A 128,927-nucleotide genomic window follows, 5' to 3' on the forward strand; every position below is an offset into this window, starting at 1 on the left:
TCTTAGAGCAGGCCGTGCAGCCTAGGCCAGACTCCTTTCTGCTGACGAGAGCCCCAGCTGCCACCTAACATCAAGAACAACCTGCCTAGCGGAGGCTGTCCCACGGATTTGAGGCAGTATGACCATAGCTGTTTTATGCCACAGTTTGTGTGTATGTGCATGCATGAGCTTACATGTGTGTCACTGCTCCATGCTGGCCCGTTAGTACTCTCTGACCCGGACCATCGCTGGGCCATTCCAGCCTGGCACCTTGCCATACTGCTCCCTAGAGTTAGTTCCATCCCCAGAGGGCCATATGGAACTAACCTAAACTCAGGGCTCTAGAAGTCCAGCAGCGGCCGGCCTATCGCGGCTCCCTGCCATGGGCTCCGCCCACATTCTCAGCAACTGCCCCCAGTAGTTAAGGTTTAAACTCCCAACTAACCGGTGAAAGGAAGACTCAATAAACTGTAATCTAACAATCAGATTTATGTGTTAAATTCTCAATCCACAATACATCCACACAGTAAACTCACAACCAATTGATAGAGATATAAAGCACCCACCTAGATAAATTTGTCTACAGAAATCCACCCCTTAAGATATATACATAACTACATTGGCAACTCAAGACCACCATCATCTGGGCCCTCCTTCTCTGTCTCCATCTTGATTCTCCCTCTCCTACCCCTTCTCTCCCTCCTAACAAAAGCTTTGTCCCCACCTTACATTTTTACTGTCCAATCATGGCCTTGACCTAACTTGTGCCAGCCCTCACCTGCATATAGACATCAACCTACATTTATGTGTCTGCATATGTTTGCATGGGTAACTGTATCTGTGTGTGTGTACATGTGTGTTGTGTAAGTACTCACAGGTGTACTTACACATGAGTGTATCTGGGTTGGGGGTTATCGAGCATGGTACCTTACACTGACAAACTCATGCTTCTCCCCCGGGGTTAACACCAGCCAGGGTCCTGTTTGCTTCCTTCCAGACTTCCTCTTCCTCTCCTATTGACCTGTTTGCTCTTCATGACCCTATTGCTCAGGGTGGCTCCAAAACTTTGAGCTTTCCATTCTCCTGCCTCAGCTTCTCTGTAGTGGGATTACATAGAAATATACATAACTACCTAGGGCCATTCTAGATCACCCAGATCTGGGTCATCCTGCACATTAAATGCAGCTTTGCCCTGTTCTCACATATCTTCTAATAATAACCTAATCCATGGGCTACCTACTGCCTATGATTTCCTCTACACTCACATGTCATAATAGCACACATGTGTACACTGAAATATATAAACATGGAGAGGGTTTTAGTGAATCTGAGTTACAAAGACCAAGTGCCACAGCCTTCTGCTTCTTGATTTCCTCATTCAGTGGCACCTTGTAGAAAGCTCTATGGAACCCTCTGATCATACCTCCTCCTGGCCTTTTCACGGCTGTATAATATTTCACAGCAACTCACCCAGTCCTTGATAATGAGCTATCCTTGGTTATCAGTTTGGGGCAGGGGTGAGCTAAGGTCAAAGCTCAAAATCTGGCAGCCTCCCTAATATGTCAGGTCTGGCCATCTGTTCTCTGGGAGTCAATCAAATGAAGAAGAATACTGAAGGAAAAAAATGGAGATTTGTTTAATTTGTATATCAGAAGAGGAACAAGGGTGCTAGGTGACAGCACTCCCATGTCCATGTGTGCGGTCCAGATCCAAAGATTAGGGTTAAATTGAGAGCAAGAGGTATGAGAGAGACACGGTGGTCCCTGTCTGCCCAACCCCTCATCATTGTCTGGAAAGCAGTCTCTGTTGCAAAGTGTTGCAAAATTGTAACTCTTCTGCCTGGCCCAGGGTCTCAGCCTCTTTTTTTCCTCCCAGCAGGAGATACCAAGGAAATGTCAGTTTCTTGGAGTCTGTTCTCTCACCAGTCTGATAGTTAAAAGTAGAGAGACCAACTAACTGTCTTAGACCTAGCTTCCTTCCTGCTGGAAGTCCTTCCTGCCTGGCCTCCTTGATCTTTATATCTACAAGCACCTGGCCTGCTAGGACTGTGAGACCTGAGGACATATGTCCCTTAAATTTTAGCAGGACACTTGCCAGAGCATCCACATCCAGCTAAGGCAAGACTTATGCTAAGGCCATTGCTATTTGCTCTGGGCCATTGCTCAGTGTGATTCTCTCAACCCAGTCACTTGCCTCTGTCACTTCACTGGCTCAGCTAACCTTCAGGGCTCATCAGCACTGCTTAAGTCTAAATAAAAATCTCTCGTGAATTTCCTTTGCTAGTTCCAGCCCAATGAGGCAGGGAGGCGCACCCTAGCCATCCATCCACCTGTGTGGTTCCTGCTTCTCCAACAGGGACTGTCTAGCCACAGATATGTACCCAGTCCTGAAGACAAATGTTGCTTTTTATAAGTGCTGGGGGCGGGTCAGTCCCACTAGGGATGGGAGCCGGGCACCACATTCTCACTGTCAGAGCCACCTAGTATCTCAGAAAATGTCAGGCTTTAGGACCCAGGAAGCGACCAGGCTCATATGTTAAGTAGTTTGGTTCACTGTACTTAGCGAACACTGATAAGCTAATAACACTGTTGTATTAGGTGCGGGAGAAAGCCTTGGGCATAGCCAAAAGAGATCTAAGATGCCTGACGCATGAGGGATTTCTGAACGAGATCACCTCCAGGCAGAGCGGAGCCAAACAGACCCACAGCGGTAGCAATCAGCAAAGTGGAGAATGCAGAGGACCTGAGGCTGGGAAGGAAAGAGGTGCCTTCCAGGCCGCAGCGGCTACCAAGGTGATCTGTAATAAGCAATAAAACCCAGAGGACAGAATGCATGGTATAGTGAGGAACAGGCCAGGCAGACTCCAAGGCGACCAGGCAAGAAGACCACCAGAATGCTGGGTGGGACCTTTGCTCTGTGGTCCTGGTTCAGTAGGATGCTTGAGGCTGCCATCCGCACTGAGGCAGTGGGCTGGGGACACAGAAAAGGTGGAAATATCTCTAAGTACCAGCAGTAGGAGCGGACTATAGGAGAGACCTTGGGGAGACACTTTAGGGCTTAGTGAACTGAATAGGGGTGGGGTAAGGAGATATCAGGGAAAGATATCCTCACACAAAACTCAAGATGAAAGGGCACTTGTTTCTTTGTTCATCTAAATGGATTTGTGACAGGGCTCATCCAGTACTTGCCACCAGCCCTGACAACCCTGAGTTCAATTCCTAAGACCCACATAATGGAGCTTTGGCAAGTTGTTCTCTGACCTTTACATGCATGCTGCGATGAATGGTGAGGACACACACTACCCCTCACATAAATGTCACTTACATTTTAAACTTATTTTTATTTTTTATCTTGTTATTAATATCCTGTTTGCATGTATGACTGTGTACTACTTGTGTGCAGTGTTCATGGATGCCAGCGAGGGCATTTGATCCCCTGGAACTGAAGTTGTAGACAGTGGCGAGCCACCACATTGTGCTGGGATTTGAACCCTAGTCTCTGGGAGGGCAGGCAGCACTCTAAATCACTGAGCTAACTCTCCTGACCCCTAATTTATTATTGTTTAAATTGTCTGCATTAAAACTAGTTGGAGACAATGGTGGATGCCTGGAAGGAAGGCCAGCGGATCCTCAGCGGGTAGAAGAGCTTCCTGGGTAAACCTGAAAAGCCGACTGATCCCTGATCTTGCCATGGAAGGGAAGGGCCATCTTGAACAGTTGTCCCCCACACACTTCCCTTCCTGTGTTCTAGTCCTGCCTGGTTTTACTTTTGTCTCTTTTTGTTGGTTTTGATAGTTTTCACATTTACAGGTTTTCCTGCAATCGTCAGTGTATATCCTTCTTCCAAAAGCGGGTAGCAGGAACTGGAGGGCTGGCTCAGTGAAGAGCATTTGCTGCGCATCCACAAGACGAGAGTTCAGTTCCAGCACCTAGGCTGGGCAGTAGCCGAGCTCTGGCCTCAGGGGATCTGATGCCCTCTCCTGGCTTTCACCAATACTGCATGCACAACCACAGTGTCATATATGTACACAGACACATGCAAAAAATAGCTCTTTAAAAAATAGGTAATAGGGCTGGAGAGATGGCTCAGTAGTTAAGAGCGCTGACTGCTCTTCCAGAGTTCAATTCCCAGCAGCCACATGGTGGCTCACAACCATCTGTTACAGGATGTGTCTGATGACAGTGACAGTGTACTCACATACATACATTAAATAATAAACCTTTAAAAATAGGTAATAATATTTCATTTCTACTTTTGAGTATTTGCTCGCGCTCTCTCTCTCTCTCTCTCTCTCTCTCTCTCTCTCTCTCTCTCTCTTCCCTCATCCCTCTCCTTCCTCTCATCCTACTAAGGGTCTCTCAATTTTGTTGACATTTTCTAGGAAGTAATTTCGGTTTTATTGATGCGTATCCTCCCTCTTGGCATTTGATAACCCGTGCTCTTGCATTTCATTAAGACATTCAGCTGGTAGTGAACTTGAGACTCTCTTCCGTGCTGAGGACTGCCCCCAGAGATGCCCACAGCCCTCTTGGTTTATAACATGGCCATTTATAACTAGACATTTCCCAGTTACATTTCAAGAGTTTCACCTGCTGTAGTTTTTCACTTTAAATATATCAGAGTATTTCCAAATTTCCCTTTTGATTTTTTTCTTTGATTCACTGGGGAAGAATTTGATGTTGCCAGGTACCCAGGATGTAGCCTGAAGACCTAGCTGCTAAGGAAACTGAGGCAAGAGGTCCACTGTGAGGACACACAGGGACTCATTAAGTAACCGGAGCTTCACTCGGACTGAGTTAGACCCACTCCCCTTCTGACAATGCACAATCTCCTAGGGCCTTCTATGTGGCCACTCGTCCCTCTCCAAACTGTGGACCTGGTTTCTTCAGAACCTCCTCAAACCCCCACTTTCAAAGGACGGTATGTGCTCTCTGCAGAACAGTACAGATTCTCACTCCTAATGACAACCTCATTAGACCATTTTTATTTCACTTTATTCCCTATGTATCCATCAGGAAGAAGAGAAGTGGGGCACACACACCACCGAGGTACACTGTGTCCTTCCAGGTTACCTTGAGGTAGACTCCCCTCTTGACCATCTTCTGCCTATGTATAATTGCGGGTAGAGTAAGATGCATTATGGGAAGAGGCACTCAGTATGACGTAATCTACCAATCAAAGTACAATGTAACTAGCTGCCTCAAGCTCCTGTTTCCACAACTTCCCTCCGGTGAAGCACAATTGGGAGCCAAAGGAAAGCCTTAAATTGCTTTTGTCACTTTGTTGCAGCAATGAGAAAAGTATTAGCATGTGACTGTGACTTCTTTATATGTTTCTAAAAACAGACAGTGTGCTGGGAGCATAGGATAGCGAGCGGCAAAGCATGGACTTGGCATGGCTGGGGTTCTGGGCTCTGGATTGGAAACCCCAGAAAAAGCAAAACCAGGAGTAGTGATGGATGATTAGTGGAGAAAAGACACACATGCAGAGGATAGGTACTGAGGAGAAGTAAGGTTGGTGGAGCCCTGGGTTCCAGCACTTAGGGGATAAGGGAACATGATTAAGAGTTTAAGGCCATCCTGGAGCCATACGAAATCTGAGGCCAGTCTGGGGTGGGATGGAGAGACACACAGAGACAGAGAAACTCTAGTTTTGTAGTACAGCTCCGGGAGGAACAGCTAACTAGGCAGCAGTAAACGAGGGTGACCCTTCCACTAAGAATCATGGGAAGGAGGAGGTGAGGCAGGGCGAGCAGGCTTAACCTGCTGTCATTTGATCTCAGCAAACACAGGACATCAGTTGCCCCTATGTGTCCAGACAAAGCCCAAGGGTGACATGGCTGGTGGTCTGGAGTGTGAGCCCAAGAGAGAAGTGGCTGAGGGATTAATTTGACCTCTATGTCTGTAGAGGACAGACCTCTAGTCAGAGCCTCCTGTTTGAATCAAAGAGGTGTTAAAAAGAAAAACTATTACAGGGTTATCAGACCCAATGACCTGAGTTCAATTTCTGAGAGAAAAGCTAACTCCTATAAGGCATTCTCAAACCTGCATGTGTTGTCTCTGGTGACAGGGCCTCTGCTCACTGCAGTCTCAGTTCTACACACAACAAACTGATCCGTGCATTGGTCACACCAAACAGAGCCAATGAACACTGCCTGGGAAACAGTGATTTAAGTACAGAAAATGCACACTTTTAATACTTTCCACCCCTATTTCCCAGCATGTATCAATACATCTTTGTATTGTGTTAGACATGTTGGTTTTTTGTTTGTTTCTAATTACTGCTTGGGTTGGAGAAATGACTCTCAGTGATTAAAAGTGTCCCCTCTTTCAGAGGACTCAGCACCGATATCAGGTGGCTTGCCACTGCGTGTAACTGCAACACAGGGGATCGGACGCACTCTAACGTCCTCTGGTTGTACCTGCACACACATGGCACACACAAATACACACAGGCTCACAACACACACATACACACAAGCTTAAAATATTTTAAAACTGCTGCTTAAGTTGCATCTTTAAAAAAATCATTAAAAGATGGGGCAAACTGGGTCAACGGCTAAAGCGCTTCCTGCACAGGACACACAACCTAAGGTGAGACCGCTACAAGCCACGTTACAGAAAAGGGGGATGTTGAAGGATAACTGTTCCCCGTGAACTTACGGGGAAATGGGAGGTGGAGACAGGAGAGTCTCCGGCAGCTCTGAAGCTAGCTAGCCTGGCAGAAGGAGTGGAGAATGAGACCCTGTCTCAAAGTGGAAGGTGAGGGCCGTCAACTGATTATCCACTGACTTCCATGTTGTGTAGATCCTTTCGGAGCAGTGGTGTATGCTCTGGACCATGTGTGGTGGGCATCTGTTTTTGCTTTTCGATTTTATAGGGACCTTGCCTTGAGTCTCAGAAGAGACTCTTGGTGTTGAGCTTCATGCACTTGGCATTCTGATGTGGTCACAAGACAATGGGGCCCAGGGAATGGAACGTGGAGATGTCCCCACCATCTGATGCATTTGGTTACTTTATCTGCAGCTGGGGAGTCGTAGGGTATGTGGTCATGTTGGAGCATCTGCCTGTCACTGAAGGCTTTCTGGGTTTCGCTTGCCCCATTCCTAGTTCTCTCTTTCCTGTCTGCAGTTCAGGAGATGAGCCCTCAGCTTCCACTCCAGCCTGCTGCTTGCTGCCATAGTTCCCTCCCATGACAGGCTCTTATCCTTTTGGAATCACAAGGGTAAATAAACCCTTCCTTCTATAAGCTGCCTCAGTCATGGTGTTTTATCACAGTAGTATAAAGGTAACTGATACAAATGATAAAATTATATTTATACAAATGTTCTAAAATACATCTTTGATTTATCATCAATAAATGTCTGATGTGTGTACTTATTTTCTATACCCAGGGACACATAAAAGTTCTTCAGGCAAAAGGAGACCAGGATGAAGAAGGGTTGAGAAGCTCTGAGCTGGAGGTGAGTTGAGGTAATGGAGGATCCTGCTCAGATAGCCTTCCAGCTGGAAACCATCTTTGATGTTTGGTGACAGGCGGCAGGTGTCATGCACCCATTGTGGCAATCATCAATATACTTACATTTCAAGCTTTCACACTGAGAACCTTGAGTACTCATACATTTATAAATTAAAACTTGCGAGTAAAGGTGCAAGTGCAGGGCACATTAAGAGCAAAGGAATTACCAAGTGAGATCTAAGAGGCAGAGCCCGGAGATCCCTGGGGATTGCTCCCCAGCTGGTTAGGTGGGTTCTGTCACAGAAGAACTTGTCTCAAACAGAGGAAATGACTCCTGAAGAGTAGTGATGGTACCCTCTGGCACACACACACACACACACACACACACACCCCAGTCCCCCATACACAAAACCAAACACACACAGAACTCCCCCTTCTTTGCCAGGCTGTATTTAAGCTTCATTTCCCTGTAGAAGCTTCTCCTGCCCACTAACCTCCTCCCCGCATCATGCACCAGGACTTGACTACCACCACCTCAGCAAGGACACTGGGCACATCGGTCTGAAGTGTGGACTGATCCTGGAGTGGTCAAACTGGACTTGGCTCCACTCCCACCCCCGAGCAGCTCAGAGAAGGGGAGTGGGGCAGAACCCACATGTCTCCTGGGGGACTCAGTGAAGAGGTCTGCAGCACGCTCTGAGGCTCCATGCACCTGCCTCTCATGGTTGGCACTGTGCTTGTCACCCAGGCTCTGCTGGGGGCAGGTCCCAGAGTTAGGGGCCTGGCTGTTGGCCCAAGACCTGTAGGACTAGTTGTGGCCAGACCCTGGAGCCCTCCAACCTCTGAGAAGGAAAGGGCTAGATTACCTTCACACACACACACACACACACACACACACACACACACACACAGACACACACACACACACACACACACACACACACACACACACAATGACCAAGCAGACAGCTGTAAGAAGAGAGGAGGGATTTTATTGTGTTGGACAGAGCTTACTCTCACGGTGACACCTGCATTGGACTAAGACATCCACAACATTAACCTCATCGCTGAATGAGGTGAGGTGTTGGTTTGAATGGATGGTGGGACAGAGTTTCTTTTTAAAACCTAAGCTCTGTCTCCATTTTCCCTTTTCTGGTAGGAAAACAGAGTGCTTGGTAGTCTCTTGTTCCAAACTGCCAATCTTAGGCTAATGTAGTTTGCATCTGGCTAAAGGAATGGTGCCGAGTTCTCTGTCGAGAGTTCAGTGGGGACAAATAAGGTGGTGGGAACAGGCTGGAAAAGACCCCGTGGCGCCAAGTCCTGCTCATACAGCCGGTCACAGACCCTCCACATGCTAAGGACCCAGGAGACTCGGGAGAGGTCTCCTGCTCTCTGTCCCCGGTTTGATGGGCTTCCCTGTGGCATGTGGATACTTGGCACTGACCCTCATCTGCTGCTGCAGACTGTCAGCACACGATGACTCCGTGAGGAGAGTCTGCACGCTTGGCCAATCCACCACTGTTATGTAACACAGAAGAGCTTTCTGTTATTATACAGAGACACAAGACAGCAGCAGTGAATGAGAGAGGAGAACCTTCCAGACACCTGGAAATTTCTGTAACTTCCTGAGTGACAGTGTTTAATGTGCTTGATCCAGCATTTGAGAAGTCCTCAGTACCTTAAGGCAGAGAAGCGGGAGCTCATGAAACTCAACAGAAAACAGCTACCTACTTACTAAACAACAGTATGATGAGCCGTTTGATTGACTCTGTCGCCACACAATATCCCATAAAGCCAAGGACTCAACAACTCAAGAAGACTGAGCCCTGGAAGCCATGCTCTGTGCTGCCAGCATCTGTCCCTCTAGACAGATAGGATCTACCCAAAAAAAGTGCAGGCTCACCCTCCTAACGCCTCCAGTGCATCCTTTCTTTGAGAGTAAGCTCTAACTGGGAAGGGTAATTTTAGAAGGCCGTTTAGTCCTGGAGGATAAGGGCACATGAGGAGCGACTTCATGCTGGTGACCATGTCCAACCAGTCTAAAATATGCCAGTCAAGCTTGCTTCCTGGTTTCCTCTTCCTTCTTTATCTCTGGGCTCTCAGCTCACCCTTCAGCGATTCAGACGAAAACCAGGTAACATACCTGCTGTGAAGTCTGCTTCTGACCAGACAGGCCCAGCGCAGTGCATGCACGCCCGGAGACGATCACGTTCAACCAGAAATGCAGCTCCTGCCAGGGCAGCGATGCCAACTATCCTCTGAAGTCCACCCACATCTCAACATGGGCACCTCCAGTATGCTTTTGGCTAAGCCCAGGACTCTGGAGACCTGTGCCCTGGCAGCTCTAGGTGCCAGTCACGTGCCGCTTTTCACAGAACACAGCAACCGACTCACACTGGCACATGTGACTCTGACATGTCACAGGTCACACTGCCCTAGTGATTCAGAAAGGAAACAATTCTACTCCTACATGACAAGAGGTCAAAGAACCGTTTAGACGCAGGCCAAGAACTTGGAACTTTCCAGAAGCCTGAATAATCCATGTGATCAGTTACTTCCTGCTTCTTGGAGAATAATTCATTTCTTTCTTCAGTCACAGTATGCTCTTACATGGTGATGTCAGGTGAAACTGACAGGGATGCCCTTCCGAGGGGCACTTGAAGGCGGCATCCCATTTGTGGCAGTTGCTTTATCTATAGAGATGATTAATCCACAGGAAGCGAGGAAGGAACCGGCAGAGGAGGGGCCTGGACAGCTTTAGAAGCAGGCTGGGTCTGGCTAAGCCAGCATCAACTGTGAATACATCAAGGTGGTGACACACTAGTGGGTAAAGGACCACAGGGGACCTACATCTTCCTTTTCCACAGAGGATGCACACATGTCTTGGTAAAAAGGAAACTGGTCACCGGGGCCAGCATTTATAAGCACGGACTATTCCCTGCCCAACACTCCAGGCTCCTAGGACACAAGGAGGACGGTTTCTGCTTACAGTTGGGCACAGCAGTGGGGCATCCCTGAAAGCTTAATCCAGTGTGGACATGAAGCCTGAACAAAGGCTGGATCTTAAGATCACAATTGGATTTGAAAATGGGGCAAAAAAATTAATTACTTGATATATGTGTGGTAAATTTTTTTATTTTTAAAATTCATGTTGTAATATACATTGTATCAATAAATGTGCTAGTTAAGCTAAGACGCTAGCTATGGGACATGTTTACCTCAAAGTATCCTCCATGGCCTTTGTCTAGGGATGTGTGCCCCTCCCCAACTTCATAACAAATGACAAAACAGTTTGATACTCCAAGAGTCAAAATACAACATCCTTGGAAACAGCCAGGAAGTAATTTATCCCCAGACACCTTTCCAAGGTCAGAGGGCTCAGCTACAGCCTGTCCTCAACACGAAAGCGCCTGCAGTGGGAGAGGGATGGACGGACGCACGCCCGGGGAAACTCTGGCTGACCGTGTCAGCTTCCCAGCTGGTTTCTTGGGGAATGTTGAGAGCACCGAATTGGATGATGTTATTTTTAGTGTCACTCTTTGTTCTTTTACTTGGAAACCTCAACTGAGGGGGGACACTTGTGCTCTCCCCAGGGCTCTCAGCAGGGAACTCCAGCTGACTGAGTTAAGGGATTTATGCTGGTTCTCTGAGTTCCCAATCGATTTATTTTTTTGTCTCTCGCTATTTATTACTTAACAACTGTCCACTCAAATCCCCAACCATGGCTCAGGTAGGTCATTCTTCCTTGAAACCTAACTTAGATAGATGGGGACTTAGTCACCTACAGTACTCCTTCCTCATATTCAGTCTTTATTTTTTTTGTGTATGTGGGGGTATAGTGCCAGACAGAAGGCAAGGCCTTGGGTTTGCTGGATAAGCTCTCTGTCTGCCACTGAGCCACACCCCAGCTCCCTTCTGATTTTTTAAATCTGCCCCTGTGAGGTGGAAGGCAGCCTGGTGCCCAGCAACACTTACTCTCTGCATAGATCCCTGAGTCCTGGGCAGAGGTGATACTACACACCTACACCTGTCCAGCCAGGTTAACAACCCCTCAAAGGCTCCTCAGCCCAGGCTGCTCCTGAGGTGATGCTGGGCTGTGGCTGTGAAAACACACAAAGCAATGAAGGGCGCTGTTTCAGATAGCAGCAGGTACCTTACAACCAGACCGGACCTTGGCAAGTCTCAAAGGCCAAAAGTGACCGACCCTCAGAGCCAAAGCCAAAGGGAAAGACAGAAGAGTATAGGAAACTGAGTTCCAGAGATAGAGTCATTCCTGGTCATAGGTCTGAGAGCACTTGGGGGAAGAAACATCCAAAGACACAGTCTCCAGGGTCCGAGAGAAAACTCTACAAGGGAAAGGGCAGACAGAATGGTGACCATCCGGATGGAGGCCGAGTAAGCTGAGAGGGGTTACTGAGGGACTCGGGACGCCTATGCCCAGCCAGGTAACTGATAACCAACAGCTTTTTAGAAAGTAGGAAGAAAAGGCAAAACATTTTCATAAATATAAAAATTGTTTACAAAACAATTACCTAGAAAGTTCACTGGGAACAGAATCAAGCTTCCTTTGACTTCAGCCATAGTGGACTGAAGAGAATGGCCAATGTTTCTATCTTCCCTTGAACATCCCAAAACTCTGCTACCTGCTGTTTGTCCAGTCTTATCCACACCACCCCAGTTCTCCTGAAGACCGATTTGCTTAGCAACTGTACTGAGCCAACCCTGAAGACACATGATTATTGGTTTGGCTCAATTAAACAAGGAGCCCAATGCTTGGGAAGGGGAAGGGGAGGGGAGGAGAGGAGATGGGAGGAGCGTGTTGGCGTAGACCTCGAGGCATGGATGAAGCATCTGCCGGCCTGACCTGGTACAGGGTGGGCATCTGCACTGCAGCGAGGGCTGCAGGTAAACTGAGGTAAGGAAGAGCATGGTGACCTTTCTGGCCAGCTCCTGGACCAGCACAACAATGTGTGCTCTGGGATGTGGGCACCGAAGGACTGGGCTTCTTTCAGTTCCCTCTGGCGAGAAGAGAGTCCCAGAAGATCGGTCACTTGTCTTCCTCTGAGGTACAAATCCAACAGAGCCTTAGCCCCAAGGATCTAGCACCCACTAGGGTGCAGTAGTCTAATCAAATGCTCAGATCAATAGGTGTGATACACCTGCCCAATCAGTCAGTTCATCAGCAGTTGTTTCAACAGATCAGAAAAAAACAGCATTTAGTACAAAACTGTCAGACGTGGGTCCCCTATCTTCCTCCAGAGATCATAATTCTTCATGCTTCTGAGATCCTGGGGAGAGAACAACGGAACATGAGGTTTAAGTCATAACCCAGTGTGAGCACAGCCCACAGCACATCTGCAGTCCTCAGATGGTTTACAGAAGCTTGGCATTCACCTTTCTGTATGAAGGTCTGAAAGCAAACCTAAGAGAAGGAGATGGTTTCAGTTTTAAGAACTGCCGCTTGCCCTTGGGCTCTCACTGCCTCTACAAGGGCAGCGCCACACACTTCTTGGAGGCCTGCTGCACTGACACATTCTTTCTGTGAGCCAGGGGAGCTGTTCTCTGATCCTCAAACTGTTTTAACGATGCTAATTGATATGTATCAGGAAAGTAAGCCTCCCTCTCCGCGTGTATTGCTTTTCCCTTGAGTTATTTAAGATGATTCTCAATAGAGGCATTGCTGAAGAGAGAAGCATTTCTTGCATAACATGCTTGTACTTGCTACCATTATTGTACACGTGTCACGGAGCACACGTGCGCACAGGACAACTCTGAGGAGTGGGTTCTCTCCTTTGCTTTGACCTGAGTTGTGGGAATGAGAACTCAGGTTATGAAGCAAGCACTTGTCCTGCTGAGCCATCTCTCTGGCCCATTGGTACAGAATTTAAAGGCTCAGACCCGCTGCTTTTAAACAAGGCTTTCCAGACACACGGACAGCTTCAGCAAGGCTCGTTCACCAGTCTCACCACCGTCCTTCCTCTATGATGGCTTTACCACTCCATCTACATTTGAGGTACAGATACTAATGGTGACTAATGTGATCACTGTCTCCATACCTCACGTATGGCTCTTCTTTTGAACAGTCTGTTCCTTTTCTTTGTCCATTTATCCATAGGTAACTGCATAATGAATTTCTTAAAAATACCTATTTTCATTCTTTATGTGTCTGGGTATTCTGCCTTGTGTCCCTGTACCACATGCATGCTGAGCTCACAAAGGCCAGAAGAGGGCATCAGATGCCCTGGAACTGGAGTTACAGTGATTTTTAAAGCTGAGCTGTCTCTCCTGCTCCAGATCCGAGTTTTTGTGGTGAGTGTGTGACTGTAACCTTCTAGCTATGACACTTATATCCTGCAGTCTCCAGGACGGACTCTCAAGTCACTCCAGATCCAAACTCTGCACTTGCTTCTTAGGATGAGTTTAAAGGAGGAGAAGTTCATAATCAAGAGTCCAATTTACTCACTGGTATAGGCTGGTGCAAGTGAGTTTACCTCTTGGTCCTCTCACTTCCCAGCCTGGCGCAAACCCTCTAGACTTGCATTGACAGACAAGCATATGAGAGTTTATTTGCAAGCTTTAGTGGCTTCAAAAAGAAAACCCCACAATTGCCCCATGAGCGGTTTGCTGTAAGGCTGTGGTAAGTACACTGGCAGAAGGAGAGAGCTGGCCACTCAAAGTAAGCTGTCCTGACGTCTACAGGCGTGCTGGTGGTACACACCAACACCTGTGTGCACCCCACCACCAAATACACACATAGGTACATACACACATACATACATACACACACATACACACACCAACACCTGTGTGCACCCCACCACCAAATACACACATAGGTACATACACACATACATACATACACACACATACACACACCAACACCTGTGTGCACCCCACCACCAAATACACACATAGGTACATACACACATACATACATACACACACCAGCACCTGTGTGCACCCACCACTAAATACACACATACATACATATACATACGTACATACATACACACATACACACACACCAACACCTGTGTGCACCCCACCACTAAATACACACACACACACACACACACACACACACACACACACACACACACAATTTTTGACCAAAACAAGTAAGCACGCATGTTTGTTGGGTGGAGGACGACAAAACTGCATTGAATGTGCTGTTCAGAAGGCTGGCTGAGGGACAAAATGAAAAACAGACCCTGGATGGGGTCAGGGCAAGGGACCCCTCCATTGTCTCGGCAACAAATCGGAAGCTGGGAATGACTTATCCAAAGTCAGGTTCACACTCACCTTCCTGTGTCTCCTCTTCATGCAGGGTCCCCAACTCTTTCTCCTCTTGGAAGAGGGTCTGCAACTGCTTGATCTCCTGGTCGTAGTCTTGCCACTCAGGGACGATCCGCACAGCAGCCTCCAGTTTGGGCTCCTTAGTCATGGGATTATTACACTGAAAACACAACCAACACACCTCAGTGGTGCAAAGGCACTCTGTCCAGATGCCACAGGGCTCCAGCAGCACCCGTGAGACTAAGTAAGGGAGAGCAGGATTTTAGGGCTTGCCTGGCTAATCAGTAAACTGCTCTCAAAACCAAGGTCAGCAACGGTTACAGGTTAAACAGAAACCTGTCCAGGCACAGGGATGAAGTGGAAGACAAGGGTGACGCAGCAGAAAACAGCCCTGCAGGCTGCTGCATCTGGCAAGCAAGGAAGAGCCCTGCAGACGTGACCAGGACATGCTTTGCAGCTCCAAGCACAACTCAGAGAACGCCAACTTGAATGGGCGTTGGCAGCCGCCAGGCTCTGTCACAGGCCCCAGGACAGGGAGGGAGGGCAGCTCACCAGGTCGATGGTCTTGGCCCGCTTCTTAGAGGCATCATCACACCACGTCTCACACCAAAGCCACTCCTGAGGGAGCGATTTGATTGGCACCTGATGGATCATGTTATTGGGCAAATCCTATTTGGTAAAGAAATAAAACACAAAGATCTAAAATGCAGAAAGAAATTTAAGTAAGCAAGCAGTGTTGGCTTAGAGTTCAACTGGAGGGCTGGAGAGCTGGCTCAGCATTAAGAGCATCCTGTTCTTCCAGAGCGCCGGGTTCACCTCCCAGAACCCAGGGGATCTGATGCCTCTTTCTGGCCTCTGCAGACACCTACACACACCTGCACATTTCCACGTATAAGCACGTGTACACATAAGTAGAACTTAAAAAAAAAAACACAATAATTCTCCCTCAGCTAGGAGCCAAAGGGGTGACTATGCAGTTCATTCAGGGCATTAGCACCTCTTACAGAGGATCCAGGTTGGTTCCCACCATCTGGCCGCTCACAACCATCTGTATCTCCAATGCTAGGGAATCTGGTGCCCTTTATGGGCTCCTCCAGCTCTAGGCACACAGATGGTACATATACACACATGCAGGCAAACATGTATACATATAAAAAAGAACCAAAACAACACAAGCAATATTCGACTACATTTCCCAGTATGAAAGTAAATTTAAAAAATTCCCATTGTTTTGCTTTGTTGAGTCTGTTGCCCATGCTGGTCTGGGTCTTGGGAAGTCCTCGTGCCTGGCCTCTCATGTGCTGAGATTACAGAGGTGAGTCACCATGCAGCCTGCTCACTTCTGAAGGGTCTTACACTCTATAGTTTTCCAGAAGAGAAGCACTGACTTCCTGCTCCCAAGTGCCGGGGCCCACATTTCTCCCACAATAAAACGTTCTACTGTCCTAACACTCTGGGGGAAATCCAATATACCACTGGAATAAATGCATAGAACTGACTGGCTGAAGCTTGTAAAGAATGGCTGAGTGTAGCACTGTGCACTGCAATCCTAGCACTCTGGAGGCAGAGGCAGGAGGGTTCACAGTCACTGAGTTCCAGCCAGCGTGGCTACGTGAGATCCTGTCTCAGAACCACAACCAGGCCACACCAAGTCATCTGTTGCAAGCAACAAGCACCACAGCCTTATATGCAATGGGGTAAGACAGACAGACGGCTCCTGTGCTGGTCTGAACACGGATCATAGGTCTGAATACTTGATCCCACATGGTGGAACTATTTCCACCAACCATATGGGGCCGGGTCAGGAGGTGTGGCCTTGTTGGAGGAGGTGTGTCACTGGGGGCAGACTGACATTTCAAAAGACCTACACCATCTCTCTCCATCTCTCACTCGTAGTAAAGATGTGAGCGCTCAGCTGTCTCTGCTTCCATGCTTTTTGGTTTTTGGTTTGGCGTTTTCTTTGCCTGACTATCAAGGACTCTGACCCTCTGACACCACAGGCCTAGCTAAGGCTTTGCCAATGGCCTTGGTCATGGTGTTCTGTCACAGAAATAGAAAGTGACAGAGAAGTTTCCTTCATCAAACCCTGTCAACAAAATAAACTGAAATGATCAAATGTCAGTCTTGGTCTGAGTTTACCTCTAGACACTGGAACCTGCACTACTGTGGTAAGAACAGTGTCCACTAAACGCCATGTTCTTCAGGAAGAACAAACCTACTTCCAGCATCAGCAGATGAGGTAAACGAGACTATGGATCCCTGAGATGCCGAGTAGCTGACGGTGTTAGGAAAGACACATGGTTGAGGCTGGGAGTCAAGTGGTTCTGTGGTGTGTGCTCTGCATGTACAAGGCCCCGCTCACTGTCACCACCACCATCAAAGAGAATAAAAGCATAAGCTTGCAGGCCTCAAAGACCAATAAGAGAACAGCGACTCTCAAAGCCTGGTGTTCTTTCTCTAGCACAGGTGCTTAGAGATGCCTTCTAAGGGTTTCAGTAGCCACCCATCCCCAGCAACTAAGATTCACATACAACGCTTGTTGTTGACAGGAGTTCTGAGGGACCAGCTCTGCATACTAAGGACACAGCTGCAACTTCAGGGTGAACTACTGGGGTGGTTTGAAGGAGAATTCCCCTCACAGGCTCAGTTCTTGAGCTCAGTTCGCAGCTGGCTGGGCTGTTTGGGAACATGGTGTGGCCTCTCTGGAGGAGGCGCACTGTGAAGCACTGTGAGTTCATAGCCCTGCTCCCTGCTCTACTCTTGGCCTGGAGTTTTCAGTTGATCTCAACCCGAGGATCTGGGAGCCCACTGTCAGTAACACACAGTAGCTGACCTGATTTAGTCCCAGCCCACAAGATGGAACCCATCCCTGTCACTGCTTGACTGACCAAGAACCTGAGACTAGACAGCCCAGGAACCTAGGTAAAACAAAGTCCTTAAAAAAACCTATTGTCCTTCAACAAAACAAAACACAGAAATAAAACGACCCCTACTGACATTCTGCTACAATCATAGTTCAATCATGGGCCTGCACAGGGTCCCAGAGCTGAATGGAGAAGTGGACACTGTTCCATTGCTAACCTAGAAGCTAGCTCCAATTAACAACCACTGGCAGAGGAAAACTTAGTTTCCTTCAAGGAAGTCTCCTTGGTGAAACAAACTACTTAAGGGCAGGCTGCACGCCTAGTAGGAGAAGCCCAGTAGGAGAAGCCTAGTAGGAGATGCCCAGTAGGAGAAGCCTAGTAGGAGAAGCCCAGTAGGAGATGCCCAGTAGGAGATGCCCAGTAGGAGAACCCAAGTAGGAGATGCCCAGTAGGAGATGACCAACAGAAAAGCTCAATGGTATCTTTGGAGGTTCTCGGATTCATAATGTCACCTTGGGGCTTTTTCCCTTTAAAAAAATTTTTGTCTTCTTTTAATTATATATATAATGTCTATTATAATAATTTATATTATATTTTATATTATAAAATATACCTACACCTCCTTTGCAATATATATCATGGCTTCCAGTTTGGGGTTTGGTTTTTTTTTTTTTTTGGTTCTTTTTTTCGGAGCTGGGGACCAAACCCAGGGCCTTGCGCTTCCTAGGCAAGCGCTCTACCACTGAGCTAAATCCCCAACCCCCCAGTTTGGGGTTTTTATGGGATTGCTAAGTATGCAAATGAGTGGGTTTCTGATTCTTGTGCTTTTTCTTGCTTCTATTGGTTTTGTGAATGTGTTAGCTTTTGTTTTATCTTTTTATACTGTATTTTATTATTATCCCTTAGAAGCTATTTTTCTACTAAGAGACAGAAAGCAAGTGAATCCAATGTGAGCGGGGGAGGAATGGGAAACTAGAACCAGGATATATTATGTGAGGGGGAAAAAATCTATTTTCAATAAAAGAGAAAAAACAGAGAAAAGAAACACGGCTGAGAGAAAACATGAACAAAAATAGTCATATGCACAGAGGTCATGAGGTGAAAGCCAGCAGGTGGGTCACAGACCTTGCAGTCCAAACAGTTGCTCTGCATGAGACGGCTGCTAAAAATAAAGGTAGAGAACTTCAGCACAGACTGAAAACAAAAATACTGAAGTGGAAGCAAATCTGTTAACTAAAATTAGGGACGAACCCTGAAGAACAAAGTACAAAAGACTAAAATAACAAATTAAATGAGAAGGGAAGGGGAGGGGGAGGGGGAGGGCACCGAGTAAAGGCAGATAATTAGTCAGGAAGCTCTACAGAGGCTGGAGAGATAGCTCAGTGGTTAAGAGCACCGACTGCTCTTCCAGAGGTCCTGAGTTCAATTCCCAGCAACCACATGGTGGCTCACAACCATCTGTAATGGGATCCGATGCCCTCTTCTGGTGTCTGAAGACAGCTACAGTGGACTCATACATTAAATAAATAAATCTTTTTTTAAAAAAAGGAAGCTCTGCAGGGCGCTGCCTAAAGACAGTCAAAGACAATTTCCAAAATAGAACAGAGTCACAAATTTTAAAGAAAAAAACCACAAACCCTGCTAAAACCAAGTAAGAAAGAGGGAAATGGAGGCAGAAGTACCTGGTAGAGGGATCCCTGGGAACGTGATACTAATGTAGCATGAAGCGGCCATGCGGCAAGCGCCTGTGCCCTTAGCCCTCGGGAAGCTGAAGCAGGAGGATGGTAAGATGGAGGCCAGCCTGGCTACAGAACTGAGCTCCAGGCCAGCCTCAGCTACAGTGTGAGCCCATCTCAAAAAAAAAAAAAAAAAAAAAAAAAAAAAAAAAAAAAAAAACCTCACAACAACACTCCACCAGCCAACCACCACCTGCCCGTGCCCCTGAAATACAGATCTCGAGCACAGCCAGAAGACAGTGATCTCAAAACAAATTATTCAGGGCGGCAGGTAACAGCCCAGCTGGAAACTCAGAAACCAAAGGCAGGAAAGAGGAATGACACTAAAACTTCTAAAAGACAGAACTGCCAAGTTGCAGGCTTAAATTCACTGAATATATACTCCAAGCACATGGAGCTGCAGGTGTGTCTGGTGCTGGGGTCCGGCCAGCACTATGAGGTCCTGGTTAAACCACAGAATGATGTTCCTCCAAAGTAATGGGGATAAATACAAAAGAACAAAGACAGATTCTTTCCTCACATTCTCTGCAAACCAACCAAACTTGTGGCAAAGACACAACTGCTAACAGTCCAAAGGAGGAGCAATGGAGTGGCTCTTATATATACACTTCTAATGCTAGCTAGCACTCATGCAAATCGTACTGACATAAATTAAGATGTTAACGGCACTCATCAGTACACAAAAACCAGCTCAAAAACATGCAGCGGCATGGTTCACATAAGTGAAATGTTACAAATATTTCAGGACAGGGTGGCACAAGCTTGTAGTGCCTGCTTCTCAGAAGGCTGAGGCAAGAGGACTGCTGGAGTCCAGAATTCACAGCTAGTTTGGAAAGCGTATTTCCCAAACTTTGTTTTGTTTTTGAGACAGGGTTTCCTTGCTGTCCTAGAACTCTCTATGTAGACCAGGCTGTCTCTTCCTCCAGAGGCTAGAATTCAAGGTGTGCTTCACCATGCATAGCTAAAAGGAAGGACAGGAGGAAGAGGAGGAAGAAGAGGCGCAAATGGAGATCAGCTAGTGAAGGACACACAAAACTACAAAGGAATGTGAATAGAGGGCACACATCTCCAGGGCAGCAGGGGACAAGAGACTGAAAAGAAGCATGGTACCCAGGCGAGACTACAGGCTCAGTACTGAGTCTACCGAGCAGCAAAGAGGGTTGAGTCCCATCAAAGTCGGGGTGAAGGGCAGCAGTCTGGTGTCCGTGATGACATGCCCCTGACGGGGTTCTGGTTATGACCTTGGCTTTGTGCTGACTCTGGGATACACCTGAAGATGGATTCTTTTCATGATGCTACATATCACAATAAATGACAAAATATTTTAAGAAAGACTTTAAACAAAATTCTTAAAATACATGAGACTAAGCTGGCATGGTGGTTCATGCCTTTAACCTCAGCTCTCGGGGATAGAGGCAGAGGTGGGTGGATCTCTAGACCAGTCTTGATTACAAAGTTCCAGGCCAACCAAGGCTACAAGTAATACCTAGTCTCAAAACAGCAGCAGCGGCAGCCACAGCAGCAGAGTGGCAGTAGGTATCTAAAACACCTAAAGCTACAACTAGGGCTGAAGAGAAGGCTGAGGGTAGGAGCACTGGCTGCTCCTCCACAGGACCCAGCACAGCATCTAACAACTGTCCGTCCCTCCAACTCAGGGTGATCAGACTCCCTCGCTTTTCTGGTCTGTGGGAGCACAGCACACACAGTGCACAGCCCTACACGCAGGCAAACCACCCATGCACATAAAGACGAACAAACACAAACCCAAACAAAACAAACCTGAAACTTCACTTCTGAAAATCTGCTATTTTAAAAGTTATTCCGCAAGCCTTCCTGAAAGTTTCTGACATGGGGGTCAGTGTTAAAAAAAATTTAATACTTTATTGTGTGGATTCTGAGCTATTTGACAGTCTCGGTCCCTTTGAGATCAGACATAAGTCAGTCTCTCTCTCTCTCTCTCTCTCTCTCACACACACACACACACACACACACACACACACTTACTTTCTATGAAGGAACAGTTCAGTCTGACAGAGCACACAAACACTACTTCATTTTCAGACACAAGCGGCATGCTTTTATGTGTCCTGCCAAAGCCAATGGTCACTTACTTGATCAAGATTTGAAAGACTGTTGGGATCCTGACTCAGACCTTGGTACTGTCCTCTGAGTCTGTCACCAGCAGCTATTTTCCTAAACTTCTTCAGATCCACGACATACAGCGCACTGAGCAAAGAGGAGACACTTGTTACAATCAAGCCATCGATGGGTGTCAACAATGAACCCAAGTGAACAGTGTGACAGGCCATGAATGGAACAGGCCAGTGTCCCCGAGAGAGTGAGCGGAAGATGGTCATGGAGGGTGTGGCCACACAGCAGAGAGGGTCACACACCCTGCTCTGATGGCTCACTTTGACCAGCTTTTTATTTTGCTGTCTAAAAAGGAAATTAATTCCTGAGGCAAGATTTCTAGCTAATCAGAAGATTTAGTGATAAAGATCATTAAACTGATAAATAGTAACAATCGGCCAACACTATCCTGATGACATCTTAGATGATGGGGCTGGGGGAGAGGCAGGGAACAAGTATAAAACTGAATCCCTGTATCTCATCATTCATCTCTGTATGCGTTCATTTCAGCAAGGAGTTATTTAGGGCCCTGGAGGCTCAGAGGTTGAGAGCCCTGGCTGCTCTTCTAGACGGTCAGAGTTTGGTTCCCAGCATGCACACAGGGGCTCACAATCTCCTGTAACTCCAGTTTCAAGGAATCTGACACCTGCTGGCCTTCATGCATGCAAAATACTCATTCACATAAAACAGGTAAATCTTTTCTTTAATTTTTTTTTATGTATATGGGTCTATGCATCTATGTCTGTACATCATGTGCAAACGGTGCCTACACAGGCCAAAAGGCATCAGTTGCCTGGACCTGGGGTTACAGACAGGTGTGAACCCACGTGTGGGTGCTGGCGATTGAACCCAGGTACTAGGGAAAAGCAGTCAGTCTTCCTCACCTCTGAGACATCTCTCCAGCCCTGTGGTGGTGGTGGTGGGTTTTGTTTGTTCGTTTGGTTGGTTTTTGAGACAGGATCTCACTTTGTAGACCAGACTGGCTTCAAACTCAAAGAGATCTGCCTATTTTTGTCTCCCAAGTGCTGGATTAAAGGCATGTGGCACCATGTCCAGCCCATACACTGACCCAAGAGGCGACAAATATGCTTGAAATAGGCAAAACAATGTTTTGAATAGATTATCTGTCAGGACACGCTAACAGAGAAACTATGAATAACAGAGTGCAGTATATGCAGCTAAATAAATTAAGGCTCTCTTTATACACAGGTAAAGAGCCCTAAGCAAGGCATTCTGCAGGGAGCGCCCTTCAGTACCTGATGTGATACTTTCGTCCAGCCAAATGACTGGCCCAGTAGCCTGACTTCCAGAAGCGGTAGCCATCCATCTCTCTCCTGCTGTCGCAGAAGGGCGTGTAACCGTAAGGTGCACCATCCAAATTGAAATCTCTTAACTCCTTCAGATCTGTCCGCACAATCTGCAGTAAAGGAAACCAAACCATTTGTTAACCGAGCTAAGGTAGCTTCCCTACGCTATGATACACTTCACAAGGCAGCAGGAAGGGCGGGGCACTGGGTAACAACACAGACTCTAGAACACAGGCCGAGTTTCCCCAGTGTTACATGTAACCTGAAACGATCCCCATACACTCATGTATTTCAGTTGGTCCCCAGCTGGTGAATGGTGCTACTCTGAAGGCTATTTTTAAAAGTACTGAACCAATTTCAACAGGGAAATGTCAAGACTGCCTTGCTATCAGGCTGCAAGATGGTCCTTAAGCTCCCTGCTTTGGGTCAGATGTGTGTACAATGAACCGGATCAACAGGAGAGGAGAAGGATATCAAAAAGTTTAGCAGTGTGAAGACAGCAGCTGTAACTCTTAGAGATGAGCATCACCGAGGGGAAGGTATGCACTTTGTACCGACTGCCCGAACCGTCTGCAGCATTCTTTTCATCAGAACCAAGCATGCCCCTGAACTTCAAGTACCATCCATGCCAGCGACTCCTGTCCTGGCTGGGTATGGTGGCAGAGGCCTGGAGCCATAATTGTCCTAGCTGGGTATGACAGCACAGGCCTAGAGCCCTAGTATTCTAAAGGCAGAGACAGCAAAACAATTTGGATGACAGAGAAAGGCTCAGCTTCAAAATCAATGGAGGAACTGTAACTAAACAATGAAGTAGCTAACTTTTGGGGATACGGTGACCAAGTAATATTAGCCTTTACTTTGTAACTTTGGTATTTATGGTAAGTGAATTAATATGTAAGATATAGGACTGCACACAATCTGACTCTGGTTAATATCCACAGGCATGCAAAGGTCCACAGCTCAGAAAAGCTGCAGACCTAAGCAAGATAACCACATTTCCACAAGATGGCACCCTCATAGGAAGGCATAAGATCAAGACCTTGTTCCTATAAACGGGTCCCACACAACAAACAGCACCTCAACCCTACTACAATTTAGTCCTCCCGTGAACACTACAACCACCACCACTAAAAGACAAGAAAAGTTTATTTCAATTTAAAAAACAAAAAGTACAAAAGAAAGAAAAACTTAACCAATAAACTATGAAGTCCCAGAGCAGAAACAAAACCAAAACAAGGTAACATGTCTCCTTCAGGACTAACCCCATTGTTTTGGCTCCTAATGAAAATAGCTTGGAAGAACTTGCAGCCAGAGAGCTTAAAAGAATAATTATAACTATAATCAACAACTTAAGGGCATGGGTATATTCTGAGAACAAAATAAAAGAGCTAGATGAATAAGGAAATCAACCCATGATATAAAAATCAAATGAGAGAGAGAGAGAGAGAGAGAGAGAAAGAGAGGAGAGAGAGAGAGAAGGAGAGAGAGAGAGAGAGAGAGAGAGAGAGAGAGAGAGAGAGAAATACTGAAGAAAAACCAAAGAGATTGAAAAGAAAATCTCAGTTAGCCAAGTTAAAGCTCAGTTGGAAATCCTCACGAACAGAATGAATCATGTGGAAAACAGCATCAGGGCAGGAAGATAAGAGAGGGAATTCAAATCATGCAGTAAAGGTCAACGATAAATGGATGGAGGAGAGAGCGTGGATACAAAGGAAGAGATTTGGGACAACATGGAAAAACCAAAATATTGAATCTTCTAATTATAGCAGATAAGAAGCCTACTCCAATGGCATAGACAATATTTTTAATAAAATCATAGAAGAAATTTCCTCAAATCTTTTTTTTTTTTCCGGAGCTGGGGACCGAACCCAGGGCAAGCGCTCTACCACTGAGCTAAATCCCCAACCCCTCCTCAAATCTATAGAAAAAAAAGATGCCTAGTAAGGTACAGGAAGCTTACAGAATTCCAAGTAAGACAAACCAGAAAAGAAATTCCCAACATATTAAAATACTAGAAACACAGAATAAAAAAAGGGTACTTAAAACTTCACGAGAGAAAGGTCATGTCATCTATATGGTAGATCCATCAGAATAGGTCCTAGTTATTCAACAGAAACACTTAAAAGACAAAAGGAAAGAAGAATTCCAAGCTCTAAAAGAACATAACTGCCAAACAACCCTATTATACCCAGCAAAACTACCTACTAAAATTGAAGGAGGGTGGTTAAAAGCACTGGCTGTTCTTTCAGAATACCCAGGTTTGAGTCCCTTACCTGGCAGCTCACAACTATAATGCTGGTTCCAGTGGATTTTCTGTAAAGTTGTACCAAAATTTCAAAAAATATATGAATTCTATTCAAATTATTCCATAAAATAGAAGAGGAAGTCTTTTGTGCTCTTCTTATGAAGCCAGTATTACTCTGACACCAATCAGATAAAAATATATAACAAAAAAGAAAATTACAGGCCAATCTCCTTGATAAACATAGATGCTAAAATCCTTGAAGAATGCTACATCACAAATATCACACATCATGACCAAGTTGGCTTTATTTCAGCAAACGTAGAAGTGATTCAAGATATGTAAATTAGTTAAGTTACATCAATGAACCAAAGAACAGAAATCAAGTTTCTCTCAAATGGGACAAAAAATGTCACTGATAAAATTCAAGATTTCTTTCATGACAACAATCAAAGAGAGTCTGGGGATGGTGGGCTCACACTTCAATAAAATAAAAACTATATAAAAGCAACCTGAAGCTAACATCATATAAAGGGAGGAAAAACTCAGAGCATTCTCCCAAGATCAGGAACAACTTCTATTTAATATAGTGCTTAGAGTCTTAGCCTGAACAATGTGACAAAAGAAGAAAAGAAATACAAACAGGAGAAGTCACTGTATTCCTTTTTGAAGATAACAGTATTCTATATAAAACAGATGCTTAAGACTCCAAAAAAGTCTTTGAGCTGATACATTTCAGCAAAGTGGCATTAAAAAAAAAAAAAAAGTCACCTTCTTATATTCCGATAATAGCCTGGAAAAGAAACCAGGAAAAGCACAAACAGACATAGGAACAACAAAGACCATGGGGAATAACTTAACCAGGTAAGCAAAAGCAGCGAAGGAAACTGGGGGTAAGGGGTGGGGGGCTGTGACAGAAGAGAAAAGAAAGAGATGGTCTGCTCAGGGTCTTAGAGGGGTCATCATGAAAATGCCATCCCCCAAAAGACTGTAAAGACACTGAGTGCAGTTCAAACAGAAATTCCAAGGCCATGCCTCAGAGACGAGGCACAAAGACCAAGGATGGCCAAAACAATCCCAAGCAAACAGACAGATCAGGAGGCCTCGATGTAATATATATATATATATCTCATTTCACATTATACTAGCAATAAAAACAGCAGGAACGGACACCAGAAACAGACATGGAGATCAGTGGACTAGAACGGAGGACCCAGATACAAGACACATTACGAGTTTTGAATTTTTTTTTTTTTTTTTTGGTTCTTTTTTTCAGAGCTGGGGACCGAACCCAGGGCCTTGTGCTTCCTAGGCAAGCGCTCTACCACTGAGCTAAATCCCCAACCCCACGAGTTTTGATTTTTAACAAAAAGTATCAAAAGTACTCACTGGAGAAAAGACATCATCTTCAACAAATGGTACTAAGAAGATTGGATTTCAACATGCAGGAAAAATGAAATTAGATTCTGATTTCTCACTCTGCAAAAACTAAACTCCACTTGTTAAAGAACTTCGACATAAAACCTGATACTCTGGGCTGGCTCAGTGGTTAAGAGCACTGACTGCTCTTCCAGAGGACCCAAGTTCAATTCCTAGAGCCCACATGGCAGCTCACAAGTGCCTGTGTGTGACTCCAGTTCCAGGGGATGCAAAAGCCTCACACATAGGAATGCAAGCAAAACACCAATGCACATAAAAATAAGATGAAATTAAAAGATCTCGTACTCTGAAGTTGTTGGACAAAAGAGTAAGGGACCTCAACTCACAGCAGTGGTTCTCAACATGTGGGTCGAGACCTTTCATGGGCCTAAGGCTGTTCTGCGCTTGGATCTTTATTTACGTTACAATTCACAACAGTAATTAAACTGCTATTACAAAGTCGCAACAAAAGTAATGTTCCGGCTGATGGCCACAGCATGAGGAAGTGTGCTAAAGAGCCGCAGCATTAGGGAGGCAGAGAGTCTGAATAGACTCTAATAAGCCCAGGAAATAAAGTATTCAGTGAACAAATGTGCTCTTTTGGAACAAAAAGCTTCTGTCAAGCTTTGCTGTAAGGTGTGTGTAAACAGTCCACAGAGTAGGAGAAAGCGCTGGCACCAGTGCAGCACGGTGACTATTATGGGATGACTAATGGCTTTCTGACTGGATTTGAGGCTTGCTCCACAGGAGGAAACTTCATACCTAGTATTGAAACTATGGCCAAAAGCCCATAGGCTACAGAGCAGAACCTGATATTGTTATTTTATTAAATAGTGATGCTCTCAAGGTACCTTCTACATATTTATGTTAAAACCTTCTGAATATTTATTATTAGCACTGCCCTTAGCCTTGGTCAGAGAAGCTTATGCAGTAGGCAGCAGATACAAAGCCGGTCAAAGTGAAAAGGAGACTGAATGCTCAGTGCTGAATGGAGTATCTGCATCCTGAGACTCAGAGAACAATGAGGAAAATGAGACAGAAAGGACAGGGAGAACTGCTGCAGAAGGATGGGGAGGACTGTTATGGAAGGATTGGGAGGACTGCTATGGGAGGATAGGGAGGACTGCTATGGGAGGATAGGGAGGACTGCTATGGGAGGATTGGGAGAACTGCTGCAGAAGGATGGGGAGGACTGCTATGGAAGGATTGGGAGGACTGCTATGGGAGGATAGGGAGGACTGCTATGGGAGGATTGGGAGAACTGCTGCAGAAGGATGGGGAGGACTGCTATGGGAGGATTGGGAGGACTGCTATGGGAGGATAGGGAGGACTGCTATGGGAGGATAGGGAGGACTGCTATGGGAGGATTGGGAGGACTGCTATGGGAGGATTGGGAGGACTGCTATGGGAGGATTGGGAGAACTGCTGCAGAAGGATGGGGAGGACTGCTATGGAAGGATTGGGAGGACTGCTATGGGAGGATTGGGAGGACTGCTATGGGAGGATTGGGAGGACTGCTATGGGAGGATAGGAGGACTGCTATGGGAGGATTGGGAGAACTGCTGTGTGAAGGATGGGGAGGACTGCTATGGAAGGATTGGGAGGACTGCTATGGGAGGATAGGGAGGACTGCTATGGAAGGATTGGGAGGACTGCTATGGGAGGATAGGGAGGACTGCTATGGGAGGATAGGGAGGACTGCTATGGGAGGATTGGGAGGACTGCTATGGAAGGATTGGGAGGACTGCTATGGGAGGATAGGGAGGACTGCTATGGAAGGATTGGGAGGACTGCTATGGGAGGATAGGGAGGACTGCTATGGGAGGATAGGGAGGACTGCTGTGTGAAGGATGGGAAGGACTGACGTGGAATGCTGTCTTCTGGACTCAGAGCAGCTGTGGCACCTGTACAGCATCAACCAGGCACAGTGCGGATGAATGGACACCCATTACTGTGGAGAGCTGCCAGGAAGGAGGATCTTTCTCTTTTCAGGATATGGTCACTAACAGGATCTCATGCTCCAGTGGATGGCTCTGTGCCCATGTACCCATGGGCTGCTCTAATTGGATATAGTGGGTTATTCATTTTATTGTATACAAGCATAAACTCTCCAAAAGTTTTTAAAGAAAAGATGTGCTGATGGAACGTAAACATAAAAAGTAATGACATCTGGGTGATTTCTTTTCCTATTTCTGAAATACTGATGCAAACACAGGTGCTTTGCCATCTGAAAAATCATGTTAACCCCGTGTGTGCGAGCTTACCTGATCAGCATCCACAAAGAGGAATTTGTCAACAACCAACGGGAAAAGCACATCCAGGAAGAGGATCTTGTAGCCCCAGATAATTCGCTGCTTCTCGGTCTGCTGGTGAAGCCACCGTGGCCATTTGTACTGAACAAGCTCATACTGGAAATTGTATTTTTTGGCCATGTAAGGTATAAACTCCTATTTTTAGACAAAGGGAACAACAATCATTCATTCTGATTAAGAAAACCAATGCCGGGGTTGGGGATTTAGCTCAGGGGTAGTGCGCTTGCCTAGGGTTCGGTCCCCAGCTCCGGAAAAAAAAAGAACCAAAAAAAAAAAAAAGAAAACCAATGCCTTAATGTAAGTTAGCCACCATTATTATTACCATACAACTAAAACACACTAAAACAAGGTCTAGAAAAATCTGGCTTTAATCCACTTTACTCACATAAGAAAACATCTAAACTCTGGTCCAATCCCTATTTCTTGGCAATGTCTATTCACCACAAGAAATGATGGAAATCTGCAAGGGATGGCTTTTAGATTTACAACTTTATAACTCGTGTGTGTGTGTGTGTGTGTGTGTGTGTGTGTGTGTGTGTGTGTGTTTGTGTGTGTGGTGGGGGTTGGTACATAAGCTCCGGGTTCACTTATCTAAATTTAATTTTAGTAAAACACTCGAGTTTGATATTAAGGTCTTCTCAAGGCTGAGTCTAACCCAGGCTATCACACAGCAGAGCCAGAACTCTGAGTAGGCTCCTGGTGTTGACAAATCCGAGTTCTGTGCTCCAAATAGCAGCTCTCAGGAGATCAGAGGTAAGGTAACGACTCATCTGAGATGAGTCACACTGAATACAAAGTTGTCTACAAATACTAGAGAAAAAGTGAGTTCAGGAAAATCAGGCCAAGCTAATACGAGCCACGCTGGAAACTTTTCTTTTGGCACAGGGAAAGCAGCCCCCTCAGACCTTACTCATGAGAAAAGTATTCATTCTCAAAACACACATCACTGTGCTTTCTAAACTAAGGGACGACACGCAAGCCTCCAAGGCAAGGACTGTGATCTTTTTCTAAAACATTGTCTCTTAGAAAAGACAAAAATGGGCTGGAGAGATGGCTCAGTGGTTAAGGAGTACTGACTTCTTCCAGAGGTTCTGAGTTCAATTTCCAGCAACCGCAAAGTGGCTCACAACCATTTGTAATGGGATCCAATGCCCTCTTCTGGTATGTCTGAAGTCAGTGACAGTGTACCCATATAAATAAAATAAATAAAAAAAAAATAAAAAAGTAAAAAAGAAAGAAAAGACAAAGATTTTCCTCCTGTATCACCTAGCTTCAAGCAGGCCATAATTTTGGGTTTAGATTCATAAACACTATTACCCCAAACAGAGCAACCTGGAAAAAAATACCAACCCAGAAAGGGAGAATGAAATTAGAGTATTCTAACAAAGGGATAAAAGGTAAAGATACAGATAAAACAAACATAGAAAAGAAAATGTTACAGTGCACGTATTCTCTTAACAAGGTTTACCTTTTCCCCATGAACAAACCTTAAATGTGGGGGACAAATAATTCTTCAAGAACCAGAATTTCACAGGAGTTTTGGTATTCTTCAGGACTGATAGCATCATGATGCTGCCAAACAAAACAAATAATCATTTCCCAATGCTTTTTAACCTCAGCAACATCAAGCAGAGAAACTCACAAGAATGACAGCAGAGCTAACTCACGGTTCAGTTAGGCAGAGACCTTTGCTAATGGGAAAGTGTACGTACCGCACTCTAAACATGTCACCGAGAGAGACAAGCATTTCCCTGTAAGGATATTCCAACAGATAGAGGCAGACACTAATTATGCTGCACTTCGAATGACCCATCCCATCAACTGGTGGTGTGAGTGAGTTAGCACTGAGGGCCATGGTCAGGACTACACCACTCTCCAAACCCATGCTCAGGCACAGCAACATTTGGTACAGGGCAAATGCAACATACATAGCCTCTGTCAGCCCGAACAGAGAGCTGTGAGAGAAGGGGAGTCAGTAATGAGGAAGGGAACCAGAGGGCACAGGCTCAGGAAGGCTATCATCACTGCTGTCATTTTATTGGAAAAAGGAGTAAAAATTAACCAAATGACTACTTTTATTATTTTCTTATCAGATTTATAATGAAAACTAAAAAGACAAACAACTGTGAAATTGGGACCTTCAGGTAATGTGTCTTCAAAGCTGAGCTCCCAGTCACCCTGAGACCTCAGGATCCCACACTGATCCTGAAAGTCTCCCCACCCGCCCCACCCTTCACCCTCCCACCCTACCCCCCACCCCCGTAACCACATCAACAGCTGCAAGCAATGACCTGCCTGCTTCCAGCTGCATGACCCAGACAAACTCCCTCCCATTCTAGCATCAGTGTGCAAGTAAAGGAGTTCTCAAATAAAACTGAAATCTTGCTTTAATGTCCTGTGGATCTGTAGAAGATGGCCAAATGTGTTACATAGTTTCTGTTCTTTCTACGCTAAATTCCCTATTTTCTGGGTTTATGCAATATTCAATGGCCAAAAAAACCCCCAAGAATAATCTATAAGGTGTGCATAGGATACTAAAGGTCTATAGCTTTGTAATATCCACACAGAGCACCATGTAGCTCTACTTCATTGGAGTGAACCAGTTCGAAACAAACAGAACTTTATGCAGTGAGCTAGCCACAGCCCTAAGAGTACTACACACACACACACACACACACACACACACACACACACACACACACACAACACATTGAGCAAATCCTTTCGTGCAAAGAATACTGTAACAAATTCATTTATATAACAAATAATGAGAACTAACCGAAGAAACCTTTCGTAGAGATGACCAGATGCAACAGAGAAAATATTGATTATGTCGTCCTTATCTTGCTTTACTTCCTCAGTCTTCTGTCCTGAGAAGCCCCTGTGACGACAGAATTAAAACAGCACTTACAATGTGGGGCCAACACAACCTGTCAGGAGAGGAAAAGGACAGTTGCCTGAGCCTTCCTGCTCCAGAGGGAAGCAACAGGAGATGCTAGGCCGGGTATGGGGACAAGGAGGTAGTAAGGAGGGTGCTCTCCCAAGGCTCCTGGTCATTTAGGAATACTTGGAACACAAGCTACTCCAAAGAAGGCAGCTGTCCAGTGGAAGGTCAGCAGAATAATGACCGTCACCTATCCCAGCAGTGGGCCCCACCCACCAGGAGGGCAGAGTGCATTCCAGAAACCCCTTATTCCAAGGGTGCATGGTTCCCACCTCTCAGCCCCCCTTCCCATGTAAGCGCTTCCAATTCGACTTACCACTTGAATGAGTCCCAGAATCCAGACTCATTCTCATTCGTCCCGTCGCTCAGCAAGTCTTCATTAGCCATGTCGGCCTTCTTCTGAACCTGCAATTGTACACGATAGGTCTGACAGGCGCAAACCTGATCTTCACTGGCTGCACGCTAGTACTGCCAACAGGAAACAATCACCCAATTCAACTAAAGGAAACCCTCACCCAGACAGTCAGTACTACAGCAGTGTGTTTATCAGAATACTCATGTTAAAGCCTTCAGGGAGCAGCTAGCAACCTCTTAGAATTGTACAAGGAGCCAAGACCAAGGTCAGATGCATAGAAACAGCGGGAGTAAACCAGAAGACTATTTCTTCTAGCTGGCAACTTCAAGGGAAGAATGCAGCCTGCAGGAACTGTTGAGAGAGCACATCAGGCCGTGGTCCCTGCTCAGGACTTCTACCACAAAGGATTCTCTGGGGCCGTCCTCCTCCAGCCACTGCATGGCTGACTTTAGGTTTTACCATGTGTAGCAGTTATTTATCCTACAATCATTTTACTTTAAGACAGAGAATTTCAAAATGCTGAGGAGAGAGAGTAAGAAAAGACTTTAAATAAAGTCACCTGCTTTTGGACTCTATGCTTGTTTTTGTAGATAGTGTCTCATATCATGCAAGGTAGTCTCGAACTCACAGTGCAGACAGGGCTGACCTTGAATTCCTGATCTTCCCAACTCTAATTCCCTAGTACTGGGTCTGTCGGTGTGCACCATCCTGCCTATAAAAACTGTCACTTACTGTCCTTCCCAGTCTTCTGAGAATAAAATAATAACGCAGTGAATTGTGGGTATGAAAACGTCCGAGCCAGAGCAGGAGACATGGCTCGGTGGTCCAGGGCACACACATACTGCTCTTCCAGAGGACCTGAGCTCAGTTCCCAGTACTGGGTAGTTCACAAGCCCGGAACTCTGGCTTCAAGAGATACCAATGCTCTCTTTTGCCCCTCACAGGTGCACATGTGCCATGCATTCACACAAGCACATTTACATATGTATAAATAAAGACTTAAATAAAAGGCAAAGCTGAGCTGGGCAAGGCAGGCACAACTGCCTTTAATCGTAACACGTGGGAGGCAGTCAAACAGATCTGAGTTCGAGGCCAACCTGGTCTACATAGCAAGTCCCAGTCAGGTCAATCAGGACTTTGGAGCTACAAGTGAGATAGGACGCAGAGTCTTTGTGGGAACATTTTGTATAAAATGGGACTCTAAGATTACCAAAAGTGACAATCTGTTGACTGAAGAAAACTAGAAGTTTACTTCACAAAGACATTTTCTTAAGCAGCATCCCTAGAATTATTAAGACAAAAACACTTCCAAATGGAATCCCAGAATGACTTCAAAATGCAGTCCTACTTTATCTGATGGGAAACATTCCAAGCCCCCAGTGGATGCATGAAATCTAAGAGAGCACAGAACCTTGTATGTCTATTATAGCTTTGTTCATTCTATTTATAATAAAGCTTAATTTGTAAGTTAGGCAGGGTAAAAATCACAACAATAATTAACACAAAATGGAACACTACACAGTATCTTAATAAGCTACAGTGAGAATGCTCTCCTGACAGCCACTAGAGTCAGCGTCCTCAGGCAGTGGCTGACCGCTGTCTATCCTCAGACGGTGGCTGCCAGAGCAGAGCAGGCTCACCTTCACTTTGATGATCTTGCTCTTGAAGTTATTGAGGATGACAACAACGTCATTTGCATCAGGAGGGGAATCTGTTCCGTCATGGCTTAGAGAAGTAAGACAGAGAGAGAAATCACAATCCCAGAATGCAGTGAATACTCAGGACCACTGCTGTGCTTGCCCATCTTCATCACAGAAAGCTTCAAACCAACAGTTTCCTCAGTCTAAAAAAACACCTTTACAGGACAAAGAAATGTTCACGAAAAATTTCCATCTCCAGGCTAGAGAAGTGAACTGACTTCCTTTCAGAGTACCAGGCAAAGAGTGAAGGGTTCTCAGGCAGGATGAGCACAGGACAGACCATGACAACGCTCATATGTTCATAGGTCCTGTTTACACTAAGGACATTATAACAGCACAAAATTCCCATAGTTGTTGACTTAGAAATCTGCACAAAGCTAGGTATGGTGATGCACGCCTGTAGTTTCAACTACAGGAGACTAAGGCAGAAGACTCACCTGAGTCCAGTTCAAGCCCTGACAAGAGAGTAAAATTCCACATCAAAACCAAAACCACGGGGCTGGGGAGATGGCTCAGTGGTTAGGAGCACTGACTGCTCTTCCAGAGGTCCTGAGTTCAATTCCCAGCAGCCACATGGTGGCTCACATCCATCTGTAATGGGATCCAGTGCCCTCTTCTGGTGTGTCTGAAGACAGCTATAGTGGTGTACTCATATAAATAAATACATCTTTAGAAAAACAAAAACAAAAAACCAAAACCACTGGTCCACACTGCCTCCCCATATCAAATAAGATGCCATGAAGCCAAAGCAAATACACACATTAGGATGTTCACATAAACCATAATGAGAACCATTCCCTATACAAACTGGCACAGAACTAAGGACTAATTTAAACTGTTAAACGGGAAAGAGACCACAACTTTAAAATAGTGTTCTGGGGTTGTTTGAACTTTAAGACAATTCCTGTCACTGACAGTCTGTAATAGAGGACATCTATACAACTGCAGCCCAGGGACCAGGGCTGACAGTCAGACTTCACAGAGAGCTCATGTGCTCTGTGCACGCACAAAGCACCCAGCCCGGGATCAAGATAAACACCTCCCAACAGTGTACTAAACAGGGCCAATCCCACTCCGCTTCCCAGGAAGTCAAGCGGTCAAAGCTCCTGTTGTCTGCATCAGGGACAGAATAACTTCTGATACAGCTCTGACAGGGAAAGCAATGGAGACCAGACCTCACACCAGTCAGCTCTATACCCCTTACTATCCAACTCATTGCTACAACTTCTCCCACACTTACTGTCCCTGAAAGCTAGGCTTTGTCACACACGACGCCTGGGTAAGGCCAGATACCGTGCAACTAAAGCTGAGTCTCTCTATATGAAGCCATCACCTGGTCCTACCTGTAGATCCTATAAATGTCATCCGAGCGCCCCTTCCTCAGTCTCAGAATCCAGGCTCCTGGGTTGGCTTTGAGCTGAAAATATCCCTAGGACACAAACAAAGTACAGGTTCAGTTCTCTTTAAATTTAAAATGTTTCTGATGAATACTAACATTTTCTTTTAAAGTGTCAGATCATGTATGTGTGTATGAAAACCCATCTACACCTCCCTCTCTCATTGTACTGGCTATTGAACCCAGGGTCTTGTGGCCATGATAATTAAAAAAATTTAAAACATAGTTAACAACTTAGGGGAAAGTAAAGCAAAACAAACCAAAAAACTATCACCCAACAAGCTAAGAAGCAAGGACTCAGGAGAGCAGGGCGGTGGAGTCGAGAAGCCTGCCTGCTGTGCTCCATGGAGAGCAAGCCACGCACTTTTACACTGACTACACTCAGTCCACTATTGATTCTTATTTCACTCCATGGTTCAGAATGTTAACTGTCCTGTCATAAATTACGGCATCTAAATAACCACCACGGAAGTTTTCCCATCTGATGAACCGAATACCTACCAGATTGGCCATCACGATTGTGTCCACAGTTGTTGGGTTGGCTGAAGTTCCTAACGTGAACTGCAGTCCTCGAGGGGGCTGGCCTGTGGTGATGTCGTAACAATGACCTTCCAGTAACAGATACTCCAGCTCATACTCAGCAGCCACTATACTGTCCACCTGAAAGGTCAACGTTAACCTCGTCACATTACACATGTATACTCAAAACGCAATCTGCAGGACCCAGGGAAATAATCACAAGGATAAAAATCACTGAGGCTGATGTTGAACTCGATCCTGGATTCTATGACAGAAGGAGATCTGATGTCCACAGAAATTCCCTGACTGGCTCCCATGTACACCATGGTACTCCCCAGCCCCCACACAAACAAACAAACAAACAAACAAACAAACAAACGTGTCAAAAACCAACCACTTCAGCCATGAAGACTACCCGTTGGGTAACAGCTCAGACATCAGAAACAAAAATAAATTCCTAACTGCCAGAGAGACAGGGAGTGGGTGTTATATGCACACACCTCAGCTTCTAATGAGCGCTTTTAAAGGGGCAGCCTTTACTGAACATGACGGGCATCTGAACAAAGCTACTGCTGTAAGGAGGGCACTGACGTATGTGTGAGCAGCGACACACACCACCCTGCTCCAGCGGTCGCCACTGACTGAAGGACAAACGGATTTTACTGACATGTGATTCAATATTCAAAATCAATTACATTCTTACCTCTTCTAGGTAAATATTATCAAGATCATAGGGTGTTCTGACAGATTCTACCATCCAACTCTCGGGTGTGTTCAAATTCAAAGTAAACAGCGGAGACTGAGGCATATCCAGAAACTTTGCTATTGGTCCCTTGGCAAAGCTGTTGTCTGCAGTGAAAGAAATCTCCGGCTCTAAGACATAACGGTAAAAGCTGAAATGAAACACAAGTGTTAGGCTTTCTTGATGCAATCACAGAGTCCACACAGTGAACAAAAAACTGAATTTGGACAGTATCCTTCAAATCAGGACAATAAGCCAAGCCACCTTTTGGTCTAGTGATGCCTCCCAGGGCTGCTGTAAAGTCAAGGGAAGGGAGACAGGAAGTATGCAGGAGATGACCCCTTCACACTTTGGCCATCAGGGTCACAACCACTTTCCTGAGCACTGTCTTCTTTGAGGAGAACCCTTTTCCTTAAAATTAGAGCACTAACTGGTACTGGTGTCCTCCGCCGGCACTGAGAACATAGTATGCAATAAACAGTTAACAGCAGCTCACAGTGGAAGCCGCAGCTCTTTCAGTCCAAAACTGTTGCAGTCCATAAAGAATCCAAGTACAGAACTCTGCCCCTCATTGAGGAAGACATTCCCCACGGCCAGAGCATATGCTAAGCTACCACGGTCATTGTGGCACTTCCACAAATGGCCTCCCACAGCCAAGTCTGCTCCTATCCCAGGAAGCAGGAGAATGAGTAGAGTAAGCTTCCTACATGAGACCTAATGGCTGCCGTTCTTTTAAAGTGAGACATAAATGCGCCAGCAGCTTGTACTGATGTTGTCTAAGTGCTTCAGAGCCCTGCTATGTTCTCAGAATGTCTAACCAGAGCAGAGAGGCGACATCATCAAACCGTCAGGACACATCCTTTCATACACAATCAACCTGTCAACGTTCCCGATTCCTCCCACCCAGTATTAACTTTTAGATTTGGTACTGTTATAAAACAATATTCCTGAAATGGCATTTTACCTTTTTAAAGGCATGTCGGAAAGCTTGGATTGGCAATTCATGAATACTCTCAGACTCATGTTTATCAGCTGAGCCAAAACCTAAAAAAGCAAGCCAGATGACAAAATATTTAGGTTTTCTCTTCAGAACTGTTTCACAATTACTTGGGAGGCAAAGCATTTTAACATCTCAAGAAGATACACCAAGGAAACGCCTGTCGTTGCATCTGCAGTAGAGAAGTTTTGGGCATCAGAGCTCCAACGGAGTCCACACAGAAGGCCTGGTTCCTAAGAGGGCAGGCGGGTGGCAAAGTAGCTCAGCCAGGCAAGGCGTCTGCTGCCTGGCTCACAACACATTTGACCCCTGAGACCCCAAAGGCAAAACGGACTCTTGCAAGATGCCCTCTGAACTCTACCCATGTACTCATGGGTTCCCACAGACAGACTGACTGACTGAATGAATGACTGAATGAGTGAATGAATGAGTACATGTATCTTTTTTTTAAAAGGCTATTGCAGATCACTGCTCCTCACACAGAGTTTAGCACTCGCTTGTGAGGAAACAGCAGGTAAATGATGGAAAACACAAGAGCTCACTGCTTCAGTTCACATTAAAAAGCATGTGGATTAACATTTACAGAGAGGCCTAGATGATCATACTATCCTAAAAAGAATACCAGCTAGGGTTAGAGATACACCCCATTGGCAGAGTGCCCACATAGCAGTGTAATGTTCCAAGTCCAGGCCCTAGTGCGTACACACACACACACCCTCAAATGAAATGTTAGGGTACTGTATTCGTTTTTTTTTTTTAAGCACACATAAAAGTGTCCATATGTAAGGACATGATACAATCCTTGAGGAAAGCAAGCCTGTGTCAGTCCTTATGAAGACACATTGTCTGCCTCCTCTAGAAGATATTTAAGGGACAAAGGAAATGCCTAGACAATCACAGGGCCCAGGACTACTTTGGTTAAAGACATGAACCACCTCCAGAGCAGGCCTACCAAGAGCAAGGGGGCGAGCCTCTGTGCTTCTCTTGTGACAGGGTCGACAACAGCTACCACATCATAGTATGTCTCCCCTTCTTTGGGCTTCAGTTTAATTGCACTGAAAAAAAAAAATCAAAAGAACCAAACATTAGCATGGAGGAAAGAGGAAAACAGTGAGGCCAGGGTGCAGGATACCAGCAGAGAGTATCACAGTTCAGACGTCTTAGCATTTCACATCTGCAGATGAGAACCAACAAGCCGAAATGTTATTCAACTGTGAGACTAAAGCTACAGCCTACTCTGCTGAACCTTGGAGGCAAGGGGTGGAAACCTCTGTACAGACAGGAAAGCAAGACTGGATTATACTTAAACAAAACCTGCTCAGTTCTGGGTTTTTTTGTTTTTGTTTTTTTTTTCTTCAGTTTTGCTTTCTTTTTGTTAATTTCCTAGGCAAGAGCCCTATCTGCCACCAAGCTATGTCCCTCGTCCTATTTCGCTTTTCATTTGAGACGCTCTTACCAAGTTGTCTAGGCTGGCCTTGAACCTGCAATTTTCTTGCCTCAGTCTCCCAAGTACCCAGTACATGCTTGCACCACAAAGCCAACTATAAAATATACTGGATGTTTACTTCTGACATTTATTGAACCTGATGCCAACTTTATTTTCAGGCAAGAAAAGTAGAAGAAGAAAAACACCAATAATTAAATTAATGATAATGGGTCTGGGGATGTAGTTCAGTGATTGAAAGCTGTGTGTAACACACATGAGGCTCTGGATTTAATCTTTAACACTGAAATCAATAATCATCAATTAACCAAACATAACAATCTAGAAAACTTGTAAAACAGAAAAAAGAGAGCATCTAAAGAAATCTCACGACTATGTATCTCACTGTATATCTACATGATCCTTTTTAGATGCTGTATAAAAATTAGTTATTCTTGAAGACAATTTCTTGGGCCAGCAAGATGGCTCAGATAATAAAGAAGCTTTGTCACAGAGCCTGGCATCTGAGTTTGATCCCTGGCAGCCCTGGTAGAAGGAGAGGACCAACTCCTACAAGCTGTCCTCTGACCTTAAATGTGGGTCACGTATACATGGCCCCATCACCATCATATGCACAAGAGAAATAAACCAAATGCCGCTTCCCTCACTATTTCAATATAAACATGTACGTGTTCCTATACACCCAGCATTCTGAATAAGAAACCTCTTACGTTCGCCAAGTAAATCTGTTATATTCTGAAATTATCTTGTACTGCTAGATATTGAGATGGCTTTTGACCTTTCAACAGTTTGTGCATCCAGCCTTCTCCATACCCAGGTCTCTTCCAAGTCTCAGAAGAGCTAGGCATGAGAGGAGAGTATTGTTGGGGCTGGTGTGTACTGTCAGACCAATTTCCTCAGAACCTAGAACAATTCACAGATGAGAAAGGCATACAGAATTCTGCTTTACCGCTGAGAGGATTTGGTTATATATTTCGACTTTTTATTCATCTTAATTCCATCCTGTTAGTATTATGGGGGCATTTATGAGCCACAGTGTGCATGCACCATGGCAGCTGTGTGCACCTCTTTTGGATGACTTGATGGGGTCAGTTCGCTCCATTTTTCCACGGGTTCTAGGATCAAAATTCAGTCACCGGGCTTACACACCAAGCACTGTCATCTGCCGAGTCAACCTGCTCGTGCTTCCTTTCTATTTTACTTATTTCTGACTTCCTGAAACAGGTTTGCTGTGCAGCCAGTCCTTCTAAATGACAGAAAGAGAGAGGACCAGCATCTGTTGATTCCCATAAATCTTTGTGGTACAGTGCCTCTCTCTAAACCACAGTGACTCGGGTGATGTTAGAAGAGCAGGACCTTCTACCCCACTAGGATAAGGATCAGCAAAGTGTTACTGATTAGCAGAAGGAGGTAGACCCAAGTGAGGTGTGTGCTTAGGGAAACCGGAAGCCATGAGCACAAGCCAGCCAGCGCCCCCATCCGAACTCAGAAGTGTGTTCAGCCACTTCCTGAGGTGAGTCTGAAAGAGATCGTTCCTGCTCACCACCACTAGCGGTGCGGCGGTGTGCCCAGTGGACACTCTTACAAACAACGGGCAGAGCTAAGAAAAGCAGCGACTCTCAGACGTTTAAAACATCACCTCTTTGTGCAAAATCATATACTGCATGTTTGATCTGATGAAAATTCTACAGAGCAGGAACATGGCCAGCAAAGCATGCAGCTAGAGGTAGGTCACCTGCTCTCCAGGGACACTGCACGTGGGCGTGCTCAGGTATACACATGGTGAAACACCCATACTCAAAAATTTAAATTAAATGTTTTGAAAATAAAAATCACACCTACATTCTATAGCGAGAGGCAAAAGACTCAAGGAAGTAAGACACAGAGGACAAACAGTACAAACTGACACCACCATGCACTTGATGTACCGGGGAGAGAAAACTGTAGAATGTCCAAATGGGACAGGACATCATATATTCCCACTGAATGGATAAAGCAAAGGTCCAAGAACACTGCTCTCCCAAATCACTGAGGGATCTCGCTAAGAGGCAGACACTGACGCTATCGGCCTGCTGTAGGTGGAAGACAATGAAGCAGGCTCCCAGACAATGACCTGCTGCTGGCCGGTCTAAGGCTCACACTAAGTAAGGACTCATAGAACTGATGGTGTAGTCATTTTTACTTGAAGCAGAAATAATGACTATTTTTATATAACAATTAAATGGGATTTATTTGATTAAAGCAAGTTTCAGGCATATTGAAAAACTGGAAACAAAAAGATCCATATGATGAGCTGAAGGGATAAAAACCTTTGTAAAAAAAGGGTCTGGAGAGATGGCTCAGCAGTTAAGAGTGCAAGCTGCTTTTGCAGAGGACCTGAGTTTGTTTGCAGCCCCTATATCAGCTATGTCACAACCACCTCTGATTCCAGTACCAGGGAGGACTGTCAGCTGGTGGCCTCCACAGGTACTGCACACATGTGCACACACCCACACAGACACATAATTACAAATGAGATGAGTAAATATTTTAAATGAACAGCCAGAACAGATGTTTCAGGTTCTCCAGAAAAACAAACTAGTCCAATATTAAGGGAATAGCCATACTGTGGGGCTCCACAGATACCCTGGGCCTTTAAGAAGTCACTGCCATAAGAGAAAGGGGCAGGGGAGGGGGGTACAGAAGACTTTCAGATTAAAGGAGACTCAAGACATGCGGATAACTGTAATGTGTGGTCAGGGACATCAGGGAATCTGAGCAGAAGTTTATATTAGCATCACTGGATGAAGGTCACATGTGATCAGTAGTGGGGATCAAGTCTCCATATGCTAACACTTTAGAGAGTTTATAACATGTCAGCAATAAGTTTTCAAATGCTAGAAAAAAAGATGTGAGTACATGTGTGTGCAAATATGCAGACAAATAGATGTAGTGTGTGTATGCACGTTGTACACACAGAAAACACTGAATGCGACACACTCATAACTGGTAAATCTGGACTACAGACGTGCAGGTTAGACAGGAGGCACATCTATAATGGTGAAGATAGCTACAGACACATGGTTGTTCTTCATCTATTCATACATTTCATACATATTCAAGACATTTTCATATCCTAAGTCTATTTTTTCTTGGGAAACAATGGGTTTGTTAAATAATAATAATAACAAGAAACAAGTATTTAAGTGGTATATTTAAGCAATCCAATTACTCCTGAATATCAGGAAATTATAGCTGGTTATTTCATTAAATGCTATTTTCATTAAAAGGGTATGAACACAATTACTTCAAGTCTATCTAGAAGTACCATCTCTTACAAACGGAATTTTACATATGAAACTTCATTTCATTTCTCTAACAATGTATACAGAAACCTTATCTGGGAAAATGAAGGATGTGAGAGGAAGGAAGCCTCGGGGTTCAGGACTGTGTGTGAGTTCTGCATCCACTGTACCTGTGCTTATCTTCAAAGAACTGGTACTCGATCCTCGCCTCTCCTTTGGGTTGCGCTGACAGGAGAGCATCCACCTTCATTACCAAATCACTGGCCCTAAAAGATGAAGACACCAAACCTTAGCATCCCTTTATCTGCAGATTTTCTAATTACTGTTTAACTGTATCAGCCTGAACTCAGAATTCATGCCAACAAGGTGGTTTCAAAGAGGCATGGACTCAGTTCCAAAAAGAAAGGCACGATTCTGCAATTAGCTTGGTCATGTCTGGAGTGCTACTTTTTTCTGCATGTGAGGAACAAGAGCGACCTACTCCACTCGGCTCTAGTAAGCACCGGACTGGCTAACCTGCTGGCACCTGGCTGGGGCCTGGTTTAAACAATGTAACGCTATTGCCTTTAGGACTGCTGTACCAAAATCCATTAACCTAACCAGCTAGCCAACATGTATGTCAGTTATGACTTCAATATCAGAATCAGCATTAAGGTGTGCAATTAAAAAAAAAAAAAAACCACCTGTGAGCTGGGGTTGACAGCGGCTGTCTAGTATTTGTGAGTGCCTATCTATCTAGTATTTCTGGGTTTGTTCCTAGCAGGGGAAGAAACAAAAACTGTCGTGATTTGTTTTTATGAAACCATCTCTTGACATCCAAGACTGAATAAACTTTTGGCAAACCTCACAGCAAAGTCAATAACACCCTGTGAGATCAGCTAGGAAGAGGTGTTTAGGCTACTATCCGACTATGCACTCAGACCTTTTAAGTTCAACCTGCCTTTAAGAGAACAATGCAATCTTAATTGCCTTGGATTTCCTATGCAAGCAGCTTTTACAACCCAAGCTAAAATATAGCTTTACTCTAACATGCCCCTGACCCAAAGGTAGGTAGGTAAATAGATATGTGTGTGTGTGAGTGTGTGTGTGTTTGTGTGTATGTGTTTGTGTGTGAGTGTGTGTGTGTGAGTGTGTGTGTGAGTGTGTGTATGTGTGAGTGTGTGTGTGTGTGTGTGTGTGAGTGTGTGCATTTGCTGAAACAGCGACAGATTGTAAGCAACCTTATACTACAAACACCCGCCATAAATAACTGTTGGAAGCAACGTGTGGTCTAGGCAGGTAACACCTGCTGCGTTTTCTACCCTGGGTACTTCCTGTACCCTACTTCTTCCTGTAACACTTTATAAAGAATTACTCATTATTTCCCATGCCATACTTTCTGTGTGGTTTAATAAATACAGAGGAAAGCCCTCTGTTAGGGGAAGGCAGACAAAGGGACAGATAGAGACCAAACACAGACACAGACACATAGACACACACACACACACACACACACACACACACACACACACACGCCAGACACACTACAGATGGCCCAGTAACCACAAACTACATAGAGATGGAGGATACAGGAAAAGAAATAGAGAATTCAAACTTAGGCTCACCCTTGGTCAAATTAATCCAAGAAGTACTTTGTTCTCATCCCTTAGTGCAACATCGATCCATTTTGGTGCCTCTGAGGTTCTTTAATGTGTTACCAGACATAAAACAAAACAAAACAAAACTCCCTGTTTTACCTACCCCCTCTACTTAAAAATGTTAATTACATTTATTTGTATACATGTGCACGGGCTCTTACATGTGTGCAGAGGTCAGAGGTCAATTCTGAGAGTCCGTTCTCTCTGCCCACCATATGGGTCCCAGGAATCAACTGTGGTAGTCATGTTTGGCAGCGGGTACCTGTAGTCCCTGACTATCTCACTGGTCTGCCAGGAAAACCATTCAAAAGCAGCTGTGCTGGACTTCAACTATAACCAAGGTTGCACATTTTCTCTTTGAACCAAATAATCCCACTGTTAATCATCTGTTCCACCTCCCAGGATCAGCTGTGAATACTTGTGGCCACAGAGCAGGCAACTTCCTGTACATCACCAAACACCAGATCAGAGAGTGTCCAGCCAAGGCTCAGAAAGCTACCCAGGAGCAGGGGACTACTCCAAATACAGCGGCCCTGGGGAATGTTTCATAGGCAGGCAAAGGCCACCACGCATGAGCCACTGAGGGAAGAGGGAACCACTGTATCTTGGCCTCAGCACTGAGCCAAATAAAAAGAACTTTTTCTCAGTCTAGAAAAGTAGCTCAGGGGTAGAAAACTTCCCAGTATGTATGTGGATGTATGGTGGTCCATAGCACCACCAGCCACGATCCCCCATAATCTTCCCATATCACATGGCAAAAGGGCTACTGTGACAGCAATCAAAGACAACACATTACAAAAAGATGCAGTGTGACAACACATGAAAAAGATGAGGGAAAAAAGAACTTTAAGTGCTTTATATTGTCCAAGTATGAATCAAATGGCATTACACAGAGTCAAAGGGCAACTATGGGAATAGGGAAAACACTTTCAAATCATGGCTCTGATAAGGAACTGACAGCCAGAATATAAGGAATGCCCACAATTAAATAAGAAAACCAAAGAACCTGGTTAAAGTGATGCAAAGACTAGAATAGACATTTGCCGAAGATACACAGTGGCCAATGCTGTCTGTGCATGAGAACAGTACCTCAGGGGCACCACTGAGCTGTAAGACGACATCACTCCACTCTGTGAGGGTGGACAGTTACTGCTTAAAAAGAAAAACAAACAAACCCACAAACCAGAAGTGCTGGTGGGAGGAGAGAGACTGAACCCGGGAGCAGTGTTGTTAGGAATGGAGATGCCACTGGACAACACTATAGCAGGTCCTTAACACATTAAACCAATGTATCCTCATGGACATGCCTGTGTGACATCTAATGCACAAAGGACAACACATAGCGTGTAGAAATGGATGGAAGTGAAACAGTAAAAGACAGTAGTTGATAAGAATGCTAAAACAGTGAATATCACAAGCCAGCCACAGCCAACTCACCATCGTCTGCTAGAGCAACAACTTGGTTTCCCACACACAGAGGAGGAAAGAAGCACGCATTCCCCCCTACCACCATGAAACTGTGAACCAAAGAACCAGCCGACAGTCCCAACCCGGGCATCTACAGGAAGCAGACTCAGGCTTTTGCTTCTGCATATGTTTCAACATTTCCAGATTTGAAGTGGAGAAATAATTCAGAAACACAAGTGATGTGAGCGATGTTAAGTAAAACTAGAAATACACCCACTGACTTGGTGGTGTAATTGACAATCCATAGCCCTCACTTTGACCAGTGAAAGACTCAGTGACATGAACTAGCCTCTAACTGGAACACAAGTTTTACCACTTGTTTCTAACTCATTACTAAGTATGAAAACTTACACATCTTCTTCTACGCGAAGCTGTTGGATATGAGACTTGATTTTCTGTCCCGATGTTTTCAGAATGATATTTTCCAGGAGGTGGAAATCATCTTGGTTGAAGAGCTCACTGTCCTCCAGTGGCCCAATGATCTGTGAGGTAAGGAGGAGGAGGGCAGAGCTGCAGGGCAGCAGTCATTGCTCCTGGGAAGCCTCTGCCGGGCTGGGACCTAACACAGCAAGCACCTTACAACTCCTGCCCTGAAGCATGACTAGAATGAACAATGCCTCTAACATTTACCCATCAATCCCTCAGACCCCGGAGCCTGCGTGTTCCACATTAACCTAAGCAGGCTGGCATGAGATTGCAGTGCTGTCTGCATCAGTTCTCAGCAGACAACAGTGAGATCTACTTTGTAAGCAGCCATCCTGATCTGAGAGCCCTACACTTACTATTATGTCCCAGTGTCTAGACACAAATAAACATCAGGCAACACCCCACAGGGCTGCATCAGAAGCACACTTTCTTGGAAGGACAGGACAGAACTCTGTGCCAGCACTGAGAGGCCTCAAGAGGCCTTGGCAGCCATCAGGAGGGCCGCTCTAGTACAGCCCAAGGGAGGCTCAGAGAGCCAGAAATCCAGAGAGCCAGAGACCCGTGAAGGCGAGCTCGCAGCCCAGCAAGTCCTCACCCTTCCGTTGCTGATCACCACTCTCTGTCCCTTCTTCAGTTTCAGAACATCCCTGCAGTACAGGGCATGAGACAAAATGAAATCCATTCTGGAAGACTCAAAGACCTCTTTAAAAAGACTGACATCCATGCCCTAGGAAGTAATCATTTTTAAGGAAAGTCACTGTTATTAAGCCAACCACACAACCAAGTGCTAACAACGAGTAAACTGCAATGTGCTTTGGTGAAAAGTAAGAGCTATGTTTCCCGATTAAGACAACTTTAGTTCTTCCTTTACTCATCTTTCTTCCCTCCTCATGAACTCCTCACCCCCGTTTCCTGTTTTCTGATTTGTTTACCTGCCCATCTATTCTCAGCAACTTTTTTTTTTAGCATTTTTAAATCTGTTAACTTGAGGTGACAGCCATTTCCTCTAACAGAAACTCAATATACTTGTGATTTTATCAGAAATTTTCAAACTACAAAACAGTAAAAAATAAAGTAACATCAAACCATTGAATAAACACAGGCTTTCGGAGGAAAAAACAGCTGATCTTCTAACTCATAAGCATCTTAAATCTGTTTTTTTACTTTATAAATAAACCAAATATTATCTTTAAGATTATACAAAGTGGCACAAACTTTTAAAATAAGCATCCTGAAACCAAAGCAAGTCTAAAAGTAAAATGCAACATGACAAAATTATTTACTAAGATTCTAACTCAACAACAACAAAATTACCCTGAGATGCAGAAACAAGTAGACACCCAATTATGAACAGGGTCTATCTGCCCAGGGGAGAAGCTATCAGGCTATCCTCGAAACCTGCGAGCCTTACCCCGACAGAGAATTCCCCAATGTCCACTCCTGCGGCCAGGGCCTCTGCCGTCTCCTCTTTGACCATCTTGGTGATGAAGTTCTTAGCAGAGTTGGAGGTCTGTGTCTGGAGAGCTGCCCAGATGGCTCTGGAGACGGGGGTGCTTGAGTCACTTATCTCTCGGCTGGGGTTATTGATCATACTTATCCTAACATTGTTACTGGTTTTCTATTCACAAAAGAAGGGGAGATGAGAATTACATGCTATATGGTATGAACTTTAAAGGTAACACTGACCAGGCATGCTGGCACACACTTTTTATCTTAGAACTCAGGAGGCAGAGGCAGGCAGATATCTGAAAATTCAAGGCCAGCCTGGGCTACACAGTCAGACCAAATTTACATTAGTTATGTTCCATAATAGCAAGGTCTCTTCTAAACATTTTCAGTAGCTGTCTATATTAAAAATAAAATTCAGGTGATATGTACGGTCGAGTCTGCTAAACCCTGTATAAACTGGCCCCAGTCTTCCTTTCCAGCTTCATTTCTATAAATACAGCAGACACCATAGACCAACAAGAGTTAGTCTTTCCTCAGCATTTATACTCTGAATGCATTCCATCTTTTAAAACATGAGCCTTTCTTTAGGCCCTGTGCATCCATCTTTATTTCCTTGCCTTTTCACATGCCAGCAGCAAGGCCTGGGTAGCGGCCGACTATCTAACAAAACAGGACTAGACAGAGAAGATGGGGGACTTAGGCTGGGAACGCAAGCTGCACAGCGAGATGGCTCAGCTAGTAAAGACACTGCTGGCTTCCAGCCGAGACCTGAATTCAATTCCTATGACCCATGGGGTGCAAGGGAAGCACTTTCTATAAGACGTCTTTTCTGACCTCCACATATGCAGCATGTCATGCATGTGTCTTTTCCCATAATAAATGAGTGAGTGTATGTATGTATGTATGTATGATGTATGTATGTATGTATGGAGGGGAGGGGGGACAGAGATCCAGGGCTGGAGAGATGGCTCAGCCTCACATTCAGCCTCTCTTCATGTCATAGTTCTTGGCGAGCTCCCTGCAGCAGGAACATGTACAGCATGCAGAAAATCCCGCGTTGAGGATCTCCTTATGTTTCCCTTAAAGGATATCCCCTTAAGTGAAGCTAGGCTCTACAGACGTAGACCTCTTTTCTTAGGAGCTGAAACCCTCTGAAGACACTATGCTCCTTTTCCTCAGCACACGAAGTACTAGAAACACCACCTGATTCCCCTCCCAGAGTGAATCTGAGACACTTGCCTGATGTTTAATGGCGTCATATAATAACTGCCGCCCAGAAGGGCTATCAAAATCTCCAACAATCCAAAAAGTCACTGGCCTAATAAAGGAATCATCTGTAGAAAAACAAGAACAAACTCACTAGAAGGAAAAAGAGATGGTCTATGTTGCAACATTAAAATTAGGCCAAAGGATTTCTGAAAAACATGCACAAAGAAGAACAAGAAAATGACTGGTAGATAGAGACAGAAAACAAAAAGTAACGGAATATCTCTACTAACATGAAGCAGAGTGATCGCCCAAGCAGCTCGGTAAGAAACTAGGAGCATGCATTGATTAACTGTCCTGTGATCTGGGGATCTGTTAGCATTCACAATGAAACATGTGGGCAACGCAATGTAGCCTCCAATGGTGTTAATTTACAACTTTCTGAGAGGTCTGCAAACATGTACATTGTTTATCTATGCTCTGTTACCCACAGGTTTCAGAAACATCACAATGGATGTCAATACATTCTGAATAACAATGGTCTGAAACCATACAAACTAATTATGAAAATGAAGGGAACATTCTGGAGTTACCATAGATTTCCTTGGAGGACATTCCTGGACAAAGGCAAAAAAATAAAAATAAAAAATAAAAATAAATAAATAAAAGGGAGAGAGAGCAGAAGAAAAGAGAAGGTCATTTGTATGTGATTAAAGTCAGCACTCAGACACAGCTAACAGGACTGTGGGGCTTCTGCTCTAGCTCCCGCCATGTTCAAGATCTGAGACGCCTCAGAAACAAAATCTTTGGGAAGCACAGCAGACTAATTGTGGGAGCTTATATAGCCTTGGGAAACCAGATGCTCTGAGGGAGACCACAGCTGGATAAAATTAGTTGTCTTAATGACAACTGGGACTTCTGGGAGTGGCAAGATTTACTAGACCTACTCTGGAAGGATAATAATGTCAACCCCGCCAGGAATGACCTGCCTGCAGATGAGAACAGTGACTTTAGACAAGTGTAGCTTAACTAAGTAACTGCATAAAATCACTTTAACCAATCACACAAGGCTCTCTAGAATCCAGTTTATAAGTTAGTTCTAGAGTAAAAAGTAACCCTAGGATGTAACTAAAGAGCCAGGCAAAACCATTTGATAGGATGTTCTCCATTTTGAATCACAAAGGGCTTTTCCTATTGATTTTAATGATAAGCATAAAATTTAAAGAAAATAGTTGAATTTTTAGAGACATAAACAGAACTATATTTTAAAATGTTTTTTCTATACTTGCATTATAAGCAAAAATTAATACAGGAAGTAATTTCTTTTCCCAAGACAGTTAGATGGAGTTTATTTGTAAATACTAAATAAAGAATGAACAAGAGGGACCCAGTTAAGCCCTAGTGGATTACCTTTTTTTGTCAGATAGTTCATACTGTTGGCAATAGCAGCAGTCTTGCCCCGAGAGTCCAAGGCAGAAAATCTGGCAAAGTCATCCACATAAAAATTATCTGGGGGGAAAAAAGGAAAAACGGAAACAGACATATAATTACAACAGCAGGTTCCAGACAAGTCCTAGAGGTTTCTTTGTCTTGCTGGCCCTCAACGACGCTACTGTTTGACTAAGATGGTCAACTCCTGACCGGGAGTGCTTGGGGAACAGGATCTGTAATCTGTAGTCAGGTTTGAGGCAGGCAGGTGTTGACGCTGTGGGGATGGCAGCAGCTGCAGCAGCAGTGAAAGAGCTGCAAAGGTTTTCCACTGGTGGGATTCAAACGGCCACTAAATGTTGGTGGGACTATGTCAAGTGAGAGAGTCAAGCTTTTTGTTCATTAAATGATTGATGAAATCTGAATCCAAAGACTGCTTCTGAGGAGAAGATGCAGCAGCTCTGCTGGAGCACACAGGAGATTCTGAAAGGCTTATGCCAAAGCTCTAGGATGGACTTAAGTTTTCTAGAGAGCATTAGCTCAATGACCGTCTGTCTGTCTGTCTGTCCGTCCCCTGGTCAGTCCCACTGAAGCTCCTTAAACACATAATCCTTTAAGGCAAAGGGGAGGTCCCTAGAAGGCAGAGCAGCCGCCTGTTGCAGAATTGCTTCCAAGGGGTTGGGGTTTTGATTTACAGCATCTTGGTAAGGTTGAGCAAGCAGCTGGGCTTCGTTGTAAGCCTTTAGCCTGTGCCTTAACAGCACGAGAAACATGGCTGCCCACAAGTTTGTGCCTTTTGAATTTTATTTGCAGAACTCATGAATTGACATTTTCCTCTTGGGGAAGTTCCATCAAAGCTGCCCTCAGAGCTAAGCTCACATATGACAGGAAGAAGTTAAAGTTAGGGACTTCACTGAGGGACTGTCGTACGGGAATTTTGACAGGCTAAAATGTTGGAAAGACAGAAGTACCCTTGAAGTTCTTGGAAGTGAATTAAGGTCAATGGGGAATTAAATTCTCGGGGCTCTGTAAGTAGTCTCCAGCACCCAGATCTCCATCTCTGTGAGCGTCACAAGCCACCCCCTCTCCTCTGGCAGCCTCCGCACCCCACCTTAAACTCCTCAGAGTGCCACCCAGGCTCCTACAGCCACCTCCACAGCTGCAGCTTCCTCCTGGGGGCGTGGACCATCATACACTTACTGTGCCCAGCCAGACCTCCATTTTTAAATTAAGATTATTTTTATTTTATGTGTTTTTTTTAAGTGTATGTTTTGACTGCATGAATGTGTATTTGAGTCTGGCGCCTCTGGAGACCAGAGAGGGAGCCGCTCCCCACACCCGAGTCCTCTGCAAAAGCAGTAAGTACTTCTCACCACCGAGCCATCTCTTCAGTCCCTGAATTTATCTTTTGTAGAAGGAAATGCTTGTGAGTTTAGAAGCATAGATCATAATTTTGAGCTATCTTCTTAATATTATAATCTAGTAAATATAAGAATGTGAAACACAAAGCCAAAAGCCAAAAGTTGTTGCTGAATTGCTCCTTACTGCTTGCTGTTAGATCCAGATACTCTCGCTTAGCTGTCAAAATCCTAGAGTTGATTCTTGGAACAACATTCGGCTGATTCATGATGTACTCTACCACGTCTTGATCATGTGACAGTTCACCCTGTATGAAAAGAGAAACAGAATGGGCAGGAGTTTAGTTAAAGGAGAATCAGCAATGACAATCACTAGAAATAGAAAGTTAGTAGATTTGTAACAGCTGGTTGTATGGGCACAGCTAAAGACAGATGTTCATGTGAGCCCAGTAACAGGCCCAGCAGTATGGCTGCATACACACATAGTGCCTCCCTCTGTAGCCCACACTGGGATGTCAGGAACATTCTTTGAAAGACAGGAGGCTCAGAACAAGACAGCTAAGACATCGTTCCCCTGGTAGGAGACACACAGCCACTGTGTGGAGCCACTGCTCTCTTTCCTCCCTCACATGGGCTCTGGGAAATCAAACTCAGGTTGCTAGACTGGCCAGCAAGCTCCTTACCCACTGAGCCATCTTGCCAGCCCTTGAATTCATTTTTATGAGGCATAAAGTAAGGGCCAAATGTTGTTCTGCAGTAAGTTGATATAGAGTTTTTCAAGAACTGTCTGTTTAAAAGACCAGAAATAGGGCTGGAGAGATGGCTCAGAGGTTAAGAGCACTGACTGCTCTTGCAGAGGCCCTGAGTTCAACTCCCAGCAACCACATGGTGGCTCACAGCCATCTGTAATGGAACCTGATATTCCGGCGTGTCTGAAGACAATGAGAGTGTACCATGTATTTACATAAAACAAACAAATAAATCTTTAAAAAGACCAGGAATAAAATTTTATTTATTCGGTTTTTGTTGTTGTGTTGTTTGTTTGTTTGTTTGTTTGTTTTGGGGGGATTAAGACAAGTGTTGTTGTATAAATATAAAAAAATAAAAAAAGTATCACTGCCTTTTATCCCCCACTAGGTCTACACCACAGTGCCCCAAGGTATCTGCTGGATATCTTAATTCTCAGTCATCAAAGCCTCTCACCCACTTTGCTCTATCCCATATCACACTGCCAAAGGCCTCTCTCTGAGCCTGGCAGCAATCTCTCTACCTATCTAGTTCCCAAGGCAGATTTCCATGCCAGAAACACACATCCCAACTCTGTGGTGGCCCAGACCAGTCACCCCACACTCCATTACACTTCAATCAACACATGAAAGACCACAAAACACAATAACTTTTGACCCAATTAATAAGATATAATTGCCCACCTAAACATACAAAGCCCTGTACACATCCATCCCTTAAGAACATTCATAACAACCTGTAAAGGTCCAGCATGGAATCTTAATGTCAGCCCCCATATTGTCTCCGCCAACTCTCTCCTTCTCCTCTTCCTTCAAACTTTTCTCCCACCCATCCTTCCTTCTCATCCAATGACAGGCCTCATTCTATCTTGTACCTGCCTCACCTGTGACATCATCCCACAGACAGGGTTCCTCTGTGAAGCCCTGCTCTCCTGGAACTTGCTCTGTAGGCCAGGGTGGCCTTGAACTCAAGAATCTATCTCTGCCTCCTGAGTGCTGGGCTCAAAGGCATGCACCACTAAACTCATAAATTTTTAAAATAAGTAGATTTGTTCTAAGTGTCACTGTATACATACAAAAAATCTTCAGAGACTGGGTATAGTAACACATACTATTAAACCTAGCACTCAAGGGCAGACAGCTCTCTGTGAGTCCAAGGCAAACCTGGGCTGTGTAGCAAGTTCCAGGTCAACCTGTGCTACTGACACTGTCTGGAAAACAGTTATCAGGGCTACGGAGATGGCTCAGTAGGTAAAGAGCTGGATGGACCAACCTGGTAACCTGAGTTTGACTCCCCAGAACCTGTGGAAAGGTGGAAAGAGAGACATGACGCCACACAGCTGTGTTTGGTTTCCACACACATGCTGTGGCAGGTACATCTCCAAAACATTAGTAATAAATGAAAAAAAAAATAAACTAATTCAAAATAGGTCCAAGGCTTACCCTAAAGATTCGCAAGCATGAAGGTCTTAGAAGAAACCACTAGGGAAAATCTTAACAGGAGACAGGCAATGATTTAGCAGTGTTTTCTTGGATCAAACAACGAAAGTAGAAAACACAAGAAAAGAATGAACTAAAACCATCAGAGTGGAAACATCTGTGCAACGATGGCCGTTGTTCAGCGTAGAGGGCTGGAGCGCAGGTCAGACGGGGAGTGCTCACCCAGCATGCACCAAGCTCTAGCCTCAGTGCGGAGCTCTATGAACAGGACGTGGTTGACAGCAGGATTGTCCAAGACACCAAGAGATACCAACCCTCTAAACAGCCCAAGAGATGAGTGGGTAACAGTGAACACACACACACACACACACACACACACACACACACACACACACACACAATCAACCAACCACCACCAACAACAACAACTTTCCCAAAACTCAGAAAATTAACTACATGCCTGCAAAATTCTGAGGTACCTTTACTGAAGAGAAGCCTGAATCCTGGTAGGAAAGTGGTCTTTAGGACATTTTAATTTGCTCTATTATAATTTACCTCTCTCTAACTAACAAAACCCTTAACAGACCAACAGATCACCCAAAAAAAAAAAAAATGTAGAGTTCCCAGGACTCTTTTTATTTGAGCTGAGTCACATTTCAGTAGCTTTTCCCTGGGATATTTGCAGATACAATTAAGAAAAATTATTATACACCAAATAGACTGAATTGCAGCTGATCAAATAATAAAGAGCTGGAGAAGGGGAAGTTCCATTTTCTGAAGCTCTCCAGAATCTGAAGCATGATATCCACCGGAACACACACGCCCAAGAAAGTCCACAGGGAGCCCTCAACCCTGATGACTAATCTTGATAGTCTATGCAAGCAGTAACTGAAGGCTACCATTGGGGTGTGACAGAGTGAGTGTTTCCTTAGCATACACAGGGCCCGAGATTCAACCCCCACCACCAAACACACAGACACAAAAGGCAGCTAAGATCAGCTGAGGACTCAAGCCACTCCCTAGTGTGAACCAACAGAGATACTTGGAAAAATACTTTCGATCTATACACTTAAGAAAAATGTGTTCACTTACTAGCGAATCAGTATGCTAAGTAAGCAGATACTGCAGAGTTCACACACAGCAAAGAATCTTCTTAAGATTAAACCAAGAACAGCTGCAACATCAACAAACAGCACAAGAAGGAAAACTCCCTTACAGGGTGAAGGCTCAAGCCCAAGAGTTATTACAGCTGACATGTCCAATTATAAAGAGAAAAACACAACAGTCAGAGAAAAAATATACACACACTCGAAACAACAACAAAAAGAAGTAGCTAATAGATACCATTCTTGAAAAACCCAAATGGTAGACGTAAACACAGGGAACCTAAATAATCTGTATTAGCATACTTCAACAACAACGAAAACATGGTTATGAACCTAATTGTAAAACTCATGATTACCAAATAAATAAAGTCAATAAAAAATAAAATATGTAAAAGAATCAATTAAAACGTTAGAGTTACAAAGAGCTGATGGCACACATCTATCATCCTACTACTCTCTGACAGCAGAGGCAAGAGGATTGCAAGTTTAAGGACAGTCCAGACTACATGGAGAGACTTGGTCTCAAACAAACAAAAAAGCAGGTCAAGTGGGCCTCAGAAGACTGAGGTTGAAGACTGGCAAGTGAAGCCCAGACTAGGCTAACACAGAAGCTCTGTCAACATACACACACGTGCGTGCACACGCATACACGCATACACACACACACACACACACACACAAGCATGCACAAGCATACACACACAAAATGACTGATGGGGGTATAGGTGGGCAGTCAAGGAGGGAGGAAAGGAGGCAAGCAAAGAAAATACACATAACTGACAGTCACCGAGGGTTCATTATCAGACTAGCAGACAGAATAAAAACCTGACCCTGACTAGCCTGAAAGTCACTATGTGGACCAAGCTGACCCCAAACTCATCTGTGCCTGTACCTGTGCCCCTCTCTCTCTGCCTCTCTGCCTCTCTGCCTCTGCCTCTGCCTCCTAATGATAGAATTGAAAGTGTGCCTAGCCACGCCCTAGTAAGATTATTTAACTAAGGAACTCGACCTAGAAGCTCCAAGTATAAGCCATCGGCTTCCAAAGCTGGTGTGAAAATATTACTCACCAAATACACGGCTCTTTGGAAGAAGGTGGTCGTCTCCAAGATCTTGTGCATTGTGATGGTTTCCAGCTCGTCGGGGTCTAACTGCTCCTTTTCAAAGGGCATCCCATTGAACAAGACAACAGGCAAGGGGCCTACACCAGTCTGCTCATAGTAGCCTCTGGCTTCCTAGAAAACAAAGGACACAAACAAAACAAAACCATATCTTCTTACATGCCTGTTTAGATTTAAAAAAAAATTAGCAGGGTGATCAAGATAACTTAGTAGGTAAAGACACTTTCATCATAGCCCACAGACTGAACTTGATCTCCAGAACCCATGAAACAGCCTCTACAAAGTTGTTGTCTAACCTCCATAGGCACACAATAATAATAAAAATAAATTCTGAAATAGAACAGAAGGGCTAGAGAGACAACGCAGTCTCGCAGAGCACCTGAGTTCTGTTCCCAGCACACATGGTGGCTCACTACCTAGGACTGCAGCTCCTGCGGATCAGACGCCCTCTATTAGCCAGTGATCTCTGGTACACAAATGGAACGCATACTCACAAATATACACACACAATAAATAAATATTTAAAAAACACCACAACCAACAAAAACTAGAAATATAACAAGAAATGACTAAAGTTTTTTTTTTAAGGGGTAGGGAAACCTTCCACTTAGTAAGTTAATTCTTAAGAGAGTGGTATCACGGTTAATACCTTACTTGATAAGTGTGAAATTAAATTACTGAGTTCTAAGAAACAAAAAAATCTTTATAGACTATGGAGTGTGTACATGTTTATCTATATGTGCGGAAGGCCCTCCAGTCTTCTAAAACCCTATCTGCAAGTGTTGAGAGAACATTCATTCCCCTTTACACTACAGAGCTTACTGACAGCCATCAGGGTCAAGCCCAGAAGGCCAACGGGTCCCCAGAGAACTGCTAACACAGTAGTAGCTGAAAAAGAAACAAAATGCCCAAGCTGAGCGAAATGGGCAAGCCGGGTCTACTGCAGGCTGAGCTCCCACTGCAGCCAGCCTCTAGGCGTCGGCTACCAGTGGCCAGCAGAGGGACTCTTTCCACTCTTTCCACACTAGGCTGGCTGCTAAAGGGAACTGATTCTTGTAGTTCCTGCCAACCTCCATGTCCAACTTTTGAAGTTACAACTAGTGCTTCTTCAAGTCAAGTATTTTCTAACGCCTCTTACAATGCAAAGACAAATGTTGTTTTGGTTATAGGTATGTAAGTATGTACTAACTGGTCACAAAGTACTTAGGTTTCTGTCACCTCACAAAAAGCTGAAGTCTTCTCTTCTTCCTTGACTTCCTACATGCTGGGATTGAAGGTGTTCACCACCACATTCAGATAGTTATTACATTTCTTAAAACATACCCATTTAGAGACTCAACAATGATGTAAAATCAATACGATACATGATGCCCTATAACTGCCTCCTGGTTCTATACTTCTAATAGGTTTTATCCAGAACACACATCATATAAGCACAATTATTATATTATGAAAAAGTTATTGTTTCCAGCTTTAAAGTTAACATACAAGTTTTTTAAAAAGTACTTTCTGAAATAGACTCACTTTTCAAAGACTGACAAGTGAGGCCGGGTGTGGTAGCAGCAATCCTTTAATCCTAGCACACACAGCTGATCTCTGCAAGCTCAAGGCCAGCCGAGAGCTGCACAGTGACACCCTGTCTCCAAGATGTCTGTTGCATCAACACCCCACTATAGCTAACACACAGCCCAAGAAGGACAGCCTGAGGCTGCAGTCAAGTTGCAATACCACGGACATAAGAAGTTCCAAAGAATGTGTTACCTTCCGATTCTGATCATAAGCAGAATCAATCCCCAGAATGCTATTCACTTCAACATACGGGTACTTCTTCTCCAAGACACTGACCACATGCTCAACTTTCACCTTTTCTCCAGTCCTCACTTTGTTGTAGATCTAAGAAAAGAAAACAGGGCAACCAACCACACCTTTAAACCCATATTTCAAATGTGATAAAATCTCTAAACACTCTAGAAAAATAAGACAATTTTTCTTAAAAATCAAATGGAAACTTCTTAGCAATGCTACCATTTCAACATCTCTCACAAGATGCCTGTAATTAGAAGCTGAAGATCTTTCTTTCTTTCTCTCTTTCTGTCTTTCTCTTTTTTTCATGGCAGGGTATCACCATGAAGCCCCCAGCTAGCCTAGAACTTGCTATGTAGATGAGGCTGGCCTTGAACTCACAGAGACGCCCCTCCACCTGATTTTGGGAACTAAAGATTTCTTGAAATGATCCCATTAGTTCATAAACACTTTATATCCTAAGTACAGGGAGTAACAATGCTTTAAGAAATAATAGAGAAGCAAGGAAGTGCAAGCCGACAGGAACCGGATGTAGATCTCTCCTGAGAGACACAGCCAGAATACAGCAAATACATAGGCGAATGCCAGCAGCAAACCACTGAACTGAGAATGGGACCCCCCTTGAAGGAATTAGAGAAAGGACTGAAAGAGCTTGAAGGGGCTTGAGACCCCATATGAACAACAATGCCAACCAACCAGAGTGTCCAGGGACTAAGCCACTACCCAAAGACTATACATGGACTGACCCTGAGCTCCAACCTCATAGGTAGCAATGAATATTCTAGTAAGAGTACCAGTGGAAGGGGAAGCCCTTGGTCCTGCCAAGACTGAACCCACAGTGAATGTGATTGTTGGGGGGAGGGCGGTAATGGGAGAGGATGGGGAGGGGAAACCCATAAAGAAGGGGAAGGGGAGGGGTTAGGGAGATGTTGGCCCAGAAACCGGGAAAGGGAATAACAATCGAAATGTAAATAAGAAATACCCAAGTTAATAAAGATGGAAAAAAATTTTTGAAAAAAAAAAAAAAGAAATAATAGAAACCAGATATTCTGGAACATGCCTGAGATAGCCAACACTTGGGAAGCTGAGGGAGGTAGATCCAGAGTCTTAGGGTAGCCTGAGATATACAGAAAGACCTTATTATCTCAAAAAAAAAAAAAAAGAAAAAGAAAAAAGAAAGAAAGAAAGAAAAGAAAAGAAAAGAAAAGAAAAGAAAAGAAAAGAAAAGAAAAGAAAAAAGTAACAGGTACGGTGCCGCACTGGGAAGGAGAAGATACGAGAGTCAAGAGCTCAAGGTTAGCCCTGGCTATATGAAAATGTCTTTAAAAGAGAGAAGGAAGGAAAAGAAGAGGGGGAAGAAAGGAAAGAAACCACAAGATAGTCTCACAAGAAAAGACTGGATATTTTTAAAACCAAGTAGAGAACATCACATTGCCCAAAGGAATTAGCCGATGATTTCATATAAGCAAAAGGCAGATATTCTCTAATATCCTAGTCTGGCTCTTAAAAGAACTGCATCTAAGGGCCAGCAAGAAAGGGAATTGCTCAACAAGCCTAACACCCAAGCTTGATCCCCAGATGCTGTGACAGAAGGAGAAAAGCCATCCAAAGATTGTCCTTGACCGCCACCCAAGTACTACAGCCTCCCCTGCCTCCACATACATGACTCCCCCTACCCCCACATAATAATAATTTCTAAGCATAAAAAAGAAAAAACCCACAGCATTCTCATCAGTGGCTCAATGAAGTATAAGGAACCCTGAAATATAAAACACTAGAGTACCCTCTATGAGAATTTACTTTTCTTTTTCTTTTTACATAAGTACAAAATTCTCTTACCACAAACTACTTTGAGTAATTTACATTAAGTATTTGCCACTTTGAATAAAAGTATACCTGGGTGAGAGTCTGGAAGGCATGGTAGCCATCCACTTCCTGACCCACATAATTATATGCTCTCAGAACAGCGACTCCAGCATCTTGCATCCCATCAACATCTTCAGAATCATTGACCACAAAGATAAAACCAATCCTGCAGAGGGGGGAAGAAAAAGGGGCATCTTAAAGAAGGCAACCAGCTTGAGATGGGCAGAGCCCTAGTGTCCATCCCCAACCGAGAAACACAGCTCACACCCACCCAAGGCTAGCAATGGTACACAAGCTTCATTTACAGAACACAGGAGTCGGGTCCAGAAAAGGTTAGGCTTTTCCACAGGTTCGATCTGTTTCAGAGTCTTCAATAGATTTCTTTACTGACACAGAGAATACTGCTATTATAGGTAGAAATGCTGTTCTGCTTTGAAACTGGAGGGCTGGAGAAATATCTCAACTATGAAGAGTGCTGGCTGCTTTTGCAGAGCACCTGAGATCTATTCCCAGCACCCACAATCTGATGGCTCAGCAGCACCGCTAACCCGTTTCAGGGCATGTGATGTCCAACTCCAGCCTTTGCAGATACTGTGCATAGGTGGTGCACATACAGAAAGCAGGCACATACACACAGAGAATAAATAAACTCATTTTAAAAACCCAGAAATTGGGGGAGTTGAGAAAATTAAATATAACTAAAGCAACACAAAAGGAAGCCAGGAATGGCACTGCACACCTCTAATCCCGGCACTCAGGAGGCAGAAACATGTGGATCTCTGTGACTTCCAGGACAGCCAAAGCTATTACACAGAGAAACCCTGTAGTAGTTTGGACAGGTCTGGTCCCCCCATAGATTCATGTTTGAATGCTTGCCCACAGAGAGTGGCACTATTAGGAGGTGTGACCTTGTTGGAGTGGGTGTGGCCTAACTGGAGTAGGTGGGGCCTTGTTGGAGGAAGTGTGTCACTGTAGAGGCGGGACTTTGAGGTTTCATATATGCTCAAGCTCCGCCTAGTGAAGAAGATAGTTTCCTCCTGACTGCTTTCAAATCAAGATGTAGAACTTTCAATTCCTCCAATACCATGCCTGCCTGCATGCTGCCATGCTTCCCATCGTGATGACAATGGACTGGCTCTCTGAAATTGTTACCAGCCCAAATTAAATGTTGTCCTTTGTAAGAGTTGCCTTGGTCATGGGGTCTCTTCATGGCAATAAAACCCAAATTAAGACAAACCCTATCTTGAAAAATGAAAAATTCATAAACAAACAAAGAATAATAATAAATAAATGAAAACCAATCATTGTCCTACATCACATTCTCAGAATAGGTTAGTATGAAGACTTTCACTGAGCAGTCTGGGCAGAGGCGGGTAGATCTCTGGGAGTTCAAGGCCAGCCTGATCACATAGTTCAAGACAAGAGAGATCCTATCTTAAAAACCCCAAAACCCCACACAAAACAAAACAAGAAATACCTGCTTTGTGGGGCGGGAGAGAGGACTACAAATGAAGGAAAGGAAAAATGGCAGACAAGTGAAAAATGCCTATCTGAGAAATATAAAAATGACTCTTAAAACTCAGTATTAAACAAACAACAAGGTTTTTAAATGGCCTGAAGCTGAAGAAGCCCACACTTGTACTCCCAGCACTTGGGAGCACTGAGGCAGAAAGACAGTGTGTTTGAGGCTATCCCAGGCTACAGATCGAGTTTCAGGACAGCCTGAGCTATACAGCAAGGTCCTGTTTCAAAAAGTCCATATAAACAGATAAGTTCTGAATAGACACCCACAAGGTAAAAGGCTAAGGCCCTGGGCCATTATAGAGCCATAAACTGCACATGGCCTATCGCTACGCATCTCCTGCGATGGCTGGACACCAACTGCTTCAACAAGGAACAGGGATTCCCAGTCACTGTCAGTGAAGAAGCAAAATGGTTGGACACTTTGGTAGTCACTGTGACTATGTCTTACAAAGCAAGCATATACTCATCATACCATCTAGCAATGTTGCCGACAAAACTTTGTCCACACAAACATCTGTACTGGACATGTATAAGCTTCAGTAGTAACTGCTCACAAATGGAAGAAAGCCACACGCAGGCTCCAGTTGGCGTTTCATCACTTGACACAAACTTAAGCAATATCTTGGAAGAGAGCCCCAAATGAGGAACTGCCTCCATCGTGTGTGTGTGTGTGTGTGTGTGTGTGTGTGTGTGTGTGTGTAGGATCTTTCCTTAATAAATGATCTATGGGGGACAACCCAGCCCATGGTGGGTGGTGACTCCAGGCAGGTGGCCCTAGGCTGCATAAGAAAGTAAGCTGAGAAAGCCACAGCAGGGGAGACAGTAAGCAGCTGTTCCCCCACATACTGTAGACTGTCTGCTCTGTTCCTGCTGGGAACATTCCTATCTCGACTGCTCTTCACGCAAGACTATGAGCTATAGGATGAAATATCCCCCAAGTTGCTTTTGGCATGGTGTTTATCACAGCAACAGGAAGCAAACTAAAACAGGAACTAGCACCAGGACCGCTGGGCACTGCTGTGGCAGATGGCCGTGCTGATTAGCGGAGAACTGTGGAAGGGTTTAGAACTCTTAAGCTGGAAAGGCCATTGAGTGTTCAAAGTTTCGTGGGCTATTCTGTGAAAGCTTGGAAGATAAGACAAGCCAGAGAAATGCCTGGGCTTGTGACAAGACTATTCATTCAAATATTGTTAAATGAAGACTATGTGGTTTCTGGTCAGCGAAAGAATCAGCTGTGATTAACAAAGAGACCAGAACTACTGAAGTGAAACTTCGGCTTTTCTGAGACAACTGATGTTGGTTAGCTGATGCTGAAAGACCAGCTGTGGTTAATAAGAGACCAGCATCACTGAGGTAAGGTCTTCAAAGTTCCTGAAGAATCAGCATACGGAAGCTTCGGTACAGAGAGGACCAAGGCTGTATGTCAACCTCACAACCAAACATGATGATGTGTAAGTCTCACACGTGGCACTGGTTTTGACGGTATGGACAGTCATGTAAGGTAGCTGAGACCTTATGCAGGGAGAGGCCAGGAGAGTCTCCTGGTGAAGGTATAGCCTCAAGCGCAGTGGAGAGTCCGGTGCTAACGAGATTATAAAAAAGCTGAGTCTTTGGCACTGTGAGAAGCTAAAAGGCCAAGGTGAAGGTGCAGCCTTAGTTGCAATGGAGACCTCAGAACTAATGTGGTAATGCAGAGGCGAGACTTGGAACCCTGTGGTAAAGTCAGAGTCCCTGAGAGGTTAGGAGAGGCCACCAAAAAAAGGTACACCTTCGCCCTACACCTCAGCTGGGCAGCACAGTAGAGCTGGCCCTGTGGGTGGGGAGGAGTGGTGAGCTGGCCCCAAGGGAGAGAGCACAGGAAGAGGAACCGTACCAATTGTCTGCCAAGGAGTGGCATGGATCATGTCCATACCCCCTCACCCCCAGAGACAGTAAGGAGAGCTGACTCCAAGGTCACAAAAGCAGGTGAGCTGGCGGTAACACTCAGGAGAGCAGGCCCTGCACCTCAGCTGGGCAGCACAGAGGAGCTGGCCCTGCTGGAGAAGTCATGAATGTGCCAGCCCCAGGGTGTGAGAGCAGGAGAGCTGGCCCAGCCCTTCACAGGCTACAGCACTTGGGAGAGTTTGCTCCGCACCTTGACTGGACAGCACAGTGGAGCTGGCTCTGGAGGTATGGGTGCAGGTGATCTGGACCTGAGGGCCGGAGAGTTGACCCTATCTCCTGCTGATGGTGGCATTGGGTGGCTGGCTGGAACAGAGCTGGAAGAGCTCACCCTGGTGGTCCAGATAAGGGAGAGCCAGCAGGCTGACCAGCTCAGCCACCACACAGGCCCAACATCTATACCATCTGCAAACAGATGGGATTCATGAAAGGGACAGCTGATCCAAAGCTTCAGGATCTCCATGACACATGGCAATAGCAGAATAACTAGGAGGAGTCCTGATGACTCCCAATATTGATGGTATTACAGAAGTCAGAGATCTTGAACCAGACCAATGACTCATTGCAATGAATATTTGCAAGTGAAGATATGTGGACAGAGGATATACTGTGTGGGACACACTATGACACACTACAGTTTCCACGATGAGATGTTTTTCTATGCTGTGTGTGTGTGTGTGTGTGTGTGTGTGTGTGTGTGTGTGTGTGTGTGTGTGTGTGTGTTATTTGGGGGGAGGTGGCAAGGACAAAGGAAGGTTATAAGAGGATGTGTAAGAGGAATGGGACCGGGGTGCATAGTGTGAAACTCTCAGAGAATCAATAAAAAGTTTTTGGTTTTCTTTTTTAAAAGGTGCGCCGACAGCTGCAGTAGAGACTCCAGCTTATTAGAGGTGTCAGGTCTGAGGATGACCCCCAGAGACAGCAAGAAGGAAGCTCACCTGAATCTAGTTGCTGTAAATGGCAGGCATGAAGAGGTGGGGCTACCAAGTCCTCTGGAGCCCAGAAAATCACAAGTCCTGAGTAAGTTACTGACTGAGCTACTTACATTGTTGGATTTTAGTTTTATTTTGATCTGACTGTAACTGTTCCCTGGTTCTTCCTTCTTGGAATAAGAAATATGTTCTTTATTTTTTATTTCACAGAAGCTCACAGTTGAGGGAGTTTGGATTTTTAAAGAGATGTTAGATGTTCTAAAGTGAATGAATTTTTTAAAGTATTTATTTTTAATTACGTGTATGTATGTGTGTCTGTGTGTCGACATATGCACAAGAGTGCAGGTGTCTGCAGAGACTGGGGGTGTTGGGTTCCCTGGGCAGTGGGCTGGGCTGTGTGCAATGCTGGCAATCACACTTGATCCTTTGGCAGGGCAGGGTAAGGTCTTAGCTGCTGACACATCTCTCTAGATCCTGAGACTGAACTTGGTTTTAACTCTTTATTGAGTCTTTATTGAGTTTCATGTCATGCACCACAGTCCCCCTCATCTGCCCAAACCCTCATACCCACCCTCCACCCTTGAAAACTCCCCCCAAAAGAAAATAACACACACACACACACACACACACACACACACACACACACACGGCATAGAAAACACTGAGATTGATTTTGTAAGTAACACAATTTTCAAAGACTGTCATTTTTAAAAGTTAGGCTGTTTTATAGTGTGATATTAATACTAACATGAGACCTTGAGGACAAAGAGAAAGGTTCTGACCTAATAGTGACATGTCTGTGTGTTAACCTGAACATCAGGAGGGTAGTGGTTTTATCAACTTCCCAGAAACCTAGTTACACCTAGAGGAGAGGATTTCGCTGAGGAATTACTCCCATCAGACTGTGCTGTGAGCATGTCTATGGGGCATTGCCTGGATTCTTGATTGATACGGAGGGCCTAGACCACTGCAAGCAGCGCCACCCCTTGGTGGGTCATCTGATTGTGTAAGAAAGCAGGCTGAGCGGGGTTGGGGATTTAGCTCAGTGGTAGAGTGCTTGCCTAGCAAGTGCAAGGCCCTGGGTTTGGTCCTCAGCTCCGGAAAAAAAAAAAAAAAAAAAAAAAAAAAGAAAGCAGGCTGAGCAAGACTCCAGGATTTCTCCATGGTTTTTCTCAGTCCCTGTCTCGGGTTCCTGCCCAGAGTTCCTGCCCTGACTTCCCTTTCTTGATGGACTGGAAACTGTAAAGTGAAATAAACCCCAAGTTGCTTCTGCCATGGCATGGTGTTTATTTATCACAGCAATAGAAAGTAGACTAAAGCAAGGGCCTTCAAAGGTGAAGGATAAACAATCTGTAGTATAATAAATCATACACACACACACACACACACACACACACACACACACACACACACTGAAATATTACCTAGTGGGGTTGGGGATTTAGCTCAGTGGTAGAGCACTTGACTAGGAAGCGCAAGGTCCTGGGTTCAGTCCCCAACTCCAAAAAAAAGAACCAAAAAAAAAAAAAAAAAAAAAAAAAGCTGCATAGTATACACAGTATACAGTATACATGTATACAGGATATATGACATTCTGAAAAGGATAAAAGACTATGATGATAATTAAGAAGTCAGTAGTGTCCAAAGGTTCAAGTTAATGGAGGGAAGGGCAAACAGGAGGCATAGGAGTTCTAGTTAGTAAGACATTATAATGTAAATAGTTGATACGGTACTTCTGTCCAACTCCATAGCACAAGCAATAGCAAAAATGAACCACAGTATGATAGTTTACTTAATGGCCATAGATCAGTCAACATACATTTGTTAAGCCCAGAGTCTCACTCACATAAACCATTCTACCACTGAGCCAACCCACAGCTATTTAATCAACATGACTTGGTTTTACTTATTTGGTAGTACTTATGGTTTTACTTATTTACTTATTCTCTGAGACAGAATATGGGTAACCTATACTGACCACACTGCGAAGTCTAGGCTGGTCTAAACTCAGGATTCTGCTGTCTGTGCCTTCCAAGTGTTGGGAATATAATCCTGTGTCAGCAGACACAGCTAGTGGGGCTTCTTTTTTTTTTTTTTGTGGTTGTTGATTTTGAGACAGAGTCTGACTGTATAGTCCTGGCTGTCCTGGAACTCTCTGCAGACCAGCTGGCTTCAAACTCACAGAGCTCCACCTGGCTCTACCTCCCAAATGCTGGAATTAAAGGAATGTGCCACGAAACCCACTCTCCTAATTTCTTTTAATCACTGGGTAATATTTCATTGTGTGATTATATAACACACACACACACACACCACACACACAATCAAATTTATAAACACAGGGGTAGGAGGGCATAAGAGAACATATATGTATTAGACATGGCTAATCTTGGTTGTCAATCTGACATGACTAGGAAGTGGGAGCCTCAGCTGAGGAACTGCCTGCCAGGTTGGACTGTAGTCAGATTTGTATGACTTTTCTTCATTGTTGATTGATTCAGAAGGGCCCAACCCACTCTGGGTGGTGTCTGACTAGACAAGTGGGCTAGCTGAGCAAACCATAAAAGCACACCAGTAAGAAGCATTCCTACGGGCTGGAGAGATGGTTCAGTAGTTAAGAGCACCGACTGCTCTTCCAGAGGTCCTGAGTTCAAATCCCAGCAACCACATGGTGACTCACGACCATCTGTAATGGGATTGGATGCCCTCTTCTGGTGTGTCTGAAGACAGCAACAGTGTACTCATATAACTAAAATAAATCTTTAAAAAAAAAAATCTTTTAAAAAAGAAGCATTCCTACACGGTCTCTTAGCTTCCTGTGATGGAGTGTAAAACCAGAAGAAAGCCTTTCTTCTACAAGGAGCTCTGGGTCACGGTGTTTTATCACAGCAAGAGCAACCCAAACAAGAAGACACACACATACATGAGGATAACGGAGGCAAGAGCAGGGGAAGAGACAAGCAGGAGGTAAAAAGAGAGACACAGGAAAGTGATGGGGTCATTATGAGCAAAGGACAGTGACATATTAAGTACGGAAATGTAAAAATTGTGAACATATTTATCAAATACTAGCTGTTAACAGTGGCCTGATGTGGTGGCACAGGCCTGTATAATCAGCACTTGGGAGCAGAGGCAGGAGGATATCACTGAGTTCTATGTCAGCATGCTCTACATGGTAAGATCCTATCAAAGGAAAGTTAGTACTGGTTACCTAGTGGTGTGTGCCCACATGTACATGTGTACACAGAGATTTGTTTTAGGTTAACTTTTACTTTTCAAGACTATGCTCATGACAGAAACCATGTAATCAGAAAAACCGGCCTAATCATGTTTATGTAGGCAGGCATACCAGGTAACCAGTTCACATCACCAGAGCCCATGTCTCCTTATGACTAAATCCACTTCCCATTTCCACCCAGGCTTTTGTGTCTCCTGGTCCTCCCCATTGGACCTGGGTAACCTAGGGAGTCCCTCGGACACCCGCCTCCTTTCCACAGCTTATGTCAATCCACGTGGCGGGATCAAATCGCCCTCACCAGGAGTCGAATGCCAGCCTATCTCCCAGGCTCCCCTTCAATGCTCAAGTGCCTTCTTTGCCTACATCAGTAATCTTCCTGACCCGCACCACAACACACAAAGTTCAGTTAGTGTCCCATGTGAGGACCAGCTCACGTGTCCTCAGATCCCCTTAAACACAGCACAGCTATGGCTGTGACTTCCCCATTTGCCAGGTGCTGTTTAAATTTAATGAGAACTCAGTGCACTCAAGCCTCTCCTCTCTCTCTGATCTTGATAATCCTCCTTTCCTTCAACGCCCTGGGGAACCCGGACCCTTCCCACAGAGCTCCATGCTTCCTACAGCGCTCGATCAAACACATCTTATAGCCACTATAACAAACAGGACAGACAGAGCAATCATACAAGCCTGCTACCATTCAGTCAGGACTGAGCAGTGAACACTTTGCAATGTTGGTTTACCAGGAGCTCTGCTGTCCCTTAGATTCTTCACTTTGGAAAACAGAATCTGAACTCTTACTTTATTATTTACCTGGGCATGTGTGTCTTATGAGTGAGTGTATGCCAGGTATATGTGGTGGTGGGTGCAAGACCAGGCAGGGGGAGTCCCACCCCAGCCTCCTGCTGGAGTTCAGGCAGAAGAGAGCCACCTGACATGGGTACTGGGACTTGAACTCAGATCCTCTGGAAGATCAGCAGGTGCTCTTAACCACCAAGCCATCTCGCCAACACCTCATTTCTTCATTTTTAGGAACTTAAGTTTTAGCTGGTATAGAGGCACACTCATTCAAGCCCAGCACTTGGGAGGCAGAGGCAAGTGGATCTCTGAGTTTAAAGCCAGCCTCGTGTATACAGTGACTTCCAGTTCCCTGTCTTCAAAGAAGAAGGAAAAAAAAAAAAAAAAAAACCTGAAATTTTATCAACTTGTAAAATTATAAGATTATCGATTGTAAGTGAAAATATCTTAACACACATATGTATTGCTTATATATTATATGTATTTATAGATATTGTCATATATTATTGTCTATGAAAAGAACAAGGAAAACCCAGCTATCTGGTGCCCAGTTGGTGGACCTGCCAATTAGGCTACCGTAGAAGCATCTGTCTGTGTGGACAGACGGCCACTTAACATTCTAAAGCACTTAGTTCTTGAAAACCTAACGAAGGCCCCCAGCAAAGCACTACATACGATCCTCGCTATGTGGGCATGCATCTGGGAACACTCCCTTCCAATAGGAAGCAAGTGAGGACCACAAACTATTTTTACACAGCCAGTTGTTAATAATTCAATGGCGGTAAGCTTCTGTGCATTTGGAATTAAATTCTCGGTCCCAGAAGACATAGGCGTCTCACCACGAAGAAGATAAAACTGCCATTAGTAAATCCGACTATTAATTATACTACAGCTTAATGGACCAAGTAACAACCCAAAGCTCAGCTAGACACCCCAATGTTACCTTAGTGGTATATGATTGCTGAGGAACATCTCGGCTATGCTAACCAGCTCTGCCGTGGTCTCATGAACAGGATCAACAATGAAAACCTGTCAGCAGGAAAACAAAAAGAACCCATGAACTGGCATTCAAGTATTCCTGGGCCAATAGGAATGACATAAACTGTCACCCGTGAAACAAATCTTTCTCAAAATACCACCAAACCATATATAAGGGGGTTACAAATAAAAACAGCAGCTGCCACCCACAACCTGCAAAGGACGTGGTAGTGGGAGGACATGTGATTCCTTCTCATGGACAACACTGGTGTTCCTTCCAGCCTCCTGGTACCTGCTCTACAATAACCACCGAATGTCAGTGTTGTCAGTTCTCCCACCGTGGAACTCAGAGCCTGCCTTTCAGTTGTGTGTGTCTAAGGCGCCCTGAGATGATGGTCGTGCACATCCTCACAGTGAAGTCTCTGGAATGGGGCTGTGAATCATTTGGTGGAATGTTCACCAAGTGGACAAGAGGCTCTGAAGTCAACCTCCAGCACTCCACAAAACCAGGCTTGGTGCTGCACTCTGTAATCCTAGCACCTGGGAGGTAGAAATAGGGATCTCAAGTTTAAAGTTACCTCCACTGTATAATGAGCTAAGAGCAGCCTGAGACACACTGACTATTACCTAAAATAAAAAAAAAAATTAAATCAAAGAATAAAAATTCATTCATGTGGTAATAAAGAGAGTCTGAGTTTTGAAAGAAGGGTAGTCTGAAGACTGAGAAAATCACAGGACTAGCAAGATGGCTTAGTGCAGTGGTTCTCAACCTGTGGGTCAAGAACTCTTGGGCATCAAATGAGCTTTTCACAGGGGTCATCTAAGACCATAGGAAAATACACATATTTCCATTATGATCCACTACAGTAGCAAAACTACGGTTATTTTATGGTTGGGATGACCACAGCATGAGGAATTGCATTAAAGGGCTGTAGCACTGGGAGTTGAGGAGACTGGCTATGAGTTGTGTGTCACCAATTCCCACAAGTTCCATCTCTGGGTCCACAAAGTAGATCCATCAGCAGACGGTCCTCTGACTTACATACACACTGTGGCCCGTGCAGGCCTGCACGCATTCACACTCGGGATAAATAAATACATGCATAAAAAATTAAAAAGGGTGGGCTGGAGAGATGGCTCAGTGGTTAAGAGCACTGACTGCTCTTCCAGAGGTCCTGAGTTCAAATCCCACCACCACATGGTGGCTCACAACCATCTGTAATGGGATCCGATGCCCTCTTCTGGTGTGTCTGAACACAGCTACAGTGTACTTACTTATATATAATAAATAAATAAATCTTTAAAAAAAATTAAAAGGGGGAGAGAGAAGTACAGAAGATTGCTTCAAGGCAACCATGGCTCCTCTGCCTCTCTCTCTTCCACAGGAGGAAGAGGGAAGAGACACAGAAATGATGGGGAGCGATCAGCTAGGAACCTTCCTTCCCAATCTTTCTCACACAGGGAACCATGGGATAAGCGGGGAGAAAGGTAAGAAGGTTTAATTAGCAGCTGAACTCAACTACTAAATGTGAGGAATTAAGATATTAGAGCTTCAGAGGCCCTGCCTCTACCTGAGGGGCTAGAAACAGTTAACGGCTGGTGGGGAAGGGAGACTTTTTCTTACATAGACAGCCACTGGGAAGTTGCCGGGGCTCCTCTAAGTGACCCTGTATGTTGGTTGGTTTTGTCAACTTGTCACAGCTAGGATTACTTGGGAAGAACGACCCTTAATTGGAAAAAGCCTCCAACAGACTGGTCTGTGGGCAAGCCTCTGGTGCATTTTCTTGATTAATGGTTGATGTAGGAGGGCCCAGCACATTGTGGGTGACGTCATCCCTAGGCACTAGGCTGGGTTGTGGAACAAAGCAAAGTGAACAAGCTTCTCCTTCAGTTCTGTCTCCAGGCTCCTGACCTGACTTCCTTGCACGAGGACTTTAAGCTGTAAGAGGAAACAAAACTTTTCTCCCTAAGTTGGCTTTGGTCATGGTGTTTATTAACATAACAGCAAATAGGACAGAAACTGGTACCAGACAATGGTCTACTGCTGTGACAAACCTGACCATGTTGTTTTAGGGAGGACTGTGTAAGTGTTTGGGTTGAAAAACTCATTAGTGCTCAGACTTTAATGAACCATTATGGGAGCTTGGAAAATGTCCTCAGGGTCAGCACACAGAAGTTGTAGTCCAGAGTGGGGCAATGCTGCCTTTCATGCTGGCAGCCAAACTGGGTGATGTACAGTTGTTGAAGGTATGAAGAGGTCCTGAAGGCCACCTGAAGAGTGGCAACTCCATGAGAGGGCAAGGGGAGCCTCAGCTGCAGTAGAGACCCCAGAATTCAAGGAGTCACCATGTGCCAAGGTCAGCAGCCCCAAAGAGAGCCCAGGGTAGGCTGTTGGCGAAGATGCAGCCCAGGTCCCCGAGACCCCAACACAAAGATGTGGAGAGTAGACAAGCACCAAGAACGTGGCAGCTGTGGAGGACTGACCTGTGCCACTAACAAGCTGCATGTGCTGCAGATGCAGAGCTGGGAAGTGGCACTGACTCGGCCCCTTGGAATCCAGAGGATCATGGGTAGGTCTGAGATACCAAGAACTAAGATATCAAGAACTACATGTATGCTGTGGAATTTTAGGTTTGCTTTAATGAAATTGTGATTGGTTCTTGCCTTGAATCAAGAAAGCACATAATCTACTCTTTATTTTACAGGAGCTTACTATTGGAGAGACTCTGGACATTTAGAAAGATATTTTAAAGAAATTAAATGTTAGCAATTTTAAAGACTGGGACTTCCAATGATATGCTATGTTTAATATTGTGATATTAATATTAACATAACATCTTGGGATCAGACCAGAAAGCCAAGCTGATGGTTTAGTAGTGATGTGTTTGTGTGTAAAGTTGATGACAGGCCAACTGTGGTAACTGTTGTGTCAACATGACACACAGTACAGAAATTTGGGAAGAGGGACCCGCAATTAAAATAAATGCCTCCATCAGACTGACCTGTAGGAAAATCTGTGGGGGCATTTTCTTGGTTTATGATTGATGTGAGAGAGCCTGGCCCACTATGGGTCAGGCTACCCCTGTGCAGGTGGTCCCGGATTGTATCAGAAAGTCATGGAGAACAAGGCAGCAAGAAGTGCCCTCATGGTCTCTGCTTCAGGTGCTGCCTTGAGTCCCTGGCCTGACTTTTGTTCACAGTGAACTATAAGCTGTAAGAGGGGACACACTCTTTCCTTCCCGGTTGTTTTTGGTCATGAAGTTTGTCACAGCAATAGGAAGCCAACTAGAACGCCCTACTTAAACTGGTGCGTTCATGTCTCAAATACAATCTCACATAGCCCACTAGCTTTTTTTCCTGAGGATTAAGATAAAAAACTCTATTGAGCTCTTTTAATCTTTTGTCTGAGTTGTAACTTGAAATAAAGTGAAGCGTATTAACATACACTCAAATACATGACAAAGAAGAGCAGTCACAGATCTTTTGAGTAAAAAATAAAAGTTGTCTGGGTTCGGTCCCCAGCTCCGAAAAAAAGAACCAAAAAAAATAAATAAATAAAAATAAAAATAAAAAATAAAAGTTGTCTTAAACTTCTAACACATCTCTAAACCTAAAACTGCTCTAGAAAAACAACGTTTTAAAATATGAGACTTTGGTGAGTGGTCCAGTGTAAGCTTCAGTTACGGATGAGGTGCAGGTGCGTGTGTCACACAGCAACACGAGCTGTCACACTGGTGAGACATGAGCATATCCCAAAGCCCTTTGTGTGTAAACACTGTGCACAGAAACAGAGAAGTGTGAACATGCTACGTGTGATGGAAGAGACAGCAAGGAACGACAGTTACAGGACGGCAGCTACCGGGTGGCCGACATGGGACAGTGGCAAGGACTCTACTTACCATGTTATGTAGGTTCTTTCTGATCTGCCGTATAACGCCAGGAAACGTGGGGCGAAGTAACTCTTGTAAACTTGAAGGCCATGAGTTATATCGGCTATCAACCTCTAGGTTGTTGACCCACTTGAATGAGAAAAAAACAAACCACACAACAGGATACACATTAGTCACTGAGGAAAAACGATAACTAATGAGACTTTAAGAATCACACTAGACAAGACAAGGTGGCACATGCCTTTAATGCCAGCACTTGGGAGGTAGAGACAAGAGAATCAGGCATTCGACCATCATCTGTCATGACCACAGAGACTGACGCCAACCAGAGCTAAATAAAACCTTGTCTCCAGAAAATACACGAGCATACAAGGCAACACTATTCTCAAATACACAAAGATTGAATAGAAACATGAGTAACTGCAACACAGCCATGAACGGGTGTACTTATTTACAACCAAAACAAGCAACTAAAGACCACTGGCAATAAATACAATTAAAAAATAAAGAAGTCCACAGGAAGTGAGACAAGAGTAAGCAGAGTAAGTCTACATAGGAATCCTAAGTGACCAGTAAACACAACACAGACAGCATCACAGTTTGTGAAACGTAAACAGATACACAAGGAAACTTCATTCATTAAAATGGAAAAAGTAAACAGTTTGTCAATGCCTAAGACTGGGCAAAAATACAGAGCACACAGGAACACTCAGGGCAGAGTGATGTCGGCAGCACTCATAAGACCTGACTAGAACCACTAAGTACTCCACATCCAGGTATGGATCCCAGCTGACTGCTCACATGTAAAGGAAGGTCCCAGAGAGTCCACCTGGCAGTGTCTATAACAGCAGGAGGCAGAAAGGAAAGCACAGAGACAATAAGTGCCTGCGCTGTGGATGAGGGAGAGCCAGGGAAATGCAAAGACGTGCTCCTGCTTGTGTGAGCAGAGTACTCTGGAAGGACACACAGCAATCCTGCTTGCCACCTCTGAGAGGAAAGATGGCTGGTGAAGAGACTATTACCATATGCTTTCTGTGCTGGCTAGTCTTAGGTCAACTTGACACAAGGTAGAGTTATCTGAAAGGACAGGATCTCAATTGAGAAAATGCCTCCATTAGATCCAGCAGTAGGGCATTTTCTTAATTAGTGATTAATGGTGGAGGGTCCATCCCATTGTGGGTGTGGCCATCCCTGGGCTGGTGGGCCTGGCTTCTGTAAGAGGGGCTGAGTGAGCCATGGGGACCAAGCCAGTAAGCAGCATCTGTCCATGGCCTCTGCATCAGCTCCTGCCTCCAGGTTCCTGCCCTGTGTGAGTTCCTGTCCTGACTTCCTTCAGTGATGAACAATGTTAGAGAAGTATAAGCCAAATAAATACACCCTTTCCTGGGGCTGGGGATTTAGCTCAGTGGTAGAGCGCTTACCTAGGAAGCGCAAGGCCCTGGGTTCGGTCCCCAGCTCCGAAAAAAAGGAAAAAAAAAGATATCACTTTGTGGAATCATTGCTACTTTTTGGAGGGAAGCTCTTTCAGTTGAAGCTCTCTCTCAGCTCCTTCCTAGTTACGCCTTTTCTCCCTGCAGGCAGCGCCTTCCTTCCTTCCTGAGGCTGGGGTGCATCCTTCTACCTCTAATTTTATACCTTTATTTCTTTTTAAGTGTTTTAAAAGTATTTTCACAGTCTGGTGCATCTGTTGGTGTCTCATTCCGTAACCCCAATTTTATTTTTGTAACCATCTCTTAGGGCTCCGCTCTTCACACTCTCTTTATAAATGGCAAGGGCCCAGCATGTAGCAAGTAACAATTAAAGTCTTTTTAAGTCGGGTAATTAAGAACATTTTAATAATGGTTTTAAATTATTCATATTGCTGGGTATGGAAGCCCACGCCCTTGATCCCGGCTCTCAGGAGGGCTCTCAGGAGGCAGAGGCAAGTAGATCTCTGTGAGTTTGAGTCCATCCTGGCCTGCACAGTGAGTTCCAGGCCAGGCAAAGCTACATAGTGAGACCCTGTCTCAAAAAAACAAAACAAATCAAGCAAATTTAACAAGCTTTTATTTAACAAGCTTTTTCTTTTAAGACTTGGTGAGGATGGTGTAATTCATCAGAGCTAGAGTACTTGATGGTTTGAAAGGTCTTCAGTTTTATTAGGTTGATGAGACTAAACTGAGAGCTCCAGACACTAATGTTGAATGAGGGTTCCTATTGCTTTAGTTTTTAAGATTTAACTTCTCTTTTAAAAAATAGCATCATTTCTGCTCTTACAGCTGAACATTTAAGATATTCAGAGGTGTTTTAGTTTTGGCTTCTGTTGCTGAGATGAAGCACCATGACCAAAGCAAGCTGGGGAGGAAAGGGTGTTTTTTTGGTTTGTTTTTTTTTTTTTTTTTTTGGGTTCTTGGGAGCTGGGGACCGAACCCAGGGCCTTGCGCTTCCTAGGTAAGAGCTCTACCACTGAGCTAAATCCCCAGCCCCCACAGAGTGATATCTTAGTAAGCATGGTGATGGGCCACATGGCCATTAATCTCCGTGGTATGTTATTTTCTTTATCCTTTATAAGCAAAACCTATTTGTCAGAAATCAAACCATATACGTCAGAATATGCAATGGCTCAATGACCAAGACAGAATGCAGACAAGGAGTGTACACACAGGCAGCCCGAAAGCTAACATCTATGCATACACTGAGCTGCAGTAGTGGCTGTCCTGGGATTCATGAGGCTGGAGAGATGCAGGATTGGCGTGCCTGGTGTACAGTATAGCATTTCTCTTTCCACAAAATGCCTCCAAAATAAATGCAGACAGAAACCATGGGGAGAAGACAAAGAGCCACCATCCCCTCATTCTTTTTACAGATGACAGAGATCACACAGCAGATAATAAGGGCCTTTTAAATAAGGCTACTAACTGGAAATAAAAGCTGGACTAATAGTTTTAAATTACACATGTCACAGAGTCACAGAAAACTGAGACACAATTGGAAGAACGTGCATTTCCCGAGATGTTCATGTGAATCCTGTGAATATAATGCAATACAGAAAAAGAGCTGAAGTCACCTGTGACTGTGAACCACCAGATGTGGACTCAGGTCCTCAGCTAGAGCAGTGTTTTAACTGCTGAGCATCTCTCCAGTCCTGGAAAGAATACTTCTCACAGTGGTTGGAAGACAACTCTTTAAGGCATGTAAAAACTGATCTCTGTCCAGAATGGTAGTGCATGCCTTTAAACCCAGAGAAAGACAGACAGACAGACAGGCAGACAGACAGACAGACAGGAAAGCACATGCCCATCTTATGACAGAGATAATCTCACATCTTATGACAGAGATAATCTCACATAATAAGCACTTGTATATCTTTGATAAAACACAAATTAAAAAGCTGTAAAGAGACCAGAATGCCTCAGCCCACTCTAAATGAAAACTCACGGAAATAGCAGGACTCCTGATGTCTACTGCGTAGTCAGTCTCAGACGGCTGGATGTTGAGCTTCAAAATATTATGTAGAGAAAGGCCTTCTATTCCTAGTCTATGTAGACCCTCCATTACCCGGGCTTCATTTCTCAGAGTATCAAACAGACTGCCAGAAAAACAAAGGGTCTAGTTAAGGGCAGAGGACTTGCCTAGCATATGAGGCCCTGGATTAAATTCACAACATTCAACCCACACACACACACACACACACACACACACACACACACACACACACAGATGGAGCTCTTCCCTCGTTTCACCTGACCAGAGGACACAGGACAGAGGCAGCTTTCCTGGTACTGCTCATTTAAATTCTCAGCGGATGTGCAGATCATCTCTCAGTATAAACTTAATTACCTCTGTATAAGTAATGAAATAGCCCTCCTTTTATACTGCATTGTATGTGAGTATGTATACATGCTTATGTTCATGTGTGTTCTCCTGTATATGAGCTTGGAGGCCAGCAGTCAATGTTGGGATTTTCATTGCTCGCCACTGTATTTTTAAAGTAGAGTCTGTGACTGATCTGGAGTTGACTGATCCGTCAAGACAGCTGGTCAGAACCCCATGGATCCCGTCTCCACCTCCCTGGCAGTAGGGTCATGGTGTGTGCCACAAAACCTAGATTTTATGTCGGATCTCAGGCCCAAGCATTTCTCTGATTAAGCCATCTCCTAGCCCTATGCCACAGGTTTTGTTTTAATAAATGTACTTTTTTTTTTTACTAATTATTGCATGTACTGTGTGTAAGATGTGTGTGACTGTGTCTGCATGTGTGTGGATTCAGTTCTCTCCTTCCACCTATACATGGATTCCAGGGATTGAACACAGCTCTCAGGCTTGCACATGACATCAGCTGCTGAGACATTTCATGGGTCTTTATTTATACTTCATATTGTGTGCAGTACATATGTGTGTATATGTAATTTACATGTTTGCGAATGAAAGCACGTGAGGGAAGAGGCCAGAGGTCCACATCAAGTGACTACACCTCCAAGGATTCACCCTTAAAAACACTCCACCCTTGCAGCACATGCCCTGGTCCACAGCACGGAAAGGATCATGCTGCCCCCATCAGAGCATGGGCCCACCTCCTGCAAGCATCACGAGCAATGAGCCTTCCCTCAGGCCACATCGAGGAGAAACATGAACCTGAACATGTCAGCTATAAAACGAGAGAGAGAGAGAGAGAGAGAGAGAGAGAGAGAGAGAGAGAGAGAGAGAGAAACTGTATTATCCATACCTGAAGATATCCTGGGTGTCTAAATCAATATGAAGTCCGTTGATGAAGAGAGCTGAGTCTCCAGGCTGTAATCCTATAGTTCCCTTGAAATACTGAAAGCACACACAAAGGCAGGAAGAGAAGATTTAGCAAAGCTTGCTGCTCCTGGCTTTATTGCCCACATACATCCTGACATTCCTAGGCTAGGTTAAAACACGCTTCTATATTCCCCACATACCCTTATGAGCGCCCACTACAGTGAGCAAAGACACTGCTTTACTGGGCCTCCATCTTCCATCCTCTCCTCCTCTCTGCATTCTGATGGTAAGACGACTTCTCTAACGTTGGGCATATGAAGCATGACCAACACTGAAGGTCATGTATCAGAAAAGAAAACAAGAGTGGCCAAGGGGTGGCTCAGTGGATAAAGAAAGTGTCTCCCATGCAAGAGGGGCCTGGGGGTCAGATCCCCCGACCCACCCACAGGAAGGCAGGTAGGCAGGCATGGGGATCCGACTGTAATCTCAGCACTTTGGGAGAGACGGATTCCCAAGGACAAGCTGGCTACCTAGATTAGCCGAATGTGTGTGTTCTGGGTTCAGTCAGAGACCCTGCCTTAGTAAACAAAGTGGAGAGAATTCAGAAAGACACACAACATCAACCTCCAGCTCTTGTACACACATACACCCAAATGCATGTGTACTCACAAAAATGTGTTCCACAAACACAATTCACACAGACACACACACACACCTCTCCCTCACACACAACAGAATATAAATAGGACTAACTGAACAAATCTTATCTCTACTTGTTAATTTTTAAAATAACATGTTTCTTCTTGGCCCACAATACAGTAGATATTTATTCTTTGGGGTTTCTTTTCCAGTAATTCTCTGGATTACAACAAACTAAAGCTTACAGTTAGGCCTTATGCGGGACTCCAATGGAATGTATATGTTTGTTCACTGTCTTAGTAACAATGAAAGTCCTTTATAAAGGGCCTTAAAAGGAAGGCAGAAGCTATCTATAATCAGTGTCTCAGGAGGATTCTCACTTCTATCTGTCAAGGCACATGGGCTCTGGAATTTCCCCTACCTGTGTCTGCAAGTGCCAGATTAAAGTGCATAAGCTCTGCCTTTTTATGTTTCTGTTGCCTTCCCCGACTGTGATGCCAATCAAGGCTGAGCTGGCAAGCAACACAAGGTCCCCTTGATGAAGTAGAGGACTGGAAGAAGGGTTTCTAAATACCATGCCCTGCTTAAGCCTTCAAACCAAAGAAACCAAGGAATTCTGGATTATTGTGCTGAAGCCAATACCCACAGCTGCCTATGCCAGCAAGGCCTGGTCAAGAGCATTTACTGAGTGTGCTCCAGAGGCTGTCCAATGCACTGTAACTATGCTACCTGATCCCTGCCAGAAACGCTGATGTGACTCCATTCTGATACTGCTGTTGATTGTATATACACACCACAGTACAATGTGCAGTACAATAGACAGCGCAGTGCGCAGTGCACTGGACAGCACAGTGTGCAGTAAACTAGACAGCGCAGTGTGCAGTACACTAAACAGTGCAGTGTGCAGTACACTGGACAGCGCAGTGTGCAGTACACTAAACAGTGCAGTGTGCAGTACACTGGACAGCACAGTGTGCAGTAAACTAAACAGCGCAGTGTGCAGTACAATAGACAGCGCAGTGTGCAGTACACTGGACAGCACAGAGGGCAGTACACTAAACAGCGCAGTGTGCAGTACACTGGACAGCGCAGTGTGCAGTACACTGGACAGTGCAGTCAGAGGACTAGGAAAAAGTATACTTTTAAGTCCCAGCACTGTGCGGGAAAACCAAACAGTGAGGAGCTGTGTCTCATGCTTCACAGACATGGCAGCATCAATCAGAAAACAAGATGAGAGCAACGCAAAACTGTGGAAAACACACATCTACATATGCAGCAATGACCAAAGAGACTATAAATCTGAAAGAACAAATTAGGGGGAGGTGGGAGGGAGGGAAGCAAAGAAGGAAACGATGTAATTATAACTTAAAACATACGAGGCTTAATATGAAAAACAACAAAATTTGCTTAAAAACAGCCCAACAACGCAAAACCCAAGAAAGGACGGAGAGCTGAAGCAGCTGGGGACTAGAATTCCAGCCCAGGGAAAGGGATGGCAGGCAGAGGACTAGCCCTCAAGCCGGCTCAAGTCGTTCCACAGAATGCATGTGAGACGCCAAATGTGGCAGTGTACATCTATAAACCCAAGCAACCTACAGCACAGCCAGGAAGCCCAAGGCGCAAACAGGCTGGAGCATACACAGCATCAGAAACAAGACAGCCTGCCTCCATAAGGGAGAAGACAAGAATGGCCTCGACAGTGAGCCATGATACCATGATATATGATATACTCATACGCGCACGCACACATATGCAAACACACACACACACACACACACACTTAAAATAAAATAAAATAGAAAAGAATTCAAATTTTCTCCTCTCTTGGGCCCCTGAGACGGGAAGAAAGACTAACTCTAAGTTTGTGCACGTAACCCAATGTAGCTCCTATGTAGAGTGAGATCTAACACAGGTGAGTTCATGGCTCCTCCCAGGTGTGGTGGCTAAGAGTGATTTACGTCATTCATCACAGGTGCCTACTGTTACTTGTTTACAGGCCTCTCGGGGAAACATGGTTTGGCCACATGTGGCTGCCTTTATGATTTGGACACTTTGTGACTATTCTTAATCCTGAGAGTACAAATTGTCTGACACTCTGAATAAAACTGGCTAGAGCATGAAACTTTAGTCCACTTCATTTTTAGGCTTCATTCTCCCAGATCCCACTGCTTTTAGAGCAATAAACAAGGGATCATAAAATCAAAGGAATATTTAATATCGCTATTCTGAAAATTAAAAATACATACAATTACTAAGTTGAGTGTTTTTATTTAATTTTTGAAACAGAGCCTCATGTACCCCAAGCTGGCTTCAAACTCACTACATAGCCAAGAATGGCCTTGAAGTTTGGTTCTCCTGCCTCTACTCCTATACTCAGAGATTACAGGTGTAATTACCACCACAAGTGGGGATGATTTTAATTTAATAAATGTGTGAAAAGATTTGGTCTCTTTCTTTCTCAAATCTATTTAATTAACTAACATCCTACACATAATGAAATCTGGGAGTAAAAAATGGCTAATTGAAGCCAGGTGTAGCAACACACGCCTTTAATCTCAGCAGCTGGGAGGCAAAGGGAAGTCAGTCTCGGAACCAATCTGATCTACAGAGTTCCAAGACAGAACACAGAAGCCCTGCTTTGAAAAACCAAGAATGAATGAATGAATGAGGAGGTTAACGGAACATGGGGGTTCCTCTTACCCCCACAACTCTAAAGACATGCCTGGAAGGAGACAGATCTGCCTTTTCTTTATCAATCCGTATGGCAAAGAGAAGAGACAGAGAAAGGCCAACGGATTCCGGAGCAAGAGGGATAAGTAGGTGTGGAGTGAGTAGTGAGTGTCCGGCAGTCTCCGGGCGCTGCGTGTGGGGCTGGTGGGAAGAGAGGACAAGAGCCCAGCTCCCCCAAGCCCAGCTCCCGAGTGGAGTGTGTCAGGCAGGAATGAAAAGGCTTAAAAGAAAACTGCTCAAGAGGCCCACACTCCATGTTGACTGAACCCCCAAACACCCTCTCCTTAAACAAAATGCTACAAATTTGATAAAAAACACTATATAATAACAGTATTACTAAGAGGAATACTATTAAATGCCACTAATTTAATTTAAATTTCTTCCTTTTTTTAAAGATACAACACAGGAGAGACGGTTGAGAATTCTGAGTATTTTCTACCAGTTAGTAATACCTTCTGGTTCTCTTCCACTTCCGCTCTAAGCTGTGCGCTCACAGCTGTTTTTGTTATTGCTCTAAAAAAACAAAAATACAATCAGTGCTTAGCGTTTCATATAAAGGTCTTCAATTTCCCTATTTTTAGATATGAAACGTGATTCGATAAGTTACAAAAATAAGAACTAAGTAAACCTCATGGCTGTAGAGCTGGCAAATGCATTCACCCCTCAGATGTGGAAAGCTGCATGGTGACACTACGTGACAAGTCCAGTTGCTTCCAATTCCTTACTGACTGTGTGGCCCTACTCCTGATGTAACATTCGCTACTCAGACAGCACTAGCCAGCAGAAATGCACTAAGGCCGACTGCTGGTCCTATTAAGGCCTCTGGTGGGGATTGGACCTTGTCTGTGTGTATCTTCTAGAAGCACGATGCATTAAGAAATCTTACGTAGGCACTGCACGGTGAGGAAGAAGCTTCTTACAAAACTCTCCATCCATAATTTAAACTTTAGATATTTGAGACATACATCTGTAAGTTTCCAAGACTTTGGCTTTTAGACAATTTTGCCTAGCATTCACAGGACAGAGAAACATTACGGAATAGGTAGCAATGCAGAATTCATTCTGTTACGATAAACGAGTCAGTCTCCATAAGGCTGTTTCTAAGTTAGCGTCCTGAATCCCCTTCTCCTCTTTTCATCAGTACTGAGGATTAAGCCCAGGCCGTATGCCCATGAGGCAAGTGTTCTGTCACTGAGCCCTAGACAAAGGCCCTCTTCATCAGGATTCAAAGTGGCACTGTGGGCCAGACTGTGGATTAGCTGATGTGGCCTAAGTGGGGCAGAGCGATGAGCATCTAAATCCCACTCTTCAACCACACACCCACCAGTTGTCATGTTGGGAAAAGAACTAATCACAGCAGTACTTACTAATAGGTTCCATTCCAAGCGTTTTAGCTCTGTCATGTTCTATGCAAACATGAAGATAACTGGAAACAATATTAAGGAGCCATGAAGCAAAACCTTGGCACACCTTACCTGGCTTTGGTAGGAAAGTTCTGACTAATGTCCTTCATCACCACCAGAGCTAACTCCACAGGAGCAGCCAAGATGCGGGCAGCAGTCTGGAAACTGAGGTCTGCACAACAGCAAGTGTGATGTTAGAACATAGGAATCTATGACACTGATGGTAGACCAAGTCCCAATACTACCCACAATCCCTTGAGGGTGAAGATGCCGTAGAATGCAACTCTTGCAGACAGTGCCCTGGGCCTAGTTCAGACCTCATTCACTTCATGGACCCTGGAGTTTTTACCAAGTTATTCATGATCTACATCCATAAAATCCTAGGGCCGTGGGCTAGCTAACACATTTAGCAAAAGCAAACTTGAGCCAAATCCTGTCGTCATCTGGATTTACAATATATTATAAATATAGCATTAAAATATAGTCAGTGACCTAAGGGAAAACATCTTGAGAATAGTTTGGAATATTCTTTAGAACAGAAAAGTGCACATATATTCTACCCTTACGTGGCTTTATCATTCCTGGTTCCACAGTTTAAGAACTGTGTACAAATGCATACAGAAGACCAGCTAGAAGGCTCAGGGAGTAGATGCACTTGATGCCTACAGTGCAAGCCGCATGGACAAACTAAACTCTACAGAGCTGTGCTCTAACCACCACATAGGCACTATGGCACACCAGCCTACCTAAGCAGTGATAGTAAATTGTAAAAATGTATGCGGGGTTGGGGATTTAGCTCAGTGGTAGAGCGCTTGCCTAGCAAGCGGAAAGCCCTGGATTCAGTCCCCGGCTCCGAAAAAAAAGAAAAAAAAAAAAAATGTATGCAAGACCGTGGTTATAGCTCAGTGTCAGAGTGCATACCCAATGTGAGGCCTAGATCTAACCGTCAGCACTACTAAAAAAAAAGTATAAACCTAGAATTAAAAACTGCCACTTAAGATTTTTTAAATGTATACATAAAGGAACATAAACAAGATACCTATTTCTCGTATTACAAGATTATGTATCTGATCCCAAAAAGCTGTGCATGTATCCCTGAAGCTAATTATGTGCTTACAGGGGATTTCCTTTCTTCTCTTAACCATTCTGTCTTTGAAGTCTGAGGTACTTGAATCTTCAAATTATAGGCATAGATGACGGAGAAGAATCTTAGGTCAATGGCATAGACTAGATGATCTTCAGCAAGATCACAGAAGAAAACTTCCCCAAACTAAGGAAAGAAATAGACATGGATACAAGAAGTACATAGGACACCAAAAAGACAAGACCAGAAAACACTCCCATAGTATGAAAGCTACAAGAGAAAACATGCAAGTCAAATATAAAGGAAAGCCCACCAGAAAGACTGACAGCTCATTTCTCAGTAGAAACTTTGAAAGCCAGAATACACTGGAGTGATGCACACTAAGCTCTAAGAAGCCATGGGTGCTAAGCTAGACTACTGTGTCCACCAAAAGATTTGCCATGGTAGAGGGAGAGAAAAAAACTGTGGCATTAAAAGACTAAAAGAATTCCTTTTTGCAAACCAACCCTAAAGTTAATACCACCAGCAGTAATGTCAGACTGGAGGGATGAATAAAGATATCTGAGGTCTGTAGAAAGATCAATGTCATAATTAACAAAACAAAAAGTACAACTAAGAACATAAACTTTGGGGTTGGGGATTTAGCTCAGCGGTAGAGCGCTTGCCTAGCGAGCGCAAGGCCCTGGGTTCGGTCCCCAGCCCCGGGAAAAAAAAAAAAAAAAAAAAAAAAAAAGAAGAAAAAAAAAAAAAGAACATAAACTTTAAAGGAAAAAAGACTGCAATCAACACACACTGTTCAATAATAACTGTAAATATTAACGGTCTCAATTCCCCAATCAAAACACACAGACTGGCTGAATGGATGAAGAAACAAAACCCACAAATGTGCTGTGTACAGGAAGCTCACCTCAGCTTTAAAGGAAAGCACCTTGTCAACAAGAGAGGGTGAGGAGGAGAAGCAAGCAGCCGTGGCTCTCCTAGACTCCAGTCTAGACTAAGCGAAGGCAGGAGGGTATTTCACCCTACTCAAGGGAGTAATTAACCAAGAGGACATCATAACTAAGCATCAAATTCTAGTGCACCCAATTTCATAAAAAAGCCTACTAGTCAAATTAAAGACAAAGAGTAACATCACCCTAATAAGAGTAGGCAATTTTAATACCACACTCTCTCCAACAGAAAAAACTCAGCAGAGAAGCGTGAGAATTAAGTAATGTCATACATCAAATGATCTTAACAGATTCCACATAAACACCAGAGAATATACATTCTACTCTGAGCCCATGGGAGCCTGGCAAAAACAGACCACATCCTAGGACACAAAACAAATCTTAACAAATTCAGAAAAATAGAAACAACGAAACTTAAAATCAACAGCCAACAAATCTCTAGTGAGTACACAAACTCATGGAGATTACAAAACGCATTAATGAATGATGAATGAATCAAAGAAGAAATCAAGAAGTTCCTAAACTAAATAAAAATGAAAAGACAGCACAACAAAAGTCTATAGGTGCTTACCTTACAAAATTAGAAAGAGTACAGATGAATGGCTTAATGGCACAACCCAAGAATTGAGAAAAACAAGAACAAACAAAACCCAAGTCCAGAAGATGGCAAAAAATAGTAAAATTCAGAGCAGAATGTAATAAAATAGAAATGAAGAAAACAATACAAAGAAGCAAATATTAAAAGCTGATTCTTGGAGAAATTGAACAAGGCTGACAGACCCTTGGCCCACTTAACCAAAAGAAAGAATGAGATAGCCAAAATTAACAGAATCAAAAATGAACAGCGAAACATTACAACAGAAGAAATTCAGGGCCACATGAGAGGGAATTCTTTAAAAACCCAAATTCCACTAAGTTGGAAAATGTAAAAGAAATGGGCAGATTTTTAGATCCATGAAAACCACCAAAGTTAAACCAAGAAAAGATCAACACCTGTAACAGGTAAGAAGATTTTATGCAGTAATTAAAGTCTTTCAATGAAAAAGAATTCGGGCCCAGATGGAGTCCCACAGAACTCTACCAGACTTCAAAGAAGCTCTAAGCCAGTATTTCCTAAGCTTATTTAAAATTATACAAACAGAAGGAGAATGTCCAAACTTCAATATCAAAGTAAAAATACAACAAAAAAGAGCCCTCCATGCCAATCACCATGAAGAAAATATATCCCTAAGTCCTCACTAAGACTCTTGCAATTCCACAAAGGCAGTCAGCAAGATTATCCACCATGACAAAGTGAACTTTGTCCCCAAGTTACAGGGGTAGTTCAACACATACAAGTAGATAAATGTAGTAAGTCATATAACCATGGCTAGCCAGGCATGCGTGGTGGCACACACCTTTAATCCCCGCACTCAGAAAGCAGAGGCAGGCAGGATCTGAGTTCGAGGTCTACATAGTGAGTTCCAAGCCAGCCAGGACAACATGATGAAACCTTGTCTCAAAACGAATAAACAAAAAGTCATATGACCATCTCAATATATTTAGAAAAAAATCCAACATGGCTTCATGAAGTCTAGAAACTAACCCTAGAGGGACCATACCTCACCACAATGAAGGCTATATGTGCAAACACACAGCCAATATTATTCTAAATGAAGAAAAAGTTAAATCACATCAACACTAGGAAAGGAACAGGGTTGTCCTTTATCTCCACACCTTCTCAATTAAAGGCTCGAAACACCAGCTGGAGCAATAAGGTTAAGGGTAAGAAATTGGAAGGGACAAAGATAGGAAAAGGGGCCAAACTGTCCCTATTTGCAGATGACATGATCCCAAAGTCCACTGGAAAACTTAAAAACAAAAACCGGTCAACAATTTCAGCAAAGTGGCGGGATACAAACTCAACTTAGAAAACTTGATAGATTTTCTTCTATACACCAACAACAAACATGTAAAAAAGGAAGAATTGGGCTTACCAGGGGATGAGCCCCCAGTTGGTTATCCAAAACCAAGTGGTTAGCCCTGAAGCTTACATACACAAGCAACGCTACACAAACACAGCACATTATCTATTTATGCACTTGTGTGTGTGTGTGTGTGTGTGTGTGTGTGTGTGTGTGCGCGCGCGCACGTATGAATAATTCAAGAAAAAAGAGGCCATGAATCTGAGAGGGAACAAAGGGAGAAGGGGCATGGAAGAGGTTGAGAGTTGCAGGAGAGAAATGGGGGAAGTGGTGTAAAATATATTTCAATTTTAAAGTTGTGTGTGTGTGTGTGTGTGTGTGTGTGTGTGTGTGTGTAACCAATATCTAGATGTGGTATTCTCAGAATGTAGATTTCATTCAAACTCTGCAACCCCTCTACCCCTGCCCCAAGACAAGGTTTCACTTAGAGCTCAAGTTGGCCTAGAACTCACAACACTAATTGTGCCTTAGTCACCGTGCGGGATTACAGGCATCCAGTTCAAATCCTGGTCAGTGTGGTGCTGGGAGTCAAATCCCGGGCTCTGTGCATGCTAGGCAAGCACTCTAACAACTGAGCTATATCCCCAGCCCAAGTTCTGCATTCATTTATCACCACAGATACAGCACCACAACTCCGTGAGCTGAGCCTCCATTACCTTGCAGCTGCCAGACTTTCAAGGGGGCCATTTCATTGGTGCTCTCCACGAGATGCTTCCGGAACTCTTTCAACTGTCCTTCCAAGCTGGGGTACAGTTCTCTGACAGAAACAGAATAGAATCGGTTCTTTTCACTGTTTTCTCTCATAGTACCCTTAGTGAAGGACTCCCATTTAATCTTCATAATGCCCCCCTCCCACACCTAGGGAACTTCCCTCAGTACAGGCAAAGGATTTTAAAGCACAACCGTTGTCCTCTAGACACATGCTAACGTTGTGTATTCTCCATGAAGCTGTTGTGCTATGGGCACATAAAACCACAGCATTAGCCAACGGACAAAAGGGCTCAGCAGGGAAGACTGGCCACCAAGCCTGACAGCCTGAGTCGGATCGCCAGGACTCAGGTGCAGGAGAGAGAGCCAGGTCCATGTGCCTGCCGTGGACTCACGCACTGTCCCCACAACACACACAAAACAAATAAATGCAACTAAAAAGCATAGAAAGAGTAATAAAGGTGGCTCTGAAAGTCTTCATCCAATAAAGGTGGCACCTGACTATAGCCAGATGACAGGCAAGTGTGCACGGCAGCGAGCCAACCCAACAGTACACAACCGGAAGGGAAGACACTGCAGCCACAACTGGAAACCTGCGTACACTGTGCTTGCACTGTTTCTTTCTGCCAAGTGTCACAAAGCTGAAGAGCATGAGAGTAAGCCTAGCATGTTATTTATTGTTTGTTGTTTTTATTTTTTTTCCTTTTTCTTTTTTTCGGAGCTGGGGACCGAACCCAGGGCCTTGCGCTTCCTAGGCAAGCGCTCTACCACTGAGCTAAATCCCCAACCCCTGTTTTTATTTTTTTAAAAAGGCAACACACTGCAAATTTTTAGCTAAAATTCCCACACAGCAGAATTTGAGACTGTAAAAAATGTACCAAGTCACCACAGTTAGGAGTAATTTTCTGCTATAAATTATGATGTTTTCACAAAATGATCTGTGTAATTATGAACCAAATTCAATCATTAAAACCGTCTTCTCAGGACTGCAGCCCCTAGGGGGATAGGAAATCGACAAGAAGATCAACAGAGTCAACTAACTTGGACTCTTGGGGCTCTCAGACTCTAAATCACCAACCAAAAACATAACAAAGGCTGGATCTAGGCCTCCCCACACATATGTAACAGATGTGTGGCTTGGTCTTCATGTGGGTCCCAAACAACTGGAGCGGAAGCTACCCCAAAAGCTGTTGCCTGTCTGTGGGCTATGTTCTTCTAGCTGGGCTGCCTTGTCTGGTCAGTGGGAGAGGTAGGGCCTAGCCTGGCAGAGACTTGAAGTGCCAGGGTCAGGGACATCCAGGGGAGCCCTACCCACTCAGAGGAGAAGGGAGGGAGGGTGGGGGAAGGGTCGTGGGAGAGGGTTACCAGGAGAGGGCAGTGAATGGGATATAAAGTGAATAAATAAAAAAAAAAATTAATTAATTAAAAAAATTTTTCTGCCAGGTATGACCTCCCCTTATCATTGACCTGCATCCAGGAAGCAGCAGCAGTCAGATCTCTGCATGACTGAGATACCTGGTCTACACAGAAAATTCCAGAACAACCAGGACTACAAAGGGAGACCCTGCTAAAAAATACCAATAACATAGGCCACGCATGGTGTTGCAGCCTTTAATCCCAGAACTCAGGAGACAAAGGCAGGCAGATCTGTGTGAGTTTAAGGCCAGCCTGGGGGCTGGAGAGATGGCTCAGAGGTTAAGAGCACAGTCTGCTCTTCTAGAGGTCCTGAGTTCAATTCCCAGCAACCACATGGTGGCTCACAGCCTTCTATAATGAGATCTGGTGCCCTCTGCTGGCCTGAAGGCATACATGCAGGCAGAAAGCTGTGTGATGTATACATATATGATTTTAAAAAAACAAAAACAGTCTTCATCTGGGGCTGGATTAAGAGCTCTGACTGTCCTGAGTTCAAATCCCAGCAACCACATGGTGGCTCACAACCATCCATAATAGGATCTGATGCCCTCTTCTGGTGTGTCTGAAGACAGCGACACTGTGTGTATATATATATATATTATATATATTAAATATATTTAAAAAGGGGGGGGGGGGGGTTGGGGATTTAGCTCAGTGGTAGAGCGCTTGCCTAGCAAGCTCAAGGCCCTGGGTTCAATCCCCAGCTCCGAAAAAAAGAAAATAAGAAAAAAAAAAAAAAAAAAAGGCCAGCCTGGTCTACAAAGCAAGTTTCAGGACAGCCGGGGCTACACAGAGAAACCCTGTCCCAAAAAAACCTAAACAAACAAGCAAACAAATAAATATTACAGAAAAAAATTCCCCTTTGGCTGATGGAACATTACCTCTGTTGCATGTTTTTAAGTCTACTATAAGCTTCTGCTTATTTTTTCAGGTTGTGCTCAGCATAAGAAAATAGCCCTAGTCACTCTGATTTAAAATCCACACTACTTCCAACCGTGCAGACAAAAAAACAATGTGCTCTCTTCTGTTACTCAAAACAAGGATCTGTAACTTTGTTATCAACTGAGAGGAAAGAAAGCCCCTTCAGCCACGGGCAGGTAACTACAGTGCCATCCAATAGCAGGGTGCTTCCGAATAACTAGAAATGGCTGACCTAACTTCAAACGAGATGGGTTCTCACTGTGGATTATGTATATAAAGTGCAGTAGAGCCGCAACTCTGACAAGGAAGACGCAAGGAGCTAGGGGAGGCGTCCCCTAGTCATGATTAACATACCTTAATTTTCCAAAGAGGAACCCCTGAACTTCATCAATAGGATCGTTCTCCCCAATGACTGTGGTGTTTACCTCGGTCCCTATAAAGACACAGTAAAGCTGTGTCTAGTAGCTCAGAACAGAAGTACAAAGGAACATCACAGGCGAATGTTAAAAAGAAATATCAAATGCTTCAATTAACATTCAAATGTAGGCTTTTAAACCGATGATGTTTTAATATTTCTTGTGTGCCTGGACAAAATAAGAATATATTTTCTCTCAAGCCTTAGAATATTTTACATTAAAAATTTCAAAATTAATAGATTTAAATATTATAAATATCTTTTCACAGTTAAATTCTGAAGAATTTACAGTTAGAAAACCCTAAACATCACTGAAAGAACAGCACGCCATTTTCCACTGGCTTCACTACTCAAATCCCTCATTTCATGTTTAAAAAAGCTTAGAGAATAAAATGGCAGACACCATAATTCCAGCTATTCGGAAGGCTGAGGCAGGAGAATCAAGTTCAAGACTTGCCTGAATAGTTTAATGTGCCTAGATAACTTAATGAAAAGCAAACAAACAACAAAAACATTAAACACTGTGGGTGCAGCTCAGTGGTGGAGAGCAGAGGACTACATAATACACACAAGACTCTGAACTCAGAACTGCGCAGTACAAGAGACAGTCAAAGTGATCTTCTCAAAGGTACATTTATTTATGCATGTGAGTACAAAGGAAACTGTTCCTAGGACGAAAAATAATAAAGACAGAAGCTATCCATGAGGCCTAGGATATTTAAATGTTCATACTAGAATCACACAGCAATGCCTAGTTTGTGACACGTACAACATGGACAACAGCTACGGCTCATACATCACTTGTGTAAAAACACCCCACTGAACTTCGTGGGCTTTGTTTTGGTTCTGTGTCCCCTTGTTTCTACTGTCTGGGGGACAGGCCAGGCAGCCTTGAACTGGAATCCTCCTGCTTCAGCACTCAGACTGTTAAGCACACACCACAATATCCACCCCAAATTCTAGACTTCTATTATCTTCCCTTCTCCTCCTAGACACTCGAGAAAGAACACCTAGCACTGTCCACTTATTACAGAGGACAAAATACAGGCCTCGAGGATGTGCTGAAGGTCCCCACTCAGATGTGACAAAACCAAGGTGTGAACTGGTCCTCACACTCTTTACCAAGATGGGAGCCAATTCCCTATTAGCTCACACTTGAAGGCAAGAGAACACTCGGTCTTATTTTACAAATTCACCTTTCACCTGAGTATCATCCTTGGCCTTGTACTCCGTGCTCTTAATGGCCAATTCTACACCATAGCCAGAAAGGTGGACCGGCTCCTTCCTGGGATTCTGCAAACAGAACAAGAATTCCACCATCACCATCTGGCTCGTTAGGAGGCACAGCAGGCCCCTCCTTGCAGCACATCTACTGGTGCCACCCCTGCTCAGGACACGTAGAGGCAGCCACACTGATGAGACTTCATGGAAGAACACACCAATCGGTTGTCAATATCAAATGGTCAGCCCTGAAATATGTATGTACAAGTAACATCATATGGACTGAGCAGGTTGTGTGTGTGTATATATGTGTGTGTGCTTATATGCATTTGTGTGTTTAACAACATAAGAAAAATGGGATAAATGTGAATGAAGTAAGATAGAGTGTATAGGAGGTGCTGGAGGGAGAAAAAGGAAATGATGTAATTCTATTATAATCTCAAATTTTTAAAAATTATCTTAACAATTGAAATATAAAGTTATTACCTATATATTCAAGAGAGTACAGTGAGGAGTCGACAGTAATAGAAGTACTTGTCTACCATGAAAACATTCATCTTATTTGTGAACAAAATCAATCTAGAATTTGTTTGCCTCTTTGGGAAATTGTAGACTGATGTCTATATATAGGTGAGGGCTAGCACAGGTTAGGTCAAGGCCCATGATTAGACAGTAGAATGTGGGATAGGGATGGAGTTTTTACAGAGAAGAGAAAAAGAGAAGAATCAAGATAGAGATGGAGGACGACCCAGTCCTGGGAAGTCTTAAATGGCCCTAGGTAGTTATGTATATTTCTTAAGGGATGGATTTCTACAGGTCAATTTATCTAATCTAGGTGGGAGGTTTATATCTTTATCATTTGGCTATGAGTTTATGGTGTGGATGTTTTGTGTAAAATTTAAGTAAATCTGAGATAAAGTCATTGTTAAATTACAAATTTCTAGAGTTTTGAATTTTTCGGGCTTGTTGGAGTGTGGGCAGAGTTTGAGGCTAGCAGAGAGCTGCCAGGAGAGATACTAACCAGAGATAAATTACGGTTAGTTCCATACGGCCCTCTGGTGCAAGAACTAACTCTAGGGACCAGCATGGCAAGGAGCCACCCTGCAATGGCTCACAGATCACCTGTGTCAGAGAGAACTTGGGAACAGCGTGGAGTCGCTGAGATAGATTAATGTTAGTTCTATATGGTGCTCTGGTGCTGGAACTAACGCCAGGGAGTGACCACCCAGGTAAGAGTTCCAGGGGGCCAGCATGAGGCAGGGACAGGCTAGAACCAGCCGCTGCTGAGATGAAGGTATTGCGCAGATGCCATGTGGCCTGTGGTGCTGGCAATAGCACGAGATAAAAAGAAACCGGTATTTTTAATATTTACCGCAACAGGAAATCCTAGACTCCTTTATATTTTAATCTTGTCACAACTCTGGGAATAAGAATTTCAAGGTAGAAACAAAACTAAAGGTTTGTGAAAAGCCTCATGGAAACCTACTACTCTGTAAAGTAACTAAAAATACATGATTAAAAATCCTGTGTCTTTAGAACAGAGGTACCCTGCACAGATGGACAGTGCTACTCCAAAAGATATTAAATAAAACCCCTGTGCCAAACGTGGGACACTCTCTGTGAGTTATTTGTGAGGGTGGCCTCAGAGATCCCCACAACAGTACAAGCGACTGCCACTGCTCTTGGTCCCCTACTAGGGGTAAGACCCGATTGCTAAAGACACCAGACACATTGCGGGACATAGAGAAATTAGTTCTGGAACTAACCAGTAAGCTTCCTCACAGCTGGCTAGATCTCACAATGCTGGAAGGTGCTATAAAGTCCACTAGGAAAGAAAGGACACCAATGCTCTTAGCTGGCGCTGGAGCCTACATGCTACACCACTGACTCCTAGGTAAGACATCCCCACTGGTGCTATACTAAGTAGCATGACTATTCTGGGGCAATCACGTGCTTTCTCAGACATGCACTCACAAGGCTTGCTTACTCCACAGGGGGAATTAATCCCTGTGAACCTGGTCAAAATCTGAGATCTGGGTATGTCAGTTGGAAAGGAGCAATTAAAAACTGGACTTTGACCAGATGTAGCAGCACACAGCTTTAATTCTAACATACAGGGGCAGGGGGACAGACACAGATGAATCTGGAGTTCTAGACCAGCCTAGACTATATTGAAACTAGTCTCAAAAATATAAAAGGACAAAAAAGGGGGGGTGGGGGCTGATAAATATATCTGTCTCTACTCAATCTAATTTTCATTTGGAATTTTTATTCTCTTAGCACATACTCACCAACTACCATTACTAAACTATGACACATAACTTCCATAATTTAAATACTCAATGAAATAAGTTTAATTTTATATTAATTCTGCTTTAATCCACCCTTTTAGAAACCCTCCCCTTCCACCAAATAAAAAGATACCGAAAAGAGTAAGGTCAATGTTTAGCAATCACATTAAGAAGAGTGTCTCATCAACAGTTATTTGGACAGACCTGGTTTCTGAACTACTAACAAGTAGTTAAAAGGTACAGCTAATCCTCTGGATATTTAATAACCACACTTGGAAGCTATACTACTGTGGCCAGACAGACTTAAGGGGAGATCTTGCCCTCCAAGATCAACTAGCAACTAACTCCCAGGGGACTGTGGGAGACCAGAGACACCATCCAGTGAAGTCTACCCAGCATACACTCTACAAAGACAGTCAGTGTAAAGGATTTCACCACTGCTTCCAAGCAAAGCCAAGGTCAAGCCGGCCTCTGGCTTATGCTCACACAGATGAACTGGCAAAGAAGGAACCAAAGCTTCCCTCAATCACAAGTGACCCGAGAACTAGACCTTCTTTTTTGTTTGTTTTAAAGATATATTTATTATGTATACAGTGTTTGCCTGCATGTACACCTGCAGGCCAGAAGAGGGCTCCACATCACACTAGAGATAGTCATCATGTGGTTACTGGGAACTGAACTGAGGACCTCTGGAAGAGCAGCTAGTACTCTTAACCACTGAGCCATCTCTCTAGCCCTCAATTAAACACTTCAATGCCTATCCAAGAGAGGCAGGCTCAGTATTGTTTTAACTTTAAAAAAAGGATAGTTAAATCTCTTCTCTCTGTCCCTCTCTGGAAGCCATCTGAGAGGGACTTCGCACCATTTGTAGTCTATCCGACCACTTTCAAAGTGCATGAAAATAGATCTTGGTTTCATGGTTGTCCAGTCAGCCATGGAGGCCGTGATAAGAACAATGAGGACCCAGCAGATGGATACTCCTATGAGCCCATCAAGAGATTCCTAATGGACTTTGGTTTGGACATGTCTGGCTTCTCCCTGCCTAGGCTAACATCTCCTCCCTCACATCTTTCCAGACAGCAGCCCTTTCCTCTCTATATCTAAGAGTTAAGGTTTTTAGACAGGTTCCTGGAGGAGGTTCCCGTGACATCTGACACTCCAAATTCAGCTGTAAGACACCAGATTGGTCTTCGTCCCAATCCCTCAATGGCAGTTGGAGTTACCTCTTCAGAGCAAAGGGATGAGAAGAACAGGAGACAGAACTGGCTGCATAATTTAGGGGGAAAATCCTCAATGCAAACAACTAGTTTCTCTCCTAGCTGAAAGCCACCCTTGGCATCCCTGGCAGCCTCATTCCTGCAGACTAGAAAGGTCAAAAGTGTCTGGGGCTCTGACCTTCGATCATACCTCTTGGGGTATGGGTGTTAAAGTAATAATGAAAGCCTGCTGAGAAAAAATCCTTCCTGGTCATGAAGCACTCTCTAGCACTCTCCAACCAGGTCAGTCTCTGGCCAAAGGACCCTCAGGAAAGCCATGACAATGAAAGAGATGGAAGAATTACTTTCTTATACAAGGGACCTAACTCAAACTTACTGGGTCAGCTATGACTAAAGAAGGACCCCTTCCCATAGCGTTTCATACTCTCAAAAGGATAGAGAGAAAGCTAACACCTTCCGAATGAGTGTGGACAGAATGTGTGGAGTAAGAAGAGGGACTTGTAAGATAGAGTACGGATTAGTCTTTTCTGTCAGACACTGCACTGTGAGACTTGAGGCAAATGTTTTAATTTGCTTCCCACCCCCAACACATTTACATAAAGGCCCTGCTTTCTTGGAACTTAGGTGACCTCTCTCCCCTTTCCATTTCTTTTGCCCTCATTCTTTTAAAACTTTTAACGCCACCTGTGAAAGACAGCAAGTGGAACAGACACAGTCGTGACTGCATTAGAATCCAAAGTGCATTTCCTGCCCCAGTGTGCTGCTTTTCTGCTGGTGAAGAGCACACCATTTCAATCAAGAGTCAAGATTCTCTGTCGAGACACTTTAAAGAAAGAAAAAAAGATCTCACAAAGAAAATGTGGACAGTGAGGACAGACCCCAGAAGAGAACACAGCTGCCCATGTACACCTCACAAACACAAAAGCTCAAATGCACACGGAGATTTCAATGATCAGTTCTAGTTAGGCCTGGTGAGTTGGATCTGTGATAACAGCTAGTAGGGAGGCTGAGGCAGGAAGACTGCAAGTTCAAAGTTTTTCTGAAGGAGTTCTAAAGCCTCTTACATAATACAACAAGACCATGTTTCAAAACAGGTCCCCTCGGGGAGACCCTAGCGAATACAGCTCTGTAGGATAAGTGCTTACCAGGATATATTAGGACTCAGGTTCAACGCTTAATACCCTAAGGTTCACGTACAGTTGGAAGACTACCTCAAAGTTTAATATACAAAAGTTTACACAATTTTTAGTTTTTGATAAAAAATGACATAGGATCTTGGTATGTAGTTTTGGATGGCCTTGAATTCACAGTAATCCTCCTGTTTCGGCCTTCCAAGTGTTGAGATTATAGGCATCAGCCATCATACTTAACTCTATGCAGCTAATATTAAAATCCAAAAAATTACCCCACTTTTTAAGAATAACTGTTTGACATTTCTTGGAAAGGCAAGCAAGGAAGGACCACCTATGTACAAGTAAGAACCTGATGCAGACCGAGGAAGAGGCTTAGCAGGTAAAGCCCTTGCCACCAAGCAGGAGACCAATGTTCAGATCCCTAGCACCAGACTGCAGTGGCTGCTTGCTTGTAATTCTGACCCACAGAAGGCGGGAACAAGGAAACCCCTGAGCAATTGGGCTAGCTGGACGTAGCTCCGTCAGCTCAACTGAGAGAGTGCCTCGGTGGATGGAGGAAAATGAGTGGTGAGCAATCAGGCAGCTATTACATCGACTTCAGACCTCCACACACACGTGACGCTCGCTCACGCACGCACGCACACACACGCATACAGGCATACACACTGGGCATATGAACTCTTTTAAAAAGAGAAAGTAAGAACATTAATTAATTTAAAAATGTCATGTGTGGTAATATACACCTTTGACCCTGCTTTGGGAAACAGGTGGATCTCTATCTATGACTTTGAGATCCATCTGATCTACATAGTGAGTTTGAGGCTAACCGGGCAGCACGGTAAGACCCTGTGTCTCAAAAAAAAAAAAAAAAAAAAAAAAAAAAATTAGAGGGAGAGGGAGTAAGATGGGGGGAGAAGAGTGAAAAAGACAGAAAAAGACAGTGCAGAGAGAGAGAGAGATATTGAACTTATCAAAAAAAAAGAATTTCAAATTAAATTATTTTTAAATAGGAAAAGAATCTTCTAAGGTCACTTTAAACAAATTAATATTCAAGAAATTATAAAATAAGTCAATACTTACAGATATATAATGTCTGAACACATAATTAATTTTTCCTTCATTGCTTTTTGATATAAGTTGGTGGTGAATATTAGAAAATTCTTCATGGCCAATCTCAGAATAAAAAATGACCACTGGACTTTCAGGATTTGATGAGGGATATCTGTGATCTCCTTTGAACAATAAAGGTTTAGGTCTGGAAATAAACATTCAATTAAAAAAAATTTAAACAAAAACCAGGAGACCCTTGACAACACTTTAAAACAGCAGAGACTTTATCTTCGTGAGGACATCACAGCTTGCACAGTTTGCATTTAGAACATGTCATGTGAGCTTTACTCATTCGTGACCACAAAAGAGTTTATTACATGAATATTAAATATAAATGCCAAGTTAAATTAAATACTGTCAGTTCTTTAAAAAGAGAGGAAGAGAAGCCAGGATGCATACCGAACCCCACAGCAGTAAATATTTTTCTGCGGTGCGGACTCTTACTTTATCTCAGAATATGGGGCCAAATAGTTGGAGCAGCAGATAAAATTCTTTTTTTTTTTAAACATTTATTTATTTATTATGTATACATCATTCAGCTTTCTGCCTGCATGTATGCACCTGCAGGCCAGAAGAGAGCACCAGACCTGATTATAGATGGTTGTGAGCCACCATGTGGTTGCTGGGAATTGAACTCAGGACCTCTGGAATAGCAAACAGTGCTCTTAACCACTGAGCCATCTCTCCAGCCTGATAAAATTCTGAACAAGTAACTTGTGAGCTACAGTAAGTCTCCCTCTCTGCCATGTTTGCCATGATCTTCCTATAATGAATTTGTTTTGTTTTGTTTTGTTTTCTGTTTTTTTGTTTTCCAATACAGGGTTTCTTTGTGTGCGCTGGCTGTTCTAGAACTCACTCTGGAGACCAAGCTGGCCTCGAACTTGAGATCAGCTGGCCTCTGCCTCCTAAATACTGAGATTTAAGGAGTGTGCCACCACCACCCCTTAATTTTTTTAAGCTTCTCAAAATACAAACAAAAAATTAAAAACCACCACACCTAAGACTGGCATCAAGACATTAAAGTTCTTAAAATATGACCTACTGTGGTGGTCTGAATGGACAATGTCCCCCACAGTCTGCTGTTGAATACTCGGTCCCCAGCTGGTGGCGCGGTTTGGAGGGAGGCTATGAAACTTTGGAACATGGAGAGCACCATTGGGGACAGGCTTCTGGAGTTTATAGCCCTAACACATCCCAGTTCTTACTCTCTCTGCTCTGGATGTGACAATGAGACGTGACCACTCAGCTTCCTGTTCCTGCCAGCATTCTTGCTCTATTGTGATGGACATCTAGCGAAACCAAGCTGCTCCAGTTTTTTGTCAACATGACAGAAACTAGAGCTAACCGGAAAAGGGAACCTCAACTGAGAAAATGCCCCCATCCCACTCTCCTGTGGATGAGTCTGAAGACTATTTCCTTAACTAATGATTGATGGAAGGAGGCCTAGCCCACTGTGGGCATGGTAGGACTGGAGAGATAGCTCAGTGACTAAGAGCACTGACTGTTCTTCCGGAAGTCCTGAGTTCAATTCCCAGCAACCACATGGTGGCTCCCAACCATTTGTAATGGGATCTGGTGCCTTCAGACTATTAAAAGTAGCTCCACCCTCAGAAGAGGAGACAGCACTCTACACAAATCTACATAGTCTCTCTAACAAACTCAACGCAGTTTTAAAAGACCAACAACGTCCTCAATTACGTTTCACCTATGAAAGCATCTCTACCCTACCATACCAGCACTCTCAAATATCCACCACACCCGACGCTGAGCTGCCTGAACATACAGTGACTTTACTGTAGTCATTCGAGTAAGAGACACCAGTGCCATGTGTTGAGCAGAGGATTTGTTACTGGTCTGACAGTGTCATTACACAAGACTTACACAACCAAAACTCCCATCAATGTTTCTGGTAGAGCGAGCCATCATCACATGGCCTTAGAGCCGGTCCAGAGAGCTGCTGCTCCAGCCAGCCAGCAAATGCATACTTGTGCTAACTGCCTGCTGCAGGAGACCTCGGCCTCCTCACACAAAGAAAATGTACTTCCATTATTCAAATCACTTTGCAATTAGCTTCTAAATACTGTCTGCTGCTGTTAATAATATCCTGAAAGATCGTTATCATTAGTCTCTGCTACTTCAGGTACTGGGTTTTTGTACAGACAGTATTATTCTTTGATAAGCCAACATCAAAGCCTATAAAAATCTCTCAGAAATCATTGTCCAATAAACAGGAATATCAATTACTTCTAATTTTGAAACATGAGGGAACAAGCTAATTTGCACCATTTTATAAGACTACGTTAAGTAATGAGGCGATGCTCACATTAGCTAGTAGCTATTCTCTAATACATACACAGACAGTAAGGTAGAAACTGAGGACCAGGCATGTTCCACATGTTCACAAACCTGGCACTTGGGAGGCTGAGGCAGGAAGACTGAGTTCAAGACCAGCCTGGACTACAAATCAATACCTTTTCTCAACAGACAGACAGACAAAAGTTAGCCAGGCATCAATAGAGACATACGCCTTTTATCCCAGCACCCCAGAGGGAAAGGCAGGCCAATATTCGTGAGTTTTGAGCCCAGCCTGGTCTGTTCTAGTTCTAGGGCAGAACTACTAAGTAAGAATATCTGAAACAAACACACAAAGAAGCAAACAAAACAAAACTCAACTCAGAGTACACGTGACAGAACAAGGCACAAGGCATGCAGCCCATTAAAATGAAGAATACACCGACCTGTCAGGTGCAGTCAGCAGAAGGCTCTCAAGAGTGCCCAGATCACAAGTCTGCTTTCCATGCACTGAGAGAAATGACTTGCATCCTTCTGGTGGAGGCTCGTCGACTGCTATCTGTCAGGAAGACAAATACATATTCTACTCAAAGACAAGACAGAAATGTATGTTGTAATGAACATGTGGTTAAATGATAATTCACTATCAATAAAGCAGACACTATCATCTGCTGAACACTCACATGGGCCAAGGTGGTAAGAGCAGGCCAAGCCAGAGCTCTGATTGTTATTCAGTTCCTCCCATTCCACCCCAGGTCAGTTCTAGTGTTATAATTCCACAAGAGAAGGTTACATTTCTATCTTACCTCAGACTTATCAAAACACATCTAAGAATCCAGATTGTACCTTCAAAATACCCTTGGCTCAAAATGTCAGGGAGTGTGTGTGTGTGTGTGTGTGTGTGTGTGTGTGTGTGTGTGTGTGTATGTATGTATATATGTTGAGGTCAGAAGTTAACATGGACTATCTTTTCTAGATTAATTCAAGTTTATTGTTTGAGACAGGTTCCTTCACTGAACCTGAAGTTCACCAATTCAGCTAAGATGAATAGATGACCTTCAGGGATCTCCCTGTTTGTCCCCCTACCTCCTAGCCCTGGGTTTACAAGTGTATGCCACCATACCAGATATCAAGGCATTTTACCACTAAACTATCTCTTTAGCCCCTTAAAATATCAACTAACCACCTAAGTTCCATCCCCAGGATCCACATGGTAGAGGGGTCAACCGACTGCTGCAAGCTGTCTTCACAAACACACACACTAAATCAATAACAGATAAATACGTAATAAAATTTTCTATGTCAATTGTTCTGTGTTTGACACTGACTGCTGAGAATGCCAGATGGGAGAGAGCAGGACAAAGCAGAGATGAAGGGGTGGGGTTAAACTGTGGGGATAGAGAGATCTAAACAGGAGGGTGGGCAAGAAAAGGGGGAAAAGAGGACGGAAGGAGAGCGGGTACCAAACTAAGGAAATACAGAAAAAGCATATGGAAACCTACGATCATACGAGCTTATTTAAAAATGGTATTCTTTTTAAACAGTCTGAATGAATGAAGGTACCCTTCGTTAATGGATGGTGCTTCTACCAGAAGTCTTGGGTCATTATCAAATGTCCCAGTGCTGGGTGTGGACTATTTGCTTATGAATTGTTGACCAGAGAAGCCCAAGAGCCCTTCCCTCAAAACAATATAAGCTACTGCCAGTGAGCTTGGCACCACCAGACCCCATGCTCAGGACATACTGCTCTTGCAGAGGTCTCGAGTTCAATTCCTAAGACCTACATCAAACAGCTCACAACCACCTGTAACTCCAGCTCCAGGAGGACCTGACAGCTGTGTAAACCTGTGCTCATGTGCACATACCTACAGACACATGCATGTATGCAAACATAATTTAAAATTAAAAAAAAAATTCTATTTCTAAAGGTTCCACACATTTTGACCACAGGAGAAACAATCAAACTGGAGCTTATTAGACCCTTTCTCCCTACAGGCTAGCAGCCTTCCTACTGCTAGAACATGCTGTGCAGCTGCTGAGAAAGAAAACTGTCAACAGTCTTACTCAGATGTGAATTTTTTGCTACAATAATGACCTGCGGGACAAGATGTGCCTACCTGTGGCATGGATCTCACAGCAGTGACCAACCACTTTCTCAATGATGGGACCTGAGGCCGCTCCAAAGACTAAGATAGCTTGTGTCTGGTTCTGTAATTCTGGTCAACAGCATATTGGGGTTTGGGGGAGAATCCTAGAAGGCAACCTATGATTACAACTGTGTGGCATCAGACTACATTCTAAATAGTCATCCATGTTTATACCCACAGATTAGTGTATGCCCACACCGTCACTGGAGATGCTTCTGACTGTGGTGAGTAGCAGTTTCCACAGAAACCCACTAGTGCCAAATATAGGTGATGTCAAGGACTCCGCCCTGATGGGACAGCTACGACCACCTCCTCCAAGGGTCAGAGAGCAGTGAAGTAGAGGGGTAGAAAGACTGTAAGAGCCAGAAGATGGGGAAATGTGAAGAAAAAGATACCTTTTTTTCCTTTCACACTCATGATGGCTGTGGCTGTCCACACACGGTCTATATAAGATTAGGTCCTTCAGACTTCATCATGGACAAAGGAAGAGCTGTAAGGCCTCACCCCCACCTCCCAGGACTATTGGCAGCTAGGGGTTGCTAGCTCCAAGTTCAGTAAGACTCTCTACTTCTATATAGAAGATAAGAATGATTAAGGGAGACACCTGATATCTACTTTAGAGATTCACACACACACACACACACACACACACACACACACACACACACACACACACAAAATACAAGAGCAAAAAAAAGTCTCCAATTCAAAGCCCGTACTAAGCCAACGATTAAAAGAATAAAAAGGAGCAGCATGGCATCTGGAGCACACACCAGCTCCACCTAAGGGAGATTACTTTAGGCACAGGAACCATCGCATCAACTGCCCAAGTTCACAGCTTCCGCCGCACGTGGCTCCCGGACAGCTGAGCGTGGCTATGAAATGAAGCGTGAAGCCCGTCTTTAACTCGAATGACTGAAATCTAAAGAGCCTGCCCTCTGGAAGAGACGAATATTTACTATACAGTAAAGCACACTGCTACAGTCATAAATATACAGCCAGAGTAAAGAGAAAAAATGCGATCTTTGGGCTTAGAAAGATGGGTCACTGGTCAAGAGTTCACTGCTCTTGCACAGGACCCAGGTTTGGTTCCCAGCACCCATATCAGGCGGCTGCCTCACAGCTGCCTGTCCTGCTCAGGGGCATATGATACTTTCTGGGGCCTCCACAGCCACCCGCACACACACGCACACTGCAACATGAACACATACATGTTTAAAAATTTTGTTTCTTAATGCAACCTATCGCCAGATCTATAATCCCAGCTTCTTCAGTGGTTGAGGCAGGAGGATAACAAGTTCAAGGCTAGCCTGGGAGAGCAGCTAAGTGAAATTCTGTCTCAAAATGAAAATGAAGAAGGCTGGGGATAAAGGCCAGCGCTAGAGCACTTGCCTAGAATGAACCACAACTTAGGTTCTGTCAAGAAAGAAAGAAAGAAAGAGAGAGAGAGAGAGAGAGAGAGAGAGACAGACAGACAGACAGACAGACAGGGAGGGAGGGGGAAGGGAGGGAGGGAGGGAGGGAGGGAGGAAAAGGAAGGATTATATTTAATATACTAAAGGGAAAAATGCAAACCCATCACATTTCACAACAATTTCTTGTGTATGACCAGAAGAAGAGCAGACATCCACAGCAAAGATTAGACAGCAGACATGGTGGTAGGGGCCTGTTATACCGTCAACAGGGTGGCTGAGGCACGACATCTACCGTTCTAGGATGGTTTGGGCTGCATAAGCAAACCTATGTTTAAAAAGACAGAGAAGAAAGGAAAAGAGGGAAAGAAATAGAAGAACTAAGATGTGACCACACATCTCACCCTTAGTGTCCGAGATTCAAAAATGAGGAAGACGTAGAGAAACTAGAACCTTGTACTCTGTGGGTGGAAAGTAAAAATTGAGCAGTCACTATGCAAAGCAGGTTGTGGTTCGTTATAATATTTATACAAGGGCCTACGGATGGAGTTCAACCATAGAGTACTCCTTAGCATAGGCTAAGTCCTGGGTTCAATCCCCAACACTGCCAATAAAGGTTAAGCACAATCACCATAGGTCCGCGACTCCCACACTGACATACAAAAGCAATGGAAGTGAAAGCAGAAAGTCGAGCAGACACAGGTGCCAGCTCTCTACAGCAGGGCTACTGATAAACGGCAGAACAACCCAATGCCAGCTAGGGAAAGAAGAAAGAAAGTGTGACATACACACACGTGGAGGGGTATTCAGCCAAAACTAAAATCGAAAACCTAAGACTTGCTACACATGCATGAACATTAGCAATTATGCTACAGGAAACAGACGGAAAGGACAAACATTGTAAGAATGCACTCATGGGCAGCACCTACTATGGGTACAGTCACAGAGATAGCAGAATGCTGGGTGCTGAGGTAGGGGGGTGGGGGAGGAAGTAAACAGTCAGCACTGTAGAGGTCTGTGTAGCATCAGCCTCAGTCTGGAAAGGCTCTGAAGTGCAAGTGTGATGGAACACACCTGTCCATCCAGCACTCAGGACTAGGAGGCACAGAGTTCAAGTCAGCAGCAGCTACACACCAACCAAGTTCAAGGCCAGTGAATTAATTACTTTTTTATTTCTGGGACAAAACACCACAACCAAGGCAATTTATAAAAGAGTCTAACTGGGCTGAGAGCCCGTGATGGTGAAGCAAAGGCGTAGTGGCAGGATCAGCTGTGAGCTCACATCTTGATTCACACGTAGTAACAGAGAGAAAGCCTCAACTGAGAGCAACGTGGCAGCCTACAGAACTGGCAAAGTCCTTACCAAGTATATAACCTGACAGAGAGTAGAATCTAGAATATATGAAAACTAAAAGAAACTGGACATCAAGAAAACAAATTATCCAACTTAAAAACAGTGGTGCATGCCTTTAATCCTAGCCATCAGGAGGCAGATGCAGGCAGATCTCTGTGAGTTCAAGGCCAGCCTGGTCTACATGGTAAGTTCTTAGACCATAAAACAGTATAAAAACAGAGTTATAAGAGGTGATTCTGGCAGGAAATGGCCATGTGGCTCCTTTTGGGGGACAACAGTGGCTTTGACAGAGCACACAGAAGACTTCAAGGGCAGCAGCCAGTGCGCGTCTTAGCCTGGGTAAGCAATATGAAGGTTCTCGCTTCACACTGACCTACCCACGTGATCTGTCTGTTCTGAGTGGCCTTCTATATCTTTTGTTTTATAATGCAGGATGGTTTTAAAATCCACATTTCTTCCACATAAATGTCTAGTCGATATATATAGATATAGATATAGATATAGATATAGATATAGATATAGATATAGATATAGATATAGATATAGATATAGATAGATATAGATATAGATAGATACAGATATAGATAGATATAGATATAGATACGGATACAGATATAGATACAGATATAGATATAGATACACACACACACACATCTGGTTCTCTCATGTCCCTGTCTTTCAAGATCCAAACAAGATCCGTGCACTGACTTTTTTCAGCCTCTTTTTCTTTTGCCTTTTCATTTATCCCCAGGATAAATCAGAACACTTCACTATAATGGCTCTCTAACCCTGTTCCCTTAGATTGCCTGACGCATCTCTTGTAACCTCTGCTTTTACATCCAGAGGTTGTGACTGGATTCAGGTTTACTGCTTAACAAGATTACATCTTCCAGACAGTCTTGCCTAACAGTACCTGCCTGTCCTTCTTCTTGTGACAAGTTTCTTTTCATTTCTCACATGAAAATACATGCAAATTACTCCCTAAAATGTTTTATATCCAAGTCCAGCCCTAATGCAAGAAAAGTAAAATAAAATGTATGTATCTGTGATTGGTGAGGATATGTGACTCAGTAGTCAGATTTATTACTTTGCCTACATTGTCCAAGGCCCTGTGTTCCATCCCCAGGGAGGACCAGGGAGGGAAAGAAGCATCTAAGATTTAAAGACTTTAATGACTTAAAAATATCAGTTTTGCTCATTATTTAAAAATAAATTAATCCCCCAAAAAATGTTCAACAATCAACAGAATCACCATGTCATGCCCCTACAAAAGGCTGTCCTCTGGACATACAATGTCTTCTTACCTGCTGGAAGGCTTGAATTGAGGCTGAGTAGGAACGGAGAGAGAGACAAAACTTCAACAAATTCTGCTGCAGAGGTGACAGGAACCGAAACGCAGCTTCCAATATGGCATCATAATAGGAACGGTCGGTATCTGTCAAAGAAGCATAGCAACCAGAAGTCATCCATCACTACAGAGCAGCAGGGAGGACAGGTGGACAGATCATAAAGCACAAGCCAGCACTGTGAAGGTGCAGGTGACGAACCGTTTCCAGTGTTCCATCAGTACACCACCATGAACTTCAGTCAAGTGACGAGAATTCCCTGAGGCCCATAACACAGACAGACCCTTCTCTCCTGGCTCTGAGCTGGGCTGCCCACCTAAACTGCTGTTTCCCTACTCACGAGATGACCGAGTCCTGTGACGAGCTCAGCTGTGAAATCACTCTCTCAGGAAAGTAGATTTCTGTTCTACTCTGCCTCCACAGGCCCACTACATCACTGCCTGGCTCCCAGAACATGTACCCCGTCATTTATCACAGTGCCTATGACTGACTCTGGATGCCTTAGACAGAGGAGATGACCGCAAAGGATCACAACAAGACTTACAAGATATCAATAGTGTCATAAAATTTAATGGTGGGCATTTAAACAAAAAAGCTAGGCAAAGCTGCTTAGAAGAAAAAGACATCCGTGTGCTAATATGAATAAATCCTCCAACAAATGAAAAGCAGAAGTACAAAGCTTGTTACATAGCAAGTGGTTATTTTTGCCAAGACTGTGACATAAAGATACATGTGTGTGTATACATTTGCGTATAAGTGTAGTGCAAAAAAAGAAATAAAACAAAAATAAAAATGTTTTAAATGGCTTTCAAACACAAGCAAGAAATACAAGAAACAGACACCTCAGTTTTTATATAGCCTTGACTGCAGTATGAGTTACATGAGTTATTAATAATAAAAATCTTTAGTTGGAAAAATATTGAGTTGGCATGGGAGTGTGTGTACACACATGCATGTGTGAGAGCACACTTGTTTCAAAGGGTCATGAACACGCCTACATGTGTGTATGTGGCCCAAATTTATACCAAGCATCTTTCCCAATCTCTCTCCACTGACATGTTCTCTCCATGACGCCAGAACTTGTCAGTAGCAGGTAAATCTACCAGCCAGTTTGATCCAGTGATCCTGAGTGGTGAGATGACAGGCGGCTGCCATGTCTGCCTGGCTCTGACAGGGCTCTGGGATCTGAACGCTGGGCCTCCTGCTCACACCATAAGTGCTTTAGCCACTGAGCTATCTCCCTAGCCTCAGAATCCACATTTTAAAAATCAGAATACAAAAAGTTCCATATCACATTAGCATCTTACATGGGGGAAAAAAAACAGAAATACCTCAAAATATTCACAGAAGTGAATGACAACCTTTGGATGGTAGAGCTATGAATGATGAATGATGCTTTTATGAAGTCACATCCCTGTAACATTATCCAAAATATGTCATTTATAGTGAAATATCATTAAATGTTAAGACTTGAGGTTTTATTTAAAGATCCATATTGATAAATTTATTACATGAAATCATAAAAGTAAAATATGTTTTTAAGATTTACTTTATTGCTTTTAGTTATGTGTTTGTCTGTGTGTTGGTACATGCCCATGACTGCCCTCAGAACCAGAGGCATCAAATCCCCTTGGAGCTGGAGTTACAGGAGGCAGCAAGCTGCTGGAAGTGAGGGCTGGGAATTCAACTCACTTGAAAACCATGTGCACTCTTAACCACAGAGCTGTGTTTCCAACTCTGTGAAATAATCTGTTACAACAATTCTTGTTCACTCTAAGTTATATGACTACATGACTAAAACTTACAAATGACTGATCACGAAATTCAGGTGGCCATTAAAATGCTATTTTAGCAAAAATGAAAAAGTCACCCATTCCGTTTAACGTAACAGTAGTCAGTTTCCAACCATCTCTGATCCAGTAAGAAGTGACACTTGTCCATGTGGTGTTCCACATTTTAATGACATTCATATGTCACTAAGGGAAAATATGCTCAGAGCAATACACTATCAGGTGACTCTGCCACTATGAAAATCAGTACACAACAACTAGAGCTCACTGGGTGGCATTCTGTGGCATCCTGTGGCCCCACTCTCATATATGGACAGGGCCCACCCTGAGCAGGACACCCTTAGTAGCACATGACTGTCTCCTCAATTAGCATCTTTGGTTAGCAATATCTGTGACCTATACTACATCTTTTGTGTTAGACTCAGGAAAGCACACCATAAACTAAAACTGAACTATACAAGACACATCTTAATCTGACATCTTGACACTTCAATATTCAGTGGCTGGCAGGCATATCGAAGAACATGCTTGGTGGCATTAACTTAATGATAACACACTTAACACAAATAGACCAGTTGTGCAATTAGTTCATACCAAAAGGAAGAATCAGACAGATAAACTTAATACCAAATGATCTACAATAAAATGTGTTTCCGTTAAGTAGTCCCAAAGCACATTAACAAAAGCACAACAGAGCAAAAGCAAGGAGAAGAAAGGAACTATTTGCAGGCACAATGATAAACTGTGTGCACACACAAAATGATCTGTGGCTACACACAATGGTGTCTGCCAATAGCCCCAGTTATCCAAGAGGCTGAAGCAGTAGGACTGTGTAATCAGCCAGTTCACAAAGCAAGACCTCATCTCTTCAAAAGGAAAATAAGAAATGTGTTGGTCTAAACTAGTGGGAGTTTGGGAATAGCTCAGCGGCAGAGCACAGGTTTCCCATGCACTAGGCTAAGATCAATCTTCCTACCATGACAACTCTAGTCATTCATGTTTTCCATTAACTGCCATGGTACTTGTATTATACAGAAAAAACCATTTTCTTCTAACATTTCCCCAGACCACAAAGTCACAAGTATTCGCTTCAATTTTACCATGTTGATCTGATGATCCAATGTTTTGACTGGCTTCTACAAAACTCCAAAATTTCTCTTGACTGTCTTCTGCTAGGAACTCACTGGGGAAAAAGTGGAAGATGTCAGCAATGAGATGATAAAATCTTTCAACACAAACTATATTAGAGAATATACAAACTATAGAGAGAATAAAAGGGGATTTACAACCCCAATTGTCTGTAGTCTGGCTTTTACACACACACACACACACACACACACACACACAATTATACATCTTTATGCACAATGGGAATTTTCTTTTTTTTTTTTTTTTTTTGGTTCTTTTTTTTTTTCGGAGCTGGGGACCGAACCCAGGGCCTTGCGCTTCCTAGGTAAGCGCTCTACCACTGAGCTAAATCCCCAGCCCCAGGAATTTTCTTAACAGAAAGTAAGCTTCGTTATTTCCTTAGCTATTAGTAGCAACATATAATGTTTCACTCTAGCTATTTCTTGAGAAACCTGGAACAGTAAAAATGCTACAATAATAGGGAAGCCCTAATGTACACATGACTTATGAAACCCATTAGCAGAACCCCTCCGCCATAACAGCAGAATTATAGGAACTGGTCATTCTAGTGTAGTTCTGCTCACATCCTTTCTCAGATCTTACAAAGGCCAAATGTGTTAGCTAGAGGTTCTCCCACACCAAACATGAATCTCAGAACGATTTCTTGAAGGATGAAGGCAGTGTTTGTAGGATAATGTCATTATGCAGGTGAAGGCAGGTACAAGATAGAACGAGGCCTGTCATTGGATGAGAAGGAAGGATGAGCAGGAGAAGTGTTTTAGAGAAGAGAGGAGAAGACTGGAACCAGAGCAGGGCAGCTGAGAGAACATGGAAGCCAATGTTAAGATTCCTCTCGGCACATTTACAGGTTGTTATGAATGTTCTTAAGGGATGGATGTGGACAGGGCTTTGTATGTCTAGGTGGGCAATTTTATCTTATCAACTGGATCAGAGGTTATTGTGTTGTGTGTTCTTTCATGTGGCGATTTAAGTTCAAGAGGGTATGTGGTGGCTGGAGACACTAGGCTGCCATGGAATTGGGATGTGTGTGTCTGGCAGCCTCCCTTGGGAACTAGATGGGCAGAGAGATTGCTGCCAGCTCAGAGAGTAGCCATCGGCAGTGTGATATGGGATGGAGCAAAACAGGTGAGAGGCTTTGCTGACTGAGATGAAGAGATCTACCAGATTATCTTGGGGCACCAAGGTGCCGGACCTAAGTGCGGGATAAAAGACAGCATTTTTTATAATTTTACAACAACATGTGTTAAACTTTTAACATCTATAAAAAAAAAACAAATTTTCAAGATCACTGAATTTTAACTTAAAATTAGTACACATCTAACAAAATCAAATCTAAGAACTTCTCTTTTTTAGCATTACAGTATTATCTTAATGGTCTTTCTGAATTTCCTTTCATTCAAGAGTCAGTATTTTGCTGAAATAAATGCACTGTGTGCTTGAATGAATGACTCATGTAACTGGTGATTGTCACCTGAAGCCCAGTCCCCGTGTGGTGGTGACCTCTCACTGTCTTGACAAACTACGACCTAGATCTCAGCTTCCCTAGCCACAGGAAGACCCACCCATTTCTCAACAATGCTGGGATGTGCAACTCTCACTCTACTCCACAGCTGACCACAGAAACATGGGAAAGTGAAACAACTCCTGGTGATGCACAGCTTCTCTAAAAATGGGCTTCGAGAATTTCTCATTACTAGTAACGCTATTCCATGCCTCCATGAGACTTGTTTTTCTAGGCTGCCTAATGACTGATATAAACAGACTGGTCTTAGCATAGTTCATACTCTAAGAAAACAGGTCCTAAGAAGTCAGTCACGATTGGCAATATGCAACAGTGGTAACAAAACAAGCATTCGCTCGGGCTAAATACTTCCCGCATGATCATAAACAAGCATCTTACAACACATTTTCTATCCAACTTCAAAGGCCTAAGATTGCAATAGTCTGGGCTGGAGAGATGGCTCAGCGGTTAAGAGCACCCGACTGCTCTTCCAGAGGTCATGAGTTCAATTCCCAGCAACCACATGGTGGCTCACAACCATCTGTAAAGAGATCTGATGCCCTCTTCTGGTGTATCTGAAAACAGCAACAGTGTACTTATATATAATAAATGAATAAATCTTTAAAAAAAAAAAAAAGATTGCAATAGTCTTACTAATACTACTAAATCCACTGAAATAATCCAGAAGAGGATAATAGAAGGTTATTAGAAATAATGGTAACTTTTGTGTAGTACTATTAAGTCTGCTTTTTCCTCTGTTCTGCTTTTTAGCTTTGTATCCCTACGGCAGTGAGTGAAAGTACCTGTGGATTTGCTATAAAGCATTTCAGTTGGGGAAGAAGAGGATGCTGCTCTCTGTGCTGCACACCTTAGGGCCCCAGCAACCTATGGAAGCACCTAGGAAAGCCTAATCATGGAGAACTTGAGTGATGTGCACAGAACACATGCCGTTTCTTTACTGACAAACACCTTTAAAGCATCATAACACAAAGTTTCTTCATCTACAGAAAGCTAAGAAGAAAACCAAACCAGTGTTTCCATGGCTACTGTGGTGCTCAGGTGAGTCCCCCGCAGGGGTGGAAGAGTAAGGCAGGCACCGCAGTGGTCTGTGCACTCAGCTCCCTTACTCAGATGCAAGTCCTCGCAACTACCCACCCTGATTACAGCCAGCACCCCTGACTGCAACCACACTCCGAATACACAAGCTCTAAACTCACTAAAGTCTTCATCCACAGAAAAACTAAAAAAGGAGCTAGCTGGGCTTGCTCATGCCTACAATCCCAAAGATTGTTATTAGGAGACATAAGCAGGAGGATCACAAGTCTGAGGTAAGCCCTATCTCTAGATAGCAAAACTGTCTCTCACACAGAGTGGCAAGGGAGTGAGAGAGAGAGATGTATTCATCCCTACAAGCAACCTGACTTTCCTCCAGAATCTGTAATGTGGTGGTAATTTCATTTTATTTTCCTAGACTAGTAGTCAATATAAATTCAAGGAGATTTGATTTGTAACTCATTAGCACTCTATATCCTTTGGCCATTATAATATCTGACAATAAATGACTGCTACTCTCAATTTTAATAATAATACTTATTTACACATTTCTAATAGTAACTATAGCTCCTCAAAACATTCAACTAGATGTATATATCATTTCATGGGCAATCGCAGAGCTAAAAATCCCTTCATAATCATCAGGCATAGTCTAAAAATATACAAAGGAATGGTTTTGGTCTCTGAGGGCTAACAGAAGGAAAACAAGATCTGTAACAGTCACATGCCCTGGTACATCCTATCCACAGAGACAGTGTCGAAATTCATCATTAGAGACAGGAGGGAAGAATGGTGGCCTCGGTGAGCCCTAGAGGTAACTGCGATGATCTCAATACACGAAGCTCCTACAATGCCTCCAAGGCCATCATCTTGACCACCTGTTTGCCAACACCTACTGGAGAAGGGGCCTAAAAGTAACAGCTGGGAATGGAAGACGGCCAGAGATGCCCCGAAATGGGGAGATGCTGTAATAAGGAAGCTGGTGAAGCAAACGTCATAGCCTACATACTCAGTGGTGATCAAAGAAACCGGGGAAAAACTGAGGAATGAATTAGAGCTGAGTTTCAGACATGGTTTCTCAACTCCATGGGTAGGGATGTATCATAAGATACTTCTAAGGGTTGGAGATTCAGTTCAATGTTAAGAGTGCTTGCCCAGCATGGCTGGTATCCTAGGTTCATTATCCCCAATATTGCATAAACCAGGCATGATAGACAGCACGTGGTTATAATGCCAACACTGAACAGATGGATGGAGACAGCAACCAGGAGTTCAATGTCATCCTTGCCCACATAGTAAATCTGAGGCAAGTCTGCCATACACGAGACCCTGGTCTTTAAAAGCAAACAAAAACCCAAGAATCTTTTTTTTTTAAAAAATCACTTAATACTTTTTTTTTTTACTAATTTAAGATTTAATTATTTTATATAATAACCTACAGCCTGTTGTTTGTTTGTGACAGAGGATCACGATGAGGCCCCGTCTGGCCTCAAACACACAATTCCCCTACCTTAGCCACTCCATGTGCTGGATGGAGGTGTATCCCATCACCCTGGCTATTTCTATCTTTGGGGGAGGGGGCGGGGCAGCACTGAGGACTGAGCACAGGCTCACACCTGGCAGGCAGGCAAGCATTCCACCGGTTACACTCCCACCTTCTCACTGCTGTGCTGCTGTGTGATGACGATGTCCTCAGACAGTGTCTGCATCACTTACCTTTCATCTTAGCTGCCCCATCAGATGCGTCACCACTCCCGGCTTGAAGATGACTTTTTTTAACATTGTCTTGTGTATCACAGGCTGATTTTGAACTCTCTGATGACCATGAACTCCTGATCCTCCTGCCTCAACCTCTCAAGTGCTGGGATTACAGGCATGTGATCATCACCTTATTGGTTTACATAGTATCAAGGACCAACATAGTTATACAAGGGAATACTATGTGGTACAAAAAAAACTTTAAATGTGTATATATGCTGATATAAATTAGTAAGATATGACATAACTACAAAAGTTAAAAAAAAAAAGTAATAAAACCTCTAAATTTAAGAGTGTCCAGATTTGGGAGATTACAAAGTAGAACAGGAGCATCCTTAAAGGCGAAGACCTGGTGGGTTCTTCAGCTCCTTCCTCCCCCACCCCCATTCTCCTATCCTAGGGTCTTATGTGCAGTGTCCTGAAACCTGCCTGTGCAGCTGACAGAGTCGCATCCATGTACACAGACATCCTCCATGTACAGGGTACAGGGGCACTGCTAGGGTGGTTAGCACAAGCAAATGAACAGAGCATCCATTTACTGCAGACCCTAGGTCTAGAATATCCCATCAGAAGAAGAGAATAAATACCTCCTTACCTGGCTTCTAGCAGCAGTGGAGCAGAAAACCACTTAGTGGTGAGAGAGGTGGTAATGGCTTTTGAATTGGCTTCTGCTAAGGAAAACAGGCACAGTAAGGCCAGTGCAATCAGGAGTCCCATGTTGTAACAGAGCCCTACAGAGGGAAAAGGAAAAGAAGGTATTGTTCAAATTCCACAAGGAAGCACAAAATGTTAATAAGATAGCACAAGATAACGGTGAAGGAACAAAAACAAATACTTCTGAGACCAAGAGCACTTCACACCAGGATGGCCTGCAGCGGGGAAAGTCAGAAAGTGAGAGTTAAAGCTGGCTAGTTGACTACAGCCTTTCCTACAAGGGTACCACTTCCCTTCCTAAAGGGTGATGTTGGTCACACAGCAGGCCGCATGCAACTTCGAGGGTAAACAACACTAAGACAGACAGTGTAAATGACTAGTAGTACTGGAGGCTGATTCATATTCTCCAGTGGGGGCAGGGTGTGTTATAGCCATAACCCTGCCACCTCAGAATGGGAACTGACTTGGAGACAGAGTGTTTACAAGGCGATAACATTTTGGTCATCAGGACAGTTATCCAGTATCACTAGTGTTAAGTGAGGGAGAAATGTGAACAGACCCAGAGTGCCTGTGAGCAGGGAAGCAAACACTGAACTATACCACAAGTCAAGGAGTATCTGAGGTTCTGGGGCTACTAGAGACTGAAAGAGGTCTGCAAAAGTTCTCCCTCGTAGTTTTGGGGGAATATGGCACTGCCACACTGAGGACATGTAGCCTAAAAACTGAAAGAGAGTGAAATCTGCTGTGAGAAGCCACCCAGTTCACAGCTCAGTTTCCTTAGCTCTAGGAAACAATGTAGTGCGTTTCCAAAGTAACAACTCAAAGACTGGATCTGCAATCCGCCAAGAGTTCAGGAGTTTCTCATGCCATCAGCTCCCATCTACAAAGGAGGGAATCCAAGTTCCTTGGGAAGCGGCACAGAGCCTCCCATCAGCAGCATCCAGACCACAGCAGTTTTTGCATGACCTGACGATAGTAAACTGCCAACAGAATTTCCTAAATCAGACACTCCCACCGCTGCCACAGAGCTATACCTCTTCCAGAGGTCCTGAGTTCAATTCCCAACAACCACATAGTGGCTCACAACTATCTGAGATCTGATGCCCTCTTCCAGTGTGTCTGAAGACAGCTACAATGTACTTATATAGTAAACAAACAAATCTTTTTTTAAAAGCCTACTTTACACAATGTACAAAAAGACTGAAACATAATTGAAACAAAATAAAGTATAGAAATACAAAGTACTTCTTTTAGAAGAGTGTTAGGTTCAAGCCCAGCCACCTCTGCAAACAAACAAACAAACACCCAACACTTCCAGTGTTAATGAAGCACTCAGTCCTAAATGCAACATCTTCATCAAATCCTCTCCGCAGGTCAGGGAGCTTGGCAGAGATTGTAAGGGCCAGAGATGAAGGATGGCACTGAGGAAAGTATCCCCAGACACAACAGGACCGATGCCTGTATGAACTCACAGAGACAAGAGAAGCACACACAGGGCCTGCACAGGTTCAGCACCAAGAGGGGGAAGTGGACACAGGCTCCCATCCCTAACCAAAAAGCCACCTGCACCTGACACCCACTTGCAAAGGAAAAATAGAGCCCAACTGGGGATATTAAACTCCCCAGGGCAGGTCCCACACCTAGCAGTAATGGCCAACACAATACAGACTCAACTGTGCTTCTGTAGATTTCGTTTGTTCGTTTGCTTGCTTGTTTCGAATTGCTTTATTTGGGTCATTTCTGTCTTGTTGGTCTTTTACTTGAATAATTTGGTTTCCATTTTCTTTCATTTTTAGGTTTTGAGTGTTGGGGGTGTGTGCTTGTTTTGGGGGTTTTGTTTGTTTGGTTTTTTGTTTGTTTGTTTGTTTGTTTGTTTGTTTGTTTTGGTTCTTTTTTTTCGGAGCTGGGGACTGAACCCAGGGCCTTGCACTTCCTAGGCAAGCGCTCTACCACTGAGCTAAATCCCCAACCCCTTGTTTGTTTTTTAAAAGGGAGAAAAAAAGGACATGAAGTTGGGTGGGTAGGAAGGTAGGGAGATTCTGGGAGGAGTTGAGGGAGAAGAAAATAATAAGCAGAATATACTACAGGAAAAAATATTTTTCAAGGAAAGAGGAAAGAGCACACATGGCTACAGGTCTGACAAGCCCAACCTCGAACTACAGCCCAGAGCTAAAGGGATAAAGAGAGGCTGGTCCTGCAGCACTGGCAGACAGGCAGATCAGTGGACAGATGCCCTGACACTAAATGACAAAGTTAGCAAAGAGCCAAAGACACACTGGGGAAAAGAGAAAAGAGCATTTACTCAACAAATAGCGCTGGAACACTCAGGTTCTACCTGCAGAAGACAACAGCTGATTACCTTTCATCTTGTACAAAAAATATTCGAAATGAGTTAAGGACCTTAATTTAAAACCTGAAACTTTAAAACCTGAAACTTTAGGGCTGGAGAAATGGCTCAGTGGTTAAGAGCACCAGCTGCTCTTCCAGAAGTCCTGAGTTCAATTTCCAGCAACCACATGGTGGCTCATGACCATCTGTAATGGGATTTGATGCCCTCTTCTGGTGTGCACTAATAAATAAAAACGTGAAATAAATAAATAAATAAATAAAAACATGAAATAAATAAATAAATGAGATAAAAATAAATAAAAACTTCTAGAAGAAAACGAGATACTGCTCGATACTGGGATAGGCAAGAGCTTTTTTAATAGAATACCAGTAGTGCCGAAACTAACCCCAAGAATTGGAAGAGACAACACTAAAGACTTTCTGTACAGCAGCAGAAACAACCAACAGGGCAACCAGCTCACAAAATGGGAAACAGTCTCAGCTATGCTTCAGGCAAGGGAAGAATATCTACAATTTACAAAGAACTACTGAAATTCAGTAGCAAGGAAATAAAACTGTCAATCACCAAATGGGCAAATAAGATGAGTAGGCAGTTTTCCAAGGAAGAAATGCAAATGGCCAACAGGTATTTCTAAAAGTGTTCAATATCACTACCCACCAAGTAAATTAAAACTCGTTTAAGATAACGCCCCGCCCCAGTCAGGATGACTGTCAACAGCCAAATTGACAATGAATGCTGGAGAGATGTGGGGAGAGGAATTCCTATTCCCTGTTGGTGAGGACACAAATACAGCCATTGTGTAGATCACACTGGAGATTTCCCAGTAAATTAAAAACAGAGCAACCTGACCTAGCTACTTCACTCCTAGGTAGACATCCAGAAAACCCCACACCCTGGCCTAGAGATGTGTGTGCCTCCATGCTTACTGCTGCTGTAGTCAATATAGCAAAGAATTAGAATCAACCTAGTTGTCCATCAATACATGCTAAACAAAATTCACACACACACACACACCACACACACACACACACACACACACACACACACACACACACATGAATCCTATTCAGTTCTAAAGAAAAACATCAAAATTTTCAGGAAAATAGGTAGACTAAGATGTATAATATTAACCAAGGTCACAGAATCAGACAGAAAAAAAGAAAAAAAAAAAAAAAAACCAAACCCTGCATTGACAAAGTTAGCAAAGCCTAGCAGAGCTAGAGTATATCTGTGAACAAACGCATGTGTGGGTATAGTGTAAGAGCAGACAGAGAACAAGGAAGGCTAAGCACTTGGGGTGAGGAAGGACTCGGTACGGGGACAGGTAGGAGCTGTGACGTGGGTGTAAATGTCCAAGTCCCTCACGTGCACCCTGTTACCTGGTCTCTCTACCCAGTGAGCACAGGACCAACATGTCTACTCGTTACACAGCATGACACTTGGCACACAGCAGTCAGTCTACAGATGTGCTGCGAGAGGAGGAAGTACCGCTCCCCATTTGAGAAGAAGACAAGGGAAGCCCAGAGAGGTTTCCCTTCCAGATGCTGGAAACTACCTGGCAGAGTTTAGAACCTTGTCCTGTCCCATTAGTGGGTTTGTATGTTTTTAAGATCTTACTCAGTAACCCTGGCTGCTGGGAACTGGGGAGCTTCTGGCTTCTAAGTCCTGGGATGTTAGGAGCACACTGCGGTGCCTTACAGGGTTAGTAGTCTACAGCACCGTGCTCTCCATTTCCTATCTGTCTCAGGGGAAGTGGTGATGTAGTCTCTGCAGACTCACACGGAGCAAACCACATTCTCTCTCAAGAACAAAGGCAGGTCCCGGTTTTTCTGCATCAGGTGTGCTGCGTGCCTTTGGACCCAGCACTAGGGAGGCAGAGACAGGTGGATCTGAGACCGGCCTGCTGTAAAGTGACTTCCAGAACAGCTGGGGCTATGGAAGAGGGTCCCTGAATCAAACCCCTCCCCAGATGGAAGTTTGGGGTGTTTGTTTGTTTGGGTATGTCTTTGGAAGGAACTCTGTCAATCTAAAGGGAGCAGGCCTAAACCTGGCACCGGGGCAACCCTCCCAACCACCTGACAGGTTCATACTTAGGCTGACTTCTGGGGCTAACAATGAGCTCCTCGAGCGCAGGGAGTTTTGTCTGTCCTGGGCTTCAGGCCTAGGATGAAGCCTGGAACACAGCAGGCACTAACAGTGCAATAGACACCAGTTCACTCATGAAGGGGTTAAGAAGGACAGAGAAGGAGTATGAGGCCAAGATTCACTATGATTTGCAAAGGCCAGGACCACACCGCTAGTGCACAGAAGCCCTTGAAGGGGTGTTACAGTAATACACATGGGCAGGGGAAGAAACAGAGGGAAGCCACTGACATGTGGCTTCTGGTTTCTAGGAGACTTTTCAAAGGGAAAGAGCAGGAAGGCTTTGGGGTAGGTATCTTAAGAAGATCAATAGGAGAAAGAAGAGGACCCAGAGGACCCATAAAATACCCAAGCCAGAAGCACCTGAGCAGACTTCAGTCTTAGGGCCTCTCCCACCCCAAAGGAATACAGTGGTTACTTCGACTTTCCTCCAGACTTGGTCACTTAATGTCAGAAACCAAACCTGAAAAACAGTCATCCTTGTTTTACACTCAGAAGACAAAGGCAGACAGAACTCTATGAGTTCAAAGACAGCCTGGTCTACATGGTAAAAAACATCACGTTAAAAGTAATTTAATAAAGTAGAGAGTAAAAAAGACTTTTTAATAGATCAATAGATAGATTTCTAAGAGTATTTTTATTTTAAAGATTTATTTTTATGTTTTGTGTGTATTGGTTTTTACCTGCCTGTAGGTATGTGTACCCCAATTGTACCTGAAACCTGTGGAGGCCAAAATAGGGTGTCAGGTCCCCCAAAACTGAGCTATGGACAGTTATGAGCTGACATGCAGGTGCTAAGAATCAAGGATGGATCTTCTGGAAGAGCAGCCAGTGCTCTTAACCACTGAGCCATCTCTCCAGCCCCATGAGGAAGACTGAGCAATGACCTCAGGCCTCCATACACCCACAAATGCACCTCCCAAACACACAAGGAAAAGCATAAAGGTTAAGACTATAAGAAAGATATGGGTGAGAAGCTTACTGAGAGGCACTCTTACAATAGTTTAAAGATTGTTTATTTTTACTAGCATGTCTTGTACAAGAGGCTAAGTGGATTTATATATGCCATGTGTGTGCAGGTACCCAAATAAGCTGGAGAGCATTGGATCTCTTGGAACTAGAGTTCCAGGGCTTGTAAACTGTCTGTTGTGGGTGCAGAAGACAGAATCTGGGTGTCTCCTCACAGAACAATAAATTCTCTTTCTCAACAGCTGAACCACCATCTCTCCTGCCCTCCTTGCAGTATTTTACAGAGGAAGTATACACCCTTCCTATGTCAGCACCACTGCAGATGGGGACAAGATGAAAGGTACACAGTAAAGAGCGGCATTGCAAACCTGACTCCATACTCTAGCCCGTAAGTGATACTGGAAGGAAAACTTGTCCAGAGGAACAGGGAAGACCCTCACTGAAGCGCTTGTCTGTTTGACAATGCTCTCTTTCATTATGTAAGTTCCACTAGCATTCTGACCCTAGTGGTCCTTTTGTGCTGCTTAGGAAGATAAATATTCTGAGCGACCGGCAATTGAAAGAGCAAAGCTGGCCAGCACGCTGGGCAACCAGCAAGCACTCTAATGAGTTCTAGGCCCCAGTCCATTAGCAACAGTCCATGATCTCCTAGAGCATTTAAACTAAAGCTTACATTGTGGATGATCCACAATGAAATATTAAGAACTGTAAGTAACAAGTAGGTGTTGTGGATGCTTTTGCTTTCTGGAAAGCAGAGCAGGCACCATGATTCTTCAGTTATCACCAAACTCCTTCTTCCTCTTTCAAAGCAGGCTCTTGCAATGACCTGTGCTGCCCTCTACCTTCCTATGTAGCTGGACACAACCTTGAACTCCAAATCCTACTGCTTCTACCTCCCTCCCAAGTGCCAGGGTTACAGGAGGGCACCACCACAGACCCAGCTGCTTAGTCATTTTTAAACTAAAGAAGAGTCAAATAACTCTTAAGGGCTGGAGAGATGGCTCAGCGGTTGAGAGCACCGACTACTCTTCCAGAGGTCCTGAGTTCGAATCCCAGCAACCACATGGTGGCTCACAAACATCTGTAATGGGATCCGATGCCCTCTTCTGATGTGTCTGAAGACAACAACAATGTATTTATATATAATAAATAAATCTTTTTTAAAAAAACTACAAAAAAAAAAAAAGTCTAGGGGTTGGGGATTTAGCTCAGTGGTAGAGCGCTTGCCTAGCAAGCGCAAGGCCCTGGGTTCGGTCCCCAGCTCTGTTAAAAAAAAAAAAAAAAAAAAAGGAAAAAAAAAGTCTACAGGCTGAGTTTCAAGGTGTGTATGGGTGTGTGTGTGTGTGTGTGTGTGTGTGTGTGTGTGTGTGTGTGTGTGTAGCAAATAAAAATAACAGGAAACATCCAAGTGAGAAGGAATTAGCTAAACTTGACACATTCGGTTCCTAATAGCTCTTCTCTGTGACTTCAACTCCAAGGAGTTACTATTCATCTGAACCTGAAGGATTGATTGGACGGCAGCAGAGACCTTCTAACTGAGGTTTCTCCAGAGCTCCACCTATTGCCCTCTGGTTAAATGTGCACTAAGATACCCTGCTGCTATACAAAGTATTGTTTAATTATTAATAAAACAATTTTTATTAATTTTATTAATCTTTAATAAAATTTGGGTCGGGGAGATGGCTCAATGGATAAAGGCACTTGGTATAATGCCCGATAACTTGAGTTCAATCGCCAGACCTCCACAGTGGAAGGGGAGAACCCTCTCCTAAAGTGGTCCTCTGATCTCTACATGACATATCCATTCTCTCTCTCCCTCTCTCCCTTTCTTCCTCCCTCTCTCCCTTTCTTCCTCCCTCTCTCCCTTCCTTCCTCCCTCTCTCTTTAGATAAGATAGATAGATAGATAGATAGACAGACAGACAGACAGACAGACAGATCTGTCTCTCTATATCCCCCCTCAAGAATGCAAAGAAGAAAGTTCTAGCAAGAACTTTGTGGGTAAAAGCTCTTGCCCTGCAAGCCTGGTAACCTGAGTTTGATCCCTGAAACCCACACATGGTGGATGGACAAAACTAACTCCACTAAGTTGTCCTGCACACACAGAACAGAAACTAAGTAAACAAAACAAAAAATTTTCATTTAAGAAAGTTTCGGCTAAGTTTACCAAAGCAAGTCAAGTGGAAAGGCTACAATCTGCTCCAGTTTTGTAGTGTTAACTAGCTCTTTAAAATGTCTCCAAGTAGGGAGATGGCCGCAAGTCTCTATCCCAAGGCTGGCCTGGGACTCTGAGACCCTATCTCCAAAAGGATAGGGGAAGCAAACAGATATGGTTGTCTGCGTGTGTTAGCCAGTGTACAAGGTATCCGTAGAAAATAAAGAACTTTGGGGTTGGGGATTTAGCTCAGTGGTAGAGCGCTTGCCTAGCAAGCGCAAGGCCCTGGGTTCGGTCCCCAGCTCCGAAAAAAAATAAATAAATAAATAAAGAACTTCATAATACTACAATAGGCTTGCAAGTGCACAGATGTTTCCAAGGCACGGCTAGGGTAAAATCCCAGGTCTCGGAATAAACAAAACATGCCTCTCCATCTCAAACCTGGCAACAAAGTCAGAACAAGAGAAATTTCAGCTCGGCAACAAGAAGAGCTCTCGTCCATAACGTATTGGAGATGCATGCAGATCACAAGCTAAAAGTGAAGTGAACCGTCCAATTTCACACCAAGAGATCTTATCACCCACAGATGCATCACCTGAAAACAGAAACCTATAAAAACACCAACTCGTTCTCCAGAGTCATGCAAAATACTGGTTCTCAACCTACTTAGGGTCAGACTTGATCTAAAGTCCTGGGGGGCGCTTCCTTCTCCTACACTTCAAACGGGGGTCAGGACTGCTGGAGTGAGCCCGCCGCCCCCGGCAAAGAACAGAAGACCGCTGAGGACAGACAGCTTGAGGCGCTCGCAGAGAGAACACTGGAGGGGAAACCGAGTCAGAGTACAAGAGGAAGCCCAAGGTGACTCGGACTCACGCTCGCCTCCCGCGCTGGCCCCTCTCCAGTTCCCGAGGCCTCCCCTCGCCACCCGAGGTACCTGTCACCCGCCGCGCAGCCGCGGCACCCGCAGCGTTCGCATCCCCCCGGCTGCACATGCCCGGGCCGCGCTTCGTCCACTCCAGTGCCTGCAACGACGTCTGGGCAGGGCGGGGCAGCGGCGATTGCCGGGGAGGCTGCGCCAGTGAGAAGCCGACACGCGCCTTTCCCGCCGCTCCTCACAAGCCGGTTTCTCAAAGCAATAACCCAGTTGCCAGCTGCCCCTACACTTCCGCTTCCTAGAGGCGAAGGCAAGACGACTTCCGGCTACCGAGTGCGGGCGGGGATTTGCCAGAGAGTCCTGAGGCCGCCATATTGGAGGCATAAGCCCCGCCCCTCTTCCAGGCCCCTCCCCTCTCCTGGTTGATTCCGCCAGCCTCCTGTATCTAAGATCCTAGAAGACTTAGTGCATGTGGGTGAGCATCAAGACTGTACCCAAAGGTACTGGAAAATAGTTACTTCAACTTTTTTCTCCCTACTTTTATGATTTATTCCTCTCAAGTTAAACAAACATACACTGTTAAGCTCAAGAGGCAAAAGCAGAAGTATATCCGTGAGTTCGAGACCAGCCTAGTCTACAGAGTGAGTTCCAGGCCAGCCCAGACTACATAGAGAGACCCTATCTCAAAAGGAAGTAAAAGTTATAAATTTGTTTCAGAGTATGTGATGTTGGTTAATACAAAGACCCATAACTGGTCAAACCGGCTGGGACTATGTGAGCTCAGCTCTAAATAAAACACCTCCAAGACTCAAGCAGTATCAGGGGAAGCGAAAGCAGAAAAGACAAGTAAAGTTCCTTGATGCCAACCTGGAAGACCCCAGCTCAATCCCCAGAATGCACTAAAAAAGCCAAGCACAGGCTGGGGAGATGACTCAGTAGATAAAGTATTTGCTGCCCAGATGTGAAGATGACAGTTCAGATCTCCGGGATCCCTGTAATCTCTGGGAAATTGTAGTACTAGCTGCCTGGAATCCCAGCTCTCAGGAGGCAGAGACAATACCTCTGGCAAGGTGGCTAGCTAGCTAGACAGAATTCTTGGGCTCAAGAGTCCTACCTCAATAAATGCAGTGTGATTGGGGAGAATATGAAGTGTCAGTTGAGCTCCTGCAGAGTCAACACAGACAAATGCATACATACATATATACATACACACACATACATACACACACATACATACACATGTGCACACACAGACACACATACATAAATACATGCACACACAGATACATACATGCACACACACAGACACACACATACACATACATACACATACATACATACATACATACATACATACATACATACATACATACATGTATGCAAGACAGACACACTAGCCAATTAACCCTGGAGGTAGAGACAGGCAAAACTTTGGGGCTTACTGGCCAGCAGGCTACCTGCCAAATGGGTGTATTCCAGACTAGGGAGAGACACTCTCAGAAAACCAAACTGGACAGTGTCCTGAGAATTGACAGCACTCAAGCTGAACTCTAGCTTGCACACCCATGAGCACACATGTGTGCCAACCCGGAGGCACCCACACAGAGGAGAAAGAGAGAGAGAGAGAGCACAAGCACTGATCATTACTCCGGATCTTCTCTCCAGCTTTTGGAGTGGCACATTTGTGCTCTGAAATCAGTTCTCTGTAGGTTTTTATTTTTATTATCTGTTTTATTATTTTGTCTGTTGTGAGGGCAGGAGAGACAACTGTGCCTCTTACAGGTAGAACAGAAACAATAAGTCGACAATTTGGAACACTTGAGGTGAGTTAGTGGCAGAATTCAGGTCTCTACATGACCAGCGCTGTGCAATAGAGTAGGTGAGACGGCTCAGCAAGTAAGGGCGCCCGCCAACAAGTCTATGGACTGGAGGTGAATACTCATGGGAGGAAAAAAAAAAACCTTCCCAAAGTCGTCCTGTCTTCTGATCTCCACATGCACACCAAGCCACAAATACACCTACACACATACACACAAACAAATGTAAAGGGTGGGCCACATAAGCAATTTCATTTCCCCTTGTTAGCAGTGTAGTTTCTGATGTTGGGGGTTAAACCATGGCCCTCATGCATTCAATGCATGTGCTTTACCATTGAGTGGTTATCCCCTAGCCCTTATGCATCATCTTCTGACCTCTGCAGGCACCAGGCATGTATATGGTCCACATGCATGCAGGCAGGCAAAACACTCACTGTCTGGCCAGGATTCCCTAAAGTCACAGAACTTACATGTAGACTCTATATAGTAAGGGAATTTGTTATGATGACTTCCAGTCTGTACCTCCTCCCCAACAATGATCGGCTGTGAATGGGAGTCCAAGGATCCAGTAATCGCTCAGTCCCACAAGGCAAGCAGAAGAGCAAACAAATCTTCCTTCTTACAATGTCCTTATGTAGGTCTCCAGCAGAAGATGTGGCCCAGGTTAAAGGTGTGTATCACCATGCCTGGATCTGGGACTTGTTTTGCCCCAGGCTGACCTTGAGCTCAGAAATCTCCTTGCCTTAGTCTCCTGGGTTTCATAGCCACTACGCCTCAGATCTCCATGCCAAGATTACCTCAGAAACTTGTACCTCCCAGCCTCAAGACCTGGCTCAGAGGTGAACCTTCCCATTCTGCACTGTAGTTCATGCGAGAAGTAGTCAAGTTGACAACCAGGAATAGCCATTATACTCACACAAATAAAATAAAAGAAATAAACCTTTTCAAACTTAAAATATGCTAGTAACCGCTTTGTTTTCTGAGACAGGATCTCACTATGTGGGCCTGGCTGGCCTGGAACTCAGTATAAACCTGGTGGCTTGGAACCCACAGAGAAGCCTTTGTACTAAGGTTAAAGGTGTGAGCCACCCTACCCAACCCCAAAACCACACATTTTTTTTTAATACAAGGAGGGCCTGGGGAGATAACTCAGTCTGTAAAATGCTTGTCAAACAACCATTTGGACCTGAATTTGATCTCAAGCAATCATATAAAAAGTTTGATATCGGATGTCCTAGAACCGCCCCTCCCTCCCCCCATCCCCAAATAAAGCAGACTACCACCATTGCTCTGATTGCCCACCAGAACTTGATGGTAAGAACCTTGTTGCTAAAGACAGCACACACGGGGTTGGGGATTTAGCTCAGTGGTAGAGCGCTTGCCTAGCAAGCGCAAGACCCTGGGTTCGGTCCCCAGCTCCGAAAAAAAGAAAAAAGAAAAAGAAAAGAAGAAGAGGAAGAAGAGGAAGAAGAGGAAGAGGAAGAGGAAGAGGAAGAAGAAGAAGAAGAAGAAGAAGAAGAAGAAGAAGAAGAAGAAGAAGAAGAAGAAGAAGAAGAAGAAGAAGAAGAAGAAGAAAGACACCACACACTTTAGCCACAGGACATGGTGAAATTAAATTAGTACTGACCAAAAAGCTTCTCCCCAGTAACTAGCTTTTATAGTGCTGGAAGGTGATGTTGTGAGAGTCCAAGAATCACCAAAAAAATGATACCCCAGACTCATACTATGCGAAAACAGAAAGCGTTTGTTCAACTGAATTTCCTGCACTCAGTGTCTCCCCATCTGGGAAGGGAGACCCAGTGGACTGGCAGCCTGGCTTTTATTGTCAGTTAGGGGAATTCCAGGGAGGAGGGCGTGCCCTTCTATCTTGATTGGTTAACTCTATCTCTAGAGACCTGGAGACTTCCCAGGGGCTTGATTACTCATTCCAGCTACCAAGTCTTCCTTCAGGCCAGATGACAAGGTGTTCTCAGATTAGCTGCTCTGGTTGGCTGACCACAGGTTCCTGGATCCTGGTTCTCATTTCTGGGAAACAGAAACTTAGGCTTAGTCTCCCAAACTGCCAGTTTGCAGCTAGCTCAGTCCTCTCAGTATGCAGGCTGCTTGGAGGAAAAGTCATCAACTATCTTACCCAGTTGTGAAGCCCGTGAACTACAGTAATGACCAGCACGTCAAGATATGCCTATGGTTAGAATCATAGCATGAATGGTAGAAGGGTAACCTACTCTCTTCTGACTGGATTTAAGGTCACTCCACAGGAGAAAATACAATGTTGTTACTGTAAATCTGACTGAGACCCAAGACTTAGGAGCACAGGGGCCCAGGGTTAACCTCCTACTACCATTTTGACAAACATAGCATCAAATCACCCTCTAAATTCATATCTCTCTATAATCAGATGGATACAACTCTCAGATCTCATCAGAGAAGTCTCCTGTGACAGAGAGTCGCACATAAGACATTAAGGGACCCTGTCACCAATTGGTAACAAAGATGACAGCATCCAATGGCTGAGCAGACAGAGTTGGGACTTGAGGATTTCAGGGCTCGAGACCAGGAGGAGGAGAAGAGAAGAGAGGTCTGCCAGGCCGGCAGAATGTGGTGGAGAGGAGAGCTGCCATGCCTGAGAAGAGTGGAGGACAGGGAGGTATAGCCAACTTGTGAAGGAGGAGCTGGGAAAGCATGGCCCAATAGGGCTGCCCAACTGGTCCAAGGCAGCAAAAGGGAGAACACGGAATTTAGTAAGTAGTAATTTGAAATTATCGGTGGGAGGTAGATTTATTTAATCAGCAGCGGATTTAGGTTAGGCATTGGTCCAGCTTTTGTGCCATTTGAGGCATATTAAAATATTAAGGCTGCGTGTGTGTGTGTGTGTGTGTGTGTGTGTGTGTGTGTGTGTGTGTGTGCCAAGTTAGCTGGCCTATGAGTTTCTAGGTATTCTCCTGTCCCCACCACCCATACCTCCATAGAAGCACTGATATTACATGGGATTGCAGATGTGTACTACTGTGCTCTGCTTTTACATGGGTTCTGAGAATATGAAGTCATTTTCTCTTACTAGAACAGCAAGTGATCTACCCACTGAATCCTGTGTGTGTGTGTGTGTGTGTGTGTGTGTGTGTGAGACTGAAATCTAGTGCTCACATTATACACATGTCAAATCAATTCCAAGGCTCAGTGCTCAGTATCTGAACTCTCTGTAAACTGCTGTATTGCTAATTTTCAAGTCCAAGGTCATCTTCAGCTATAGGAGTTAGAGGCTATCCTAGGCCATAGTAAGATCCTATCTCCCAAAGGGGGGGGCGGGGGTGGGAAATCACACCTGTGCATTGCTGGTACTAAAAGAAAACAGGAGAAGAGAAAGGAACACTCTAGAAAAATAGAAAGGGGTGTATTCAGGTAGATCTTAAGATCAGAAATGCGGTTCTTAAATATTTTCATTCATGCATCCATTCATTGAGAAAGAGGTTCATTATGTAGTCGTGGCTGGCCTGGATCTCACCACATAAACCTGGCTGGCCTCAAACATATATATATATATATAGAGAGAGAGAGAGACAGAGAGAGACAGAGAGAGACAGAGAGAGAGAGAGAGAGAGAGAGAGAGAGAGAGAGAGAGAAGAGAGAGAGAGAAAGAGATCTACATAAGATTGCGTGGAGGGTAGAAGTGTCCAGGCTGGGCCTAGGTTAGCAGACAGAGTAAGTCTGAGGATGGCAATTACCTCAGGTGTCTTACATCTGAGTGTCTGCATCATGTGTACGGGCACCCACGGCAGCCAGAAGATGGCATTAGACACACACACACACACACACACACACACACACACACACACACGCCAGAGCTCGAGACTGTTGTGAGCTACCTGACATAGTTGGAAACCCACTCAACTCCTACAAGAGCAGGAAGTGTTCTTGGCTGCTGAGCCATCTCTCCAGCACCCCCTACTACCACCAAAGCTGCTGATTTGGATGGAGATAGTTACCTTTGGCAACATGGAGCCTCGTGGGCCAGGATTAGGTCCTTGAAGTCGCTGCCCTTGGAAAGAATTTTTACCATCTCGAAAAGCGTATTTATTCTGCCAAGAGTGAGTTATAAAGAGAGTAAACATGGACCCCGAAGTCTTCTGCTGCCTGCCACACCCCGTGACTGCATCCAAATTCCAAAACTGCAAGGAAAAAAAAAGCCTCTATTCTTATAAAATACCTAGTCCCAGATATTTTGTTAGGCAGCAAAGGAACCTGAAGAGTGCCGCTGGGCTCTCTGTTGAGGTAATTTTAAACTGATGAATTCAAACGTGTTCTAGGAGACTTTAAGGAGAGAGAGAAACTTAGAGAGCAAAGTGTGGTGGTGATGAGTGCAGCCAAACGGAAAAGGAGTGTGTTAGGTACCCTCTGCTGCTGTGATGAAGCACTGTGACCAACTCAAGGAAGGGTTTATTTGGACTTATGGCTCCAGAGGGAGAGTCCAGTCACCAAGCCCTCCTGCTGTTACTTCCCTTCTCGGAGTACGTGGATATATATATATGTTCACACCTTCCCGGGAACCATGTTGTACAACAGGGCTCCTGTTGGATTGAGGCTGATTGAAGCACCATGAAAATAAAACAAGGAGACCAAACCTCTACAGAAGTAAGTTAGAACATGAAGGAGCATGGTACTGCACACGCTAGTCCCAGCACCCCGGAGGCAGAGGCAGGCAGATCTCTGTGAGTTCAAGGTCAGCCTGGTCCACATAGAGAGGTCTAGGACAGCCAGATTTACACAGTGAGACCCACACCCGCTCCCCAGACTGCTGCCTTAAAGGGAGAGAAAGGAAAAGAAAAGAACAATGAAGTCCAACAGTCTCTTCAATGGAGCAGAGAGTGTGTACCAAGGCACAGAGGAGTTGGGATTTTTAAAGGGCGGAAAAGGAAACTTTGGGTGTAGAAGGTTCCACCTGCAGATCTGTTTCTCTGCTGTTTCAAAGCTGTAAATACCATGGGAGGTTGGTCTGCTGTCTTCTTATCTGGAACTCCCCGATTCTCATTGTTTGCTGACGTTATCAGTGTTCTTAGCTTCCCCGACCAAAGTTTCCCAGCTCACCTGAGACTTTTTTTTTAACTCTTCAGCCCTTAGTTCCATGCCTAGGATCCACCGACCACATAAACAGTTTGGTGGTACAAGCTATAACAGAGTACTCCAGATCTGGAGGTAGGAGGATCAGGAGTTCAAAGTCAGCCTGTCTCAAAAACTAAAACAGGAAGTTAGAGAGATGGCTCAAGCAGTGAAGAGCACTTGTTGCTCAATGCTCACAGGCTTTCCCAGCACCCACGTGGCTGCTCACAGCTGTCCGGTTCCTGGCGGTCTGACCTTCTGGTTTGTTTTTGTTTTTGTTTTTGTTTTGGGGTTGGGTTTTTTTTTTTGCAGGCACCATACATCCAAATGGTTCACATACAAAACATCCAATCAAAGTACCTGTACACATAAAATAAAAACAAATATTAAGAACAATGAAAAGAAGCCGGGAGGTGGTGGTACACTCCTTTAATCCCAGAGGTTTGGAGCCAGAGGCAGGCAGATCTCTGGTCTACAGGGCAAGTTCCAGAACATCCAGAGCTACCCAGAGAGAAACCCTAACTATAAATAAATAAATAAATAAATAAATAAATAAATAAATAAATAAGAAGGTCGGTACTAGCCATTGTCCTATAGACTGTCTTACTTTTTTCTTTTCCAAACTCAAACTTAAAGTCCTGCCTCAGCCCGTCAAGTGCTGTGATTGAAGGAACT

The 128,927-nt window shown here is 44.1% G+C and overlaps 1 protein-coding gene and 1 long non-coding RNA gene across 3 annotated transcripts in view; both read right to left on the reverse strand.

Moving 5' to 3' along the window:
• Window positions 1-8,409: 8,409 nt before the first annotated feature.
• Window positions 8,410-121,631, reverse strand: Uggt1 (UDP-glucose glycoprotein glucosyltransferase 1). Of its 2 annotated transcripts, NM_133596.2 has the most exons (41): window positions 121,402-121,424; window positions 112,794-112,929; window positions 107,838-107,920; window positions 104,906-105,036; window positions 99,135-99,247; window positions 96,367-96,541; window positions 90,621-90,717; window positions 89,364-89,442; window positions 86,621-86,721; window positions 82,039-82,138; window positions 81,016-81,076; window positions 77,178-77,269; window positions 75,890-76,040; window positions 72,482-72,601; window positions 68,548-68,633; window positions 59,205-59,340; window positions 57,267-57,398; window positions 55,455-55,619; window positions 51,283-51,403; window positions 49,720-49,818; window positions 48,903-48,926; window positions 48,343-48,437; window positions 47,066-47,272; window positions 46,250-46,381; window positions 45,580-45,710; window positions 42,295-42,390; window positions 38,349-38,451; window positions 37,364-37,443; window positions 36,361-36,550; window positions 35,640-35,798; window positions 35,086-35,171; window positions 33,683-33,767; window positions 32,004-32,092; window positions 31,523-31,624; window positions 30,231-30,315; window positions 28,696-28,878; window positions 22,720-22,880; window positions 21,445-21,559; window positions 15,286-15,402; window positions 14,740-14,893; window positions 12,268-12,725 (listed from the first exon to the last, which is right to left on the reverse strand). In NM_133596.2, exons 2-41 carry the CDS (start codon window positions 112,913-112,915, stop codon window positions 12,700-12,702), a joined length of 4,584 nt encoding a protein of 1,527 aa, NP_598280.1. In that variant the 5' UTR covers window positions 112,916-112,929; window positions 121,402-121,424; the 3' UTR covers window positions 12,268-12,699. The 2 variants fall into 2 exon arrangements, with proteins under 2 accessions (XP_087420802.1, NP_598280.1); XM_087564676.1 differs by lacking the exon at window positions 48,903-48,926 and having other exon boundaries at window positions 8,410-12,725; window positions 121,402-121,631.
• Window positions 121,632-128,666: 7,035 nt separating this feature from the next.
• Window positions 128,667-128,927, reverse strand: part of LOC148003683 (uncharacterized) — a 4,290-nt gene continuing 4,029 nt past the window's right edge. Inside the window, exon 2 of the long non-coding RNA XR_015629085.1 lies at window positions 128,667-128,927. This exon is cut by the window's right edge and continues 254 nt beyond it. This is a non-coding gene — a long non-coding RNA (uncharacterized LOC148003683).

Source organism: Rattus norvegicus, chromosome 9 (genome assembly GCF_021556685.1).
Source record: "Rattus norvegicus strain SHRSP/BbbUtx chromosome 9, alternate assembly SHRSP_T2T, whole genome shotgun sequence".
Lineage (NCBI taxonomy): Eukaryota > Metazoa > Chordata > Mammalia > Rodentia > Muridae > Rattus > Rattus norvegicus.

What these genes read in the sequence shown, in the direction of transcription:
- Uggt1 (XM_087564676.1), bottom strand. Translation starts at nt 121,459, where the DNA reads ATGTGCAGCCGGGGGGATGCGAACGCTGCGGGTGCCGCGGCTGCGCGG. An exon ending in TGTTCAGACATTATATATCT is followed by an intron (nt 90,718 to 96,366) that starts GTAAGTATTGAC and finishes TTCTGTTTGCAG; the next exon opens with AATCCCAGGAAGGAGCCGGT. An exon ending in TTCCTCTTTGGAAAATTAAG is followed by an intron (nt 86,722 to 89,363) that starts GTATGTTAATCA and finishes TGTTTCTGTCAG; the next exon opens with AGAACTGTACCCCAGCTTGG.